The 144,161-nt window shown below is 38.5% G+C and overlaps 4 protein-coding genes across 8 annotated transcripts; 2 read left to right on the top strand and 2 right to left on the bottom strand.

The window, feature by feature from the left end:
• Positions 1 to 36,358: 36,358 nt before the first annotated feature.
• On the bottom strand, positions 36,359 to 75,847 carry LOC139701084 (uncharacterized). Its single transcript, XM_071599660.1, has 12 exons — positions 75,836 to 75,847; positions 75,646 to 75,763; positions 75,422 to 75,568; positions 75,170 to 75,348; positions 73,921 to 74,127; positions 57,175 to 57,396; positions 56,649 to 56,841; positions 56,354 to 56,567; positions 55,424 to 55,598; positions 43,683 to 43,831; positions 40,468 to 40,773; positions 36,359 to 36,559 (listed from the first exon to the last, which is right to left on the bottom strand). The coding sequence occupies exons 1-12, from the start codon at positions 75,845 to 75,847 to the stop codon at positions 36,415 to 36,417; spliced, it is 2,067 nt and encodes a 688-aa protein (XP_071455761.1). The 3' UTR covers positions 36,359 to 36,414.
• On the bottom strand, positions 63,665 to 65,167 carry Mpc1 (mitochondrial pyruvate carrier). Its single transcript, XM_071599408.1, has 4 exons — positions 64,943 to 65,167; positions 64,715 to 64,855; positions 64,518 to 64,618; positions 63,665 to 64,303 (listed from the first exon to the last, which is right to left on the bottom strand). The coding sequence occupies exons 2-4, from the start codon at positions 64,792 to 64,794 to the stop codon at positions 64,131 to 64,133; spliced, it is 354 nt and encodes a 117-aa protein (XP_071455509.1). The 5' UTR covers positions 64,795 to 64,855; positions 64,943 to 65,167; the 3' UTR covers positions 63,665 to 64,130.
• A 578-nt stretch (positions 75,848 to 76,425) lies between the features above and the next one.
• sqd (RNA-binding protein squid) lies at positions 76,426 to 82,065 on the top strand. 4 transcript variants are annotated; one of them, XM_071599409.1, is made up of 11 exons: positions 76,426 to 76,711; positions 78,571 to 78,611; positions 78,692 to 78,819; positions 78,895 to 79,041; positions 79,114 to 79,245; positions 79,416 to 79,539; positions 79,652 to 79,726; positions 79,903 to 79,992; positions 80,538 to 80,594; positions 81,210 to 81,324; positions 81,644 to 82,065. In XM_071599409.1, the coding sequence occupies exons 1-10, from the start codon at positions 76,506 to 76,508 to the stop codon at positions 81,278 to 81,280; spliced, it is 1,071 nt and encodes a 356-aa protein (XP_071455510.1). In that variant the 5' UTR covers positions 76,426 to 76,505; the 3' UTR covers positions 81,281 to 81,324; positions 81,644 to 82,065. The 4 variants fall into 4 exon arrangements, with proteins under 4 accessions (XP_071455510.1, XP_071455513.1, XP_071455511.1 ...); XM_071599412.1 differs by lacking the exon at positions 81,210 to 81,324; XM_071599410.1 differs by lacking the exon at positions 80,538 to 80,594.
• Positions 82,066 to 82,373: 308 nt separating this feature from the next.
• rin (ras GTPase-activating protein-binding protein 2) lies at positions 82,374 to 121,629 on the top strand. 2 transcript variants are annotated; one of them, XM_071599415.1, is made up of 13 exons: positions 82,374 to 82,491; positions 82,592 to 82,690; positions 83,507 to 83,685; positions 87,299 to 87,479; positions 90,455 to 90,571; positions 102,075 to 102,179; positions 105,436 to 105,675; positions 110,065 to 110,356; positions 111,085 to 111,203; positions 112,307 to 112,565; positions 113,999 to 114,117; positions 116,051 to 116,197; positions 116,568 to 121,629. In XM_071599415.1, the coding sequence occupies exons 3-13, from the start codon at positions 83,588 to 83,590 to the stop codon at positions 116,844 to 116,846; spliced, it is 1,956 nt and encodes a 651-aa protein (XP_071455516.1). In that variant the 5' UTR covers positions 82,374 to 82,491; positions 82,592 to 82,690; positions 83,507 to 83,587; the 3' UTR covers positions 116,847 to 121,629. The 2 variants fall into 2 exon arrangements, with proteins under 2 accessions (XP_071455516.1, XP_071455515.1); XM_071599414.1 differs by lacking the exon at positions 82,592 to 82,690.
• Positions 121,630 to 144,161: the final 22,532 nt, after the last annotated feature.

Consider the following 144,161-nt stretch of genomic DNA (forward strand, 5'->3'; position numbering starts at 1 on the left):
CCCAAAACTACTACTACTACTACCAGCTGCCTGTGCAAGGTGATGGAACGGATGGTAAACCGACGTCTCATGTGGTGCTTGGAGAGTCGACACCTGCTCTCCGACGCTCAGTGCGGCTTTCGGCGTGGCAGGTCCACGACAGACCATCTGGTTCGCACTGAGAACTTCATCCAGGAAGCCTTTCTCCACCGTCAACACGTCATAGCAGTCTTTTTCGACCTGGAGAAGGCCTATGATAGTGTGTGGCGATGGAGAATCCTCAACACGCTCCACAAGTGGGGATTTAGAGGCAACATGGCCCTATTTATCAGAAATTTTTTAACCAACCGCCTTTTTAAAGTAAGGACTGGGAAGCACTTTTCCCGATCTTTTACACAGGAGAACGGGGTACCCCAGGGCTCAGTACTGAGCGTGACGTTATTTGCCATCGCCATCAACGACGTGGTGGAATGCATCAATGCCCCGGTGATGGCATCGCTCTATGTGGACGACCTAGCCATATTTTGCCGGTCAACACGACTGCCAAACGCTTCCAGGCAAGCCCAGGTGACTCTAAACAAACTGGGAGAGTGGTCGCGAAAGAACGGATTTCGTTTCTCCATGGAGAAAACGAAATGCGTGCACTTTCACCGTGTTCGCGGTTACCACGTTACCCCGACCCTAACCCTGTTGGGTAGGCTTCTTCCATTTGTGGAGTCCGTCCGCTTTCTCGGCATGATCCTGGACCAAAAGCTGAACTGGCGGGAGCATATCCGCGTGTTACGCGAGAGGTGTCGCCAAACCCTCAACGTTTTAAAGTTTTTAACTCACTCCACTTGGGGAGCAGACCGCACCACCATGCTTTTATTGTACAGAGGCTTGGTGCGATCCAAACTGGACTATGGTTCCATAGTGTATTCCTCAGGACGAGAGTCTTACTTGAGACCACTCACATGTGTCCACAATGCTGGGATACGGTTGGCCACCGGGGCATTTAGAACAAGCCCAGTCCCAAGCTTACTTGCAGACGCAGGGGAGCCTCCGTTGGAAACCCGCAGGATGATTTTAATGGGCAACTATGCCTGTAAAATTTTATCGGATACAATCCACCCTTGTTTTAACATAGTTTTTAACCAACGGTTTTTAGACTTATTTAACAGGCGGAGAAGGGCAACTAGGCCCTTTGCCGTTCGTTTTAATGATTTTATTAATGAGGTAAATTTTACATTTCCTCAAATATGCCCCGTCTCCTATGCTAAGTTTCCGCCTTGGTTAACACCAATACCGGATATTAAACTCATTGCCTGTGCACGCCGCAAAGCCAAAACGACCGATTCCGAATACCAGCAGCTCTTCAGTGCCGTCCTCAGCTCACTTTCTGACTTTGTCCCAGTCTACACCGACGGGTCAAAGTCAGAATCTGCATGTGCCTATGCGGTCGTGTCCCACTACCATGGAGTCGTGAGGAAAAAACTGCTCACTTCTTGCAGCATTTTCACACCCGAGCTTTCAGCCATAAGGACGGCCCTAGGAGAAATAAAAGAAAGCGATGGCTCTTTCCTCATCTGCACAGACTCGTTGAGCGCCCTAAAATCTATATCGGTCTTTGCACCTGTGCACCCGATAGTCCAGGAGATCCATTATACCCTGTTGTCCCTTCAGAGAAAGGGGAACAGTGTCTCCTTTATATGGACTCCTGGTCACGTCGGCATAAGAGGTAACGAAAAAGCTGACCAGGCAGCGAAGGATGCCCTTCGACAACCCGAGACCGACTCCACCTTGGTTCCAATGGAGGACGTGAAGGCCGCCTTGCGGAACTCGGTCCTGCATCAGTGGAAGGAGACTTGGCAGTCTCTGCAAAATAATAAACTCAGGGCAATAAAACCGGTCGTTTCACCATGGTCCTCTTCCATCCGGAACATTCGGAGGGAAGAGGTCATGATTACGCGCCTGAGAATAGGACACTCTGCCCTCACTCATTCGTACCTCTTTGCGGAGGTAAAAGAACAGCCCCGTACAATGAGTGTTTCCAACCCCTGACGATAAAACATATCCTGACGGAATGCACAACATACCAAAGGGCCAGAGACATGTTGAAGATAAGGGGAGACTTAAGAAATATTTTAGGGGATGACTCTGGGTCTATAAACCGAGTCTTAAGTTTTTTAAGGTATACTGGTTTAATGGGGCAGCTTTAGCTTTGGAGATCATAATTTTAATGCTTTTGATTTTAGCATTTTCCTTTTTTTTGTTTATTTTATTTATTTATATATTTATTCGTATTTATTTGTTTACTTACTCCTAGTTTAAAAGGAATATAAGTTTTACGTTATGACAGTTGTGCAAAATGACCATAGTTGTCGACGCACCCTACAAACCCCTAAAGCTACTACTAGCTGTCGACGCACCCTACAAACCCCTAAAACTACTACTCTTCACGGAGGGAAAAGTGCAACCGCTCTGCAATGAGTGCGACGTGCCCCTTACAATGAAACATATTCTTACGCAGTGCCAAAAATATATAAGGGCTAGAGAAAAGTTTCATGTAAGGGGAGATTTGAAACAAATATTAGGAGATGACCCCAACTCATTAAGCAAGGTTTTATTATTTTTAAAGGAAACTGGCCTAATGAGGCAACTTTAGCCGTGGTATTTTTATTCTTGTCGATGTCATTTGTTTTTAATATTTATCTATTTATTTATTTATTTATTTATTAAACCTTAACTGTGGTTTTTAAAAGTTTCGACGTGGTGCAAAATGACCTCAGCCGTCGATGCACCCCATAAACAAAAATACTACTACTAGGGTCATCATCGTCGGAGGGTGTTTGTCTTGGGTCAGGGCAACTAGCTTTCTGGAGATAACCTCCTTTTTCTTGAAGATGATCTCCACCCAGAGATATATATGCTGTGTTTGACCGGTCAATTTTTACCTGAAGATGTTATACTGTCACGAAACCTAGGTCGTGAATAAATTTTCTATGTGGAAAAGCCTAGTTAGTTATTTTTCAATTTCAATTATTTTTTCATTTCTAGCCATAAAAGTGAATTTGTTCAATAGAATGTTATAATCAATTGAGGCAAACACCTTAAAATTAATCCTTAGGCATCTGAGTTGTCTATCTGATGAAGGATCCATGTTGCAGTGAAATAGTCCAACAACACACCTACGTGATGGTAATTCCTGGAAGCAGCATGGATCCTTCACCCTTGTAAGATCATAAAAATACCCATTGTATTAACATGACAGTTGAGGCCATCCAGAACTGAATTAATAAATTCATAAAGAGCAAATTCTCCTGAACATCCTTTGGTGAAGCCAAATTGAGAACTTGATAAAATACCATTTTTTACCAGAAATTTCATTATACTGTTTGCAATGACAGTTTATAATATTTTTGAGAAGACTGAAAGCTTTGATATCCCTGTGGATCAGGGGATTGGGATCACTCCTGCAGTATCCCTGCTCGGCATAAGTGGTGACTAAAAGAGCAAGGAGAAAAACCCTAAAACAAGCCCTGATAAGCAAGGGAATAGTCCAGACAATCCAGTGGATCTGCTGTCTGTGTGCAGCCATTCCATTCATTTGGCCAGTAATCCACCCAGATGTTTGCTGTGCCTGGAAACCCATAAGGAAAAGGAGATCTTGGAGGGTGAGCTCTCTGGTTCCCAGCCAGGTTTTGGATGCCCACTATGACTCCTCTTTGGTCCTTGATTTTGTGTAAATGAATGGCCAGGGGCTAGCCAGTCCCCGTTAATTGGCTTCCATCACGTTTTTGTTCCCGTGGTGATTGCAAGGCAGTGAGGGTCTACGTAGGGTGGTCAGAAGTCAAGGGTTTTTGGTGGGTCCTTGCATCGAATATTCTACCCCAAAGTAGACAACCACTCCTGGAGTGCTATATCCCTCAAGCTCGCCCTGGTAACATTTCTGATAGAGGCTAGGGAATAAATTTGGTATGGAGGAGAAAACCCTTCCACCACCCAAAAGATCCCATCCGGATGTGGCCGGGGGAGAATTACTTTTTGCCACATGTGAGTGGTATCTCCTCATCTAATGTGCAAAGGAAGGTGAGACCATAAAAAAAGGTCTCTCCCTTCTTAATCCAGGGTGTAACTGTCCAGAATTGAGGGATGGTAGAAATGATCGAAACAAAATGATTGATAGGACGAAAAGCTTTTGGCAATGGGAATGCTCCATGACATCCCTGTCGTGGAGTAATAAGCCATTACGACCTGCTATACATGGAAGTCGACGAGATCAAGAGGGATGTTTTCTCCAGGGGAAATTGATTGTTGTCTTATCTTCATAAGGCACAACGATTAAGTTATAAACAGTTAATCAATTACATGCGCAGTCGCTCAAGATAAGCTCCCCAACAAGGTGCTCATTGGCTATGAATCAGCTCCAGTGCACCCGTTCATACCAACCCTGTGCATTGCTTTCAGTGTGAGAGCTTCGGCCACATCGCATCACGATTTGATGGCAAGATCAGCTGATTTCACAGTAGAAAAGAAATGGACGAGGGTAAAGAGTGGGTGTCAAAAACCTTTTGTGTGAATGGTGAGGGTAGATCCCAAGTGTACTCTCTCGAGATTACCCAAAATTGGCAGATAAAAGGAAGGTCGTGGAGATAAAGAAGCTAGAAAAAATTCCAAAATGGAAGCTCGGAGAAAGTATGGGGAATTGATTGCCTTAACTTTCTCCTGATCCTCTTTATCCATCATTTGAATCCCCATATGTGAGTGTATCATCGTCAACCAAGCAGACACTGCACCAAAGTAATCAAATGAGCCTTAAAGTTCAGCACAAACAGTAAAGCCAACGAAAGTCTCTGTGAAGCAAGGTGGAGAAGGAAAAGGAAGCACCAACTCTGGCAGCTTCTTCCAAGAAAAGCCTGAAAAAGCCACCAAAGGGGCCACAGCATTACACATTACAGTTCAAATATGTTTTAAAAATTTAGAGTGGCTTTTGTTTGGTGGAGGAACTGCGATGGTTTTTTTTGGCACAAGGAAGAGATGACCATATTAATATGTGCAAGATTTTAACCCCTCTATGTATCTCTCTGCAAGAGATTCATTTTAAACATACTGAAAATGGCATTTAAAGGGGGTACGTGGTTTTTTGATTTGATGACACCAGTGAGAAATAAGCCCAAGGTGGAGTCGCAGTTCTGCTCAGGAGGCCCTTAACACCTCTTGAGTGCAACTCAAAACACCATTCCAAGCAGTGGCCATCACCTTATGCACCCAAGACAGGATAACTCAGTGTAACATTAATCAGAGGGTGCACCAGTTACCCGTTATAATCTTTAGGCCTTTGTCCATCAGTTATCTCAGCCCCTCCCCCATATGGGAAAGCTCTAATACCCGAGAGCAACAGGAGAGGATAATTAACCAGAAAAACCAGGGAAAGCGTTAGTGAGCGGGGAGGGATTGGAAGGTGGGTTAAGAAAGGGGAAAATTTCGTTGGTCGGTATGGGTTGAGTCAATGGCTAATGGGGGTAAAGGTATGGTTAGGAGTAATGGGAGTTAGGCGGAAGGGATTAGAGGTTCTGTTTTTCTTTTATTGCTAGGGAGGCTTCCAGGAGAGGTGAAACGTTCTCAAACAGAATGTCATTGAGTAAAGGATGTTCCTTCATTGTCCCCCCTGCGGGTAGGGGGTTAGAGAATACTCCCGCAGTATCCCTGCTTGTCGTAAGAGGCGACTAAAGGGCGGGGAGAAAACCCCGAAAACAAACCCCAAGCCAGCAAGGGATGCGTCCGGACAGTGCTGTGGATCCACTGTCTGTGAGCGGCCATACCATCTGGCCTGCGATCCGCCCAGGTGTTTGCCGTGCCTGGAGACCCGTAAAGGAGAAAAGGGGATCCTGGAGGGTGAGCTTTCTGGTTCCCAGCAGGGTGTCGGATGCCCTGTATGGACCGGGGAGTGATACCCCTCTTCGGCCCCGGATTTCGTGTAAACGGGAGGCCGGGAGCTAGCCACTCCCGGTCAATCGGCTTCCGTCGCGTTCTCGCTCCGGTGGCGAGTGCCAAGGTTGTGGGGGTCTGCGTAGGGAGGTCGGAGATGTAAGGGTTTTGGTGGGCCCTTGCACCGAAGATCCACCCCGAAACAGACAACCACTCCAGAAGCGCTATATCCCTCGAGTTAGCCCTGGCGACCACTCCGGTTTGGCGGAGTGGCGTCCCAAATGTGTGGCTCCGTGGCGGGTGGGGAGGCCGAGGGACGAATCATTTCTTATTATGGAGGAAAAACCCTTTCCACCACTAAAAAGATCCCGTCCGGACACCGGCGGGGGAGAAAAGTGTATCGGCGCATGTAAGCGCTATTTAATTATGTCTTGTGCAAAGGAAGGTGAGACCTTGAAAAAGGTTTCTCCCTTCTTAATTCGCAGAGTGTTGTCACAGATTGTGCCTGGGGACCCAAAGAGCGTGAAGAAGCTCAGGGATGGTACACTACTTATAGAGACCCTGAACGACACACAGAGCGAAAAACTGCTAGCTATGGGAATGCTCCATGACATTCCGATTAAGGTGGAGGTGCACCGCACTCTTAACACCTGTCGGGGAGTCATCAGTCACTACGACCTCCTATACGTGGACATCGAAGAAATCAAGAGAGAAATGTTCTCTCAGGGAGTGACTGATTGTCGTCGACTCACCACGAGGCGCAACGGAGAAAACGTGAACAGCACCTCCGTGATCTTGACGTTTGCGCGCGATAGACTACCCGACAAGGTGTTTGTGGGCTATGAATCGGTACCAGTGAGGCCATTCATCCCGAATCCCGTGCGTTGTTTCAAATGCCAACGGTTCGGCCATGTCGCGTCGCGCTGCGAGGGCAAGGCCACCTGCCCGCGCTGTGGCAAAGACGCGCACGAGGATAAAGAGTGCTCTTCGGAAACTCTTTGTGTGAATTGCGAGGGTACACACCCAGTGTACTCTCGTGATTGCCCGAAGATGAAAGAAGAGAGGAAAGTCATGGAGATAAAAACACTGGAAAAAATCCCACATGCGGAAGCGAGGAGAAAATACAGGGCGCTAATCGCTCCAACTTTCTCCCGGTCCTTTGCTTCCGTTGCAACCACGCAATGTGTAAAGTGTACCATCGCCACGCAGACAGAGATCCCGAAAGAATCCCCAATAGAAACCACGCAAGTGCCTAAACCCAAAAGGGTGAAGGATGGAAAGAGTAAGGTGGACAAGGAGCCACCTACTCCTGTGGGCCCTTCAAAGAAGAGCCCACTAAAAACCACCAAGGGGAACACGCCAAAAGGGCGTGAGAATACACCTTCCCCGCCGCCTCCAGTGAAGCCAAAGAAGCCGGAGGTAATTGAAGAGGACCAGAGTATCTCTGATACTGAGGTCTTCGCAAACGAGTGGAAGAGGAAACATCGCTTCAAGCGATAACCTCAATAGAGTTGGTCATCTCCCTTTTTAGTCATCTTATTTATTTATATATTTATTTATTTATTTAATTTAATTTAACACTTTAAATGTGTTCCATTCTGCAGTGGAACTGCAATGGTTTTTATCGGCACAAGGAGGAGCTGGCCATTTTAATCCAAGATTTTAAACCCTCTTGTATTTGTCTCCAAGAGACCCATTTTAAGGCTGAAGATAAGGGTATTCTGAAGGGGTTCACTGTTTTTAGAATGGATGACCTAAGTGGCCAACGAGCCCAAGGGGGAGTAGCAGTTGCGGCCCGTGAGGCCCTTTACACCTCGCGAGTCCAACTGAACTCTCCATTCCAGGCCGTCGCTGTCACGGTGCACACCCCTGAGAGGATGACGTTATGCAACGTGTATCTGCCAGAGGGTGCACCGGTGACCCGCCTGAACCTTGAAGCCCTTGTCCACCAGCTTCCTCAGCCGTTCATTTTGATGGGAGATTTTAATGCCCATGATCCTCTCTGGGGAGGGCCAGAAACCCAAAGCAATAGGAGAGGTCGAATTTTATCCAACTTTATTGAGGATTTTAACCTGTTTTTATTAAATAGCGGCGAAAAAACCCGGTTTAACAGCTTCAATGGGGAATTCTCAGCAATAGATCTTTGTCTATGCTCGAGAAGTCTAGCCCCAAAGCTGAAAATGTCCACCCACAACGATCTCTGTGGGAGTGACCATTTTCCTCTTCTACTCGTCAAAGAAGACTCTTCGCCCACCATTTCAAAACCTCCGGAAAAGTGGCGTATTAACCGTGCGGACTGGCCACTTTTCAAGCGTACGTTTACATATAAACACGACGCAAGTTTCGACGCGTTGCACAACGTCGATAAACTAAGTTCAACGCTGTTGGCGGCAGCTACCAAAAGTATCCCTCGTACGTCCGGGAATATAAATCGAGCTCCTGTCCCTTGGTGGAACGGGGAATGCGACCGGGCGATTCGGGCGAGGAAAAAAGCATTGAATATTTTTAGAAAATATCCCACGGCAACTAATCTGGCATCGTACCGCCGCCTGAGAGCGCGAGCTCGAAGGGCCGTGAAGGAGGCCAAGAGGGCTTCCTGGATAGAATACGTCTCTACCATCAACCATCGCACGCCACTTGGTCAGGTATGGGACAAAGTCAAGAAAATCTCCGGGTCCAAGGGCTCATTTGTCATCTCGCCATTGCTTGTTGCTGGCCGGGTGGTTAATTCACCTGCCGAAATAAGCAACATATTTGCCAGTCAGTTCGCGGCCAATAGCAGTGACGAGGGCTATGCCGCGGACTTTGCGAACCGGAAGAGGCGATGCGAGAGAGTCCCTCTCAATTTTGGTGCAGGTCCTACAAGCGAATATTACAATGAGCCTTTCACGTCCTGGGAGCTTAAATCCGCCATCGAAGACTCCCATTACACCTCGCCAGGGGCGGACGAAATCCACAACGCATTTCTCCGGAACATTCCGGAAACCGCGATTGGGGAGGTCCTAAATACCCTCAACCAACTCTGGAACGAAAGCAGTTTTCCAAATGCCTGGCGAGAGTCCATCGTGATACCAATCCCAAAACAGGGCAAGGACAAAAATGACCCGAACAACTACCGTCCCATATCTCTCACCAGCTGCCTGTGCAAGGTGATGGAACGGATGGTAAACCGACGTCTCATGTGGTGCTTGGAGAGTCGACACCTGCTCTCCGACGCTCAGTGCGGCTTTCGGCGTGGCAGGTCCACGACAGACCATCTGGTTCGCACTGAGAACTTCATCCAGGAAGCCTTTCTCCAACGTCAACACGTCATAGCAGTCTTCATCGACCTGGAGAAGGCCTATGATAGTGTGTGGCGATGGAGAATCCTCAACACGCTCCACAAGTGGGGATTTAGAGGCAACATGGCCCTATTTATCAGGAATTTTTTAACTAACCGCCTTTTTAAAGTAAGGACTGGGAAGCACTTTTCCCGATCTTTTACACAGGAGAACGGGGTACCCCAGGGTTCAGTACTGAGCGTGACGTTATTTGCCATCGCCATCAACGACGTGGTGGAATGCATCAATGCCCCGGTGATGGCATCGCTCTATGTGGACGACCTAGCCATATTTTGCCGGTCGACACGACTGCCAAACGCTTCCAGGCAAGCCCAGGTGACTCTAAACAAACTGGGAGAGTGGTCGCGAAAGAACGGATTTCGTTTCTCCATGGAGAAAACGAAATGCGTGCACTTTCACCGTCTTCGCGGTTACCACGTTACCCCGACCCTAACCCTGTTGGGTAGGATTCTTCCATTTGTGGAGTCCGTCCGCTTTCTCGGCATGATCCTGGACCAAAAGCTGAACTGGCGGGAGCATATCCGCGTGTTACGCGAGAGGTGTCGCCAAACCCTCAACGTTTTAAAGTTTTTAACTCACTCCACTTGGGGAGCAGACCGCACCACCATGCTTTTATTGTACAGAGGCTTGGTGCGATCCAAACTGGACTATGGTTCCATAGTGTATTCCTCAGGACGAGAGTCTTACTTGAGACCACTTACATGTGTCCACAATGCTGGGGTACGGTTGGCCACCGGGGCATTTAGAACAAGCCCAGTCCCAAGCTTACTTGCAGACGCAGGGGAGCCTCCGTTGGAAACCCGCAGGATGATTTTAATGGGCAACTATGCCTGTAAATTTTTATCAGAGACAATCCACCCTTGTTTTAACATAGTTTTTAACCAACGGTTTTTAGACTTATTTAACAGGCGGAGAAGGGCAACTAGGCCCTTTGCCGTTCGTTTTAATGATTTTATTAACGCGGTAAATTTTACATTTCCTCAAGTATGCCCCGTCTCCTATGCTAAGTACCCGCCTTGGTTAACGCCAATGCCGGATATTAAACTCATTGCCAGTGCACGCCGCAAAGCCAAGACGACCGATTCCGAATACCAGCAGCTCTTCAGTGCCGTCCTCAGCTCACTTTCTGACTTTGTCCCAGTCTACACCGACGGGTCAAAGTCAGAATCTGCATGTGCCTATGCGGTCGTGTCCCACTACCATGGAGTCGTGAGGAAAAAACTGCTCACTTCTTGCAGCATTTTCACAGCCGAGCTGTCAGCCATAAGGACGGCCCTAGGAGAAATAAAAGAAAGCAATGGCTCTTTCCTCATCTGCACAGACTCGTTGAGCGCCCTAAAATCTATATCGGTCTTTGCACATGTGCACCCGATAGTCCAGGAGATCCATTATACCCTGTTGTCCCTTCAGAGAAAGCGGAACAGGGTCTCCTTTATATGGACTCCTGGTCACGTCGGCATAAGAGGTAACGAAAAAGCTGACCAGGCAGCGAAGGATGCCCTTCGAAAACCCGAGACCGACTCCACCTTGGTTCCAATGGAGGACGTAAAGGCTGCCTTGCGGAACTCGGTCCTGCATCAGTGGAAGGAGACTTGGCAGTCTCTGCAAAATAATAAACTCAGGGCAATAAAACCGGTCGTTTCCCCATGGTCCTCTTCCATCCGGAGCATTCGGAGGGAAGAGGTCATGATTACGCGCCTGAGAATAGGACACTCTGCCCTCACTCATTCGTACCTCTTTGCGGAGGTAAAAGAACAGCCCCGCTGCAATGAGTGCCTCCAACCCCTGACGATAAAACATATCCTGACGGAATGCACAACATACCAAAGGGCCAGAGACATGTTGAAGATAAGGGGAGACTTAAAAAATATTTTAGGGGATGACTCTGGGTCTATTAACCGAGTCTTAAGTTTTTTAAGGTCAACCGGTTTAATGGGGCAGCTTTAGCTTTGGAGCTCATAATTTTAATGCTTTTGATTTTAGCATTTTCCTTTTTTTTTTTTTTTAATTTTATTTATTTATATATTTATTCGTTTTTATTTGTTTACTTATTCCTAGTTTAAAAGGAACATAAGTTTTACGTTATGACAGTGGTGCAAAATGACCATAGCTGTCGACGCACCCTACAAACCCTTAAAACTACTACTTGAAGAGGACCAGAGTATCTCTGATACTGAGGTCTTCGCAAACGAGTGGAAGAGGAAACATCGCTTCAAGCGATAACCTCAATAGAGTTGGTCATCTCCCTTTTTAGTCATCTTATTTATTTATATATTTATTTATTTATTTATTTTAATTTAACACTTTAAATGTGTTCCATTCTGCAGTGGAACTGCAATGGCTTTTATCGGCACAAGGAGGAGCTGGCAATTAAAATCCAAGATTTTAAACCCTCTTTTATTTGTCTCCAAGAGACCCATTTTAAGGCTGAAGATAAGGGTATTCTGAAGGGGTTCACTGTTTTTAGAATGGATGACCTAAGTGGCCAACGAGCCCAAGGGGGAGTAGCAGTTGCGGCCCGTGAGGCCCTTTACACCTCGCGAGTCCAACTGAACTCTCCATTCCAGGCCGTCGCTGTCACGGTGCACACCCCTGAGAGGATGACGTTATGCAACGTGTATCTGCCAGAGGGTGCACCGGTGACCCGCCTGAACCTTGAAGCCCTTGTCCACCAGCTTCCTCAGCCGTTCATTTTGATGGGAGATTTTAATGCCCATGATCCTCTCTGGGGAGGGCCAGAAACCCAAAGCAATAGGAGAGGTCGAATTTTATCCAACTTTATTGAGGATTTTAACCTGTTTTTATTAAATAGCGGCGAAAAAACCCGGTTTAACAGCTTCAATGGGGAATTCTCAGCAATAGATCTTTGTCTATGCTCGAGAAGTCTAGCCCCAAAGCTGAAAATGTCCACCCACAACGATCTCTGTGGGAGTGACCATTTTCCTCTTCTACTCGTCAAAGAAGACTCTTCGCCCACCATTTCAAAACCTCCGGAAAAGTGGCGTATTAACCGTGCGGACTGGCCACTTTTCAAGCGTACGTTTACATATAAACACGACGCAAGTTTCGACGCGTTGCACAACGTCGATAAACTAAGTTCAACGCTGTTGGCGGCAGCTACCAAAAGTATCCCTCGTACGTCCGGGAATATAAATCGAGCTCCTGTCCCTTGGTGGAACGGGGAATGCGACCGGGCGATTCGGGCGAGGAAAAAAGCATTGAATATTTTTAGAAAATATCCCACGGCAACTAATCTGGCATCGTACCGCCGCCTGAGAGCGCGAGCTCGAAGGGCCGTGAAGGAGGCCAAGAGGGCTTCCTGGATAGAATACGTCTCTACCATCAACCATCGCACGCCACTTGGTCAGGTATGGGACAAAGTCAAGAAAATCTCCGGGTCCAAGGGCTCATTTGTCATCTCGCCATTGCTTGTTGCTGGCCGGGTGGTTAATTCACCTGCCGAAATAAGCAACATATTTGCCAGTCAGTTCGCGGCCAATAGCAGTGACGAGGGCTATGCCGCGGACTTTGCGAACCTGAAGAGGCGATGCGAGAGAGTCCCTCTCAATTTTGGTGCAGGTCCTACAAGCGAATATTACAATGAGCCTTTCACGTCCTGGGAGCTTAAATCCGCCATCGAAGACTCCCATTACACCTCGCCAGGGGCGGACGAAATCCACAACGCATTTCTCCGGAACATTCCGGAAACCGCGATTGGGGAGGTCCTAAATACCCTCAACCAACTCTGGAACGAAAGCAGTTTTCCAAATGCCTGGCGAGAGTCCATCGTGATACCAATCCCAAAACAGGGCAAGGACAAAAATGACCCGAACAACTACCGTCCCATATCTCTCACCAGCTGCCTGTGCAAGGTGATGGAACGGATGGTAAACCGACGTCTCATGTGGTGCTTGGAGAGTCGACACCTGCTCTCCGACGCTCAGTGCGGCTTTCGGCGTGGCAGGTCCACGACAGACCATCTGGTTCGCACTGAGAACTTCATCCAGGAAGCCTTTCTCCAACGTCAACACGTCATAGCAGTCTTCTTCGACCTGGAGAAGGCCTATGATAGTGTGTGGCGATGGAGAATCCTCAACACGCTCCACAAGTGGGGATTTAGAGGCAACATGGCCCTATTTATCAGGAATTTTTTAACTAACCGCCTTTTTAAAGTAAGGACTGGGAAGCACTTTTCCCGATCTTTTACACAGGAGAACGGGGTACCCCAGGGTTCAGTACTGAGCGTGACGTTATTTGCCATCGCCATCAACGACGTGGTGGAATGCATCAATGCCCCGGTGATGGCATCGCTCTATGTGGACGACCTAGCCATATTTTGCCGGTCGACACGACTGCCAAACGCTTCCAGGCAAGCCCAGGTGACTCTAAACAAACTGGGAGAGTGGTCGCGAAAGAACGGATTTCGTTTCTCCATGGAGAAAACGAAATGCGTGCACTTTCACCGTCTTCGCGGTTACCACGTTACCCCGACCCTAACCCTGTTGGGTAGGATTCTTCCATTTGTGGAGTCCGTCCGCTTTCTCGGCATGATCCTGGACCAAAAGCTGAACTGGCGGGAGCATATCCGCGTGTTACGCGAGAGGTGTTGCCAAACCCTCAACGTTTTAAAGTTTTTAACTCACTCCACTTGGGGAGCAGACCGCACCACCATGCTTTTATTGTACAGAGGCTTGGTGCGATCCAAACTGGACTATGGTTCCATAGTGTATTCCTCAGGACGAGAGTCTTACTTGAGACCACTTACATGTGTCCACAATGCTGGGGTACGGTTGGCCACCGGGGCATTTAGAACAAGCCCAGTCCCAAGCTTACTTGCAGACGCAGGGGAGCCTCCGTTGGAAACCCGCAGGGTGATTTTAATGGGCAACTATGCCTGTAAATTTTTATCAGAGACAATCCACCCTTGTTTTAACATAGTTTTTAACCAACGGTTTTTAGACTTATTTAACAGGCGGAGAAGGGCAACTAGGCCCTTTGCCGTTCGTTTTAATGATTTTATTAACGCGGTAAATTTTACATTTCCTCAAGTATGCCCCGTCTCCTATGCTAAGTACCCGCCTTGGTTAACGCCAATGCCGGATATTAAACTCATTGCCAGTGCACGCCGCAAAGCCAAGACGACCGATTCCGAATACCAGCAGCTCTTCAGTGCCGTCCTCAGCTCACTTTCTGACTTTGTCCCAGTCTACACCGACGGGTCAAAGTCAGAATCTGCATGTGCCTATGCGGTCGTGTCCCACTACCATGGAGTCGTGAGGAAAAAACTGCTCACTTCTTGCAGCATTTTCACAGCCGAGCTGTCAGCCATAAGGACGGCCCTAGGAGAAATAAAAGAAAGCAATGGCTCTTTCCTCATCTGCACAGACTCGTTGAGCGCCCTAAAATCTATATCGGTCTTTGCACATGTGCACCCGATAGTCCAGGAGATCCATTATACCCTGTTGTCCCTTCAGAGAAAGGGGAACAGGGTCTCCTTTATATGGACTCCTGGTCACGTCGGCATAAGAGGTAACGAAAAAGCTGACCAGGCAGCGAAGGATGCCCTTCGAAAACCCGAGACCGACTCCACCTTGGTTCCAATGGAGGACGTAAAGGCTGCCTTGCGGAACTCGGTCCTGCATCAGTGGAAGGAGACTTGGCAGTCTCTGCAAAATAATAAACTCAGGGCAATAAAACCGGTCGTTTCCCCATGGTCCTCTTCCATCCGGAGCATTCGGAGGGAAGAGGTCATGATTACGCGCCTGAGAATAGGACACTCTGCCCTCACTCATTCGTACCTCTTTGCGGAGGTAAAAGAACAGCCCCGCTGCAATGAGTGCCTCCAACCCCTGACGATAAAACATATCCTGACGGAATGCACAACATACCAAAGGGCCAGAGACATGTTGAAGATAAGGGGAGACTTAAAAAATATTTTAGGGGATGACTCTGGGTCTATTAACCGAGTCTTAAGTTTTTTAAGGTCAACCGGTTTAATGGGGCAGCTTTAGCTTTGGAGCTCATAATTTTAATGCTTTTGATTTTAGCATTTTCCTTTTTTTTTTTGTTTATTTTATTTATTTATATATTTATTCGTATTTATTTGTTTACTTATTCCTAGTTTAAAAGGAACATAAGTTTTACGTTATGACAGTGGTGCAAAATGACCATAGCTGTCGACGCACCCTACAAACCCCTAAAACTACTACTACTACTCCTTCATTGTTCTCTGGATCTCCAACTCTTCCTTCTTGTCCATCCTCCTCCCTTTTTCTTCACGATGTAGAATTTTGGGGATGAAATCACTGGTGTGATTTTCCTCCCACAGATGTTTGGCAAAGTGGGATTGGGCGAGGTTATACTTCTTATAGCATCTCTTGTGTTCCTCCGCTCTTATCCGCACAGCTCGACCACTCTGCCCGATGTACCTCGCACTGCAATCCCCGCAAACCATTTAATGTATCCTACTATTTTACAGTGGCTCAACTTTATCTTTAGTTTTATTTCTGAACATTTTTAAATTTTGTTTGTTGTAGAAAGAAATTCTGAATTTGTCTTACGGGGACAATTTGCTAATTTTTTCGGACGGGACACCATAATAAGGCAATTTTACCCACTTAAGTTTTTCCTTATTAGTTTTCCCTGAATTGTAAAGTAGCCGTTGGGCTCTTATGGAGCGTTTCCTGCCGAGCATTTTGTCCACCATTTTTTCACTGTAGCCATTTGTAGTTGCTATAGATTCGATTGTCACCAATTCCTCGTTAAATTTTCTTATCGAGAGGGGAATATTAAGTAGTCTATTCAGTAGGAAGTGGAATGTGGATAACTTTTGGGATATATGATGGCGGGAGTCAGCAGGAATTACATGGTCTGTAGTGGTGGTTTTGCGATGTAATGAAACTCTAATCCTTTTTCCCTTTTAGTCACTGTAACGTCCAGAAAACTTAGTTTTCCTTCTTTCTCTTTTTCACACGTAAACTTGATATGTTTACACTGAGAATTTAAAACCGACAAAAAATTGTGCAGTTGTCTTTCCGTGCCAGGCCATATTGCAAAGATGTCATCCACGTAGCGGACCCAGAAGTAAATGTTTTTTGTGTTAACTGAACTATTCATAAAAAATTTTTGTTCGAACTCGTCCATGAAAAGGTCGGCTAGGGGCGGTGACAAAGGTGACCCCATGGCTAAACCTTCTGTTTGTCTAAAATAATCACCATTAAATTTAAAATAGTTTTGCTCCACAGACACTTTGGCAATGGTCACTAGGTCACTGACGATGTTTGTGTCCGTCACTGTATTTGATAAAACTTTCTTTGCCACATTGACTGCTTCCATCGCCGGGATGTAGGTAAAGAGGTTCATCACATCAAAAGACATTTAAAAATATCGCCGTAGCGTCGAAACTAGTCGTACCTGAAATAAGTGGTGGATTGGAACCCTTCCCTTTTCATACTATTCATTAAATTTGCCCGTGATCTATTGCATTTCTCAGTAGTAATGCTACACCAGGGTGCCCGCAAACCTGGATGACTCAGGAGATTTGGCTGATATTCTGGAAAAAATCTGTATTTGAGATATTTTGCATAAAAAATTCATTGTCATCTGCAGCTCTATACAGCCTGGTGTGTGCCTTGGCTTCCTCTATGATATGCCTCCATTCACTTCTTGTTCATACTTTTTCCTTCCATCTTGTAACTTCCAATGCCTTCAAATCATCCTCCACATCCTCCAGCCATCTCTTCCTTGGTCTACCTTCCCCCCGCGGGTAGGGGGATAGAGAATACTCCCGCAGTATCCCTGCTTGTCGTAAGAGGCGACTAAAAGGGCGGGGAGAAAACCCCGAAAACAAACCCCAAGCCAGCAAGGGATGCGTCCGGACAGTGCTGTGGATCCACTGTCTGTGAGCGGCCATACCATCTGGCCTGCGATCCGCCCAGGTGTTTGCCGTGCCTGGAGACCCGTAAGGGAGAAAAGGGGATCCTGGAGGGTGAGCTTTCTGGTTCCCAGCAGGGTGTCGGATGCCCTGTATGGACCGGGGAGTGATACCCCTCTTCGGCCCCGGATTTCGTGTAAACGGGAGGCCGGGAGCTAGCCACTCCCGGTCAATCGGCTTCCGTCGCGTTTTCGCTCCGGTGGCGAGTGCCAAGGTTGTGGGGGTCTGCGTAGGGAGGTCGGAGATGTAAGGGTTTTGGTGGGCCCTTGCACCGAAGATCCACCCCGAAACAGACAACCACTCCAGAAGCGCTATATCCCTCGAGTTAGCCCTGGCGACCACTCCGGTTTGGCGGAGTGGCGTCCCAAATGTGTGGCTCCGTGGCGGGTGGGGAGGCCGAGGGACGAATCATTTCTTATTATGGAGGAAAAACCCTTTCCACCACTAAAAAGATCCCGTCCGGACACCGGCGGGGGAGAAAAGTGTATCGGCGCATGTAAGCGCTATTTAATTATGTCTTGTGCAAAGGAAGGTGAGACCTTGAAAAAGGTTTCTCCCTTCTTAATTCGCAGAGTGTTGTCACAGATTGTGCCTGGGGACCCAAAGAGCGTGAAGAAGCTCAGGGATGGTACACTACTTATAGAGACCCTGAACGACACACAGAGCGAAAAACTGCTAGCTATGGGAATGCTCCATGACATTCCGATTAAGGTGGAGGTGCACCGCACTCTTAACACCTGTCGGGGAGTCATCAGTCACTACGACCTCCTATACGTGGACATCGAAGAAATCAAGAGAGAAATGTTCTCTCAGGGAGTGACTGATTGTCGTCGACTCACCACGAGGCGCAACGGAGAAAACGTGAACAGCACCTCCGTGATCTTGACGTTTGCGCGCGATAGACTACCCGACAAGGTGTTTGTGGGCTATGAATCGGTACCAGTGAGGCCATTCATCCCGAATCCCGTGCGTTGTTTCAAATGCCAACGGTTCGGCCATGTCGCGTCGCGCTGCGAGGGCAAGGCCACCTGCCCGCGCTGTGGCAAAGACGCGCACGAGGATAAAGAGTGCTCTTCGGAACCTCTTTGTGTCAATTGCGAGGGTACACACCCAGTGTACTCTCGTGATTGCCCGAAGATGAAAGAAGAGAGGAAAGTCATGGAGATAAAAACCCTTGAAAAAATCCCATATGCGGAAGCGAGGAGAAAATACAGGGCGCTAATCGCTCCAACTTTCTCCCGGTCCTTCGCTTCCGTTGCAACCACGCAATGTGTAAAGTGTACCATCGCCACGCAGACGGAGATACGGAAAGAATCCCCAATGGAAATCACGCAAGTGCCTAAACCCAAAAGGGTAAAGGACACAAAGAACAAGGTGGACAAGGAGCCACCTACTCCTGTGGGCCCTTCAAAGAAGAGCCCACTAAAAACCACCAAGGGGAACACGCCAAAAGGGCGTGAGAATACACCTTCCCCGCCGCCTCCAGTGAAGCCAAAGAAGCCGGAGGTAATTGAATAGGACCAGAGTATCTCTGATACTGAGGTCTTCGCAAACGAGTGGAAGAGGAAACATCGCTTCAAGCGATAACCTCAATAGAGTTGGTCATCTCCCTTTTTAGTCAACTTATTTATTTATATATTTATTTATTTATTCATTTTAATTTAACACTTTAAATGTGTTCCATTCTGCAGTGGAACTGCAATGGTTTTTATCGGCACAAGGAGGAGCTGGCCATTTTAATCCAAGATTTTAAACCCTCTTGTATTTGTCTCCAAGAGACCCATTTTAAGGCAGAAGATAAGGGTATTCTGAAGGGGTTCACTGTTTTTAGAACGGATGACCTAAGTGGCCAACGAGCCCAAGGGGGAGTAGCAGTTGCGGCCCGTGAGGCCCTTTACACCTCGCGAGTCCAACTGAACTCTCCATTCCAGGCCGTCGCTGTCACGGTGCACACCCCTGAGAGGATGACGTTATGCAACGTGTATCTGCCAGAGGGTGCACCGGTGACCCGCCTGAACCTTGAAGCCCTTGTCCACCAGCTTCCTCAGCCGTTCATTTTGATGGGAGATTTTAATGCCCATGATCCTCTCTGGGGAGGGCCAGAAACCCAAAGCAATAGGAGAGGTCGAATTTTATCCAACTTTATTGAGGATTTTAACCTGTTTTTATTAAATAGCGGCGAAAAAACCCGGTTTAACAGCTTCAATGGGGAATTCTCAGCAATAGATCTTTGTCTATGCTCGAGAAGTCTAGCCCCAAAGCTGAAAATGTCCACCCACAACGATCTCTGTGGGAGTGACCATTTTCCTCTTCTACTCGTTAAAGAAGACTCTTCGCCCACCATTTCAAAACCTCCGGAAAAGTGGCGTATTAACCGTGCGGACTGGCGACTTTTCAAGCGCACGTTTACATATAAACACGACGCAAGTTTCGACGCGTTGCACAACGTCGATAAACTAAGTTCAACGCTGTTGGCGGCAGCTACCAAAAGTATCCCTCGTACGTCCGGGAACATTAATCGAGCTCCTGTCCCTTGGTGGAACGGGGAATGCGACCGGGCGATTCGGGCGAGGAAAAAAGCATTGAGTATTTTTAGAAAATATCCCACGGCAACTAATCTGGCATCGTACCGCCGTCTGAGAGCGCGAGCCCGAACGGCCGTGAAGGAGGCCAAGAGGGCTTCCTGGATAGAATACGTCTCTACCATCAACCATCGCACGCCACTAGGTCAGGTATGGGACAAAGTGAAGAAAATCTCCGGGTCCAAGGGCTCATTTGTCATCTCGCCATTGCTTGTTGCTGGCCGGGTGGTTAATTTACCTGCCGAAATAAGCAACATATTTGCCAGTCAGTTCGCGGCCAATAGCAGTGACGAGGGCTATGCCGCGGACTTTGCGAACCTGAAGAGGCGATGCGAGAGAGTCCCTCTCAATTTTGATGCAGGTCCTACAAGCGAATATTACAATGAGCCTTTCACGTCCTGGGAGCTTAAATCCGCCATCGAAGACTCCCATTACACCTCGCCAGGGGCGGACGAAATCCACAACGCATTTCTCCGGAACATTCCGGAAACTGCGATTGGGGAGGTCCTAAATACCCTCAACCAACTTTGGAACGAGGGCAGTTTTCCAAATGCCTGGCGAGAGTCCATCGTGATACCAATCCCAAAACAGGGCAAGGACAAAAATGACCCGAACAACTACCGTCCCATATCTCTCACCAGCTGCCTGTGCAAGGTGATGGAACGGATGGTAAACCGACGTCTCATGTGGTGCTTGGAGAGTCGACACCTGCTCTCCGACGCTCAGTGCGGCTTTCGGCGTGGCAGGTCCACGACAGACCATCTGGTTCGCACTGAGAACTTCATCCAGGAAGCCTTTCTCCACCGTCAACACGTCATAGCAGTCTTTTTCGACCTGGAGAAGGCCTACGATAGTGTGTGGCGATGGAGAATCCTCAACACGCTCCACAAGTGGGGATTTAGAGGCAGCATGGCCCTATTTATCAGGAATTTTTTAACTAACCGCCTTTTTAAAGTAAGGACTGGGAAGCACTTATCCCGATCTTTTACACAGGAGAACGGGGTACCCCAGGGTTCAGTACTGAGCGTGACGTTATTTGCCATCGCCATCAACGACGTGGTGGAATGCATCAATGCCCCGGTGATGGCATCGCTCTACGTGGACGACCTAGCCATATTTTGCCGGTCGACACGACTGCCAAACGCTTCCAGGCAAGCCCAGGTGACTCTAAACAAACTGGGAGAGTGGTCGCGAAAGAACGGATTTCGTTTCTCCATGGAGAAAACGAAATGCGTGCACTTTCACCGTCTTCGCGGTTACCACGTTACCCCGACCCTAACCCTGTTGGGTAGGCTTCTTCCATTTGTGGAGTCCGTCCGCTTTCTCGGCATGATCCTGGACCAAAAGCTGAACTGGCGGGAGCATATCCGCGTGTTACGCGAGAGGTGTCGCCAAACCCTCAACGTTTTAAAGTTTTTAACTCACTCCACTTGGGGAGCAGACCGCACCACCATGCTTTTATTGTACAGAGGCTTGGTGCGATCCAAACTGGACTACGGTTCCATAGTGTATTCCTCAGGACGAGAGTCTTACTTGAGACCACTCACATGTGTCCACAATGCTGGGATACGGTTGGCCACCGGGGCATTTAGAACAAGCCCAGTCCCAAGCTTACTTGCAGACGCAGGGGAGCCTCCGTTGGAAACCCGCAGGATGATTTTAATGGGCAACTATGCCTGTAAAATTTTATCGGATACAATCCACCCTTGTTTTAACATAGTTTTTAACCAACGGTTTTTAGACTTATTTAACAGGCGGAGAAGGGCAACTAGGCCCTTTGCCGTTCGTTTTAATGATTTTATTAATGAGGTAAATTTTACATTTCCTCAAATATGCCCCGTCTCCTATGCTAAGTATCCGCCTTGGTTAACACCAATGCCGGATATTAAACTCATTGCCTGTGCACGCCGCAAAGCCAAAACGACCGATTCCGAATACCAGCAGCTCTTCAGTGCCGTCCTCAGCTCACTTTCTGACTTTGTCCCAGTCTACACTGACGGGTCAAAGTCAGAATCTGCATGTGCCTATGCGGTCGTGTCCCACTACCATGGAGTCGTGAGGAAAAAACTGCACACTTCTTGCAGCATTTTCACAGCTGAGCTGTCAGCCATAAGGACGGCCCTAGGAGAAATAAAAGAAAACAATGGCTCTTTCCTCATCTGCACAGACTCGTTGAGCGCCCTAAAATCTTTATCGGTCTTTGCACCTGTGCACCCGATAGTCCAGGAGATCCATTATACCCTGTTGTCCCTTCAGAGAAAGGGGAACAGGGTCTCCTTTATATGGACTCCTGGTCACGTCGGCATAAGAGGTAACGAAAAAGCTGACCAGGCAGCGAAGGATGCCCTTCGACAACCCGAGACCGACTCCACCTTGGTTCCAATGGAGGACGTGAAGGCCGCCTTGCGGAACTCGGTCCTGCATCAGTGGAAGGAGACTTGGCAGTCTCTGCAAAATAATAAACTCAGGGCAATAAAACCGGTCGTTTCACCATGGTCCTCTTCCATCCGGAAAATTCGGAGGGAAGAGGTCATGATTACGCGCCTGAGAATAGGACACTCTGCCCTCACTCATTCGTACCTCTTTGCGGAGGTAAAAGAACAGCCCCGCTGCAATGAGTGTTTCCAACCCCTGACGATAAAACATATCCTGACGGAATGCACAACATACCAAAGGGCCAGAGACATGTTGAAGATAAGGGGAGACTTAAAAAATATTTTAGGGGATGACTCTGGGTCTATTAACCGAGTCTTAAGTTTTTTAAGGTCAACCGGTTTAATGGGGCAGCTTTAGCTTTGGAGCTCATAATTTTAATGCTTTTGATTTTAGCATTTTCCTTTTTTTTTTTTTTTTTTATTTATTTATATATTTATTCGTATTTATTTGTTTACTTATTCCTAGTTTAAAAGGAACATAAGTTTTACGTTATGACAGTGGTGCAAAATGACCATAGCTGTCGACGCACCCTACAAACCCCTAAAACTACTACTACTTGGTCTACCTCTTCTTCTGACCCCTTCCATCTTGCTATTAAGCATCAGTTTGGGCATTCTGTCATTTTCCATCCCATCTACATGGCCCAACCATGCCATGTTCATGTTCATTCCAATTCTCCATCTCTCTCCTTCTCTAATTGGGCCATGAATTCTCCTTGTGATTTCTCTTTCAAATTTTCTAAGGGTTTCTTCATCCTGACTTGTTAATGTCCATATCTCAGCTCCATAAGTTACAAAGGGTCTAATAAGCATTTTATAGATCTTCAGTTTTGTATTCCGTGATAGTAACATTGATTTGAGAAGTGTCACATTTGCAAATTATGCCTTGTTACCTTCCATTACCCTTTGATTGATCTCCGTGGATATCTTATTTTCAATGTTAAGTCTGACTCCTAGATAGGTAAACTCCTTGACTCCCTCAAACTCATAATTCCCAATTATTATGTTTTGCAGGTCCTGCTTTTTCTGAGAAGCCGACATTTTCAAGTATTTGGTCTTCACTTCACTTCTCTTCAGCCCCACTTCTTCACCAGTGTTTTCTAAAATGTTAAATATTTATTTTTGGTCATTCACATTTCATGCTATTAGTGCTATATTGTCTGCTTATGCAAATCCTTGCTGGGATTTATGCACAATGGTCCCTCTTAAATTCAATTCTTTCATTGCATTATGTAGGGCCAGGTTGAGTAACCTGGCTGAGAGAGCATTGCCTTGTCTTATCCCTGAGGTCATATTAAATGCTCTACTTGCTCTACCCCCAATAAAGGCTTTACATTATGATTCATGAAATGTCAATTTAACCAGATTTATGGCAAGGGATAGACAAGCCTAACTTTAAGGGAATAAACGACCATAGTTTTAAAATGAAAATGATGCAAAAAATAAATAAGAAAAAATACTCTTTTTTTAAATAGAACTATTATTGATTGGAACCAGCTGCCTGGAGGTTTGTTTGAGCCCTTTCCATCCAATTTTAAAAGTTTTAAGTATAAATGTAAAGCAGCCACTGGGTAATAAACTTCATTGTAGTTATTAAAATATTGTTTGCATCTATATAATACATCTATATAATACCCCGCAAGCCGCCGCAAGGGCGTGTGGCGGGGGCGTGTGGCGGTTTGTATGTAATGTGGATGGCATTTTGTATGTGATGTGGAAGTGTCATTGTGTGTAAAAATATTTTGTCTTTTATCTGTTTTTATAATACGTGTATGTATGCAATTTTCGTTGTAAGAGTTATATTTGACCAAACTTTACCGTTGCCACCAGGAAAATTGCCTAATTGCAACGTAATTGTAAAATAATAATAATAATAAAACCAGTCCAATCAGTTTCTCTGGAATATCATAACCTCTCAACACACGTAGCATCTCTTTCCTGTTCACGCTGTTGAAAGGATGTTTCAAGTCAATGAAGAGTATATGCAAGTCAACATTATATTTGTAGCATTTCTCCATTGTTTGTCTTACCGAGAATATCTGGTCAATCTTCTACCTGCTCTAAAGCCACACTGATATTCTTCCAGTGTCTTCAGCATAGGTGCTAATTCATTTTTAGAAGAAGACTGGTGAAAATTTTATATGCTACATTCAGTAATGTAATGCCCGTATAATTTTAGCAATTGTATTTGACACCTTTTTTATGTATTGGACAAATCAATCCTGTCTTCTCGGAGCCCCTCCAACTAACAAATACTACAAATTAGCTGATGTAATGCTCTATTTAAATCTTGATCTCCATTTTTAATTAATTCGGCTGTTATTCCATCTTCTCCTGGTACTGTGTCATTCCGTTGTTTTCCAATGCTTTCAATTACCTCTTCTATTGTTAGAATGAGCACTTCCTGGTCTTCTATGTTCATGCTCTTCTACCCCTGGAGTTAATTCCTTATTATAAAGGTCATTAAAATATTCAGCTCATCATTCTTGTATCTCATTTTCCTCCCCAATGACTTGACCATTTTTATTTCTAAAGGAGTGCACTAAAAATTTCCTTCCTCTCATTTTGAGATACCATATGGTGTACTTACTCAATATTCTTTACATATTAATGCATAATTATGGTAATATATTAAGAATTTATGCACCCAATACTACTATTAGGCTACCAATCATTCCTTGTCATTTCTGACACCTGCAGTCAATAATTATGAATGCATAGAACAACTAGTATTTGCCCAAAAATACTTTATTTTGAAAATGTGGAATAAATATGTGTACAATTTTACGCAAAAATACTCCCTGGAAACTCAAGTAATTTCTCGATAATTGTATGGTGGGCCTAATTAATAATAGTGTGTGACCTTTATGCAATGTCTTTTACTTCCATCTTAAATGTTTGCTAAATAGCTCCAATAGCTTATTAATATTTAATTTCAAAAATTCTCCTTTTGAGCTTTTAAACATGACCAATATCATGTGCTGGAATTCAACATTATGCAAGTTATGGAAAATTTGAGAAAATTTTTCAATGGAATTATTATTGATGATTTAAAAATTAAGCTACTCAAGTTATTAAATAGACAAATAATTAAATCATCTGCAGTTACAGCTTTTCTAAGTTGCCTCTAGTATAGTTTCTAGTTTTTCATTTCGATGCGGAGAATTAGGAAACTCATGCATCCTTTCTGGATGCCCTGTGTGGCACAATTCCTTGCATTGCATAATATTGATCTTTAGTGCCATTTATTAAAAAATTTTTAACAAACCGCCTTTTTAGAGTAAGGACGGGCAATCATTTATCCCGATCCTACATTCAGGAGAACGGCGTACCTCAGGGATCAGTGCTGAGCGTGACGCTGTTCGCCATCGCAATCAACGACGTCATGGAATGCATCAATGCCCCGGTGATGGCATCGCTATTTGTTGACGACCTGGCTATTTTCTGCCGCTCTACAAGACTGGCATACGCCGCCAGGCAAGCCCAGGTCACCTTGAACAAACTGGGAGAGTGGTCGCGAAGGAACGGGTTTCGCTTCTCCACGGAGAAAACGAAATGTGTTCATTTCCACCGTCTTCGCGGACAGCACACACCACCGACCTTATGCCTTCTGGGCAGAAATCTCCCATTTGTCGAGTCCATCCGCTTTCTCGGCATGATCCTGGACGAAAAACTAAATTGGCGGGAGCATATACGGGTATTCTACATCTACATCTACATAATACCCCGCAAGCCGCCGCAAGGGCGTGTGGCGGGGGGTGTTAGGTCACCAACCGTAAAAAAGAAAAATACTACATGCAAAAAAAAAAACAACACGGAAAATTACACCCACAGCAGCGCACACACTCATGCAAAAATCCCTTCATCCAACACTCATGCAAACCCATATACCGCAAAACAACTAAAAAACTGCACCCCATGATGCAGCACGAAAGACATCCTACAACACGGAAGCCAGGACACAACAAGCAAGAAATTGAAACATCACTACCACATGAAAATGCACCACGAAACACTCTACCCCCAAAGAGTCTCTAAATGGCAGGGAATGGGACCCAACGTTGCAGGTAGCAGGAATTTGCCCCCGCGGAGAGGGACGAGGGATTGAAAGGGAAACTTAAAAACAGATGAACAGAACATGAATGAAGTCATTCGGAAAGAATGGGTTATTATAGCAAAACACATAAGGTTAGTGGAAGAGCATGCATTTAAATACAACTAATTATTTTTTAGACGCTCAGGGTGGCAAGTGGAATTTTTGCTATCTATAACCCTGCAGTTGCTATCCCGTATTGTCCGTGGGAAGAAGGAGTCCTTGAGTCGGCTAGTTCTGGCATCTATTTCCCGAATTTTATATGCATGATCCAAGCGACTAATGTATGTAGGAGTACGAATAATTTGCGAGACCTCGGTGCTGAAACATGCGGATCTAAATTTATTTAATAATTTCAATCTTGCATTGAATCGTCTCTCAGCCAATGATTCCCACCCCAAATCCATGAGCATTTCGGTGACGCTTTGCGTTTTATCGTAGGAATTTTTTACAAAACGGGCTGCCCGGCGTTGAACCTTCTCAATTTCCCGAATGAGACCTTTTTCACTCGGATCCCACACGCTGCATGCGTATTCTAAATGTATTACGGGAGAGGTGTCGCCAGACCCTAAACGTCCTAAGGTTTTTAACCCACTCCAAATGGGGAGCAGATCGCTCTACCATGCTTTTATTATATCGAGGCTTGGTCCGTTCGAAGCTGGACTACGGTTCCATAATATACTCGTCAGGACGAGAGTCCTATTTGAGACCCCTGACGTGTGTCCACAATGCCGGGATACGTTTGGCCACTGGGGCATTTAGAACCAGCCCAGTCCCCAGCCTACTTGCTGACGCAGGTGAACCCTCGTTAGCAACCCGAAGGTTGATTTTGATGGGAAATTATGCCTGTAAAGTTTTATCCGTGACCAAGCACCCATGTTTTAACATTCTTTTTAAACCAAGATTTTTAGATATATTTAACAGGCGAAGAAGGGCAACTAGGCCCTTGGCCGTTCGTTTTACTGATTTTATCCAGGCACTCAATTTTACCTTACCTCAAGTGTGCCCTGTCGCCTATGCTAAACATCCTCCTTGGCTAACACCAAAGCCGGATATGAAGTCGTTGCCTCATGCGCACTGTAAAGCGTTCACGACCGAGTCAGAATACCAAGGACTCTTTAACGCCTTCCTCGGATCGCACCCGGACTTCGTACCGGTCTACACCGACGGGTCGAAATCGGAGTCCGCATGTGCCTATGCGGTCGTCTCCCGCTACCATGGAGTCGTGAGGGAAAAATTGAACACGCTTTGCGGTATATTCACAGCCGAACTGTCAGCCATAAGAACCGCCCTAAAACAACTTAACGATAATAACGGCTCTTTTCTCATCTGTTCGGACTCGTTAAGCGCCTTAAGATCCATATCGGTGTTCTCATCAATGCACCCGATAGTTCAAGAGATCCACCATAGCCTCTTATCCCTTCAGAGAAAGGGGGCCAGGGTATCCTTTATGTGGATTCCTGGTCATGTGGGAATACCTGGCAACGAAAAAGCCGACAAAGCAGCGAAGGAAGCCCTGGACTAAAATGAGTCCGATCATTCTTTGGTACCGGTGGAGGACATAAAGACCGCTTTGCGGCATAATGCCCTAAACCAGTGGAAAGAAGCTTGGCGGTCCCTAATAAATAATAAACTTAGGGAGATAAAACTGGTTGTTTCGGCATGGCCCTCTTCCATCCGAAAGAATCGGAGGGAAGAGGTCACGATTACGCGTTTGAGGATATGGCACTCTGCCCTCACACACTCGTACCTCTTCACGGAGGGAAAAGTGCAACCGCGCCGCAATGAGTGCGACCTGCCCCTTACAATGAAACATATTCTTACGCAGTGCCAAAAATATATAAGGGCTAGAGAAAAGTTTCATGCAAGGGGAGATTTGAAACAAATATTAGGAGATGACCCCAACTCTTTAAGCAAGGTTTTATTATTTTTAAAGGAAACTGGCCTAATGAGGCAACTTTAGCCGTGGTATTTTTATTCTTTCCGATATCATTTGTTTTTAATATTTATCTATTTATTTATTTATCTATTTATTTATTTATTTATTAAACCCTAACTGTGGTTTTTAAAAGTTTCGACGTGGTGCAAAATGACCTCAGCCGTCCATGCACCCCATAAACAAAAATACTACTACTACTCTTTAGTGCCCCATTTAAAAAATTCAGTCCAAGTTAAAATTTAAACTACTAATCAGATTCCAATTCTTAGTGCTGCATCATAACTGACCCCTGCGGGAAGGGGGATAGAGAATACTCCTACAGTATCCAGGTGCTGTCAGATGACAGCACCATTACCGTACCTGCAGCTCCTACTCCGAGGGCACTGCATAGGGTAAGACATCAGTGCTCAGAAAGGGAGGGAACCATTATATTAGGCAGTTCCAATGTCCGGCGTATAATGAATCCGCTGCGCCGCGGAGTCCAACAGGAGCGAGGTGTTGGATTCTTGTAGCCCTGGTGTATACCAGGCGGCGGTAATCCCCGGGCGGTTAAGTCGGCCGTCAGTAATACGGGCTGCTCAAAACTACGCATTGTGACTCATGCCCCGGAACGTGGATCTGAAGAGATCCTGAGCTCCTTTAAGGAGATGCACTTGGAAGTCAAACGAGTCGAGGCGGAGTTGAAGATCCCAATTAAATTAAGTATTTGTAGTTTTGTGCCGCGTATTGATCGCGGAAGGCTCGTTCGGAGCCGAATGGAGGGTTGTCGGGGAATCGGAGCGGAAATTGTTGATCTGAGGTCCGTCCTCTCATCGTGTCGGTTACCCCATAATCGCTCCGGGGTCCATTATACTGCCGAGACATAGCAGTTTGTAGCGCGTAGTTTACACGAACGTTTCGAGGGTTTAACAAAGTTGGTAGGCAAGAGCGCAGGTCATATATTGGGATAAATAAAGTGGAATCCAGCGTTTTTTGTCAATTCAGATCAGGTTACACCTCTAAGATCCCAAAAATGATAGAACAAACAAGCACTTGCGTTAAATCAACATACAACCCACGTAAAGTTATTAAAATTAGAGCTTCGAAATACATAAAAGATAGCAATAATTAGTGAATGTAATACTTTTGTTAACCGATGTTGACCATTAATTGTCTCGAAACAGTTTTGTGAGTGTACATAAAAGCGTAAAACAAAAAGTGGTTGACCAATTAAAAATTATAGCATTAAATTGCCGTGGCATTAGAAACAAAATATCGGATTTTAAACATATTTTTATTAGTAGAAACGCCGACATAGTAGTTGGAACGGAGAGTTGGCTCACGGGAGATTTAGCAAGCAATGAGGTTTTACGAGCGGTTTCACAATTGACAGACAGAGTATTCATTGCAGTAAGGTCACATCTTAGAAGCCAACGAAACGAATGCGACGTAAATGACATAGAAAGCGTTTGGTGCAACATTAAGGAATACAACGACAAAAGCCTATTCGTGTGCTCATTTTACACTCTCCTATATTCTATTACAAATGTTCTACACAAGCTTGATGACCAAATATTCACTCTTAGCAACAGTGTTATTACAATTCTACGCCCAAAATCGTAACAAACCTTGAAATGATGGACGGAAACAGTGACTATAAGGCTATTTTGCTAGAGATAAAAACCAAGTTTTTGAAGATAAAAAGGAAAAGTGTAAAATATACACTTTTCCTTTTTATTTTATTACAAATTAATCCTATTATTTTTATACAAATTTTAGCGGACTACGAGAGTATTATTTTAAATATTTACCAGAATACAAGGCAAAAGCAGTGACAACCGATACGGTGAACACTTGGAAATATTTCTTAAATATTTTACGCGAAGGAATGAAGACGTACATCCCGTCCAAACTCAAATACGACAGTAAGGAACCTAGATGGTACAACGGGGAAGTCAGATCGGCATTAAGAAGGCAAAGAAAGCTACAGTCAAAGTTTAAAAAGTGACGATATAGTTAATATGAATACATCCAAACAGCAACTAAAAGAATGTCGTAGTAAGACGAAAAGTATTATGCGCACAGCACTACACTCTTTTAAAACTAAAATTCTAAGCGAATATCTTGAGTCTGTCTGTCTGTTTCTGTATAGATATTTATATAGGTTTATATATAGGTTTTATATATAGGTTTCTGTATATATCTGTCTGTTTTGCAAATTTGTACCTGATGATGCCGCAAGTCGGTGAAACGCGTTGTACCGTATAATAAAATCTGTGGAAAAGTACGAGTCTTTCTTTCTATTTTAATAATGAATATCTTGAGGAAAATCCAAAGTCATTCTGGTCCTTTGTTAAGGAAATGCAGGGTAAACGGTCCCACTGTACATTCTTTGAAGACGGAAAACGGAGAAATTATTACAGAGAGCCTGAAAAAGGTAAATATTTTAAATCATTTTTTCAGAGCGTCTACAATGAAAACACAAACGCACCAAACGATCCTCCACACCCACCCGGGGAACACATGAGCGATATAACACTGACCAAGGCAGGAATAGAACGTCTGCTCCGTAGTATCAAAATAAATAGAGCACCTGGTCCGGAAGAAATACAGAATATTAAAGGAATTAGCTGAAGATATTGCCCCGTTTTTAGAAATTGTTTTTCTAAAATCGATAAAAGGCTCAGTACCTCGCGACTGGAAGCTAACTCATATAACTCTCATCTATGAAGGCGGCGATAGGGATAAACCAACCAATTACCGACCCACATCTCATCTACATAATACCCCGCAAGGGCGTGTGGCGGGGGGTGTTAGGTCACCAACCGTAAAATCTCAAATATCGATCTCTTGTAAAATATTAGAACACAGAATATTTATAAAATGCAACCCCACATTCATACATATCCACATAACCCTTGTAAACAAAATCGTTTCTTCGGTATACAACCATACTGTTGTCATTTATATACATACATGCGGAAATTCAAAAAAGTTATGTATTAACAACCATCGCTAGGTCCCTCCGAGCACCGTTACTCTCGGGATTTAGTGTAGATCAAAGAAGTCAGGTTGTTTAAAATATGAAATTGCCAAATAAGGCTTTGCGATATTTTACAATGACTAGGCGAGAATGGAAACGAATGCGTTACGGAGGGAACCACTTTGAAGAAGACATTTTCCCAGGAATTAGGGCTGAGTCAATCGGAGCGCCGAATTTGGCTCTGTAGAAAAGTATTTTTAAGAAGGTTATTCATAGTCCGGTGACTTCTATCCCCTGCTACGCATCGGAATAAGTACCTTTTCAGATCAAAGCGTGGGTATACATGGAAGCTTGAGCTTCCCCAGGGCATCTGACACTCAATGGAGCAGGATTTTTCCGGAGTCTTCTGCATTAGATTGTAATGAAAACGTTGTGTAAAGACCTACATCTACTTTATACCCCGCAAGCCGCCGCAAGGGCGTGTAGCGGGGGGCGTTAAGACACCACCCGTAATTTAGAAAAGAAAAAAAACCGCATGCAAGAACACTTACACCCCACACACATGCAAACACTCAAACTACAAACTAACATACACATGGACCTGAAAGTATACCTAACATCTTTGCAGTGTTTAATTTTGTTCCGACTGGTAAATTCAATGTTTTTAATATTTCTAAAGTGACTTCGGTTTCTTACTATTATGATTTCTAATTGGTCGGGGAAAGAATGAGTATTTGTATCTATCTGTGCTGGAATATATCTGCCTTATTTTATCTTTGTGGTCTGATCTACCTAAGTAGTGTGGGGCCATCACTTTAGAAATATTAAAAACATTGAATTTACACGTCGGAACAAAATTAAACATTGCAAAGATGTTAGGTATACTTTCAGGTGCATGTGTATGTTAGTTGGTAGTTTGAGTGTTTGCATGTGTGTGGGGTGTAAGTGTTCATGCTTGAATGTATGCCATGTTTTTTTGTGGATGTATGAATTTGTCGTTTTTGCATGCGGGTTTCTTTCTTTTCTTAATTACGGGTGGTGTCCTAACACCCCCCGCCACACGCCCTTGCGCCGGCTTGCGGGGTATTGAGTAGATTTAGATGTCATATATTGGGATAAATAAAGTAGAATCCAGCGCTTTTTGTCAATTCAGATCAGGTTACACCTCTCGGATCCCAAAAATAATGGAGCAAATAAGCACTTACGTTAAAAAACATATAACCCAGGTAAAGTTAATAAAATTGGTGCCTCGAAATACATAAAAGATAGTAATGCGAGTGAATGTAATAATTTTGCCTCTGTTATCCATTAATCGCCTCGAATCAGTTTTGTGAGCACACACAAATCCGAAAAACAAAACTTAATTAATTAAATAAAAATTATAACATTAAATTGCCGTAGCATTGGGAACAAAATAACGGATATTGAACATATTTTTGTGAGTACAAACGCAGACAGCAGTTGGAACGGAGAGTTGACTCACGGGAAATATAGCAAGCATTGAAGTTTTTCCGAGCGGTTTCACAATTTACACGTAATAGATTGTCTGGGGGAGTATTCATATTGCTGTAAAGTCACATCTCAGTAGCCAACGATACGACGTAAATCGGGTAGCCCTTAATCGCCAGAGGGTCCCTTCTACTGACGAGGCATCGAAGCACGTAAGCTATACGAACACGTTTCGAGGGTTTAGCATAGTTGGTAGGCAAGAGCGTAGGTCATATATTGGGATAAATAAAGTAGAATCCATGTATGAAAGTGTATGCCATAATTTGTTTGCGGATGGTATAAATTTGTGGCTTTTGCATACGTTTTTTTTTCTTTCTTAATCACGGGTGGTGTCCTGACACCCCCCGCCAAACGTCCTTGCGGGGAATTAAGTAGATGAACATAGGACCAGAATGACTTCGGATCTTCCCCTAGATATTCGCTTAGCATTTTAAATTTAAAAGAGTGTAGTGCTGGGCGCATGATACTTATCTACATAATACCCCTCAAGCCGCCGTAAGGGCGTGTGGCGGTGGGTGCTAGGTCACCAACCGTAAAAAGGAGCAATGCCACATGCAAAACAACAACATGGAAAATTACACCCACAGCAGCGCACACACTCATGCAAAAATCCCTTCGTCCAACACTCATGATACTTTTTGTTTTACTGCGACATTCTTTCAGTTTCTGTTTGTATGTATTCTCATAAACTATTTCGTAACTTTTTAAACTCTTCTTAAAATTTGACTAAAGCCTTCTCAATGCCGATCTGACTTCCCCGTTGTACCATCTAGGTTTCTTACTCTCGCATTTAAGTTTGAATGGGATGCACGGCTTCATTACTCCGCGTAAAATATTTAAGAAATATTTCCAAGTGTTCATCTTATCGGTTGCCACTGCTTTTGCCTTGTATTCTGGTGAATATTTTTTTAAATATTCTCGTAGTCCGCTAAAATTTGCGTAGTAGATAAGTTTATTTTACGCTTTTCTTTTCTATGTTCAAGAACTTGGTTTTTAACTCTACCAAAATAGCCATATGGTCACTGATTCATCTACTTAATACCTCGCAAGGGCGTGTGGCGGGGGTGTTAGGACACCACCCGTAATTTAGAAAAGAAAAAAAACCGCATGCTAGAACCAATTGATTCCGTCATTTATTTCAATGTTTTTGTAATGATTTCGGGCATAGAAATCGCAAAGATAGAAAAAAGAAATTTCCGTAAAGTGAAATCGAACCAGTGACATTGAGGTTATCAATGCCATGCTCTTACCACCCTACCACAACCCCCCTTTTCCGACTCTCTCGTTCGCGCATGACACGGTGATTTGTACATTTTGATGTTGAATCATTTCTCGACGATTGAGTCACCTGGGTCGCCACAAGGACGACGCTCGCATTAGGGGAAGTGGAAGGGCCCATGAGGTGTTTGACGTTGGAAATTAGCCCTTGGAGAATGAGTCAAGGAGGCGAGTTAATCGCCGCCGTGCGTCGAGTGTTAGGAGCCCTTTTTGAGACCTTCGCCTTACCTGTATCGCGCCACGGTCCGGACGAAGCCGGTTTGGGCGGGGCAGGGGAAGAGGAGTTTTGGGATTTCCATCCGACCGTGGCCTCACCGGTCACTTGGCCGGTTTGGAAATGACCACTGTGAACAATTCATTTTCCCTTCGCCACGGGATAGCAAAGGCACAATTAACTCTGGACTGCCCACACTGATACAGAATGCTTCGCTGGGCTTTGTGCGAAGTTGACTCATTATCCCAGGACATAAATGAAGGGAAGAAATTATACCTCTCTCTCTTGCAGGAAATTATACTTGAGCATGCCTGGTGTGGGTACACCCCCTTCAGCACACCTTTCTTGGAGACTTGTATTATGCAGATGCATATGAACGGATGAATTGTCATCAGCGAGCCACGTACAGTCATTTTGACCAAAAAAAGACATTTGAAAGGACTCGCGGGTATCATTACGTGTATTGTTCATTATCAGTCAATAATTGTTGGGCACAATCTCCTTTTTCCGTTATGAGCGTGAAGCTATTTCTCCCCATCGGTTAGCCGAATTCTCAGATTTCTCTTGCATAGCTTTGGAGAGCGACGACCTATAAAGTTTAACCTCTTTGCTCCTTGTTGGAGTTTAATGGAATTATTTTATTATTCGCATTCGCGAGGTGCCTTTATTATTGCAGCTTATCTGCCTGATACATTGCAAATAAACATAATAGTGATCCATGCAAGATTTTCAATATAAATTTATAAATAATGAATACCATTCTTATTAAATATTCAAAAAGAAACAAAAAATATTTAAAGCAAATACAAGCATGTTTATTTCCAAGGGTAAAACTAGTTGGACTCTGTTCTTACTTAATTTTTATTCATATATTAGAGAATTCAAGTACAGCTAGTGCCTTGCAAGCCCTCAAAGAGATTTGTTTTATCTTGCTGATGTAATTGGGGGCTGAATTATATCGTCCATCTCGGATACGAAACCACACGATTAGTATCTTTTAGTTAGTCTTGCACTGAGTTATAAAATGTCTAAGAGTTCCTATCCCTGATCTCGAAGGAAATGTTTGACACTGTGTTCTTTCATATAAATTTTTCATGAATCTATGTAGATACCCTGCAATCCATCAAAAGGGTGTGTGGTCCAGGGTGCAAGCACCAGATGGGATGGGTAAGGGAGAGGAAGGTAAAAAATGTTCAATGCAAAAACTTGCGAATTTATATACATGCAGGTGCAAAAACTTTGTTCAAAACAAGTGTTGATTTCTTTCAATGAAATAGTTCTTTGATATAAAAAAAGGGAATAAAAATTAATGGTAACCGTTTAATCTGAATCTGGCGGCTCCTATTCACACATGGTTTAATTATTTGCATAGGCATGGTGGGGCTATCAACATTTGCACAATATTCCACAAGCCACTGCAGTGGACTTAATAATTAAACTTTCCCCTTCTTAATGCAGCAATTTCAGAGTGTAAAAATCTTTCGCCTTGATCAGCGAACCGAAATGTTTACACTCTGATATTGTTGCATTGAAATGCATATTAGCGGATGACTCTGTTAAAAGTTACTGCCACAGCATCTCCTGCAGTTTCTTGGAATTACCCCTTTTTACTTTCCAGTTCTGCATGGACTGTCTGGTATGGTGGATGTCTATTGTATAAGTGATTTTTTATTCTCTCCTTGTTTGTACACCAAAGAACTTGTACAGTGGGTTAAATTAACACTTGTCCAGAGCTAAATTTTCCGCTAGCATGCATACCGCTGTTCACGTCTTATTGGCTTTTTAGTGAATATTTTTACTAACCATTATCCATTTTCCTAACTATCTACACACCATTCCTCTCCTTTATCCCTTACCCGTCCCAATTGGTGCTTGCACCCCCTGCCACGTATTTATGTGAATGGCATTTTGGGAGTATTGGACGCGAGGGAAGCATTTATCTGGTATGTTAAAAATGAATCATAACCAATAATACAATGGACACTCAAAAGATTCTGAGGTCTATAAAGCCCCTGGCTTAATTTAAATTGTCAGGATTTTCCCAAATATTAACAGTTGAAATGGAGGTTATTTTATTTTCTGATAATTTTGTATGCATTACCATATTCATTCTATTTTTAGTTAACATTTTAGAAATCACATTCAGCCTTAAAAATACTTTTGTGAGAGCACAAGTGTGACAACAATAAAAGATTTTATGGATGGTTTTTTTCAAGCTTAAACTCACATATTCTGGTATTTATCAAAATGGTTTCTTCTTTCCAATTGCAACCAGTGTATCCAAGCATTTACAAAAAGCCCTGTAGCTGACTTCATCTCCCTTTTTAACTCCGAAACACTTCATTAATAAATCCAACTCTTTGCTGGATAGATGATCTGTCATTTTCCTGAAGCATTATGAGAAACAGATTTTTTTAAACTCTTTTTATCAATTTAAATTTTCCATACAAAGGCAAAAAATCAAGTATTTATCAATTGTATGGTTCATGCATTGAAATAGATATAAAATAATTAATATAAAATAACCTTTGAACTGTTAAAAATAATATGTAGACCAGGGTTTTTAGTTCAGCAGACATAATTCTAAAAAACCTAATTAATCGCCTTTAATACAGCCCATGGCTTCATCAATCTGTCAGAATTTTCTATCTTGGCTGTTGGGAATAATACTTGACAGTTAATGAACCTGACTCTCAATGTTTACCAATAAAGGAGCCTTGTCCAAAGAACACACTTATAAATGAACGCCTTAATTTGACCGACAATTGTCTATATGATATCTTAATGCCTGGCTACTTAAAATTTTTCTTTAGAATTGATATTTATGTAAATTAAATTATTAAAATATCACATATACTAAAATTATATTAACTGAATATCAAGATATTCATATGATAAGGGTGCGATTTATGGCTAAGGCTCCATTATTGATAAACATTGAAAGTCAAGTTAATCATATGTCAAGCATTAGTCCATACTGCCAAGATAAAAAATACTGGCAGCATTAGGCTATATCAGCAGCTATTGATTAGTTTATTTAGAATTATTTCAAGAGAACTAATAGTCTCTTTGAAATACACTCAATCATATGTAGATCAAAGGTCACTTCATATTAATAATTTTATATCCATCCAAATTTCAATTAAATATATGTCTCACATCCTTGGTATGAGCAAGAAAATAAATATGGCATAGATGTAATGAAAAACTGCTGTGCAGGTATATTGAGAGTTTACAAAGAAAGGATGACATTGGTGCACTGTACAGGAAAATGAAACCACTGTCAGTAAGTAATATGGGACAGTCCAACCACATTACCAATGATTAAACAGGAAAAATTCCTAATGGGCCAAGAGAAGACTTGAAGGAGAGAGAAAGAATACACAGATGAGCTATATGGTAAAGATTAGTGGCCAGGAAGTGTAGACTTGGAAATAGAAATAATGTTGATGAGGATGGCTTAAGTACAAGGATCACTAGATTAAATAAACTTCCTAAAGCTGTAAAGGATGATAGCAGCATCAAATGCTTGAAATATAACTTTTATTAACTCATACAGGGAAAATTGTATCACTCTATTAGTTGAGTATATTAATGCTACTATATTGCAGTGGGCATTGTATATGTAGCTCAGACAGCACTTAAGGAAAAAGTGATGCAAACAGTGATTTATCAATTCTGTCCATCACCAAGATCTAATAGTTGAGCATTTTGAAATTTGATGAATAAAATGGAAACAGATGCACCTGAAAACCTTGCAGTAACAGATATGACAAAACACTTGGTAGGATGATTAATATCAAATCCCCTTGTTAAGAATTATCTACCCTAATTATGTATATTAAAAAACACTGCAAAGTCATGCTTCAGTCTGCATTATAGCACTAATGCTAATAATTTATATAAATTATGAATGAATCAAACTCATGAATATATGGGCTTCAAAATTCCTGTTTATATTTCATAAAGAGAGCACTGCATCTATGGCACATCAATTGCAACATATGCCAAATCAAAAGAAGATATAAATTTCAGATATGTAAATTACTGCATATAGGGATATATTTTTAATGGGCTAATAAGCAAATATGTATCACATTTGAAGTTTTGAAGCCATTCCTCCAATTTATTGAAGATAAAATTTTTATGTACAATTCTTTTGAGCCCAGTAAACTTTTTGACTGTTCTGCCCGTAAGGTTTTCAAGTAATGACATCAGAAGACGTAAAGTTACTTATGTCAATGCATTGAAATAGGAAAAGCAAGCATATACATGCATTTTTAACAATTAAATCAGCATGTACCTAGTTACTAGGAAGATCAACATACATCTACATAATACCTTGCAAGGGTGTGTGGTGGGGGGTGTTAGGTAACCACCCGTAAAAAGGAACAAAACCACATGCAAAATCAACACATACATGCAAAACTATATACCTTTATACTAAAATCATTTCATTCTACATGCATGCAAATACTACCTTGATCAAAAAGTTCCCGGAATAACCACCGTGTGGCGCTCCCATCGTTCCGATTTGAGTTCTGTTTTTTTGTTAAATTGGTACATCTGTTGTTGATATTCCCTTTAAATCTTAGTGTCATAACTTGACATTTGCAAAAGTTACGTAGCCAAGAGTACATCTATCTCTGTGTGTGTTGGCGATTTTTTACAATTGCAGAAATGGATTTAAATCTGCAACAACGAACTTGTATTAAATTTTGCGTAAAAAACGGATTTAGTGGCGCACGGACGTTGGAAATGTTGGAAAAGTGTTTCGGCAACGATTCTCTAAAAAAACGGTCGTTTACCAGTGGCACGAGCGGTTCAGAAGTGGTCGTGAGTCAATCGAAGATGATGAACGCAGTGGCAGACCATCGACATCGAAAGTCGGTGAAAAAATTGATAAAGTAAAAGAAATGTTGGTCAATAACCGCAAATTAACCATCAGAGAAATAGCGGAGGACTTGAACATTGCCTATGGATCCGCCCAAGACATTGTGGTTAATGATTTGGGTTTCCGTCGTGTAGCAGCAAAGTTGGTGCCAAAAGACCTCAATTTCATGCAAAAAAGAGACCGTGTTGACGTCGCAAAAGACATGATTTGCGAGGCTGAATCCGATCCCACATTCATCAAAAGGATCATTACTGGAGACGAGACGTGGGTTTATGAGTACGACACGCAATCCAGACATCAGGCAAGTGAATGGCGTTCACCAAATGAGCCGAGACCAAAAAAACCACGTCGTTTTCAGTCAAAAAAGAAGGCAATGCTGACGGTTTTCATGGATTACAACGGTGTAGTGCATCATGAATTTTTGCCAGAAGGCCAGACAGTAAACAAAGAGTATTATTTGGGCGTTATGAGACGTTTGCGTGAAGCAATTCGCCGAAAGAGACCAGAAATGTGGGCAGAAAACTCGTGGATTTTGCACCATGATAACGCACCGTCGCACAGTGCTATCATTATTCGTAATTTTTTGACGAAAAATGCAACAAATACCATCCAACAGCCACCGAATTCACCTGATTTGGCTCTCTGTGACTTCTTTCTGTTCAATCGAGTTAAAAAACCATTACGAGGAACGCGTTTTAGCAGCCGAGAGGAAGTAATGGAAAAATCGCAGGAAGCACTGATGGACATACCGAAAACCGACCGTAACTTTTGCAAATGTCAAGTTATGACACTAAGATTTAAAGGGAATATCAACAACAGATGTACCAATTTAACAAAAAAAACAGAACTCAAATCGGAACGATGGGAGCGCCACACGGTGGTTATTCCGGGAACTTTTTGATCAAGGTAGTATATACTATCATCTAACAAATTATTGCACCTTAGGATGCAGCAAAATTTATCCAATAACCTGCAAGCTAGAATTTGAAAAGTATACAGTGACTTTAAGTTTACAGTGATAATTTCAAAAGTACATAGTGAGAACAATGAAGCCAGGATTCGATACAGTGTTCAGTCTGCTACCTTTCATGGTAAAGAAATGAAGACAAATATCAGAGATATTGTTTCCTTATTTAAACATCTTTCCTATGTACAAATGATATTCAAGGCAAGAAAGTTTTAAATTCCAAATATAGATTTTGTGTTTGTGTGCTGGATTCTCACTAAAGTGAAAGTTTCAACCAAATTGGGTCCATCTCATTTGCATTATCCACATCGCCTGAATCCATCTCTATGCAAACTAGTTTCCAGCAGGAGGTTAAGAGGACTGATTTTTTCAAACTACACACTATCTATCTGCCGCAAAAATTAATTACATTTTATTATTTATTGAATATTTACCTCAGTGCCATAACTCTCATAAAATTATTGCGGGATACTGATCCACAGCAATGTGGATCAAAGTCTTTGAAGCATTCCAATAGATTGGGATCATATATACATCGCTGTGCAAGCATTGTAAGGGCTGAGTTCACAGCTTCTCTTTCTTGTCCATTCAAAAAATTAGTATCAAAATCCTTTGGAGGCACATGTTTGACTGGAACTAGCATGGGATCCCTTTCCAGCCCTCCAATAGTGCATGCAGACTCAACAGTCTTGCCAAATCTATCATAGTCTATGTAGCCATCTTGAAAGGGATACTTAAATCTGAAAAGATGCTCAATTTTTTTTAATGCATGATATAGAAACATAAAATAATTTATGAATACATCTGAGGACAAATTATACACTGCAGGGACACCAATAAAATAAAAACATCAAAAATGAACATCCAGATAATGCATAAAAAAGCCATATAGACATGTAGATCAGAATGAAGCTCTGGTTTGTGTACTAGCTCCCTACCAAAGGGACCTATGCCATGCCATTAAGGAAAAAATAGTTTGGCCTAAAGACTTTGCGTGGCTAATTTTAATTTGGTATATTTTTAAAGAAATTTAACAGCTGAATGTGACAACTGAGTCTGGATAAGTTTAATTTGGAACACAGAAAAATAGCACTAATATCAAATCATCGGAGATCTGAAAACCAGTTTGAGTTTAGGAAGGTGAAGAGTAGTGCCTCGACAGTAATTATATCCCTGATAGAAATTAATCTTTCTCTGCGTTCATGAAGGCATTCAGTCAAGGCAGACAGAGTGGAAACAGAAATAAATATATTACAAAAATTGACATAGAACCTAAACCATGCCATAGTGCAGAGAAACATTGACTCAATGAGTTAATGATGTGAAGACATTTGGATTTTATTAACAATGAGAAAACAACATTTATTCTATTTCATCCCCACCAAAGAAAAATAAGAACTTCCCCTCTTTTGAGGATAAATGGGTCATCTTGTAGGGGTTCTATTGTAAAAAAATTTTGGGGATACATATCTAAGAGTCTCTATCCTGAGAAGTTCATATTGCTCAACTATGCCCCAAAGTAGCCACAGGATGCTGCCTCCAAAGAAATATAGTGACCCTGGTTGACACAACTACTGCTCTCTCAGTCTATTATGCATTTATTCACAGCCGACTGAAATATGGCATTATCATGTTGGGGCACTCATATCATTTCATGCACCTCTTTAGACTGCAAAAACTGGCAGTAAGAATCCTAGGAAAAGTTCCAAGGGCAAACAGTTGTAGACCTTACTTTAAAAGATTCAACATTCTAACACTTCCCTGTTTTTATTTATTAGATAACCTTTGTGCAGCAAAACAAAGCCATGTTCACTCTGAAAACCAATGCTGATGTACATAGGTAGAGCACAAGAGGTTGTAGCAACTTTAGAATAAATGCCCACAGCTCATCCATGTTTGCTAAGAACCTTGGATATGCTGGTGTGAAATTGTTGAAAGAACTACCGAGAAAATTAAGGGAAATACATATTTTTTTGCTATTTAAGTCTAAACTATATCAATTCCTTTGTGGTCATCAACGCTATACCAGTTGATGGATTCATGTCCCATTTGCTAGGTAAATGATTTTATTCATAAATAACTCTTCAGAAGCACCCTTGTTATTTCTCCCGACCCCTGTTTTTGGTTTTTACTCTTATATTTTAATTTTGAGATATATGCTGACTCTCTAATGTCTGCAAAGAATTTGAGCAAACAATGAGACCTGTTCCATTCTTGTTACAAACATGTCTTATAGGAACCAATTAACATTATTATTTTTATATTTGGAATACACAGATGAATTTAATGAAGTTTTCTTGTGTCTTCCACCGGGTCAGGGGTTCCATGTTGGCCGACGTTTTGATACCCGACTTGTGCATCGTCCTCAGGAATGATGATTGCCACTCGGTTTTTGGCCATCTTATATATATGCATGCATAGTGCGCATGTATATAAGAAGGCCAAAAACCAAGTGGCAATCATCATCCCTGAGGACGATGCACGAGTCGGCCATCGAAACGTCAGCCAACATGGAACCCCTGACCCAGTGGAAGACCCGAAAAAACTTCATTAAGCAAATAGGCCGGGAAAGCACCAGATCTTACTTCACACAGAGGGATCTTTAAAAAAATGAACAGTTGTTGAACTGCACATACTAAGGCAGATAATTAGGATGAGAGGTGATAAGTGACCACCCTGTCTAACTCTCCTTCTGAGGACAGGATGGCCAGTTAACACTGGTGCTATTTAAATTATTTGCTAAGAAAATGGTAACAGAGCTTTGGAAGGATTGGGGTAGTGAATGACAGTGTACAAGGAGCAGAGCCTGTCAGTCCAATTTGCAAATAATAAAACTTTTAAAACCTATGAGATAGTATATACTGCAGGTCTTTTACAGCACATTAGAGAGTCATTGAGTAAATCACTATGCAATTATAATAAATCATAAGAAAATTTACGTAAGGAGCTTCTCAAGAAACAAGAAGAATAAGCAAACCAACAAAGTAAAAATATATTAAATTAGAGCAGGAGAATGATTCATTTATTTCAGTTGAGTTATGGAAGAAAAGGTACATCATTGTAAGGTTATCAGGAAAAACTTTGGTAAACCAAGTATTTACCAGGAGGAATGTGAGAAGTACACAAAAAGTGAAAGAGGAGAAATTGAGACATCGGTGAGGTGGATGCTGAATGGTGTGATAGAGATAGTATTGGAGAGGCATATAAAAGGAAAGTCTAGGCATTTTGAATGACATGAAGAGGATCGGAAATGTGAAAAGCTGAAGGAAGAAATGGTTAAGTGTAGAGGGTGTTTACTAAAGGCAAAAGTAATTTAGGAGTCTACAATCATGGAAAACAATTGTCATAGACCATCAAAAACCCGGATTTAATTACTTATGGTGTTAAAACTCTTTTAAATATGCCTACACTATCCTATTATTATAGTTCATCATCCATGACTGCTTATTGATTGAGTAAACTTAGAAATTTTATAGCTGATCTCTATGTGTAGAAGTTGACCCATTATTCATAACCCAATGGGTGAACTCACTAGCCATAGGCATTGCCAAAACAATCAAAACAAATGAATAAATAATGACACGCTTTTGAACCTAATGGTTGAGGCATTTTACAGTACATACTGTACCACCAGTACACTAGTACTTACACATCAATAATTGTTTTTACTTCTGTGTTGCTGAGATTAAAACCACACATTTTCAATCCTCTTTTGAAATTCTCTTCTGATATAATTTGCTTCTTCAGTTTATCATAATCCACAAAAAAATCATTCACTCTGATTCCTTCTGCCACCACCTGTAATATCAGTAATTGATAACTTAAGATTGAATTTTGCAAAGTCACTAGAATAACTGCATACTTGACCACCTGACTGGATTTGATAATTATACTCACCATGAAACAAATATCATACATTTGGGAGGAACTAATATGTTCATTGCGAAGTTTCCTGCTGCATTTACAAAGAGTATGAAAAGCTATTCCATCATGAATTACATTGTCACATCCTACTGTTTGTTTAGTAAGCACATTGGACAATAGATTGCAGAAACAACCCTTCAGTTGGTGTGATAATGCATCATAATAAAACACTACCCTGGTTGTGCTCGTTTGTCTCTTCTTCATATAATATTGAAAATAGGTACCTACCATATATTCTGAGTAGCCCAATGCTGAGAGAATTAATATGGACTGGGGCTCCATTCTGTAGCTTATGTTTTTTTTGCTATTCATTAATGATATACCTACAACAATGTCCTACCTGCAAAATATTACACCTGTGATGCATGCTGATGGTACAAGTTTTTTATTACTAGAACCTAAAGCAGATGCACAAATAGAAACAGGCAAACAAGTGATAAGCAACATAATATGAAAGGATTGTACAAAAATACATTAATATAAATGCAAAAAAATCCATTTCATATGTTTCTTAATAACTACCACCACAAAAGTGGATTTTGTTTGATTTAAATGGTAAGGTGTTAGAACAAGTGGACACAGATTTCTTGGCCTATGGGTCGATAGTCACCAGTCAAAGAAAACACATGTTGACAAATTAGTGAGCAAACAGCAAAATGTTATTTTGTCAGATTAGTTTTGCAAACACAGCCACCAAGTGCTTTACTTGTCATTAAATGAAGATTTCTATTCACACACAATGCATAGAGTTGCATTTGGGGAGCATCAAACTATGCCTCAAAAATATTATTTTATTCTGAGAGGATTGTCCATCTCAGGCAAAAAATATAGTTCATCATTACCCCTTATTTAACAGAGAGGGAACTCCCTCTTCCTTATTTTGTAATGGCCATTGCAGAGTAGCAGTACTACAAAAACCCCAGAAGTTTCGGGAACACTGCTGTTTAATCAACTTCCTGAAGAGTTAAAACGAATACTCCCACAAGAAAATAAATTTTAAAAAATGTTAAAAGACTTCTTTGTAAATAATGTTTTTTATAGCATCCAAGAGTACATAGAAAGAGACAATGTAGGGAATTCTGTTTTTTAAACCTTTAAAACTCATATATTTCATGTACATTATTATACCTGTGAATCTGTATATATGTTACTGCACCTATAAATGTAATTGAATCTTAATGAAGCCCATACAATTTTGTATTGTTCTATGGCGAATAAATCTATCTATCTTGTATATTTTATCTTCAATAAAATATGTGAATGTTTAATTTGATGAAAACAATGACATTTATTATTATGAAGCAATATGTAGTTGTCAATAATTTTTGCATTCCATTTTTTAGATCCAGAGATGCAACATTAGGACTTAAATTAATGGAAATTAAATTTTTCAGTATGCTACCTCACAAATTTAAAATGGCTGAAGCCACACGTGTTTGTGAAAAGGTTTAACAGTTTTATGATAGAGAAAGTCATTTTACTCAATTTATGACTTTTTGTATGATCATCAAGCGTGTTAAATGAATCTTTAATTAGTGCTTTACTTGTACTATTATTTTGGCATGCTTTTTATCATGTACATATTACATGTAATAAGATAATTTAGGCAAATAAAAATAATATTAATTGTTATTAGAATACTGAATTACATTTAAACCCACAAATTATAGTGCCAGCAGAAGTTTTATTATATTTCAAATTTTGACTGACATATGTTGAGAATTCTACATTTTCTAGTTACACTTATTCAATCTGATAATTATGTTGCAAAAATTATATTAAATGCAAAGGAATTCAGTTATTATTTTTATGGCCAAATGTTCATGAAAACTTTTCATTCATAATACTTCCTCCGCATGGTTGCAGTTCTTACAAATTTTATTCATGAAGACATGGAAAAACTTAATTTATAGGCTATAAAATTAACTTCCCCATTCCCAAATTGAATACACCTACAGGAAAGCAAACTCCAGTCAAGTGGTCAAAATAATGCTTTTTCAAATACACATTAAATGATCTCCGACTTGCTTGTGGTTAATACAGGTTGTATGTATTTAAATAGTTACATTTTTTAATTTTTTTCCCATCATTACCAAATAATATTATTCTATGAATACTCAAGGGCTTACTATTCATTACACAAACAACACAACTTCATTATTGCAAACTAACACAATTATGTAGTGGGAATGGAGGCATGCCAATTGAATTTAAATAATAGTACCTTTGCTTTAATCTTAGCCAAAATGGCAGCTATATCTTTTTCTTGCTTCACTGGAGAATCAAGGAACTCTCTTGAGTTGAGTAATATTTTTTCCTTGACGAGTGCATCATACTTATCACATGAGAGAAATGTAAATATGTCAATTCTTTTACATGAAAGTTACTCAATGTACAGGCACTATTTTATCCACTAGGTATTTCACTTGAACTTTTAGCCTTTTGCTCAAAATTATTACAGTTTATCACATAAATAAACAGTGATTTTCTTCACTTAAATGAAAATTTTAATTACATTAATCCATGTGGAATCTAATACCTTTCATACACGGATGCTTCCACTGTTTGCATAAATCGATTTATTTATTGAGCATCAATAAGCTGGAGCTGCATGCAAATTGGAAAAAGAATGATAAAAGTTGACCAGATGGTTATGCATCCACAACAACACATAAAGAAATATTGAGTTACAGGTCTGGTTACAATTAAAAGCTTGCTTACAATAATCACCACAATGGCATTTAAATGACTTGAATTTAGAGTCGATTCCTCTAATTTGAATACATATGTTCTCATAATTTTCCTACCAAGCATTTCGTTGATAGCTAAAGGCAGAGGTCTTCTGAGGCTGTATGCATACATCTCAAGTAATTGAAATTATCATATTCGAAGTAGAAAGGCCAGTTGCTTTTCCAATGTCTCCTATAGTTTCTCAAAATGTTCTGGTCCATAGAAAATCACATGGCTGAGATTTAACTGGGGATATGCAGAGGAGTCACCTCGATTTGAGCCTGGGACCTTACAATTAGTAAAAGAGCTACTAGGATTCTAATAAACCTTATGAGGATAAACCACCATAGTAATCAACCCTAGGGTTGGTGTCATAGGTGAAGGTAGAGCTCACCCAGTACTAAGCCCAATGGCATATCAAATTTACACATTATGAAAGTAATAAGGGGGACTTGATCCTTTCCCTGTGTTTTCCCACAAAAATCTGATAACTGAAAAATCACAAAGCTTAGGTGAAGCTGAGGGTGCCCAGGGACTTCACCAGGAACTGAATCCAGGCATTAAGCCAATGCTGTATCCACTGAATCACCATGCCCCCCTCAACTACAAACTATCAAATATTTTTTTAGGTAGAGACTACAATGGTGTAATGTTAAATGTAATTGTATTACCTGCCATTGAGCTTTAATATATATTTTACAACACATTTTGACTGATTGTAATAAGAGTTAATTCTGTTGAAGAAATATTAGTGAACGCAAATCTAAAAGTATGAGCTTTGGAAATAAGGATAGTAAAAAACCTGCATATCATATGTTGATAATGTTAGAAATGAAATTCTGCATCATCTGTTTTTCAATTACTTGTTGTTATTATTATCAGCAGTAGTCCATTGGCTAAGGGTAGGTTTATGATGGGCCTTGACACTGCACAATATTGTACTTGTAAGCCCCAAACAAAACGGCACAAAAATCGTTAAAATCTATCCTGCATAACTTATCTTTTAGCTCTGCATATTTTCTAACTTTCTCAATTCCATCCCAATTTCTTATTTCTTCACCCCCTCTAATCTATTTACCCAACATCCTTACTCTCTCTTACCATATCCATTATCCCATTACTTCTCTATCAGCTGCAACCACTTGCCCTGCCTTCTTGTACGAATTTCTCCCAACAACCATCTCTCTTCCCATTTCATGCCTAGAACTTCTTTCTTAGTTTTCCTTTCCTTCCATTTTATTTTTTACATTCTTTTCCACAACCACTTCTCAAAAGCCTAAAATCCATCGCCATCCTCTTGCCTCACTGACCAAGTGTCCAAGCCTTACAAAACTCTCCATGTTAACTCTTCGTATTAAAGTTTTCACAAAGCCTTTTCTTTGTGAATATCTGGTGTCTGGCCTGGTGGAATTAGTGCCTGTCATCAACTTCCACACCTTTATAAGCACTTCCTTAAATCCTCTAATCAGCTCACTATCCTCCAAAAAACTTCGTAAGTAGCTGTTCCGTTCCAACTTGGAACAATGAATTTACAATAAATTTGATTGAGGAATGGAATAATTAAAGTTAAGTGCTGCTTTAGGCAAGCCTTCTATGAATGAAAACATTGTTAACAAGGGGTGAAAATGTTTCCAAGAGGGTCATAAAGATATTGAAGATGAAGAGAACCCAGGACACCCCATCACATCAACAACCGATGACAGCATCGAAAATGTAAAGAAAATAAAAATAGACACTAGTTGAATAACCACCAGAGAGGTTATTGATGATATTGGCATACCATGTGGCTCATGCCATGCAATTTTCATTGACTATTCATTCACTATCCAAGCCTGTGCAGTCTTCGACACATATAAGTTTTGGATAATTTGCCCATCTCTCCAGTCTACTCATATCTTCTACAAACTGTTTATCAATTTTGCTCAGTTTACTCTGTCAAATGCTTACTAAAAACCTACAGAGTATAGAAATACATCCTATCTCCTTTCTACAGATACCATAATTATTGCTATGGCATCATGTGTACCTCTCATCTTTCTAAACTAAAAATGATTTCCTAAATACTCATTGGCTCTCTTCTCCTTGCATATATGTGCGTAATTATGTATATATTTATGTGTGTGTATGCATGCATGTATGTATGTTTATGTGTGTATGTATGTGTGTGTGGATATGTATGTATATGTATAAGTATGTGTATGCATATTTTTTTAAGGTAATCTACCGTTTAAGGTAGGTTTTTGGATGGACACAACTTCCAAACAAATATTTTATTACTCCTAACAAAACACAAAATCCATCATCCTACTCTATATCAGGTCCCTCTTCATCTCTGAGTACTTTCTTCCTCCCTTCATCCCGGCCAACATCCCTATCCTGTTTCTTCCCTTTCCTCTTTTGCCCAACATTCTACCCTCTATCACAGTCTTCAACATCCCACTGCCGGTCAACACCCCCTTCATCCACTTTTCCTGCCTCCATAGGATTGCTCTCAACAAACCCCTCTCTTCGCCCACCATACCAAGAACTTCCTCATTTGTTCTCTTCTCTGTCCATTTCACCTTCTTCATTCTTCTCCACACCCACATTTCAAAAGCCTCCAATCTACGTCTATCCTCCTGCTTCAATGACCACGTTTCCGCACCGTACATAGCTACGCTCTATATCAAAGTTTTTACGAGTCTTTTCTTAACATCCTTACTCAAAGTCCCTGTCATCAACTCCCTCCTCCTTGTGAAAGCCTCTTTGCCCAGCGCAATTCTTCTCCTTACGTCCCTACTACTTTGACCGTGTTGGTCCAAAACACTACCGAGATAAATTCCAAAGAAACTGCGGGAGATGCCGCAACAGTAACTTTTAACGGAGTCATCCGCTAATGTGCATTTTAATGCAACAATTTCAGAGCGTAAAAATCATTCGCCTTGACTGGGACTCGAACCCAGATCCCTCAATATCCGGTCGAGTGCTTTAGCCACTTAAGCTACCGAGGCGTCCTCTTAAACTCTGAAATTTTGGGGCTTTTAAAGGTACTAGATGTTATAACGAAATACCGTACATACAATGTCACATGCATTCGTAGTCGTGCGCGAGGCGCCACTGTCCACGAGGTTAAAAGCCAACTTTAAACACGTATGGTGTTTTCCCTTTGACAAATTCCAAAGAAACTGCGGGAGATGCCGCAACAGTACGAATGATTTTTACGCTCTGAAATTGTTGCATTAAAATGCACATTAGCGGATGACTCCGTTAAAAGTTACTGTTGCGGCATCTCCCGCAGTTTCTTTGGAATTTGTCAAAGGGAAAACACCATACGTGTTTAAAGTTGGCTTTTAACCTCGTGGACAGTGGCGCCTCGCGCACGACTACGAATGCATGTGACATTGTATGTACGGTATTTCGTTATAACATCTAGTTCCTTTAAAAGCCCCAAAATTTCAGAGTTTAAGAGGACGCCTCGGTAGCTTAAGTGGCTAAAGCACTCGACCGGATATTGAGGGATCTGGGTTCGAGTCCCAGTCAAGGCGAATGATTTTTACGCTCTGAAATTGTTGCATTACTACCGAGATACGTAAACTGTTCTACCTGCTCTAGTTTTTGCCCTCCTATTTTAATGTTAACCTTGGCCTTTTTCTTTCTAGAAAAACGCATAACCTTTGTTTTATTAACATTGATTCTCATCCCATACCTGTCGCACTGAATTTCCAATTCACTCAGCAATGCTTGCAGCCCCTTCGCTGACTGACAAACTAAAGCTTGGTCATCAGCAAACCTAACTGATTTTACGAATTCCCCGCCCACTTTCATTCCTACCTCGAGTTCTTCCCATGCTTCTTTGATCATTTCCTCTGCATACAGGTTGAACAGCAACGGTGATAATGGGCAACCCTGCCTTACACCCCTTCCTAACACTGCCCATCCTGACTCCCCGTTAGCCTCCTTTCCCTCCAATCTATTCCTATTTTCTGCAATATACTCATTAGTTTTTCCCAATTCACTCTATCAAACGCTTTTTCGAAATCTACGAAACAGGCAAATACCTCCTGGTTGTGTTCTATATTCCTCTCGATTAATAATCTCATTACTGCAATGGCATCACGCGTACCTCTCCCCTTCCTAAACCCAAACTGATCATCCCCTAAGTAATCATTTGCCCTACTCTCTATCCTTTTGTTTATGATCCTGAGAACAACTTTGGCTGCGTGGGATATCAAACTAATTGTCCTATAGTCCTCACATGACGTGGCCTTTACCTTTTTCGGAATAGGAACTAAAACTGATCTCACAAAGTCTTCCGGCCAGATTCCCTCCTCATAAATACTACGGATCAGCCCGTATAGCCTCTTCCTCCCACATTTTCCTAAGCATTTTAAAAGTTCCACGGGAATGTTATCTACCCCCACGGCCTTATTTAGTTTCATCTCCCTTAATGCCCTTTCTATCTCATTGTCTAGTATGCCTGGAACTAAGCTGTCTTCCTCTACGTCATTTTCTTTTTCAATGTCTAACTTTGTTGGTCTGAGTTCTTTACTATACAGTTCTTCTATATACTCCTTCCATCTCTCTTGGATCTTTCCTGCGTCAACTATTACCTTACCCGCCTTATCTCTAACTGTTAGCATAGCTCTTCCTTTCTTACTTCCCGATAACGATTTAACTTTGCTGTACAGCCCACCGATTTCACCCTTCCTCTGCAGACTTTCCATATCCTCGGACTGCGTCTTCCACCATGCTTCTTTTGCTTTATTTGTTGCCCGCCTCAATTTATTGTTCAATTCTTTGTACTTCATTTTGCCTAATTCTGTATTTATATTCTTCCATTTTTGCCGCTCATCCATCTTTGTAATCATCTCATCTGTGATCCATGGTTTCCTAGTCCTTTTAGCGTTAACGGTTCCAATAATGTCTTTTGCGGCTTTAGACAACCCTTCCTTGATCATTTCCCATTTTTCTTCGATAGTACTAAGCCCTTTGCCATCCTCCATGATTTTCTCTACCGCCTGTTTGTATTCCTTCCTTTTCAACCCATTTAATGCTTCTACATTCCATTTTCTAACTCGCCGCCCCTGCCTTATCTTTTTGAAACGTACGCTACATGTCATAACAACTAAATTGTGGTCTGAGTCCGCATCCGCTCCCGGGAAGCTGTGGGAATTTATCACACTGTTCCTAAACCTGTGTCTAACCAGGATATAATCTAGCTGATATCTTCCTGAGTCACCTGGCATTTTCCATGTATACCTGCGTCTTTTGTGGTGTCTAAACCAAGTGTTGGTGATGACTAACCCCTGTCTCCTGCAGAACTCAACTGCTTTCTCCCCGTGGTCATTCCTCGTGCCTAAACCGTAGTCCCCCACCTCATCACCATCTCTTCCTTCGCCTACCATCGCATTCCAATCCCCCATCACTATCAAATGTTTCCCTGCAGGAACACACGTAATCATGTCCTCTAACTGATCGTATATCCTATCGACCTCTTCTTCCTTATGGTTGCTCGGTGGCATGTATACCTGAATAATAACTAAGTTCGTCGGTTCTGCTTTTATCTCCACTAGTAGTATTCTATCCGTCACCTGCTCTATGTTGACTATGCTTCTTCCTACCTCTTCATTTAATACTATGGCAACCCCTCGTTGGCTCTCGTCCCCACCGCTGTATATTATTCTATACTTATCACTCCAGTAATCCCCACTATCTTTCCATCTCACCTCGCATAGACCTAAAATATCTATATTTCCCCTTTCCATCTCTCGCTTAACATTCTCCAATTTCCCTGTCCTCATCATTGTCCTAACATTCCACGTTCCTATTCTAACTAATTTGGTCTTCTTCTCCTGTGTCTTCTGTCCTGCTGCTGCTGGTTTTCCCTTGCAAGGGTTTCGTGGGATGATGACCGCGGAAGCCTTGCCTCCCCTGCTGCCGGGCACGACACACGGCCGATTGGGCCGAGCCCCGTGGTTGCCAGGACTCAAAATATCTCTACTGTCCATCATATTTTTCTTGGGAATGATAATTGAGGTGGTTTCCCGTTGCCTTCCTCAATAGTGTTTTTAACGTGACACCATCACTTACTGGCCGCCCCACTGGGGTCAGACGCCATTGCATCCGCCTCACTGAGGAACAGACGCTGCGTGGACTACCTTTCGTCTGGCTCCTAACCTTCGACCTATCTGGCATGGGTGACCCTACCAGGGGCAATTTTTATTACTCCCGCCAGCACAGCTCTAGGGGTCATCGGAACGCACAAGCCCTTCCACCACGTCAAGGTTGTTGCATATATATACTTTTTTCTTTTCAATGTGCAAATCTGTGCTAAATGAATTTATGTCTGTCTATATGTATTTATGTGTACATATGAATGTAACTATAAGTTTAATGCCTAATATAATATGTATATGACGATGGGTTAAATGGAAGAAGGGACCATTTGGTCTCAATTTCGCCCAAATAAAGACCTCTATCTATCTATCTCCTTCTTTTTGGTGATGATCCTAAGTAAAAATACCTTTTCCGTACGTGAAATAAAAACTTATAGTCCTCACATACCGCTGTTTTTCCCTGTTTTTAGAATGGTGCTTTCTTTACCATAATTCAGTTTTCATGTTTTTCCATTTCTTTCATTCATCCATAGTTTATACACACCTGTAACATATGAAATCCAAAGGCCCAAACACTTACTCAATTCACCATTTCTATTATTTCATATCCAGCTAAATTTATTTCTAGTTTGAGATGTTGACATCTTTCTTCTACAGTACCAGTCCATATATTCTCACTCGGTATTTCGCCAAATGCATCCTCATACTCCCTTTTTGCCCCAGCTGTCTCCTACCATCCATTTCCTCACACTACTACCCAACCACATTCTCTTAAATTTAAGATTATACTTCATCTATAAGGGCTAAATTGAAAATGGAATCCGCATCTGCTCCTGGGAAAGCATGTGAGTTGATCACAAACTTCCTCAATCTACGCCTAACAATAGTAAAATCAAAAAGATATCTTTCAGTATTTTCCTTGTGCTCCTAAATAGAATTAAAACCACATTTTAGTTACAATAACCTAGCCTAATACCTCTGCAATACTTTTGCTTTCTCCCCACACTCATTCCTTTCTCCTAAACCGTACTCTCATGTCTTTCGTCACTCACCACTGCATTCCGGTTCCCCATCACTCTTTTAAGTGTTTACTTCCAGGTACATTTGCAATAATTTTATCTGATTACAAACACTATCTACATCTTCCTCTTCAAAAACTGCTTGTTGGCATGTTCACCTGGAATACCACCAGATATATTGATTGGGTAACTCATATTTATATTAATACATAGTATACTTGTTCCACATTCACTATCCCATTTATCCTGTTTCCCATTCAGTAACAGGTTGACTTTCCACCTATCCACTATATATTGCTCTTTTACAATAGCTCCATTAATTCCCATTATCTTTCCATCTCAAGTTGCACAGACAAAAATGCCTATATTTCCTCTCTTGCTTGGCGTTTTCATGCATTCCTGTCCTAAAACTCCAAGTTCCTATTTTCACTGAGGTGTTCCTCCTGTCTTCTTTTCTGCTGCCATCTGCTTGGCTGCGCAAGGATTTCATGAGATGATGAAGGGGCCTTGCCTTCTACACTGCCAGGAATGACACTTAAACCTGCAGACATAGCCATGTAATTGTCAGGACTAATTTTCTTTGGATAAATAATTGAGGCGGTTTCTCTGGCTGCCTTCCTCAATAGTGTTTTTAATGTGCCATTATCACTATAATGGGGTAAGATGCCTTTTGCAGCCGCCTCACTGAGAAATAGATGCTACACGGGCTATCTTTTGTCAGGCTCTAACCCTTGGCACACCTGGCATGGATAACACTATTCGAAGAAATTATCTTTGCTCCCATTAGCACAATTCTGCGTGTCATAGGAATACGGAGGTCCTTCTATCATATCAAAAATGCAGACCATGGGGATGTAAATTGTTATGACTAATAAAAATATTGGTTTTTAAATGGCTTCAGCCATGAGATCTTGATACCCTTGCCACATGATAACTCTCTTGGGAAGGGGAAATAATTCATGTATCAGGTGTACAGTAGGAAGGATTATAACATCACCTCTCAGCTTCATGATCCTCGCTAAATTCCCACTCACAGATACGTATTACTTCACCACTACGACCACTTACACTTGTGCTTAAAAATAGTTGGTATGAAAAAGATGATGAAAGATGAATGTGATATGCAAAAGTTTTGGGGCCTGGAGGTGTTTTTCAGTTTCATATTTATCTTTCTTCTTCTCTTTCATGCCAACAATTTTTTAAAACATGAGTGAACGTAAATAGATTTGTGTATGTATACAAATACACACACTGAATGTAAAGATTGAATTTTGAAACAGAAAAATTATAAAGGATTTCACCCTTAGCATAACTCTTAGCACATATTGGAGGAATGATGGTTTAAAGAAAGATATTTTCCACACACCATTACAACATTGTTTCTAAATGGATTAGATCATTATGTTGTTGCATGGGCATAGAAGTCAATATATACAATATAATTGACACTGACCCCCTCCCCCATAAACCATATTCCTCTACAAAGACTTCAATTTAACATAAAGCATTAGTAATTCTATGAAATTTTGGCAGAGTTGAAATATTTATGGTCATTCAATAGATCCCTAAAAGGGATCTTCAAATTGGACTTGGGCTTCAAGATCAATTTCAATTGTGCTTACCAAAGGAGCCTCAATAGGTATTGGTTCGACTTCACTCAAAAACCATATGTAATTGAATCCCATCTCATCTGAATATCTCTCTTCAAGAGCAAATATTTCCTCCACTGAGAGAAGAAATCCATAATATACTAAGCACTGGCGGAACTGAGGTATTGTCACATGCCCACAATTACGGCTATTCCATGAAAATAAGATAGTTATTGGTATTATTCATAAAATTAAGACATCCCTAAAGTATGGCAGTTGAATATTGAATATTTTGAGTTAATTTAAAAATTGTTAAGGCTTAAAATTAAAAAAAAAACTTTCAAAATATTTCTCTTTGGCAATACGATACTAAATGAAGATTGATAGCCCTCAAAGGTAAGGCATCAAAATTAGCCAACAATTCAATCTATACATTTAAATATGACATTCGAAAAAGGTAAAAATATAAACATCAATAGAAACAGAAAGGTTGCAAATAATAATAGCAATATGCACAATTCAAAGTAATATGCACATATTACTTTGTATTGAGGTGACAGAATAATTAGGATTATTTGGAAAAATTCTCCACCTAAATTTTTTTATAATAAACTTAAGCTTTTCAATAGGTTAACGGTTGCAAAACTAGTTTCACAGAGTACTCATTGTGAACTGCAATGCTTCTGAGCCATGCCATTCTTTGTTTGGCAAAACCATTCATTTGCCTATGGTGATACAAGTAAAAGCAAATGTAATCCAAATTTTTTTCACATTAACAACTACATAGACAAGATTATAAAACTTTTTACACACGGCCAAAGTAGTCTTGAAAATTTATATTCATAGCATGACATGGTTCTACTGTATTTGTATTGGCAATAATAGTAGTTTCACCTCAATATAAAACTTCGGTAAGGGCAAACCTTGAATTAAAATTTTATATCACATGCTAAATGAACCTACCGGTCATAGTCCTTAAAATGAGGTCTTATATTCATGCTATGTGTTTGTATTTTTTTTCTTATATTCCCAACAATTTCTTCAACCAAATTCCGATAGACAGCATCTGCATTAGTCCAATTGTTATTACAAACGGAATTGAATGACTGAATTTTCTCTTGCTCAGGATTTGCCAACTTTAAATTGGGATATTTTTCCAAATTCTTGGTGGTAAAAACTGTGGATAATTCAAGTGCTATTAGTGAATAAATACTTAAACAATGATAGCACAATGATCTTTAATCTGATATATGCTTACTGAGGTCTACATCATTTTCAAATACTTGCCAACAAACTCGAGTTTGATCATTTGGATCTCGGTAAATATTTATAATGTCATTGATTTCCTGCTCGGAAAGGTACAAATGGTGGACACCACTAATACCAAAGCCATCTAATCCCCTGCGGAATTGTTCTAAAGTTATCTTTCCACAATTTACACCATCAAAATCCTATGAATTTAAATGAATATTTAAATTTTCTTATAATTTAATTGAGAATCACTACTCTATTATTAAATTATTATTAATCTTCATAGAATGACAAACAGGAAGGGAGAAAATATACAGAAAAAAACTTTTTTTCTAAAAGGTATCAGAGCAATACTATACTTATGTGCATACTTAAAATCCAAAGAATCCATTTCCAAAATCAAAGTTTTTGTCACAAGATTTATGAGTTGAATATTTGATACATTACATAACTCTTAGCACTGATGTTAACATAGCAAACTAGCAAGAGAAGTACGGTTGAAAATACTGACCATTCAAAGCTCTTTAACCAACCTTGAAGAAATCTCCAGTGCGAATACGATTGGCCAAAGCATGTCTCTGAATACGAGCCATTGTTTCATGAACTTTGCCATGGCATTTCCACTTATTGATTGGATTGGTTGATGGATGATGTGATATTCTTGGGCCAAAAACCCCACGGTTTCTTACTAGGCCTATTTCTGGGCGTACTAATTTTGGGATATCCGCAGTGATTACGTTACCACACAATGCACCCTAAGGACAATGCACATGAAATAAAATCAACATATTAAGTAGACTGTCAGTATCCACTTTATTATGAGACCTTTTCCAACAATTTAGATAATTTTTTTCCATTATGTCCAGCATTGGAAGGTACCTAAAAACTATTTTTTTTTTCAAGAATACAAACTATTTTTCATTACATTTTTTGGAAACACTATAGCCCATCTATATACTATACACTAAAACACTAAACACATTAACACTGTATAGCCATCTATATGAGGACATAACAAATAAACCACTATGAAAATGGCACTAGTAAAGTTTAAGAGCCTGCCATTGGTGATGATGCACATACATTATTATCCATCACAATATTTGCAGAGAAGAACCAAATTCAAATGAAAAGAAAATTCATAATCTAAGGTACTTGGGGTTGTATAATCATTACCTATTATTGATAATAAAATCAAATCAGGTTGAGAGAACTTGGCACACACAGAGAATAATCATGCCAACTTGACATTCACTGTAGTTAACATAAATTTGAATGCCACAAAAATAAACACGAGTATTCTTCGCAGGCAACACACAAACTGGCTACATTTTTGGTTGTCCAAGGCTGTATCCCTTATTATTGTTATAGGAAGAGTATAAAACAATGCAGCTCATACCATAAAAACAATAGGAATACCTGAAATACCTAAAATATTTTAAACAAGAATGTAAGCAAGAGTAAAAGTAACTGTAAGAAAAAGAATGAAAAAAAAGCATTCCCCTTTGACCAGATTTGCTTTTACATGAAATAGAACTCTAAGAAGAAAAAAAGTAAATTTTTTTTCCAAGAAATAACACTAGTCTTTGTCTCATGAGATATTACAAATCCTGATCACTCATGTTCTCATGTCAAAGTAATTCACCATTTTCCAATAGTTGAATAATTACAAGGGTAAGCATATGTAATAACAAACATTAGTAATTGATGCCAATAATATTCAACTTTGATCCACACAAAACAAGAGAAAACAACTCAAAAACAACTATCAGTTACGGGTGAAAAGAAAAACCAACATATTGCAACTCAGGCTGTCACTTCACCAAATATGCATACCCAATAGACTGTAAGCTGTGAAAACTTGTCAAGAGAGTGAATAGCACATATATAAAAGCTTTTGGAGTGTTACACTATTAATACAAATTTTACACCAGACACAGTATGTAACCTAATAATTATTACTCAATAGCAACTAAACAGCTGATATGATTTCATGAATTATGTTTAGTTGAAAGCTTCAGTTAAAAAAATGCCAACTAATGACAATTTCTGCATCGCTCAAAGTTCAACACTCTGTTAGGATTATCTCAACATGAAAACCTAGGATGTTCCAAATAACTTAAATATCTTCTTTTGTTGGGTTCTTTGCATCACTACCTAGTCTACAAGTACCATGAGACCCATTCAAACCCAGATAAAATGCGACTTGGGATGCCCTTAAATCAACTCAGGACTGCTGTAAGTTTTAAAAATATAAGTTTCACTGGGGAGATATCAACTACTTAGTAAATGCAAAAGAACTACTGACATACTCTGAATGGGTGATTCACATATCACATAGTCTTGGCATTAGGCTACCTCTCTCCTTATCTGAGGTGCTCATGAGCATGATTTTGGGATTAGAAGTAAAATTAAAAATTAAGCAAAAATAAATTTACCACACTGACTATTAAAAGATGTTATCTAAAGGGATTTCAACAGCTTGCTTCCAACTCCCAATTCCAAGTAAACAAAAGTTCTCTCTCCAATTTCAATTAGATGCAAGCCACAGAGGGTACAACATTAACAGCTGTATAATTATGGCATTAACACTTTGTGCATTAACAACAACAAGGAAGACACAACTCCTTGTATTATAGATATAATACAATATATCAATCTTTAACAAGTATAAAATCAACAAAACAAGTATTTTAATACAAGAGAGCTTGAGATTTGGTTAAACCAATGTATGTATACGCATCAGATAATCATTGAGAGACTGGATGAGGAGGCTTAATTTCAATGAGAAGCCAACCTTCAAAGGGGTCCCACTATCCAATGATCACCATCCAAATCATCCAACATGTGGGTCACCAAACTACCTGAGAACTTTATCAGAAAATTGATTAATCTCAATTTCTCTGATTCTGAAATACATATTTGGAAATTTCAAAAATTATCAGGAACATGAGAGGTGATTGCTCCCTTTCCCTGACTACAATAATGAATAGATGAATTTCATCAAAATGATTTATACTTTATTGGAAATGCAGCATTATTCAAATCAATTAGTCAATGTCTGTGAAGAGTCGTGGTGTATTGCAAAATAATATACAAGAACATCATAATGATTTGACAAAAACTTATTAAGATGTTTATGGATAAATACTGCCATGCAATTGTAAAGAATTAGCACAGCTGACTTTACCCAGCAATATCATAATAAGTTAACTTTAATAACTTCTTCATTTCAGGACATCTGGTCATCCAATTTGCATATATAACCTTCGCTTACTAATGTGACAAAATTATGCAGAACACAGTTTGATACACTTAAGTTCCTTACAATGCAGTGTCCTCAAATGTGACTATTTGTTTTAGGGGCAAAAGAGCATGCTTTCAGAAAACACTACTAATCACATTTCATTAGTGATGGAAAGTGATTCTTGGGGGATTATTTATATTTATTTTATGGAGAAAATAGTATGCATCACAAGGATAACAATGAACATAATTTGCTTTTCATCTTTAATATCCTTTCTAAGCCTTCGTTATGATTCATTTTTGAACTGATAAATCTATTTCGACAATGCACATAAAATACTGAGGAAGGTGGATCTATATATAAGTATTCATTTACAAATTTCCATCCAATAAAGACTGCCAAAGAGAACTCCCCATGTGCAACTAATAAAGCTAATAACCCCTATCTATTCCTCTTTCATTCCACTAAACAGGATGCAGCTATTTTTCCAAAGCTGAAAGGGTTACTTATGATTAAATTCATGCATGAAAAATTCTAATGTGAACAATGAGAAATTAGAACTGGTGGACTTGATCTCATGCCATTCAAATATAGAGTTGATACTTGAAAGAAAAAAAACAGGGTGCTACATCAACGCTATAATGTAGTTAAAAGGGAAAATGAGAAATGGTCGGCAGACTATCACAAAAGATAAAACCACAAAATAATATAATTGTGAGATTAAGTGGCCAGCGTAATTGCAATTGACATAGCAATTGTCATTGTGACAATGTCAATAACTTTGCGGAAAGGAGTGATTAAAAGATGAAGGTGATATATTAAATTAGCATGGTAACAGCAGGTGATTATTAAGGGGACAAATCTCATATTTTAACTTTACTGCAAGCAGCATAATGTCATTCAGATGTGATGGTCAAACAGGAGTTCAATTTGAACATTATATACTTGATTATTTTTTAAATTCTTTTTCTAGGGTTGTTTTTTGAAAAGATATGTGTTTTCATGAAGGGACTATGAAATTAATGCATACATCTCACTGTATTATTATTAATAACATCAACTCTTAGCAATAAACATGAAATAGATAACAAAGCACACACCTACACCTAAAAACTATGACCCAAAAATGTCATTTGTAATTAAATAATATTAGCTGCAAAAACCATTCAAATGGGGAAACATATTCATACCACAGGTATTTTGACAAGCAGAGTATAAAGATGGGGGTTTTTAAAAGACTGACACTAGAGCTAGGATATTTTCAAAATATAATTGAATGCCATTATTTCATGCCTTAGTAACATATAACACAAAAACATTAACAAACTAAACATTTCCCACCATTTGCATCAACCTTCATAAGATCCACCTACTTGCACAAGCCATGAGGAAGAAAAAATTCATGACGACATCAATTTTAATTTCTCACTGAGCATTGGATCATTCCCAGAGCCACATAATATGAGTATATAATCAAAGATATGCATGAAAACAATTATATTAAAAATTTAGGTAAGACTTATTTGTGAATAATAAATGGGAGCTGGAAGAATTGTAACAAAAATGGACCATTGAGTTCGCTAGGTATTGAGAACCATCAAAAACTATAAGCATAGTAATAAACCCGAAGGTCGGTTTGTTAGGTAATGGTTGAGTTCACCCAGCACTAAGCCTGACGATGTGTGATATCCACACTTCAGGGTAAGGGGGCCAGTTCCTTTCCCTGTGTCGATTATGGTTTCCCAGGAAGATTTGGTACCTGAAAAATCACATAGCTTAGGTGGTGCTGCGGGTGCCAAGGGAGGCTTGCCTGGGAATGGAACTCCGGCCCTCCAGTCAGCAGTCCAACGCTCTACCCCTGGACCAACATGACCCATAGTGAGAACCATACAAGTAAATCGGGTACATTATCATTTCCAAATATGAAGCTGAAAATTGAAGCATAATCCACTTCCCCATGTTATGCACTACATTGATTTGTCTTCCCTGTAACTTCATAAGCATTTAATGAAAGGCAGATTTCCAAAGTTGTGTCAACGGTAAGAATAAATATTATGGAAATATTGCAATCAAGGGAAATTATGTCCATCTTTTACTATTTTCTTAAGATCCCAAACATTTGATGAAACTTATGTTTTTCAAATTCACAAATCACCAGTAACTATTTAAAATTTATCTGGCCAGCTAATGCTGGATGATTTATCATTTTTTTTTAAATAATCCACTAAATCTCACACAATTGGCCTTTAAAAACCACCATAGCTAGTATTTGGTAAAATTTTTGAAGCTATAATGAAAGATCAAATATGTGACTTTTTTGAGTCAAATAATGTTTTCCAAATCACAGTATGGCTTCCGATCTGGGAAATCTACAATATTGGTTGTGGATTCCATAGTTAATTATGTAATTAATGCATTTGAAGAGAAGGAATCAGTCTCTTTGACACTATGTTATCTTTGTAAGGCTTAAGACTTGGTTAATCATTCAATACTACTATCAACCCTAGAATATTATGGTGTTAAGGGTATTGCACTGGAACTAATGAAGTCATATTTGGATTATTGCCACCAATTGCTTGGACTTGATGGCTGTCGATCTGCAGCTCTTAAAGTAAGGACTCTGTGCTTGGCCAGTACTTTTCACCATCATGATTAATGATTTGCCCAGTAAAATGAAATCTACATCTGTTTTAGGTGCTGATGACAACTCTTTTGCGTAAAAATGTCAACATCCTGAAGATGCAAAGGTACGATCTAGAGCTACCCAAAGACAGGTTAAGGAATGGTTTGATATTAATCAATTACATTTAAATACTAAAATAACTCAGAATATTGTATGCAGTCTTCAATAAAAAATAACTGATATTGAAACTGCTAAATACTATGAATTTATATTAATAGATAACATAACTGGGAGACCCATATCAGTCAGATCTCCAATAAACTGAGTAAAGCTGTTCATATGTAAAGAAAGCTCAACGTCCTCATTTCAAATGAGTATCATTTAACACCTTACCATGCCTTCTTTCAAAGTCATTTGAATTATGGTGTTGAGTTATTGGGTAATTCCCCACACGTTAAACAAATTTTGCTACAACAAAAGAGCTATTTGCTCTCTTGCTATTATACCACCACATGATTCCTGTAAACCTTTTTTATTAGGTATGGAATCATGACTGTATTTAGTTTATACATCTTTAAGGCTCTGATTCATGTGAAAGTTATTCTAGAAACATACCAATTAACATCTCACATCCATTACTAAATAAAGAGAGGTAAAGTGAATCTAAATACTACTTATTGAAGATTGTCATCAACTTACAACACATCTCATAATATGAACATATGACTGTATAACTATCTCCCTACTCAGTTGAAATTGGACAGTATCTCGAGTTTCAAGGATAGGGTATATACCTGGTTACCAGCTCACCCACTTAACTCATTTGATGAATTCTTTTGCAACAATCTTCATCACATTTAAGAACTTATGTTAATATAATAAGTAATATTTATATTTACCACATTTAATATGGTTGTACTATTTTTCAAAATGAATCAAGTATTATTATTATTCCATTGTAATCAAGTCTTTTAGCATGGGCAACATGTAAAAATAAGATTTCAAAAAAACTGCGTTCACTAAAGATTAAAAAATATACTATGAGAGGATATACCATAATTCTTTTCAGTCATAATATACAAAAACTTTTGTTTTATGAAAAACTATTAAGAGAAAAATTTCGGTACGTTTAGTGGAAAGAAAACAAACGCACTGATAAGAGCATGACACCCTGTCATGTGTTCTTTAATATCAACTAGAATTCGCGGCTGTTTTGGCAAATGTGTGCCTAAGTATTAGTTGAGCAAGGATAAATAGGTAATGTCAATGGGTACACAAAGGAGGCCGATAATTGTCAGGCTTAATGATTTGTATTAATGTCAACAAAAATATATCTATGGCAGAATCAATAACAATTAGTCTACATTATAAATATTACATAACATCCCCGTTAAAAAAAGTTATTAGCATGATCAAGTTGTAAACATATAAAGCCAACTACCTGTACTGTTTTAAACAGCAGAAGTGTATGGCTCACTGATTTACATGATTCATTTTTGTGCACAGTTGAAATGGAATACAAAGGAATAAAAAAACTGCATCCAACCACCTAAAATATCTTGTACGCTATCACATGTAAAATAGTTTCTAAAACAATTTTGCAGTATGGCTAATTGGGACTACATTTCACTTTCTTCCTTTTCTTTATCACCACCATAATTGTACTTAAGGAAACGAGCACCCTGAGTAATCTGAGCAGTTGTATTGGTGAAGTGGCAAGCAAACAGGAGAAGATTTCGAGGTTGCACCTTCCAAGCAAATCGCATGAACATCATGGAATATAGGGTTAGCGCTGGAAAAACAAAATATAGGAAACACCAATGTCAATCTTATCGCATATAATTACAGTTGGGAAATAACTTGCAACCGATGTCATGTTTGACTTAACATTAATAACACTCCAGTGTTACAAATATGTAAAATGGGTAAACAGCAGGAATCTCGTTAAGTTGCGAGCTTGAAGGAAAGACGTTCGTTTGGATTTATTTCATTATCAAAGTTCTTACCTAATGTCATTTTGCCACTGATATATTTAGGAGACTTCTGCGTGTCTGCAATTGCTGCGAGAGGTATTCCCCAGTTAGCAACGGGCCCCCAAAAATGTGTACTATAACAAATTTCAAACGATTATTCATACTTTTTCTAACAACTGTAACCATTCATAAAGGAAGGTATTAACATGATATTCTCAATGAATCCGTACCTCATTAAATACTCACGAAACTCTTTACTCTTTAGGTGTTCGACACCTTTCTGTAGAATTCGGGTCGCATAACCTGCCATTTCTACGATTTTGCACCGCTAAGTATAATAGTATGAGACTTCTTAACCAGAAATTTCTTAACTGTATTGAAAATATGTAACTCTATTAGAAGTGTGACAAACGCAAAAGAGACTGATTGTAATACACCGTCCTCATCACAAAATATACCGATGTCCTTGAATTTGAGTCTCCGAATACCACACAGAAGATGTCGAATGAGGAACAAAATTCGTGACAGATAAGGGGGACCTTAAAAAAGTCATATAATTAAAACGCCAGAAAATTTGGCAACATCTTATTGAATAACCACCGGCTTAATTATGGACGAGTAAAGAGAGAAATCAAACTTGTTGAAAGCACCTAGCCTATGTTTCAAATCCTCTTCTTCGTTGTTACAAAAACAATTGAAGGAAGAAATAAAATTGAAAATACCGTAGATGGACACAATTGTAAATTAAATGGCAATTCGTTAATTCATGAAACATAATGATGCATTAAATAAGTGTATTTCTTGCGAGCGAGAGAAAACTGTGGCCTAACTCAAATGTAAGTTCTAGGATGATTGGTAACAAATGGTACTTACTGATTTACTACGAGGTTGGGCATTATTATTAAGAATATATGCATAAAATTTCTTTTCCTTTCTGCCCGCACTACTTATACCATTATTCTCCTCTCCTTTTCTCAAAATCCTCCAATGTATGCTTATTCTTTAGTGTCAACAACTTAAGTTTTACATAAAGCATATCAAGGTTTGTGATCTCTCTACTCTTAGGTTTACTGTCATCAACTCCCTGATTTAAGTAAAATCTTATTTAACTAGCCCAGTGATCTTTTAATGCACTCATTACTTTTTTCTATTTTCATCTAAGGCCTTTTTGCTTATTGGTTTACTTACATTTTATCAGTACCTAGAGTGTGGAGGACGATTGCAGTGTTTCTTTAACTTTTCCACATATCACAGAATATCCTGTCTTTATGTGAGATGATCTAGAAATCGGAAATGAACTAAACATAATATTATGGCTGACCCATCCCCGCCTCCTATGGCTAACATCCCTGCCTCCTATTCTACACTCGACAGATCTCTCCACTATGTTCCTTTGCACTGTCTCCAACCCCTGCCATACAACATGTCTTCCCCACCTACCTTCTTCACCAGTCACTTCCTACATCCCTTCCACGAACATGACAGAATTTTCCAAAATATGAATAACTGATATGCAAATAGAAAATTTAACTTACATGATACACCAATGCCTTTCTAGAGGGGTTTGTTGTACAACCTGTGCATTTAAAACGAAAAAACTATCTAATACCTTCTGAAATAATGAGGTTCTATGTGTAAGCAAGGCTTGTGCATTCTTATGGCCACCTAGAGCTGCACTTGCAGGAACAATGATAATTGCCCCTCATAAGAAAACCCATCCAGATGTGTTGACAGGTAGGAGCCAGAATAGGCATCTGACCCCAGTGGGGCTGCCATATATGTCACAGTATGAACACAATTGAGGATATAAATGAGAAACCACTTCAGTTATTTATCCCAAGACTCTATATGATGTACACTATAATGACTATGAATAACTGCAATTAAGAGACTGGATCCACTTGACAATGTTGTTCCCCGCAGTGGAAGAGGCAAGATTTCCATAGATATCAACTCAAAATCCTTGCAAAGGGAAATGAACAGATGCAGGAAAGAAGAAGATCAATAAAGAATAGGGACTTCAAATGCTGAAGATGGAAATTATAAAAATAAAGTGGGAGATAGGGAGAGGAAATATAGTTATTTTAGGACTGTGAGAGGTGGAATGAGAGGATATCAGGAATTAATAAAGTTTTTCTTTTCAATTATAGAGTAAAAGGTGGCAGAGTGATAGAAAATTTTCATTGGAAGTACAAGCTGAGCCAACAAGATTAGTCATAATTCAGATCAAAATCCCAACAAGTAATCATATGGTGTAAGATATAGAATAGACAATCAATAGAGAAAATCATTGCTGGTGCCCCTGCAAAGAAACATTTGAAAGTTATGAGGGATTGGAATTTGGAATGAGCGAAAGGAGGGATGGGAGTGAAGTAGTGGACTATGGCTGAGGGACCAGGAATGACAATAGGGAAAAACAAACGAGAGTTCTGCACAATAAATGGATTAATCGTACTGGACACTTTGATTAATACCACAATTGATAATAATAATATTCATTGTTCCCAGGGCAAAATAAAATATAGAGCAGGTCAGAGAACAAATAATCAGCTGTTTAAGTGTTCCGAAGACTTCATAAACTCTTCCACATTACAATAGCATTAATCTATCAGAAAATGCTGGAGTTATTTCTTAAATGCACCCCTAGAAGGAGCAGAATTTATGACTGGTGACAGATGGTTGAAAATTTTGATCGCCACATGAAAGGGACTCTTACATAATGAATAAAATTCCTGTACACCTTAATATCTCAATGGTGTACAGGAAAAATATCTGGGTATTCAGAGAGACATCAGACTGTATTAGTATTAGGCACAGATTTTGGATATGATTCATTTACAGTTTCTCAGGAGTGGATGCAGAATCAAATCTTACTTTAACATACCTAATTAATGTTACATGTTGAAATAATTTGCTTTTAAGAAATCTCTAAAAGGGGATGGCAAAACATGTTTTATATGTGCTCACCTTTTATTCATTAGCTGAGCAGGATGAGAATTGTTAAATTTCACAGATTTTTACTGCCATTTTATTCTACTATTTAAATAACATTCTGGTATTGAATTTAATTTCTTAATTTCATTTTGGAAAATTTTATAACTGATTTTTCATTAAAATTTCAGTTTCCTCCCAAAAAATATTGGAATATTGACATTTATCAATATTTGTGATATAACTTTGACCTTAGGCACACAATTTTCACACAGTTCACAATTTTCTTTGCCTGCTTTTCTACTCTTTCAATGAATCTAGCATGGTGTTTTTAGAATATGGTCAGTTACCTTCAAGAATAACACTTTTAAAAGAGGTCAACATTTTGAGCCATTTAATCCTGGAGAACATTCAAAGTCTTTGCCTGACTATCAACTTCACTAGTATGGTTTTGTAAAATTTGAATAAATTCTTGTGATATTTACATGAGTAGAGTAGCCATAGTAGACATTAGTCATATTTATAGTTGCTAAAAAATTATTCAACTCCCAATAAAAACTTATAGGCTTACCTCAAAAAAAATAAATTTTGAGAGAAAGAGAGTAAAATTTAAAGAATTTGATATCAAGCATTCTAGAGTCCAATACTTTCTATATTACTAGGGACTCCGTTTACAAACAATTAAATGAAATTTTTACCCGCCATGGAATACCAATGCTACATGTAGCATGCCTTCCTTACAATCAGATAAAAACCAGTCTTTTTTTAACTAACACACCGAAACCGAAGCTTAGAAACACCTCAGGCTCATCTCCACTATTCCAAACAAGCCATTATTCATTCCGCAGGGGCCAACCTCATAGCCAGTGTACTATTCCCATACCCCACCACTTGCAGTTGAATCTGAACTTACACATCAGGATGCAAATTAAATATGGTATTTTGAATGAGAATTTGGTGGTGTGATCCAGAAGCCCTTGTATACAATTTTTCAGGAATAATATTATTTATGGATTCATTATAGTGACTGCAGGTACCATTAAATAGGATTGATAGGTGATTTGCCTTCCTAACCTTATTCAGGTAAGATAGTAACCTTCAGTTTCATTACCACGACAAATTTGTCATTGATGGAAAACAATGTAATATATCTACGTAATCCAATTAGCACCCCAAAAAAATTGTTTCCTGTTCAAAGCAACAGATTCCATCTGTTATATGAGTGAAGATGAGACAGTAATAACAGCGAGAATTTAGAATAATGAAGAAACTGCAAATGCATAAGGTATCTTATGTGAAATGTTGAAGTGTGGGAAGAAGTTAATTTTTTGCTATCTTTAGTTGTATTAGACAAATGGAATAATGCCATTCTTGTACCTTTGTATAAAGGGAATTCAAATAAAATGAAATCGGGTACTTGGTTATTCTTGACTTTTTTTTATTCTTGACTATTTTTACACACAAGTTATGGTGTAAAATCTTTTATGATGACATTATTTTATGCTGAACAGCAGGTAGTTTTATGAAAGTCATTGTAATATAACCAAGTGTCATTTTTCATTTTATCATGAATTGTTTTAAAACAGTTATGCCACAGACAATGAATTGTAGTGGGGTGAAATGTTTGTTATCTTATGTGATGCTAATGAAATTTTCAATGATCTCTTGAAAAGACTCAATGTACACAGTTACAAAACAAGTATTAGTAGTATTTAGGGGGCAACCGACAGCTGAGGCCATTTGAAATGGACAGGAAAGGATGGAGGGTGAAGAGAAACCCAGCGTCGGCATTAGCCGACACAGCCTACTCTTTACGAAAGGTGCCAAGGGGTCCGCAGCTTAACGTCCCAGCCGACGGACGGCGTACTCACTCAAAGTGCCCTCCACAAAGCACCTCAAGTAGGGATCGAGATACCTCTGAAAAATATTCAACACCACCGGGATTTGAACCTCCTGGGTGGGAAGCCAGTACGGTAGCAACCACACCATCTCGATCCCCAGTTACGAAACAAGAATCAGACATAAGGTCAATACATTATATTCTCACTTGGTTCAGACCCGTGAACAGTGAAATTCATGGGCATCACTTTCCTTAATACAAGCATACAAATATAATAATTAATACAAAGCATAAAAATCACTTGGATTTATCTTCAGATACTGTAAAAACTTTAAACATATAGCGCCTTATAAAGTTCTGTTCTTCTCATTAGTTAGGTCACTCTGTGAATATGGTCTACTGTTTGGTCACCTTACTACATACTCCATATTCATACAATCGAATGTGTTCAAAGAAAATTTGTGCGCAAAATGGCATTCAAATTCAATCTTCACAAAGATCTTTATGGTTATCATGAGATGTTATCTCTACTAAATCTTCCCTCCTTGCATAAATGCAGAAAAATTAGTAACATAACTTTTCTTTGTAAATTACTGCATAACAAGATTGATTCTTTAGAACTCCTAAGTGCAATATCTATCCGAGTAACTTCACAGAACACAAGGTATGAAGCACTCTTTGAAATTAGGTATCATGCACAAAACTACACTTACTACTCACCTATAAACCAGATTATGAGAGATGCCAACAGTTGTGATTTTAATTACCTACTTTCTATCTCACCAGGATTCCTTAAAAAAATGTTATTAAAAATATCCGAGGACTTTTAGAATATTAATTGTTGTTCTGTGGATACCTGTACATGTCAAAATTAACTTCATGTAATTTGTACCCATTTGTAATTGTTTTTTCTTTTATAATTGTGGAACCAATATTTGTTTTTTACCTTTCTTTACGTAAAGGGTTATTCTCGTGAAATAAATAAATCAATTAATAACCAACCAGCTATTGCATATTACACCAACATTTAAGCATTCAAAATCAAAATATATTATTGGCTATCAACTTAACCTTTTTACTCTGTCAATGAATTTCTTCAGACTGACACTATTGTCTTGGTATTAAAGTAAAATATACATAAATATGTGTACAGGTATGTACTCTGTTTTGTGCTTTTAATAATATTGTAATGTATTGTGGTAATTCACCATCTAATGATAAATAAAGATTATGAGAATGATAGAGCAATTAATCTTTTGAACATGCTGGGAAAAGTATTCAATTATGTGTTGGCTGATGGGTATAGAAAGTAAATTGGAAAAAATATGGGAAAAACAATGTGGTTTTATGCCTAGTTGAGCATGTATCAATTATCTGTTCGCTATTCTGTCAATGACAAGAATCTTACTAATGGTTTTTCTTGTGTTTATGGGTAAATTTGTGAGTGATAGATAAGGCAGTTGATAAGGATGGTACACATAAATATTACTGTACTTATATACAATAAAATCCCATTATTAATCGCCGAGAGCCCAATAGATTTGCAGTGAGCACTGGAAAGTTTTAGTGATGGGTCAGAGAGAATGCAAACGAAATCATAGATAACTGGCAAAGTACTGGACATGATAGCAGAGGGAAGAAAAAATGAACAACCAAGAATTGAAGGAGGTCAGATATGGTACAAGAATATTGAGAAATGAAATCAGCAGAGAAGTGAGAAGAGCCACATAAGAATGGATAAAGATCCTGTTGAAGAAATGCAGATCGACCTTGTCAAGGGAATCTTTAAAGCATTTTACAGAACTATGAGACAATTCATTGAATGCATAGTTAAGTTCAATGTCATCCGGCATAGCAGAAATCCTCACTGAAATTGAAGAAGATGGAGAGAGTATTTGGAGAATCTTTATAATGGAAAATAAGTGAATGCAAGAACACTGGATGAAGAGTCTGTTGAAGATGTTGAGAACAGAGATATCCTTAGATCTGAATCTAATGCTGCAGCCAAGGAGTTTAAAGGCAAACAAGGCACTAGGGATTGGTGACATATCCTTGGAATTAATTAGTGATTGAGGAAATAAGAATCTAACACTGCTGTACAACTTAATTAGTACACAAGGGGAGAACTACTGATTGACTTCAAGAAGAACATAATTATCTCCATCACAAAAAAGAGAAGGGCAGAAAAATATGAAAACTTAAAATTTTGGATGACTCATGAATCAGGGATCCACAAAGCATTGGCATGTAAGCTACAAGATAAACTAAAGGTTCTTGTTTTGAATTGATGCTATAGAATATTTTATTACTTTTGAGTAAATGAAATATTTGAATCTACAGGCACAGGAAGGGAGCATTTACACATTAAAACAATGCAGACAACTCCAAAAAATGTAATCCTAGAGCTCAAGGATCTTCCCATTAAATTTCAAATTTTGAGACATTTTCCACTTTGTTCCAGCACCCCATGTAAAAACCTAGAGAAACAAACAACTCAGTTTTACCAAATTAGGAATACATATATATTCCATAAGATAACTTAAGCAAATGGTATCTGTGAAATGAACATGCTAGGGACAGGGGGGGGAGGAATGAGATTGTATTGTTTATTTAAACACCATTAAATGACTTTCAATGTGAGCATCATGTCTAACGTAAATTCCCAGTGTAATGTTAACATAATATTAACATGAAATACATTAGATTTGACTCCAAAAAATTATAGGATGGCATTCAGATATGTTGGAAAGTTGACTTATTGTTTTCAAAATACTTACAATTTTTCATCAAAAAGAAATGCCCCAGTAGCTACATGGATACATTCATAAAATAATGATACAGTAGACAACCTCTAATTCACACAGTACGGGATCAGACACCTAACCTGAGAATGGATTGTATATTTATCCTGTAAATTCATTCAAACAATGAATCAAGTTGATGAATTGAGTCAAAATATTTAATATTCATTACGCAATTGGGATATGGTAGTTCAGTGGGTAGGACATTGAGCTACTAACTGGAGGGCCTGGCTTTGATAACTGGTGATACTTCAGGTCACCCTCATCTTCACCCAAGTTCTGTAATGTTTCAGGCACCATATCTTCCAGGGAAACCACGGGTAACACAGGGAAAGGAGCTGGCACCCTTTAACCTGTGTGAAATTCACACACAACATAGGCCTTAGTATGAGGTGAGCTCCTGTCTTAAACTATCAAACTAACCTTTGGGTTAATAATTGTAATCAATGGTTATTATGTAATTAGTATAACTCTAATAAGGAGTATATGAATGAAAAGAATTTCCCTCAGGGTTCCAGTGGGTTAGGTTCTCCAGCTCTGCCAACATTTTGATAACTCACTCCCTCACTGTCTCCAAGCCTCCAGAATGATTACAAATCCCTAAACATTATGAGCGAAAAGTTCGTCGAAACCTCAGCAGAGATGGAGAGCCTTACCCAGGAGATGATCAAGGAGGAATTTATTCAGCTGATACACCAGTAAAGCACCAGCTCCTCCAAACATGAAAAAAATATTAAAAACTGAATTATACTCGACCCAAATGAACTATGTATTAATATAGATGCAAGAGTGAATAGTACATGCAGTTTGCCTGAGATTGCATTTTGATTAGATGCATTAAAAAACTAGTTGGCGTCTTAGTAAGCAAAAGAAAGAATACTTAACATATGTTTGGGTAAATCAAGAGTGAATTTAAAATCAGCTGGTTAATTTGAGACTTGATAAGAGCTTCCTACTTTACTCATATTCGGTAGGTGCAAATTGAGTTAGCAGGCAAACAGAGCGTGCCAATTGTTTTGGTGGCAAACAAAGCAAAGGCCTCAATTACAACCTTCTATGTTTCTTCCCACTGCTTTTCCTTTGATTTCATATAAGACATAGACTACTTTTCCGTCTTAGGCTTTCAATATTAGGCTTATCAGTTTCAAAAACCATACATCAAAGTTTTTTAAGGCAGCTAACATAGAGCCTTTATGCATCATGCAGAAAAACAAGGAAATCTCAGGTCCTCAAAATCAAATGAAAACTTTAATGGATGGCATGTCAGTAGAAGAAAGTTCAAAAAAATGCAACGACCGTAAACCAAATTTGATTACTTTCAGGGCCTTAAAGCATCTTTCGTATGAAGTGTTGAACACATACGATACAGGCGCCTCAAAAGAGCCATCACCGATTTGGATGGGCTTCTATAAGCCAATGTCACACAACAACACCAGGACTTCCAGCTCATGCCAAACACGAAAATAATATTTTCTGGCGTAAGACAATAAATGCCAACAACAGACCATTACCACGGTGGATTGTTAAATCACTATGCAATAAGTTGTTACAGAATCCAGGAAATTTATTTGAATCGTACAAATATATGTCCAAGCATATATTTCAACTACTCTAAATGACAACAATAATCCCATAAAATTACCTAGACACTTCATAAAATAATTACTACAGTACCTCACGCACACAAATCCCAGAAAATAGTTTGAGTGAGCATATTCATCGATATCAATAGTTCTCGGCAACCATCTCCCGATACCGCTTAACAGAAAAGATATCTAGTGCCGAGTTCTTAATTAATTAGCATAGTTCTAATTGAAATTTACATTTATTTTGAAAAAAACATAGATTATGAAGTTGTACGTACCGTTTGGTTATCGGCAAAATTGTATTTATCCACATATTCATCGATATCGGACACAGCCGCGATAAAAGCGATGTAATTAACAGCGTAAGAATCCTTTAAAAATTTCTTTAATAAAATATTGAAATCATCTGACGAGAGCAGTATGCCGTGAAAATGAAGAACTCGAGCAAAGTGAGTAATGGTCACCGTTCCGTTTCCTTTTGCAATCTGCCACGAAAGTAGATAATTCATGAATTTCGGCGAGCCATTACGTCTAAAATATTGCGAGCAAAGCTCATAGTTAGAATATTAATGATGAGTTAAAGAAAATTATCCGCTGCTGTTTGAGCATCCACAGCCATGATTAATTCATTAACCATTTCCTGTCCACAATTCACACAGGACGGACAGAAAATTCAAGCCATCATTAGTATTGTGAGATAAAATATTGAATGTGCGCAGGTGACACAAGGTAACAGAAATTACTTAAGCATAAAGACATTATCTAAAAGCCTACCACTGGCAAGCGTACAAACATCAGTTGAAATTTGAAGATCTAATTAACTTAATACTCCAAGCCACATTAAATTTATATGGATTTATCGGTAAAATTTTCATGAGCTGAAGCTTAGATACGGCCAAATCGTAACGAGGAAATGTCACTGACCCGAGAATTTGAAACCCAGAGGAATCTTTCCTAAAATCAATCATCATTAGGGAAGGTGAGACCACGAAAACTAACTAATATATATGGCAAACCTATACAATTTGAGTGCGAAAGGGAGTTGTAATATTGAACGTGGCAAAGATTTGAGTACAGTTTTCAGGATTGATACGACGGAATGCCACTTTTTATTTAATTGACATAGGAAATCCAGTAATTTAAAATATGCCATTGTATAAAAAATACACACAATGTTATGATTGTAAACGATGAAAGTTTCCTAAATGCCTTGCGCCAACTTCAACGTGAACGCGCATTCGCAACTTTGAAATCGATATTTGCTTTATTGATGTAAGATGAAACTAAGGAGTATTCAAGGTTATCTCTTGAAAATGCTCTCACTAACAAAATCACAGCCATATTATTTACTTCAGAATACAGTACTCCTGTCTTTATAGAGTAATTCTTAAAGACAGTGAGTAAGACAGTAACTTTAAGCAAGACGCTTCATGAACCACGCCAGCCTTTAAATAATGTCAGTCACCTTCATATACCAATATAATGATTTTAATGATCGATGATGATAAGCAAACGCTAGATAAGTACCAATTCATAGTCTTGGAAGTATGGTCTTAATAAAATGCATTTCTTTTTTAAGTGAGTCGCTATTTTGGATAAAAGAATTTGAACTCTCTTTTCCTCGTACTGGCCGAGTTGATTCACATGATATGGGTCATTCCACTCCAAACCGGAAGAAAGAGATTCATTTTGGCTAAAATTAGGAACTGAAAAAAAATTTTAACCATTAAAAACGCAATCCTATGATAAATTAAAGTGTCCAACGCCTCTGTTTCTTACCTTCTCCATTAATTGCATCACAAAAATTGATATACGTTACTCTTCCATCTTGTACTCGAAAGTAATCGCTAATTTCAGAAATTTCTTGGTCACTCAGACCAACCACAAGTTTAAGAGGGCCACCAAGTACCGATACAAATTGAGCCTCTGCGCGAGGAAGTAAATGAAATTCCTTTATATGCTGATATAAGGCTATAATATAGACCAAATAAAAATGAATATACCAGAGATTAAGCCATCACAATTAACATCAAGTTCTTTGAAATGTTTGAGCAAATCAACTCCAACTCGGAAAATCGCTGCCCGTATTTTGTTACATGCTCGCCATACATTAATAGGCTCCTAAAATATGAATTGAACACGCTTCTTAGCATTTAATAGATACTCATTTCTCCCTACCAACAATTCATATACCTTCTTAAACATTCTGAGTTTTAATAATCCCAGATAAATTTTAAGTATACCATTCCCGACCCAAAATTATTATTCCATAGGTTGCTAAGGCTTATTTATTGTTTATTAATTTTCCTCCAGTTCCCCTAACAGCCAAAAACGTAATGAAATAAAACATTGGATATATTTATGTGTGTTCTAAGTACCACATGTCGAAAAAAACACCGGCAAATGGAATTAAAAAAAAACATATTAAAATAAAAATGGCGTTCAACAACAGCTTAACCGGTAACCCCTTTTTTCCCGCTACGGAAATAGTGTAAGGAAAATAAAGCCGCGTCATATAGACTCGCCATTCGCCTCTCTCTTCAAAAATACCGAGGTAGATATAATGATAAAAATTGATAGTAATACTTTTATATCTTAAATTTGGATTTTGTATGTTACTAAATTTTATGTTATTGCTAATCAATCAGAGTAAAAGTTATAATTAACATTTTATATGCAGATAATTGATATACAACATTTTATATAGTAAGCTGGCTAGCGGACATATTTGGATGCGAGTTTCAGTCTTCCCACAATACCCATCCTGAGGTACGCTTGACGTAAGCTTCGCTTCCCTCTCTCCGCCATTCGCCGTTGTTCAGTGAGGACGTGTAAATCACGAAGTCTCGTTTAAGACGTAGCTATGGCCGATAATCAGGAGTACGAAGATATGGCTAATGGCGATTTCGCTCAGGATTCTGGCGAACAGAATTTTGAACAGCAACAGGAAGATCAAATTAACGGTGAAGGTATTGAGGGAGAAGGAGGTGAAGAAGGAAATGAAGCCGGAGGACAAATCGTGCCCACCGACAGTGGCAGTGCGGAAGCCCCAGGTCGGGATGATGACAGGTATGGTCGAAACTTTGAATTTTAAATTTTCAACTACCCTAACCCCAAGGTTCATATTTAGGTGTGCCATGAGCTAAGCCTCGCGGTCTCAATAATTTTATTGATTTCCAACATGGCGGGTAATCGGCCTGCCGAAATTGATTTGTATCCTTCAGCATCCTTTGAATTAATACGGAAGTGACTTAATTGGGTGCTATTTTCCAAATTGATCGTACGAAGGCGTTTATTCGAGCTAATTATTATAGTGTTCTCAGCACAGGCGCGGTCTGTGTTGTATTACAAGTTGACGCGTTCACAAACGGTGTTGGAAAATGGCGGCGTCATGGCGTGCCTAAATTTTTACGGCTGGCCAAATGGCCAACCACTCCTTAAATCTCTGGACGTGAAGCACTATTTTCTAGACGAACTAATAACTAAGATTAACGCAACTATCTGTCGGCTTGTTGCTATATTCATATCAAAGTCCTCCTTAAAGCTAATTTTCTGTTATTTTCAGATTCATTGGAAATAGGCTTAACAGTTACCTATCACCAAATGATGGCGATGCTATTCGTTACTGTTTCGTTTAATAATATATTGCAATTTATTTAATGCTTTGGGTTTTCATATTTTCCTCAAAATTTATGAAACTTTAAATTTAATTTTTGTTAAATTTATCCTGTGTGTTGCCGTAGTGGGTAATGCTTTCAGTTAAGGTAAGGATCATGGAACAGTGAAATTAATGGTAAATGGTTCGGTGATTATATGTTCACTATTTATACTTGATAGATAACCCTTTTCGTATCTGTAGTGTATCCTTGTATTCTTATGAGGCAATGTTGGTGGCATTCAACTTAAAATTTGTTGGAACAACTCGATAACGAACGTGTTTGTCCATCAGATGAGTAAATTGTCATACTGTGTTTGTGAAAGCATTTGTGTAATTGTGAAATGCCCTATTATTTCTTTTTCAGTGCATAGCTGTAGATAAGCAAACAGTTGATAGGTAGTTGCACTTTATGTTCGTTCATTGTTTTCGCTTTTACTGGTTAATAGTGCTTCCGCCCACCTTTAAGTTAGTTTCAGCCAAACTTTAAAAGATTTATTTAAAGACATGTCATGTAAATTTTTCACATTCTGTTTCAGATACAGATGTCTTGAAGCATTTTCATTTTAAAAATGTAAAGTCAGTTTTCAATATAAATTTGAAAAACCTTTATTGATTTCCTACAGTGCCTCACTCAGAGCAGAGCTTACAGAGTCCTGTTTACAATTTGTCATCTGGCAGTGGAGCCTTTTCATGCAAATAGCTTACATGAGCTGCTTTCTATGCTCAAGGTTCCTTTCTTAGTCTATAGTGTTCAATGTGAAGTAACTTACCTTCTCCTCCTTCAGGTGTGACGCACATAAGCAAGATGCAATGCTGATGACATCCTGGCGCTGACCCATGGTATTTATTCCTGGGCTCTTTATAATGGCAATGTCAATCAAGTAACTCAGCACTGTAATAAAATGGTCAATTAGTGCTTAAGTACATTGCACTGGCCACAAATTTGACCACAATATTGTATTTCCTCACCTTATAATGACCAAATATATAGAATTTAAATGTTCATAACCCTTGCCTTTCCACATTTTCTCCAGCTTTTATTTAAATTTTACAGATTGGTGTGTAAGCTTTGTTTTCTCAGAATTTTCAGATGCCTTTTTTATTGTGGCTCAGTTAGTTGACATTTGTCAATGCTGAACCTGCTGATGTAACATGAGCAAGGCGTTTTTGACTCATTGAATGGAATTGAGTCTAAGCTTTAAAGCTCCCTTTGTTAGTCATTCTTGTCAATATACGAGATCGTAACTAATGAACTGACTTCTATTTTCAGGAAACTATTTGTTGGTGGTTTGAGCTGGGAGACAACTGACAGTAAGTAGTACTTCATTTTGCTACTACAATGTGTTATGGTATTTTTTATCCACATTAACGCAATTCCTTCGTTTTCACAGAGGAATTGAGAGAACATTTCAGTAAACATGGTGAAATTGAAAGCATAAATGTCAAAACTGACCCAAATACAGGAAGGTCTCGTGGCTTTGCATTTATTGTCTTCTCCCAGGCTGAAGCCATCGATAAGGTAATGGTCTATATTTGCATTATTTTCTGTCTTAATTGAATTTTGTGCATTGTACTAATATAAGTATTATTTCAGGTTTTGTCAGCAGGTGACCATATAATTAACGGCAAGAAAGTTGACCCCAAAAAGGCCAAGGCCAGGCATGGAAAGATATTTGTTGGTGGTCTTGTTCCTGAACTGCAAGACGATGAAATCAAAAATTTCTTCTCACAGTATGGCACGGTAAGATTCTTTCCTCAGACAGCTCCAAATTCAGATTTTGTGAAGTTTTCTTATTGAACTTTTTGTTTATAGATTGTGGAGGTGGAGATGCCCTACGATAAGCAGAAGAGTCAAAGGAAAGGTTTCTGCTTCATCACATTTGATTCTGAACAAGTAGTGCAGGAGTTACTCAAAACACCAAAACAGTTAATCTGTGGCAAAGAGGTAATTTAACTTTGAAAAATGAACTTCATTGCTATGGTTTTAATGATGATTACCATTTGTCAGTTCTGCTACTGAATGCTTCGTGATAGAAATTCTTCGTTCTGATGTCGTTACTCAATCTACAGTGTCCATTCCTGTGATATAGTACTAATCATTAATTTTATTGGTAGGTTGACGTGAAGAAAGCAACTCCAAAACCTGATGCCATGGGTATTCGTGGGCGTGGGGGTGCAGGTGGTGGTGGTGGCCGTGGAGGCAGAGGAAGGGGAAGGGGAGGTCGTGGTGCAAGGGGAGGTGGGTAGTTTTTGTTTAATAGTTTTAATAACCCTGCCAATCAAATTTATCCAGTCTTTCGGTCAAAACTTAATAGATCCCTTGTGTCTAATGCAAGTTCTCTTATTTATAGGCTGGGGAAACCAAGGATGGGGTAACCAAGGTTATGGAAACTATGGTTACAACCAAGGATATGGAAGTGGTTATGGTAATTATGGTATATTTAGGAAATGTGCACTGCCCCATTTTCGTGACTCATAGGTCATTTATATTTGATGGCAGGGTACATTTTAGTATTGCAGTATACCCTCAGTATGTTAATATTGCAGAATTGTGAATATCAGACTTTTCCTTGTATTCATTGAGGAAAATTGTTTTTGGTAGGATATGGAAACTACGACTACTATGGAGGTGGATATGGCAACTATGGTTATGGAGGATATGATTACACTGGATACAACTATGGAAACTACGGTAATGTTGGAACTCGCTTAAGTGTAAAATAGTATTTTTCAGGCTGCTTATTAGTAATTATGCATGTCTGGTAAAGGGCAATGAAAGCTATTGCTGTTCTTAATTAATAACGCATGTCAGGGCAGTGAAAATTCGAGTTCTGATTAAGTCTGGTTAATTGAGCTAGTACATATAAGGTTAAGCAGTTAGAGCTGCCCACATAGCATGGTTGTGCATGTGGGACCCAAGAGACAGGAACGTTATTGGCATGTTTTTTATCTAGTAACTGAATACTACGTATTCAATTTGCCACAATTAATAATGAAGTGGATTTTATCGGCTAAGTATTGTGCACAGATAAAGATGTTTCAAATATCTTTCATTGATGCTTTGGTTTTGGCTTAGTTTGCGTAACTAGTGTTAATACGTTTGTAATTATAGAAAGCCATTAGAAGACTGTTAGAAACAACTATAATTCTGTAGTGAGTGGCGTCGTGTCTGTTGGGCATATGATTTACAAATGCTACACCACAAATTTAACTGATGGGCTTTATTTTCCACTACAGACTACGGATATGGGAATAATTATGATGGAGGATACGGAAGAGGTGGCCGTGGGAAAGGTATATAATTCCTATCCCATTGTATTGTCAATGTAGTTATTCATCCTTATACCCAGTTATTTGCACTTGAGCTTAGCAGTTAAATTGCTACTGCTGTTAGAGCATGCGAATAATTAAATTCAAAATAAAGCACTTATTATTACTCTGTGCAATTACCATTTCTTCTATTTAATTCTTGGTCCCAATAAGTAGTGCAGTGAATTGCATGATCATATTCAAAAGAAAATTACAAATTTTTAACCCATAACAAACTTGGTGTGGTTTTGAAATTGCTTTCTTATGACATAAATTGGTTATAATGGCACGGTGTCCAGACTGTAGCAGTAGTACCAGTCAAATTACTAATAAATAGTCATTGAAAATTGCATTAATTACTATTCCTCTTGAAGGAAGAAAACAACTCCTTTTTGGTCAGTATAAATTCATGTTAAGGGAAAGGGGGAGAAAAATGATGGGTTCCCTTCAAGAGGAAGGTGATCTTACGTGTTTTATTTCAGGGCAATTTGTTCCAGAGCATGCAGTGGGCTAATGACTACTTGTTTTCAGGAATGATGTGCTGGAGACGATGTTTTCGCGATAGGGAGTGTGCAAGCTAATGTAGATTAAATTTTGCAGGTAGTCAAGGTTACGGTGGTGGCAAGCAGAGGGGAGGTAGCCGTCAGGTCCATAGACCCCAGCCATATTAAGGTCTCACTGTACCTGATTGTGGTGTATGTTGTATTTTGTCTTGGTAAGTAAACATTGGGAAAGATTTGTTGCTAGCTTGTAATGCATGCTTTAGTTGAGTGGTTATTAGGGAAACTTTTTGCTCCCCCTTTCTCACTTCTGTTTGAATTTATACTGATTTAGGTTTTTGTGTTGTAGTTTCACTAAATTTATTTCTTGTGCTGTTTCTATTTTTGCATCAATTACTCCTATGAAAGTAGGACTGCTCAGGAAGGACTCCATTTTTTTATTGTAGCCGTGTCTTTTAGGGCATGTCTATTTATGTAGTATTTCAAGTTTGTATTTTTAGTTCATCAATATAATCATTTTTTTATCTTTTTCAGATTAGTCTTATGTTGCACATCATCCTTTGCGTCATCTGTGTAACTCCATCATTCCATTGGATTCCCTGTCTTGAGCATCAATCATCTTCAGTGAAGTGTCATTCGGGCTGCCAAGTGAAAGTTACATAAGCAAGGAAAGACATGGACTTATATAGTGCAACGGCAGCCCTACAATGAAATGGACAAAACTCATACGTTTTGAGACAATGTGAATGTTTGGTCCAGATGCTTGTGTTCTGTTCTGTGCAGAGTCAATTTTGTAAATTGTCACAGGCTAGAACAGTCTTCACAAATTCAGGGATTTGGACCTTCAACCTTCAAGAATCTTTTTAAATTTTTTTTTAAGTGCAAGACTATGTGGGGATGTGTTGTCGTCATGTTCATTGGAGCAACTGGCTTCTAATAAAATCATTTTTGTGTAATTCCTGTTTTAATTTCCTGTGCACCTATCCTTGCAATAAGTTATTAATAAAAAAAAGTTAAATTTGACATGGTTTATTATTGTTGGTACACCTTCACCTATTAAAAAATATTAAAATGTATATTATAAGGCCTGGCCACCGTATGAACTTCACAATTCGGACGCCCATGAAAATTGCCGGTCATTCTATAAACTCGAGCGGTGACGAAGTTCGGGCGATTGGCGCTGGTATCACGGTGTGTTCGGGTTTTACGAATAGTTTTCCCCGCCATCCGCCATGATGCGTTATTCAAGTGTTTCATTGTTCACCCCATAGGTGATTTTGCTCGGACATGCGGTTGTACTTTCCACCATAAATACTGAGACTTGTGGCCAGTAATAGTTGCAGATTTGCCTTAGATTACAAGAGTTCACCCCAGGTATCCCCGTAAGTAAGACCAGTAACCACTCTTTAGTCGAATGTACGCGAATCTTTCACGACTGCATTTGCTAACATGTCGACTACTATTGTGTTCTGCTTACAAAAGGTAACCGATGTGATAGTCGGTGCACGTGCTTCTTTGACGGAGCTATATTCACTTTAGTCATTGGAAACGAGTTGGTGATACTTGGTTGTCCCCCTGGAGGTATTTTTATCTCTGGTTGTTTAAGTTAAATCCCGTGTTCTTTGCTAAAGTAGTTCACGTGTTTTAATTATCTAAGTCGACTTCCTAAATTTTGGATAAAGAAATACTTAACTTCGTTTCGTAGCTTTGGTAATTTTTGACATTTTCTGTCAGTAATAGTGGCTTACTTCTTTTTCGGGAGCAGAGTATACGTTTTGGTCATTGCGTAGTATTTTGCAGACTCTATTTGCTTTATTTCTCAAGCCGTAGTGTAAATATTTGCTCCAGTACCTGTGATAATGGAGTGCATTTTTAGGCACGTTAACTTTAGCCATGCTTCATTAGAATTTAGCCTAGTAATTTAAGGATAAGCTATGCCAATATCCCCGTCAAATAATGTGCAGCCTTATTGTCATGATTGTTTGATCACCTCATCTTTTCAGTATTTCTTAAGCCCTCCAGAAATTACCTAGTAGTATTTCTTATTATGTAGTTGTATTCTTCTGCTTTGTGGTGCTTGGTTATTTTTTCGTTCATTTACACTTAGTTCGCGGAAGTTCGCACCTAATGTGATATAGTTCACAACTAACTCGGATGTTATTTACATGTATTAAGTGCAAAGTACTTCGGCAAGAGTTATATATATTATTACTGAAGGGACCTGTTCCTATGCAACAGTGGTTAACAAATGTTTATAAAATTGTTTGTATATTATGCAAAGTTCGTTATTGTTGTGAAAGTTATGACTGTGAAATTGACAGTGTTTGCAAATTGTTTCGTTGAAAACAATAAATTAGTGTGTGGTGGGTTGATAATGTACAATTTTTTCTTCCATAGGTGTACTACTCACCCCTCCCAGTAAAGGATCCTTAAGTTTGAAAATAATCAGTTGCTAGATTATAGGTATATCAGCTTGAAATGGTCATGGAAGCCACCCCATCCCCGCAAACTGTTGGCCGAGAGTTTGTGAGGCAGTACTACACACTTTTGAACGAAGCCCCTTCATATTTACATAGGTAAGGGGAATTTATCAGGCAAGTAGTGAATGGTGTAACTTGGCAGCTATATTTTACTGGAACAGTGTTTATATTTTGACATATTGTGACCTGTTGACGAGTGTGTCCTAAGGCCATTTTTATTAAAAGCTCTAAGCTAACTGCATGATCAGTAATTGGCAGCGTCACTTCGGGAATTATTACGCTTTGACAAAATGTTTTTGGACTGATATGAACCCAATGGGAATAATATTCACATACGTGCGTGAATTCTATAAAAACCTCCATTGTAAGCATATACAGTGCATAAATCCGGATGCTGCTCCATGGCAACAATATATGTTGGTTGGTGGAGAAAGTAGTGTTAATAAGATATTTTGAGAAAGTTTGGTTTATTTTTTTATCGCCATATCTTCATTAATGATATTTGTTAGAGAGAATGACTTTTTGCCATATCACCAACCAAAATGTTGCTCCACACTTCGTGTTGACCATGAAACTCGAAGGAGGTATTTGAATCACTAGGTGTTGTTATACTTTCGGCCCAAGCTAAATATTGGTAGTTCTTTCTTGTGCAATTAATTTTGAATTCGTGTGAGCAAAAATGAGTCTTAGAACGGAATATGCTCATGTATGTATTGCCTAGCTGATGGACAGTAATCGTTTTCTTAATCTATGAACCTTTTATCATTACTCATATTCAATCATCCTTGAGTTTGAGACCCATGTGAAGGAATACAAACATGTTAGTGTGTTTAAAAACAGGAATTAGCCAGAGAACACTCATTTTTTAGCTTTTGTTATGCTATTGATGTTATTGGTTTTTGGGGTGATCACATTCACTTGACTTCTGGTGAGAGGCAAACATGTCCATGTGTTCTAAGTGAACTAAGGTAGTGGAGTCTGTCATTTTAGATTCTTTCATTGAGAGTTAAATGGTTTTTGAAGTTAAAAACTTTTTTCTTAAATTTGTAGAGTTACTATTTTTTAGTTCTGGCTTATTTTTTAATATGCAATTGATTGTTATGGATTAAACTTAATCATTACTTGTGTACCCTTCATTTAGTTTACTGGAATCACAGTACATATAACTGCCATGTGTAATTGGATAAATATTTAATAGAAAAGAAGTGGTTTTATTTCCAACTTAAATAGTTTTTGCATAGAAAATAATTATGTGATGGTTTAGACTATATTATTTTCATGAATAAAATTCAATGCATTGGTATTGTATCATTAACTATATGTGATTTTTCACTCGCAACACCTCATGTTGACCATTTCAGTTTAATGCTTGTTTGACTTCAATTAAGCACAAAACAGTTTAATAGGCCTAAAATGATTAGTATGATTGCCTTGAAAGTGAAGAGATATAATTTGTTTTCTTTGATTAGTGGAAATATTCTAACATTTCCTTTAATCGAACCAGGCAAGCTTTTACAGTTGTGTGCTAGACAAATTTATTAAATCTGTTTGAATGAAGGTCGTACCAAAAATATCAATATTTAACCTTTTTTGAAACATTTTAATTTTGTTTATTATTTTAATCATCGATAATTGTAATTCTTAACTTATTCTTTTTTCTGATATTTTGAATTATTTATCCTCAACCGTTTCTACAATGCCTCCTTGAGCTTGTAGCTAAAATTATGCAGGATTTCAGGTGCTTGTGAGAACTTGTCATATGCAGGCAATCAGCTATTACATATTGTTACATTATTTCCCATTCATTGTACAGTGTGAGTGACTCGTATTGAAAAAGAAACATCCCCTTAGTTCAGAAACCATGAAATGGAATGTTTTTAGAAAATCTGGAAAATACCAAGGGAGCCGTTGAAGTGTGAGAATTTTTTGGTGAAAATTAATGCCATTAATTTAATTCCTCACCTGTTGCTTGAACTGCTAATCTAGGTTTTCTAATTGTCATTTCTTTTAGAAGTCTGCGTATGTGCTGGTGTTGGATTCTGAGTTACTATGTGTACAAATTCTAATTTCATTTCTTTCGCAGGTCATCGTTATTTCCCTTCATTCCCCTCAGATTTTCTTACATATCCAGTCTTAATCTTCTCCCTATTGCTTAAGAGGGTTAGTTTAAAGTTACATTTGTGTTGTGTATAAGAGGGAAAGATTTTTGGAAAAAAAACCGAAGCAAACACCCTGATAGTTTCTAATAGGTAAAAGTCGAGTTTACATCATACCAAGGCCATAGAGCCAGAATGGATTGTTCCTGTATTCCTATCTGCGTGTACATGATTTCTTGCATCAGCTCATTGTTTCGTTGAATGCCTTAAAGATAATTTTCTAGCCTTATGCTCCCTTTCATTTTAACTTTTTTATTTATTTCATGAGTGCTAGAGGAATTGTGAATTATTGTTCAATAAAACTATGAATAAATTGTTACATGGAATTCAAGTAATAGCTTAGGAAGAATGTGAACATTTTTGCACGATTTCTGATTCATTTGTTTGCTCACAATTTATTAGTTCTAAGGGTACAGTTTCAGATTCACATTCAAACCTAGTATAATCTTTTTTGTCTAGTAAATATATCTGAAAACTTGTGAAATATCTTATTACAGAACTCCTAAGGCATATAAATGTTAAGAAATTTGCAACTATGCTCTGTTTTACTTTATGTTAATGTAACTTTTGGCAGCAAGCATTAGTGTCCACTTTGTAATTAACTTGTTATGCTTTGTGTATTATGGATTTTATTTTCATTTGTATGGTCGGAATAGTGAGGCCTTTGCTCAATTTCCAAGTGAAATTCAAAGTGAAAATTCTCCGATAAATGAATCATGTTGGCTTAACTAAGTTGAAGTGATCAGATACAGAAGATTTTGCTTTGGTCGATTTCGTTTGGGAAAAATTAAAATTGTCATTAGCTCAGTTATGGGTCCTAGTTTAACAGACCATATTAATGCATGAACATATTGAGAATAATTAGTTTCATGTTTTGTCATTGTGAATGTAAAACTATCCTTTTGATTATTCTTGGAGACAAACATTGAAAAACTTCCTCTGGGAAATAAAGATAACAGATAAAATTCTTCTTTGCTCAATTCTTAAAGTGAGGTTGCTGCATTTAGTTGTTTGGGTCCCTAATTATCTGAGGCCTTTGCTCTGAGTGCATCTTCATATTTAATGGCTTTGCCATTATGAACTAAGTTCTAGCAATCTGTTGCTTCATATAACATATTTTTACTTTTCCATGAATGAGTTCTGAACATTTATCTTTGAATTTGCTCAAATTATCAAGTTTGTTTTCTGTTACACATAAATATCAAAGTTCATTTTACATTATCTTGATGCTCTAATTGATGGCCTCAATCCCAGTGAATCTTAATGTCTGTTTGATGTGGTGAAGGTTTCTTTCTCCAACTATCTTTGATTTGTAGCTGGTAATTAATTCATGTGAGACAGCTGAAAGGTCTCGACTTAATCAGTGTGTAAATGGGAAAGCCATTACATATTAAACTTTCTGGCTGGTTTTCGATGCTCATGGTAATGAATACATGGTGTAGGCAGAGATCTAATGGTGAACCATTGAGATCTATTTGTTTTTGATTCACTCATCTGTGATCATTTGTTTCATTACTGGACAGCAAATTTATATTCTTTTTTTTATTTCATAGGTTTTACAACCACCACTCTTCCTTTGTTCATGGTGGATTGGACTCTCACGAGGAGGTTGAACCCGTAATTGGCCAGAAGCAAATTCATCAAAAAATTCAACAGCTTAATTTTCGAGACTGCCATGCCAAGATACGCCAGATGGACTCCCAGGCCACTCTGGGTGATGGAGTGGTCGTTCAGGTAAATTCATGAGGAAGACTGATAGAGGAGGAGGAGTACAATCTCCGTCTTGCGGTGCAATAGTTGTTTCAGTGTAATGACAATGATTCTGAAACTGTAGATGCATTCCCAGGGCATAATTTTTGATTGATATTATTAGTTATTTGGGTAATTTAATGCGTAGGATTTGTGTCAATGAAGCATTAATATATGTTGATTAAAAAAGTTCAGCATTGCAATTATTTGTCCTATATGACCATGCTTATGGCAGATAAATAGTATAGTGATTAATATTCATTTATTAATGGACTCCTTGTTGTTTTGCCACGCACAGAAATAAACACTAGTTTGTTTTTATTGTCATGTCGCTGGCTATTGGTGCACCTTAGAGATCCCTAATATGGAGCTTGCCCATGGATTGCCATGACTTGTTCCATATATTTGTCGAATCATATGGAGAAAGCATAAATTTCTATTTGAGTAACTTTATAAATGGCTCAAATGCATACATTTATTGTAATATTACTACTTATTGAACAATCAAAACTGTGCTCGATATAAGTATGATAAATTGAGATAATTTTGTAGCACATGTACATCTTCCTCTTCCTCCAGCTAATTTTCATCATTTGAAGTAAATGTTATGTCATTAGTATGTAAACTGAGACTCGGGGAACCTTTTGGAACAATTATTATATTTTTCCTCCAGACGGAATCTTTGTTGTTTGAGTCTGGTTATCAGGTGAATATTAGATAACATGCCAAACTTTCATTTCCTATCTATTCTAATTTCTTCATTTGCTTAATAATAATTTCTTAACTTCTTCGAAAGGGTATTTTACACAATTATTTTTACAATAACTTTACGTGTACAGGCATATTTTAACCAAAAATATGAGAAATAATTGTCAATGTGAAGGTCTTCAGGAAAAATTTTCCTCTATTGTATTTGGCTGATTTTCTATACTGAAGGTGAACAGGTATAACTGATACGCAAGGAGATGCAAAGGGTTGATTTTATCTTCCTGAAAGCAATGAGCGGGGTAAATGCTGTATAAGCCCATGTATCCCACAAATCTTTTTATCAGATGTCAGTGCCAAAAAAAGGGTGTGCATCTTGCTTAAGTTGAGGTCGCTCCCTTAACTCCTAGCCTTCCTAAGAAGTCCCTAGGATAAATATATCAATCCCTTCACTACATCCAAGGCCCAAAAGCACAGTGATCCGAGGGGAAAGTATGTTTTTACTTGCTAGCCATTCAAGAGCATCGCCCTTGAGCTACTGCTCTCATTCACTGATACAGTGTTTGCTTCATGTGTACAAGTTGTTCAGTGGCTTCCCTGGCAGGTTTTCAATTTGCGTCAATGTGCATATATTTCTGCATTTTTCTTAAAATGAATAGGTGCAAAAAGTATCTGGCTTTCGTGTGGAGTAAAAAAACTAACAGTTATCTAAGACAATGATACAAATAGGAAATTTTGCTTCAGCATGAAAGCATGATGTGCCACAATATTATGTCAAAAATTTGAAGAAGGATTGTGTGCTTGGCTATGTTTTTCTCTTTTAATGAGGGCAAAAAAGTCTCTTTGGGAAAATTCTATTGCATATGCATTTGTTGAGCATAGCGATGACAATACCATTGGTATTAGACAATATATATGACAATACCATTATAATTCTTTGGCCCTTTGACTTTTTGTTGTAAGATACAAACCTTTTTCTTTTCTTTATTTACCCAGCATTCAGCCCAGTTATCATCGTAATGTGTTCCTTGAGACTAAGCTTACAGTGGGTGTCAGCCAGTTTACTGCAAACTGACTGGAAACTACTGAATGTTTTACAATGCAAGGGAGAAGTCTCCATTTCCTGTTGTGTTAGCTGACATAAGTTATCTTTGTTTTCAATGCTCCCCAAGTATATTTCAGATATTATTTAACCTATTATGCAGAGCTTTTGTACATTAATTTGTAACCTCCCTACCTCTTAATCTATTTGTCATTTTAAGGTTTATCAGTAGTCTTCGTGAATATACCTTGGGAGATCTGGTGCTGTTAATTTTAACAGATCTACCTACTTAGCCCATAAATGTTCTGCCGAGCGTTTCTTCTGACCATTTCAATTAATCATGGCAAAGTTGAAGTTTAACCTGAAAAAGTCATAGACTTGATAAACTTACATCAGTCAGACACCATGGAGTATGAATATAATGAAGAAAAATAAATTTTGGTGTGTATGTTTAATGAATATGAAATATGATTTGGTAAAAATGTCATTGAAAAGAAGACAGTGAAGCCAAACAGGAATGACTTCATCAACTTAAGTAAAAACATAATGGTAGTAGCTCTTATCAGTTAACCTGTGAGGCCTCTGCTTGACTTTCTCTACTGTTCTGATGTTATGTAGATTGAAGGGAGAATTGACTCTATGACTGACCTCTAGGTTGTGGCTATCATTGGGAGACATCCATGCATGATTTATATAGCCCTGAAACTACAATAATACATCACTTTGCAGAGCATCACATTAGTAATTTCAAAGAGTTTAGTAAAGTTGTAGTTGTATGGTTTACTATCTTGTATTTTCTTGATCTATTCAACTACAAATTTTATGACCTGCAGTTTCTAAGGGTTACCTTGAAAGTAAAATGTTAACTGCAGTTAGTGTTTTCTTGTTCAATGTTGCCTTTATCAATAAGATTTTTAGTCATCTTATGAACAAACTGGTAGAAATGTTTATACAACAACAGATTTTGTTTGGTATTTAATTGCAAATCGAGAAATAGAGTGATGCATGTCAATTTATAATTTCATGTCTTCATGCTAGCATTTCCTGCTGTTCGGTACCTTGATGTATTATTTGGTTATAGCTTTAATTCACTCTTATTTTTTATGGAAGTGTTCTTCGTTCATGTTTCATTCTCATATTGCTAAATAAAATATAAGTGTGCTGTTAAAAATCTACATACCTTTTACTAATTATTTTTCTTATCTCCATTCAGGTGACTGGAGAACTTTCCAACAGTGGACAACCAATGCGTCGATTTACCCAGACATTTGTTCTTGCACCTCAGTCTCCCAAGAAATACTATGTGCATAATGACATTTTTCGTTATCAGGTGAGTGGTAATTTATTGATACCTAAGTTTGTTTAATCGTTCAGTGTATTCAACAGCCTCCTAAGGTGTTTGAGTAAATTCAAGTATTAAATGACCCATGTTTATGGTTGGGTTTCAATTATTTAAATTTGGTAATGTATTGACAGTTGGTTTCATTTTGTATCTGAAGAGTATTTGGTGGTGTCTGTAGTCAGTGGAAAATTACTAACTCTTTTAATATGGACATTAAACAATTCCATGAAGTGAAGCCTGTAAGTGTCAATTAAAGTATTAGGTGGTATTCTTTCCTACATAATCATTTGATTAGTATTTTTACCATATTTGGTGGCAACTCTTCTTTAACCAAATGACTACTCAGGGTAATCCAGGTGTACTTGTGTGTACACCTGGACTGCCACTTGCAGGGATGGTCTTTTTCTGCCTGGGATGGGTCCGATTTTATCTACCAATCAAATTCTATTATCCACATGCTCTACTACTTCTATCTCTTCCCATACACCTCCCCCTCTAGTTTCTATAGAGTAGTCTGCTCTCCTTGGAAACCAAGAATGGGGAAAATCTTCTTAAAATTCCTGGAATTGAGCTAAAAAACCTTGATTATTGGAAAATTATTGTTGTTGTGCCGTAAATTAGATAGTGGACAGTGAAAGGAAAATTACTTGTTTCCTTCATTTAAAGTTGATGAGTGGTTATTCCAGAAGTTTTTTAAACTAGTGACTTAACATGTGATGTGTATTCTTCCGATGGTAAAGAATTGTGCACCACATCTGTATACTCTGTAGGAGTATAATTGCAATTAGTACAGCTAACCTGGCCTTTCACTGTAAAACAACGGCCTGCATACTGCTGCAGTAGTAATTGTTAGATACTGAATCCATTGATTTCCATGGCCCCATGTTAGATCCAAATTATTTTGCTCCACTAATAGTACATGCCCGTGGATATTCTTTTGTTTTTTTTTTGAGTGGGTGTTGATTCTTTCTGGATTATTAAAAAGCAATTCAAACTCTTGTATCATTCTGTTATCAAAAGTTAATACTCTGAGAAAAATCATTACTGACATGCTCATGGCAACTACCTATGCAAAGCTGTATTGAGCTGGCAATGATAATCATTTGCATGTTGAAATTTCCTGAATGCTAGCATTTAAAAGTGCGAAAAGATGTCAAGTCATTGAATTGAAAAACTCCAGTGTAGGACTCCAAATTTCCAAGCTAGGTTTACACTCTACAGGGAGATTTTTATTTGCGTGAGCCTTACAATTTTTAAATTATATATATTGATTAATTATCTAGCCTGGAATGCCTGTGCTCAGCAGAAAATACTCAAATACTGCATGTGCATCTGACTGCAATTAGTTACATGGTCGACAATTTAGTCAAAATAGCATTAACCTTTAAAAAACTTAATTTTTATCCTTGAAAACCTGATATCAGAAACCATGCAATTCCGGACCAGCATGTTTCTATTCAGTGCAATGATGATTCCAAGGTGATATCCACTCATACTACCCCTTGCTATGAATTATTGTAATTAATGCTCCCGGTAAGTCTAGTCTCCCTGTCTGTCCATCTCACCCCACACAAATGTAGGAAATCTATATTTCCTGTCTCCATTTATTTCCCAATGTTTCATTACCTCAGCATCATTAGCATTTTCCACTTGTGGCAATTATAATTACTCCTGCCAGTATAGCCCCAAGGGCCTTTTGAATATGCATACTCTGACATAACAGCAAGGTCCTAGTTGCTGGGAAGGTTTGTGATGTTAACCTTCTGATGAGGGATTAAGTTACGGGGCTCATTTTACTGTCATTAATTCTGAGGATTTCAGCTTATGGTTGAAGATAATACAAAGAAAGATTTTAGCAGAATGGATAGGTTGTCTTTTTATATCCATATACTGGATAAAGGCATGACTCCAATTGCTATATTAATATTTGCTGTTATTCTTAGGAAGCAAAAAGTCTAATGATGTTAGAAACAGCCTTGGCTATGTTCAAGTTGGGCAGAAATTCAAGTCCGCAGATAATTTCATGATCTGTCCATGCAGGTTAGGTAATATTCCATACTTTTTGGTGACAATGGACACATTTGGTAAAGTCAAACAAAATTACCGAATTTCTGTAAAAATATATGCTAGAAACTCTCAACGTAACTCTTAGATAGTAAATTAGCCCATGAATTTTACTGTCAAGGTGAATCTCTTTAATGTTAGTAGGAGGTAGTAAGTTAATACCATAGATCGACAGCTTTTTATACATATGTGGATACCTTTGAACACACAAAATATTTCTGTCACTAAGGCATTTTTATTTCTACTAATTTCTACTCACTTAGTTTGTGTTGTCAAAGCTGAAGTCTACAGTCCAGCTTCAAGGGTGGCTATTAATTCTTCAATCAAGAGAATAACTATAGAAATTGGTAAACAAATTAAGCTGAAAATGGCCTGTTTCTTCTCAATGCACCAGTCATTTTCTTAACTTCCCTTTCACAAGGATTATCCTCTTTTTTGACATAATTGTTTTATGATACTCGAGGAGGAAGTATTCAAATGTTGTAAAAGTTGATTTAAATGTTACAGTAGCAAATTTCCACCATAATTGTAAGAGGAATATCATGGCATATGATGCTACTTGAGGTCCACTGTAGGTATAGGCATTTAACTTCCCAATATGAAAAATTGTTGTGTGTGTAGTGAAACCCCTCTTCTACACGTTGGAGGACAACAAAGGAAACTGTTAATCACCCCGAAAGTGTAAATTGAGGCAAGTAGTATCAGAAGTTGATAATTTTTTTAATTTCCTAATAATTGATGGTCCACTGAATTATCACAGAAATAAATGAACAAGCAAAAGTTAACATTTTTATTTGGCAGTCTCCTGTTTAGGTAGGATTTGGATGGACAAAATTAACATCCCCGTACTTCTTAGTTTCACCTTTCAAGAAACACTACACTGTAGTAAACTATCTATAATCACACATACTATACACCTTGTTTGCCTAATTTCTCAGCTTGGTTGCAGTCTTCAACATTCCATTTCCTTTTAAAAGTTAGCTTAAAAACCGAAAAAAAACTGTTTTTGCACCTGGACAGGACTTTCCGTGGGAAACAAGTGACAGGATTTATACATTCAGATGGGTCTACATATAATTTCATATTTAATTTTGAAGTGGTCTTTCTTGCCATTTGATGCTTTGAAGTCATCCATATCTAGTCCTTCTGCAATGTGATGGCCTGCCTTTACTTCTAACAAAACCCTACTTACCTGCAGATATATGATATGCTTGCAACTCTGACCAATTGAAAGAATGGATCTCCTTCTCTATGCCTTTGACCTTTAACTTTTTGCATTTATGCAAAATGCTTGCAGATTATATTGTTTTACAATGAAACCAAGTCATAGTTACTGTCCTTCTTGATAGAAGGCTCTTATGTTGCAGTATGATGTTCAAACTGCCGCCCAGTTTGAATACCATATGTGGTATGGGGTTCTCTTTTTTATTATTTTCTAATATTATCAAAATAAAGCTCAAAAATGAAGGTATAACATATGTATACCTTCTTTAGAAAATGTAAATGATATCTTCATTAGCAGTGACATATTTATAAAATGTAATTACAAAATTTCAGTTCAATAACACACAGTAAAAGTGAATTATTTAAAAATTAAGCCTTTTGTTTAACTTTTATTTTAAAAGGAATTTTTATTAAAGTAATGCCATTTTTTTACTAGGTGATACTAAAATCTTGTGGCAGTGTTGACAAGTGTTGCTAGATACTAGGTTACTCGTACTAACCCTGCAAGAAAGTAGTAAAATGATAGTAGGACTGTGGCCTTGCACTTTCAATTAATGCTATTATGAGAAATGGGTATGATTGTTCGTGGTGCAAATACAGTTGAGATATACAATTCCTTCCATGAATTTATAAAATATAATTGACTGTGAGTGGGTTGCGGTAGTCCAGGGGTAGAGCATTGGACTACTGACTGGAGGGCCTAGGTCCGATTCCCAGGCAAGCCTCTCTGAGCATCTGTAGCTCCAATCAAGCTATGTGATTTTTTCGGGTACTAAATCTTCCTGGGAAACCATAACTGGCACAGGGAAAGGAACTGGCCCCCCTACCCTGATATGTGTATTTCACTCGCCGTCAGGCTTAGTACAGGGTGGACTCAACCATCACCTACTAAACCGACCTTTGGGTTGATTACTGTGTTTATGGCTCTTATGGTTTAATTGGTTATAACTGCTACAGTCAGAATTGAAAGAAACAATGATGTATTTATCCCTGAGAAATAGTTAAAATAATATATATTTTAATAGATTTTGACTGCAATTGCTAACTCTGCTCCTGCCACTCAAAAGGTCATCTTAGTAGCATTCTTGGTTGATTGGAAATATCCATGTGGGAAAAAGATACTCGGTAGGTTTGTGATATAACATGTTTACTGATACCAGTCTTCAGAATGGACTATGTAAGTTAATATGTGCAGCATGCAATATAATCCCCTTAATGAATTGGGGAAAGCAATCAATAAAAGCACGAATAAAGTTCAGTGTTCCAAAGAAACTGCGGGAGATGCCGCAACAGTAACTTTTAACGGAGTCATCCGCTAATGTGCATTTCAATGCAACAATTTCAGAGCGTAAAAATCATTCGCCTTGACTGGGATTCGAACCCAGTAATATCTAGTTCCTTTAAAAGCCCCAAAATTTCAGAGTTTAAGAGGACGCCTCGGTAGCTTAAGTGGCTAAAGCACTCGACCGGATATTGAGGGATCTGGGTTCGAATCCCAGTCAAGGCGAATGATTTTTACGCTCTGAAATTGTTGCATTCAAAGTTCAGTGTGTCACCATGAAGATACAGCGTAACAAAATAACAAACAGAATTACCGGTTGAAAAAATGTGTAATTTTGCTCCTGCAGAGTCATGGATATAAAAATTAGGAGGCCAATTGGCAGTGATCTGGAAGAAAAAAATCAAGTTTAGTATGATTTTTAAGTTGCAAAAAATTCCTTGCGTAACCAGGCAAAAATAGTTAATATCATTTAAAATAGGAAAATTCTTTGTCTCTCCTTTTCCTACTAATGTATGTTATACTCCTGTGGCAATATGATTGCTAAATACTTTGGCTGTCATGTATACATATACTTTATGGAATGAGTTTAAGGACAAATCAGTCTGTAAAGTACCTATAAAAATCAAATTTGATAAGGTTATGACTACGTCATGTGCCTAATACTTCATGACAATTAAGATACCAACAAAAACCCAAGGTTAATCTTATAATCAATACAACACTATAGTGGTGTAAAGAGGTTACAAAATAGATTAATTACATTTTTTATTTGAATCACATGGTTAATTATTTACCTCTTTAAGATTTTAAGGTAGTTCAGATAATTCTATCATCAGCTAGCTTTGTGCTCCCATGTTCTTACCAGATGAATTATCCCACTATGCCTGCAGGAATCCCTAGGCCATGCTGAAGAATGGTTCCTGAAACAATTTACAAGAACAAAAAAAAACATATTTTGTCCTATGAAAGTAGCTCCTAAAATTTTCACAGCTTCAACATTGCCTTGGCCCATATCACAAGCAGTAGCAGCAATGATTAGACCAATTCCGTTTACAGTACTTGATCATTTCGGCTAAAATTGCCATTGGATGTTTTCCCCTGAGAATAATTGTGACCATGGCTAACAATGGTGCAGCTCTCTCAGTTAATCATGCATTCATTCATAGTCGACTGAAATATGGAATTGCCTTGTGAGGGCACACACATCATTCCATGTGCCTCTTTTAAGTTTCTTAAATGAGCGGTGAAAATCCGAGGTAAAGCTCCATGGGCAAGTAGTAGTAGACTTTACTTTTAAAAAATGTAACTATTCCCTTGACTATAATGGATAAAGGATAACTTCTCCCATAACTCAGCTATGTTTGCTAAGAACCCATGTTGTGTTAGTTTGAAATTCGTAAAATCATTACCTAGAAAACAGGGGGAAATAAAAATGTTGTGCCATTCAAGTCTAAACTTAATCAGTTCCTGTGTGAGCATCAATTCTATACAGCGGATTAATTCAATTGTTATTCTTCTGTCATGGATAGCTAGCTAGTGCTTGAATGGAACGCAAGCAAACAACACCCCGCTCCCAATCCAATATCATGATGTGAAAATAAGGCCCTGGGAAGCAGAGGAGGGTTCAACTCATCTTGGGGGCTTCCAAAGAATACAGGGAGATAGATAGGAGGGATTTGAACTTGCCAAATGTGACACTCTTTTTCACTGCTGATATATGTGAAAAAATATGAGCTTGGTGTTTGGTTCCATGCAGTCAAAGTTTATGTAAAACTTCCTCCTCAAGGGCGTGTATTAAGACACTATTCATGTTTTTTTACTGTTTTAATATTGCACCTTACAACAAATATTTGCGCATTAGATTTATGCCACAGTGTTGTGTAGAAACCACTTATGCAAAATGGTATTCTCTTGGATCATGGTTGAATAGTCAAGGCTTGTATATCTCTGAGACTGTCCCTGTACATCCATTTGGTAAACAATATTCAACTACAAACTTCTTTATAATTCGCCAGGAGCATGAGTGACCACAATGAAATGTGGCTAGTGCATTAACTAAGTAAAAATAGCAAAAATTATTTTGAGATGTATGTGTAAGTGAGCTATTTTAAAAAACATGTGTAACTTGAGTGATACCTGCTCCTACTTTAGCGTCAAGTGGTGACGTCACCTTTTCTGCGATCAATTTGGATTGTGATTACCTTAAAATGAAATAGTGATAATAAAGTGATATTCATTTGTTAAGTGTTAAAAATGTCGATTGATGAAGGATCTCAAAGGTAGCCTTATCCATTCCTCCATGAGTAAATTTACTTAGAATGATTATGTGGAGACTATAAGCAACCAAAGAATCTTACTCAAGGTGTGAATTGTTTCATATTTTTAAGTGTTAAAAAAATCAAACATGAGGGTAGGCTGTAAGATAATGCACACATGCTTGTAGAGTGTAGAGAAAAACAAATGGCAAGATTGGGCAAAAAGTACATTGAAGTACCATTTTTAAGTTTCAAAGTTATACATTTATTTTTCAACATACTAGGGTGGTCCCATAAGCACCCGGACTGACCTAGAGATGGTGGTAGTTGTTTGAAAAATATCACTGTATTAGAAAGTATGGAAACTATAAAGCATATATTTCAAGTTCAAGATGCCACTTGTTTAGTATTTGTTTGGCTGACATCAATAGTAAACGTTTTCAGGGAATTTGTGAAAATTTAGAAAATTGTCATCATTATGTGATACAATACTTTAATTTGAAGGGCCTCAGGTCAACAAATATAAAAGCTGAACTGGATTCTACTCGGGGTGAGTCTGCTCCTTCGTTTACAACAGTAAAATATTGGGTCGCAGGGTCGTAAACGAGGCTGTAAGAGCTGTCAACATGAGCATCGCATTGCTCGGCCAAATGAGATGACAACTCCAGAAACGGTGGAGAAAATCCACAAAGTGATATTGGATAATTGTTGACTGAAAGTGTGCAGGCTAGCAGACATAGTGGGCATTTCAAAAAGTGCGGTACATCGCATATGAACTGAAAATTTGGACATGAGAAAGCTGTGTTCAAGATGGGTGCCACGTTTGTTTGCAATCAAGCAAAACCAGTGTCATGAAGATGTTTCAATTGACTGTTTAGCAAAGTTTCGCTGCAACAAAGCAGAATTTTTGCACCATTTCATAACTATGGATGAAACATGGGTCCATTACTTCAAACCCGAGACAAAAGAACAATCAAAACAATGGATTCAAAAGGGAAAACCAGCTCCAAAGAAGGCGAAGACCATCTCATCTGCAGGCAAGGTCATGGCGTCAGTTTTTTGGGATGTGCGTGGGATAAATTTCATTGACTATTATGTAAAAGGAAAAACTAACAATGGCAAGTATTATGCGAACTTATCGCAATGGTTGAGCGAAGAAATCAAGCAAAAGCGGTGGCATTTGGCTAAGAAGAAAGCATTGTTTCATCAAGACAATGCACCTGCTAACAAATCCGTAATTGCAATGGCCAAAATTCATGAATCAAAGTTTGAATTGCTACCTCATGCACCCTATTCGCCCCTTCGATTTATTATTTTCTCTTCACAAACTTGAAATAATGGCTAGGTGGTCTAAGATTTTCCAATCGTGAAGAAGTTATATTGGTAGTTAATGGCTATTTTGAGGAGCAAGACGGTTCTTGCTATAAAGAGGCTATCAAATTTATTGAACATCGCTGGGAAAAGTGTATAGAGATGAAAGGAGATTATGTTGAAAAATGTATACATTTTTCTTCAAACTTTTTGTAATTTCTTTGTTTGGTCGAGTACGTCTGGGACCACCCTCATCCTATCCTGTGAAATAAATACGCGAACTGAGGCCATAAAACCTTAATTTTGCAAAATTTAGTCTTCAACCATTTTGTCCCCTTTAGGGTACTTTCCTTTCTTGCAATGCACTTATTCCATCTTCTTTTCCACTGTTTAAAGCACCTTTAAAACCTCGGCAGTGAGGCATTTTAGTTTTCTCATCATTTCTTTGCTTTGTGTCCACATCTTCCCAGTGATGTCCCCTCATCACATTTTTGAATTTTGGGAATAGAAAAAAGTCGCAGGGGCAAGATCTGACAAATGAGGAGGATCAAGGATCTTTTGCCAGAAGCTCAATCAATCAATGCTGAATACTACCTTGATCAAAAAGTTCCCGGAATAACCACCGTGTGGCGCTCCCATCGTTCCGATTTGAGTTCTGTTTTTTTTTGTTAAATTGGTACATCTGTTGTTGATATTCCCTTTAAATCTTAGTGTCATAACTTGACATTTGCAAAAGTTACGTAGCCAAGAGTACATCTATCTCTGTGTGTGTTGGCGATTTTTTACAATTTCAGAAATGGATTTAAATTTGCAACAACGAACTTGTATTAAATTTTGCGTAAAAAACGGATTTAGTGGTGCACGGACGTTGGAAATGTTGGAAAAGTGTTTCGGCAACGATTCTCTAAAAAAAACTGTCGTTTACCAGTGGCACGAGCGGTTCAGAAGTGGTCGTGAGTCAATCGAAGATGATGAACGCAGTGGCAGACCATCGACATCGAAAGTCGGTGAAAAAATTGATAAAGTAAAAGAAATGTTGGTCAATAACCGCAAATTAACCATCAGAGAAATAGCGGAGGACTTGAACATTGCCTATGGATCCGCCCAAGACATTGTGGTTAATGATTTGGGTTTCCGTCGTGTAGCAGCAAAGTTGGTGCCGAAAGACCTCAATTTCATGCAAAAAAGAGACCGTGTTGACGTCGCAAAAGACATGATTTGCGAGGCTGAATCCGATCCCACATTCATCAAAAGGATCATTACTGGAGACGAGACGTGGGTTTATGAGTACGACACGCAATCCAGACATCAGGCAAGTGAATGGCGTTCACCAAATGAGCCGAGACCAAAAAAACCACGTCGTTTTCAGTCAAAAAAGAAGGCAATGCTGACGGTTTTCATGGATTACAACGGTGTAGTGCATCATGAATTTTTGCCAGAAGGCCAGACAGTAAACAAAGAGTATTATTTGGGCGTTATGAGACGTTTGCGTGAAGCAATTCGCCGAAAGAGACCAGAAATGTGGGCAGAAAACTCGTGGATTTTGCACCATGATAACGCACCGTCGCACAGTGCTATCATTATTCGTAATTTTTTGACGAAAAATGCAACAAATACCATCCAACAGCCACCGAATTCACCTGATTTGGCTCTCTGTGACTTCTTTCTGTTCAATCGAGTTAAAAAACCATTACGGGGAACGCGTTTTAGCAGCCGAGAGGAAGTAATGGAAAAATCGCAGGAAGCACTGATGGACATACCGAAAACCGAATATAAAAAATGTTTCGAGGATTGGATTAAGCGCTGGCATAAGTGTGTTGCAGTTGATGGGGATTACTTTGAAGGGGACAATATAGATTTAGATGAATAAACTTGTATTTTTAATTTTCTGAATAAATTCCGGGAAATTTTTGATCAAGGTAGTATGCAGGTGCATTGTCATGGTGGAGGATTCATCCATCATGTTCTTTTAAAATAGTGTGCACTGTTGATTTTTCTAAATTTAGTTAATCGGCTATCATTCAGACAGTTTTTTGACTATGGGTAAGGACAAGGGACTGCACACAATTAATGTTATCGTCAACACAGGTGGTTGAAGATCGTCCCGGCCTTGCATCAACCGTGGCATATTGTCGGCCATCTTTAAAATGCTTAATCTACTTGAAAAGTGATGTTTTCTCTATTATCACTGTAAATGGCTGCCAATATTTCAGTAATATCTTGATAACTTTTACCACACTTCATCAAAATACTTGATGTTGATTCGTTGCTCCGTGATTTCGTCAATTTTCATTTTTGACAAACAATAAAAACAAGGGCAACAGAAAACAATTTTCTCCCAATGTGTAACAAGTTTTTTCATTCAGTCATTGAAAAACTCTTCTGACTTTTCTGGAATCCAGGATTTGACAGCTGCCTTCACCTCATCGTCTGAGGTGTTGCGATTACTTTTGAGGTGTCTCTTGAGTTGAGGAAAAAAACAAAAATCGCAAGCCACAAGAAAGGAGAGCGTGGAAGTAGTTCAAATTTCAGGTTTCGCAGAGCTTCTCCAGTTGCGCGCGAGGTGTGTCAACGAGCATTGTCATGTTGCAAGATTATTGGCACCAGGCTGCCCTTAACACAACGAACTCAACCAAAATGGTTTGCAATTGGCTGTGGAGTGATTCGCTGGTCATTTTGAATCAAATCTGCGGTAAATTTTTGATGATTATCGTCTGTGGCAATGATCGGACGTTCGCTGTCTTTCATCAACAATTATGGCTTCTCCAGGCTCGCAACCATGAAATTTTACTACCCATCGTTTTACAGTTGACCAATCAACAGCATCGTCATCATGAAGAGCCTTAAAATGACAATCAATCTCAATAGGAGTCACTTTTTATCAGCAGTTAAAAATTCAATAACAGCACGCTGTTTAACTCGCGTTGACGTAGCACTAGAACACGTCTCCATACTTCTGCTTCTCAAAGTACACTGAATGAATGTAACGACCTCAAACCTGCACATGCTTGTTGATGGGGAATGTTACTTTCACATGCCACCAGGAGTGCTTCTGAAGGTCATTTTATTTTTGGTCTACAAGCATGTGTGCATTTGTTTTCAGCCTACCCTCGTATTAATGTATAATATTACTTCACTTCCAAATCTCCTTGTTGGTAACGAGCTCTGCTCATTTGTACTAACTGAATATCAGCATGCGTTTCTGAACCGAACTTGCTCATCCTTTTTACCCACTCAGATTTGTGGGTCTAGCAGAGGTACCTTTCAGTTCTTATGTGTGTGAGTAATTAAGGTTGTTGTTCATATCGTTTTATCCTTTGCACTTTGGTGATGAATTCTGCTGCATTGTTTTCAGGATGAGATTTTCAATGATGAGGAACCTGAGCAGGATAGTGGCAGGTCTGAGGCTGAAGAAGATGTTGAGCCAGACCACGTGACACCAGTGGAGGGCCATCCTACTGTAAGTGGAATTGAATTTTTCATTCTCTTAACTTTTCACATACAGGGTGCGGCAACATAACTTCCTTTTTTCAAATGCGAAACGCTTTCAAAAAAAGGAAGTTATATTTCCGTAACCAGTATTATTTCAAGTGTTTTAAGTGCATCTGTGGAAGTCTCTTAACTATTTTTCTGTTGTGTGGCATTGAATTTTCTGCAAAGTTGGTTTTTGGGATGATTATTGTACCCATTTTCTATTGCTGTAGTGAGGCACTTCAATGCATCATGCTTAAAATAGACTGCAGGCTAATATCTAATAATATATAATAGCTATATTTTTTTTCTTTTGACTAAAGTAGGATACCACTCGCCTTAGTGTCCATCTTTAATTATTACTTAAGGATTTTGTGGGGGAGGGGTTTAGGAGAAATCTTTCATAAGTTTTATTATTGCCTTATTTCAGCCAGTATTTATACACAGAGAATTTTAATTATTCTGGATCACGGAAGGACAGGTAAGGCAAATGCTCAAATCAAGAGCCTTCAGAATCATTGAAGATTTACTGATTTTTTAAGAGATTTGAAATTTTTGTTTTTACTGTGTATATTCAGATACCACTGATTATAAAAAAAGACATCATCCATGATAATGTACTTATTTTCAATGCAAATATATAGTTGAAGTTATCAGTATGTAAAGTTGGCAAAAAAAATGTTTGCACCAAACCGTAATTCAATGAAAATCAAAGAAAATGTGGGATTTGCCATGGCAGTAACTGTTAATGGAGTTATCTGCTTATCCAGATTCCAGTGCAACAATTTCAAGGTGTAAAAATCATTTTTAGCTTTTCTAGAATTTTATAGTGTCAGAGGATGCCTTTGTAGCTCAACTGGCTAAAGCACTCAGCCAGACGTCGAGGGATCCATATGTAAATCCCAGTTGAGAAAAATGATTTTTATGCCTTGAAGTTATTGCAAGTTAATTCACTCTTTTGCAGAAACAGGTGCCGATTTGGTGTCATATAAATCATCATCAAATCAATGTCAAAAAATCGAAATCATAGTGCACATAGCTGGAAAAAAACAAGGAAAGAAATAGTACAAAAAGGCTAAAATGGCCTTACTCAGTTCAAGGATCATCCCCCTAAATCAATCTGTCCCAAGTGACTGCAGCTTTTTTCACCAAAATCATTAAGGCTATTTATTAAGCGTAAATTTGAGTCTTCCTCTTCATACGTCCGTACAACTCTTGCCATCTTGGTTCAAAATACTTCTAAGATAAGTAAACTGTTCCACCTGCTCTAGTTTATGACATTTAATTCTGTCTGACATAGGCTTCCTCTCTCAAAATTCTCATAACCTTAGTTTTGTTTACAAAGATCATCATCCCCTACCTATTACCCTAATTCAATGTGCTCAGCAGTGAGTGTTACTTATGTATAAGTCCCAAGGTTTTCAAAGTCTATAATTTTCAATATTGAAATATATCTTTAATGAAAATTACCCATTTCACACATTACTCAGTGACATAATTTTTGTTCTGTATATGTATTATTATGCATTTTCATTTTGGCCATTCCTGAGAGGATTTTCTATGCCACAGTGTAAAACATCTCTTGAATGCTAGTGAAGACCATCGAATATCTGTTTGTAAGAAATACATTTTCTGTTCAGAGCATTAAGGATCTTATTTTAGTTATGCCAAAGTTGACTAAAGGCAAAAAGTCTGCCTGAAGTTATCCTTTCCATCATATTCTATATCTATGGCTAAACTTGCTAGTGTAATGCCATATACTTGTGTCTTTACCTTATACATATGTCTATGCCATTTACTTTGCTGGCCCCGGTGGCGGCAGGTTAACGTCCTTGCTTGTGCATGGGTGTTTGTAATTTTCTACATTGCAATAGGTAGGGGTTAGGTAGAAGAAGGGACTATGAAGTCTGAACCTTGTCCAAATAAAAAGTGGTTAAGTAAATATATTTCCTATAAGTATTCTTAACATCTCTCTGGAATCTCCCCTGGTTCGATCACTATTTTACCTGACTTAATCACTGATTGTTGTGAAATGAAATTCAAATGAAACTGTAGGAACAGTAAATAGGAAAGGACAAGAAAGTCATGGATTACTGGTGAATTGATAGGGAAGGTAGATGAGAGAAGGGAAAGGAAGAGTTTAAACTAAGAGTTGGGTAGAAGAAGTACTCAGAGTTGAAGAATAAACTGAATCTGGAAACTAATAGGATGAAAAAGGTGTGGTGGAAGACCCAGTGTGAGGATATGGAAAGGGTGACATGAGTGAAGTTAAAAGTACTATCTGGAAGTAAGAACAGAAAATCCATGGGAAGCATAATATATTTTGGATATCTTTCTGAATCTCTAGGTATTTTCCATGTATGCATATGCCTTGGTCATTTCTTTTTCCTAAACTGCATTAGCCTACCTCACAGCCATCTCTCCCTTTGCGTTACTACCATGTTCCAGTCCTCCATCACTATCTAATGTTTCCTTTGAGGAACAACTCGCCTACTATTATTTCCTCTTATCGATTGTAAGCCCTATAGACTTCTTCCTCCCTATGGTTTTCCGGTAGCATAGAGACCTGAATTATGACCTATTATTTGAGTCGGCTTTTATTTTTACCGATAATATTTTATCTTACTCTTGCTCTTATGTTTATCATGCTTTTTCCAACCTTCTTCACTGCATTTACTCTGTGAAGAAAGAATGTAATGTGTAGGATGTGTTCATTTATTCAGGACAAGTCAATTTTTTTCCTTGGCAATGTATTTTCTGCCTAGTGATTGTTTTTGGGATTATAATTTTACTAATTTTAATTGCTGTAGGTAAGGTACTTTCATGTGTTATGCTTCAAGCAGTTAATTCTTTAATTTTTTTTATATTTGTGGTAAGATGTTTTCTTTAATCTATCCAAGATAACTGCTTTATTTTGTTTGCTTTTCGAACTCCCAAGGTTATGTAATATAAACTTAATCAAATCTTGAGTTATATCAAACAGTGGCTGTACATTTCTTTATCTATTCCTGCCAAAAAAAAACGTCATTTTAGATTTTATAATCCAGATAGTGTTCATCCTTTCAAAGAAACCAATAAATATTCTGAAGACACTTTCTTCTTCATTTATTACTCAGGCTGTCTTGTAGGCTATTGCGGGTATTACTAGTGATGCCAAATAGGCTAATGTTGTTTTGGTAGTTTTAATGCTATGTTCGGTTTAAATTTCAGTTTGTCATATCTCATGTATGTTTCTCCTTATGCAGGTTCAGCAAATGGCCTATTTCAACCCACAGATGGCCTCAACACCTCCAACTGTCAATGGCCAAGCTCATCCTGATGAAGTGTCAGTGGTTGCTCCTCAGCAGGCTTCGCCAACTGTCCCGATGGTTCAACCCATGGCAGGACCACCAGCCAATACACCACCTACTCCTGTGCCAGCCTCCATGATACCTTCTCAGCCTGCACCTCTTCCCAAAGTTCCAACTCCAGCCACTATTTCTCAGGTATGTTCTAGAAATTTTACTTTTACTTTTGATTATTGTATTGTAGTTCTGTTCCAATCTTACACCTTCTTTCGTGTCCATCAGTGAATGATAGAAAGCATGCACCTTAGCCAGAAGAACTACAGGGGGGAACTTACTGTGCATATTGCAGAAAGACTTGAAAATGATTGAAAATATTTTAAAAGACTGTGCTCATTATTTCGTCTAATTTTTTGTGGGCTCCAAAAGTTCAGCTTATATCGTGGTATGAACTTATTCTAAAAGAAATTGATATCACTTTAGCAACACTTCCATATTCTCAATCGAATCCTAGCCAATTAGCAAGTTACAGTGATCTACATTTTAGGTATGAGTTTTTGATCGAAGAATATAACAAACTAGCTTAATATGGTAATTATGAATAAATAAGCATCATATGAACTTATTATTCGTTTTTATTTTGCAGAGAATGTAGTGCATAAGTTGCATGTTTATTCAAATGAGAATTTTTTTCAAAGTCAGTCCAAGTGATACAATTCACTTAAGCTGTAATACATTTTGAATAAGCAATTTTGAAGTAAGAATTTTTTTTGATCGGTGAAATTTGTAATAACTGGAGTTTTCACTCTTTAAGGATATGGTAAAATGTAAGAACTTAGCAAATGAAGTTTTTCCTTACATAACCCACAACCAGGCAAGTCTTGGAAGTGCTTTTTGCTGAATGGAGTGGCATTTAATGTTCGTGCATCAGCAATGATGGCAACAAGGCTACTAACCATTTTTGACACGTGTAATTGGTAATTATTATCACATGGCCAATATTTGCCTCCAACTACGCTTGTTTGGGATGCAGAATATTCTAGTTAACTGAAAACATCCTCTGGAAAACCTGAAGGACTCAGAGCATTTCTTGGTAGTTAACAATAATTTTGTGAGGGAAGTTTTGTTCTCGTTGGATGCTTATCAATTATCAGTAATAAAAGGAATTGTACATTTATAAATATTTCCATATAAGAAATAAGTGTGGTTACTGCAAGCATTTTGTATTCCTCATTTTCAAATTCTAATATAATGAAATAGTATCTGCTGAGAGGCATATGGATTAACACCAGAGCCAATCAAGCTATGTCACACCACAGAGTCACAATGTTTGTTTTGTAAATATGAGTACCCTGTGAGGTATGGTTTATTTTGAAGAAGTTAATTAAGAAAGTAAACTATATCAGAAAACTTTAGCGAGGGCATGGGCTACTAGATTGCAGGCCTTAATCAAACCTTCCGCTTGCTATAACTTCTTTATTAAGAAACTGCATAGAGGGTAACAGGAGTTCTAGACTATGATCCTAGTACTCAGCGTTCAGTTATGTTATCGCTTTTGTGATTGATAACATTTGATGCCAATGTTTTACTTCTCTACTATTGCAACTGCAACTCACATTTGACATGCTCTAGAATAATAATTAATAATAATAAAGTTAAACATGTTCAGTTGCATCAGTGTAATAAGGGAAAAATGCATTTCATCCAAGGTGTGTGGGTGGTCAGTTAACAAACCCAAAGTAATACATTGTTTTGTACTAAAAGTTATTCCTAATGAAGTCATTTAAATTCAACAAATTTATTGCCCTGAGTGAGAAAATCTATGCCACGATTGCAGTCTCAGGAAGTTATAAAATATGCATGTATGATTTTTTCTCTTTTTTTTTAAGTGTGTATGCACTAGTTAGCATCACTTCTGGAGTATGGATGTTCCCAGATTGCTGATTTCCATATTAGGGATAGTTGAATGTCTATTTAGAATGTATTATTATTATTACTTTTTATTTGCCCAGAATAGATTTGATCAGAATACAAAAATACCAGGTGTATAGTAATACCAGACGTACAGACACAGGCTCAATTAAGATACATAAAAGAAATGATGCTCACAGTTACATAATGTTTGGCACAAACCCATGAACATTGACTGTAACATGCACATGAAATATACCATGAGCATTGCTAGAAACTAAAAGTATGAACTTACTGGTCGGGAATATTGTCGAGATATTCGTCAACCTAGTAGAAAATATTACGCTGTAGATATCTTTTTAATTTATGCCTGAAAGCAGCAGTTGTATCCTTTGTATTCTTAATACTTTTGGGTAGTTTTTTATATCATCTGATGCCCATTTCATTTGGTCCTAATTTCAATGCTTTAGTTCTTATATTCCCACAATGGATGTCATTCCTTCCTCTGGTGTAATGATGGTATGTTTAATTTAAACGAAAACAAATGTTGAACTAATTAATCATGTAAGCAAAGAAGTGTAGGTGAATAACATTTCAGTTGCTAAGAAATAATAATTGCTTGTTTTCTAAAATATATTTGATATTTTCAAAAAAATTGATCTTTTCAGTAATTAAACTGTGCCAGAACTAGTTATGCGCTTCTGAAGCATTATCATCTGCCCACTTTTATAGCCACAAGTCCGAGGCCCAAGGAATGGCTCAAATATCTAAATGAAGCTTTAAATTCATATTATTCCCAAACTTTGTTATATCTGAATAGCATATCTGATTAGCTAAACTCAGAAGTGGGTGACATTGGTTTTAATGGATGTCGCAATAATCCTTGTCAGCTATCTTTTAGAGCAAATCATCCGGTGAGTGTTATGGAGGAGGAAATAATTCTTGTCTCATTTTTGCAAAGTGTCCAGGCAGCCCATGAATCTGTCATTTGATAGCACTATTTTCTGTTTGAACCAAGTTAGTTAGCCATGTGAGCATTCATAATTTTCACCAATGACTAAGCTTTCACTGTAATTAGAGGCGCATCTATCTGCTTATCTTTGCTAAAAAATTCATTTTAGGAAGTCTTGATATAATTCTGAACCAGGTTCCTGCCGATTATTGTATAAAATAATAAAATTGGATTTTTTGAAATGAAAGTATTTTTATGACAAGGTTGAACATTTCCTATAATATCAAGTGGCCACCGTTGATGTGATTTGTTTGCATAGGTATAACTGATTTACTTGACTTTAAAATCATAAACAGTAATTGGCTAATAAATTTACTAGTTATGTAAAAAATCTTGTTCTGTGCCTTACTCACATCAAAATTGTCCAGTATTTAATTCTAAGTCCTCTCTTTTCCCCAACTCCATGTCTGCATTCTTCCATTGTGTGAACTTCTATCATCCTAATTTTCTGGAGTCCATGGCACCTTTTTAAATCTTTTTTATTTGCAATTCTTGTTCTTTCTCTGCCGCTGGTTTTATCATATTCTCAAGGTCACTTACGACTTTACATATACTTGTCCCATCATTTTTAATGGAATTTCGTGTACTTATTTAAGGTCGTCCTCCCTTATTATTCCAGTTAAAATTGCATTTTTTTTCCTTCTTCTAATAATCGTCCTTTTGCATGGAAAAGTAATATTACTGTGCTAATTCATAAATATGTATGTTAAATAAACACGACTGATTTCATGTATGATCATATTTCTGCCTTTGTGTTCACTTTTTCATCATTAACTTATAAGGAAAATCTGCATTGAGAAAAAGAGGCAATTTTATGGAAATTCCTTCATCTTATTTACTAAATGAAACATTTTTTACACTTATTCATGATTAGCTGAATCAGCATTCCTTTTTATTTATTTTTATCATGGATCCCTCTTGCACAATGACAAGCGGATACAAGAAAAGAGAGGTTGCTGTGAAGTGAGAGATTTGTGAGACAAGGAGAGTAAACTTCTCGAAAGCACAGAAATTCGCTCTTGTTGATGAATAGGTTGTCAATGAAAAAAGTCCTTGCTGTGAGCAAGTTGTGCTCATGATTGTCATTTTTTGGATGAATTGAGATGGTTCAATTTCATTTATTTGTGTTTGTGTTGAAATTGGACCATATCAGTCAAGCATCACCTATACCATGTTTCGATTTAAGTTTCCTTTCCTGGAATAGTCTTCTCTTTGCATATTTGTATTTATACCTTTACCTTTTAAGTTCCTTTTAATTATCTTCAATTATGTTTCCAAGAAGGAGCCCTTTCTTGGAAGACGTATTTGTTTACTTACTGCTATAAACAATGGTCCCAGCATTTGAGGTTTTATTTTTGCAAGGAAACTCAAATTTAGTCATGTAACTTCCTTATGCTTTTCTCCCTCACATATTGTTAGTGAAAATTTGGGTTTTTCTTGGATATCTTACTCAAAAATCGACTGCATTTGTGTGAAATGATATCCTTGAGAAATGTAACAATTGATTTGGGAAAAAACAAAATTCTGATTTGCTGAGCACTGTGTGTTTTTGGTTCCTGCTGTACACCTCTTAGCTGCTTAACCTGTCGACTACTGGACGTGGCCACTTGAGGTATTAGTGATGACCCTTGTTTTTTTCTTAACTGGACTGTTTCCTGTGTGTACAGGTGCAGCCAATGGCTGTGCAGGTTGTTCCACCGCCCCCTGGCGTGGTTGCCATGGTCCCTGCTGCTCCACTTGGCGCCACTCCAATCACAGCACTGCCTACCTCTGTGCCGTTACCCGTAGCATCCGTCACCATAGTGAGCCAAGAGAAGGAAGAGGTGGGTGAGGAGGAGAGGCCAGAGGAGGAGGCTGAGGAAGAGGAAGAAGAGGTGGAGGAGGAAGAAGAAGAGGAGGAGGAAGAGAGTGAGGAGAAGGTTGGCGAGGAGAACTTGGAAGAGACACAGCCAGAATCAAGTGAGTGGACAAAACTCGAAATTCATTTGATTTTGCTCCTTTAACTTAAATCTTCTATATCTTTCTTACTAAGGAAAGTGCATTTCCCCATGTGCAGATGGATTTTTTCCTCTTTTGAAAGTCTGTATTAAATAATGTTGGAGATTATACAAATGAAAGCAAATGCCTATACTTGTCACCAATTTATAGTTTTGTTCATGGTTATGAGAGAGATCTCAAGTTTGTTTATAGAGGAGATGCTGGTATTAGGAAAATGCATGCATAGTACTTACTGCCTTCCTGAAAGCCCCTTACTGAAGTTATGAAAGTGAATCTTTAATATCTCGGGAGGTTAACTTGTCCACTTGATCCATTTTAACAATGGCAAAGAGTAGAAAATATGCTGTGGTGTAAACATCCATTTCTAAAAGTTCTTGTGTTGGTCAAGGTGGTCAAGAATTGGCCATTTTATTCCGATTCTTGACCAATGTTAAAAAAGAGAGCATAATTTTTTAGGCGTGCACTTAAATATCTGTTTGGCCACATACTTCAGAATTAATAATAAAAGTGTTCTGCTACTAAGTATTTTCTCAAGTGCTCATTCAATAAACTAAAAGAATTGTGTACACCTTAAGGCTTATCAGAATCCTACATTCCTTGGTTTGTTGTTTTCAAGTAATGGAAAATCTGGGAATTATTTTAGAGTGCTTGGAATTATTAACATTTCATTTTAATAATCTCCTTTTTAGCCTCAAATGAGCCCAAGACCTATGCAACGCTGGTGAAATCTGGAGGCCTTGGAAGTGGAGGATTTGCTTCAGCTGCTGGTTCTATGCCTGGTGCCCCTAGCAAACCACCTACTTCACCAGTAAGTAATCTGCGAGTCAGGTTTTAAGGACATATATTTAATTGCAAATGCAGTCATTTCGGCACGTAGGAATATGAAAAATTAGCAAGTCTTGAAATTTGCATTTATCATCAATAAGTTTGGTAGCATGTATTAATTTTCCTCTCTTGCAAATGTAATATCACCTCTTTATCTTTAGTAATAAATCATTAAGGACTTACAAAAAACACCATAGCTGATGGATCCAAGAATTTTCTTCAAGGGAAATCTCTTTGGAAAGTTTATATTAAAGACATAGTCATGGTTGATTTAAATGATTTTCAGTGGCCAGGATCATAGGTTGGCGAGATAAAATGGCTCTGTGGTACAAAGAATTCTGGAGAAGACAGCTGGATCACTGAAGCCATGGCAAAAACTAGCCTGGTTAATATTTGTTGGGAAGATAGATATGATTAATCTTCGATAATAAAATCTGGTGTGCATGGCATAGCTTAAGAAATAAATGCTACCAATATGGGTTGTAGTTAAAAAGGGATATTTTAGCAGAGATAGAGGTTTAAAAAGAGTTTAAGCATTTTTGGCTCTTGCCAGAGCATTCCAATTTCATTGGTGACATATTGAAACTTCTGGTAACCTAAAAGAATTTTAAACATCACAGCTGTCTTTATTCCTTAGCTGTAATTTTCAGATTCTTAAAAACTAAAGGGTCAAAAATAGCCCCAAAAGATTAGTTAATTTACGTATTCTCATATCTTTGCACATTTCAATGTTTTCTTGATCTGTAAAAATGTAAAATTGTTAATCAGGAATGAGATAAACTTTAAAAATTCACCAATAAATCATTTGAATATCGTATTATTGCTTACTTTTATACAGCCAATGTGAAAAGTTTGCTGCATCGTTTCCGTTATTTGTTTAATTATTTGTTTAACCAAGGAACATGTCCTGTTATGAAGCATTAAAATGTTTATGAAATTACTTTGAAAAATATTGCTTTAGGCCATGAAAAATGAACTCTTTAGTGCACAAAATAAAGACAGGTGGACAGAAAACATTATGTCACTTGCCACACCCTTGTATCACTGTGCCCTTCTCTGTGCTAAAGAGAAACATCTCTTCCGCAGCCCCTCATGACTCGTGGAGAGAGCAAGGACTTGAATGATGGACAGCTATCTGGTCAAAGTCCAAGTAATATCTTGGGTGGAGGAGGTGGAATGAACACACCCCAGCCACAGCGATTGAACCGAGGTTCCCGGGGAGGAAGTGGTGGTGGAGCAATCCGAGGTGTCACCCGCGACCGTGGACCTGGAAGGGGAGTGTCTGAGGACAGCGTCAATTGCCCGCAATCTGGATCACCATGGCTTGGAACGAGTTCTGGAAGCTGTGAGTATTTTAATGTTCTAGTTAGGCTTAGAGGAAGGCAACTAAACTAATGTTTTTGGTCGCTGTGTCAATGTGCCAAAGTCTGTGTTGATGTGGGAAATGGGTTGTCAAGTTTGCCATAATCTTCTGGCAAACTGGACAAGATCAGCAATTATTCACCTGGGGATTGAATAGGGGCAGGTAACAAGCAATTTGAATCCATTTTGATTTTGTAGTTTGCATTGAACTTGATGTACAGGATGTTGGAGGACTTTATTGAATTTTAATAATATTACAGGAAATAGTTAGTCTTTAAGTTTTTTCTTGAATTGATGGGTTTAATAACATTTGCTGATCTGAGTTTGCTATGAAGACGAGCATAAATCAAGTGATGTGTCGCTTACATCAGCGGTGTGAGGCTTCTTACCCTGTGGCAATATGCACTTCAGATTTAATGCTTACTAATCATTATGTTGCCTGTTATATTGTTCTCAATCAAAGTTATGATGCGTAATGTAGAGAGGACTACGATTTGGAATTCATTAAGTTGCATTATAGATAAGTTAGTTATGGCTTGTGGTTCTGATAAGAAAAAATGATACATGTTGGCATGGAATTTGAACTTAATGTTTTTGATTGAGTGAATATAAAAAGGCTTGTTATAACTCTGATATGTGCTCAAAAATCTTCATTTATTTCACGCAGAATCGTGTTCGGTCTAATTATATGTTGAGCACTAAAGTAAATTGGTATCATAAGGTCCTAAATATTATTTTTAATGCTTGAAAATCTTCATCAACTTATGAAATCATAATTATTTACTAATGACAAGAGATTAATTGAACAATACACCAGTGATGTGGACTGTTGTACGGCTAGATACTGTCCTATTTTATGATATTATTTTAAGAATGTCTGATTTTTATTGCTTTGGCTTTTTAATCACCAATTTCTCATTTTCTTAATTTTTAAGGGTATTCTTTTTAAATATTTAGCCATTGTAATTCAAGAAAACCCTTGATAAGTAATGTCTATTGGGCAAGAATATTTCAGATGATGGAACACACAGCTAAATAAATGCTCAACCTTATGTCATTGTCCAGATCTTCCCATAAATCTAATTTTATAATTTATCCATTTATGAATTCGAAAAAAATGAACAGCTCTGCTATTCACAATGAAAATATCTGAGCACTGTCTCAATTTGATTGCGTCATTATCAAGTTTAATTATGGCTAACATCATAGGAGGTTATACATGTGTGTTTTATGCATGTGACCTCTGCATTCTGTAAACATTTGTTTTCAATGGAAAGTGTCATGGTTATCAACTTGTGCTTGATTTTGTCTTAACAAAAGTAACACCCACATTAGAAATTGTCTATTTCTTAGTAGTGAATTTTTGAAGAAGTTTGTTTGCAAGGAAGATGATTTTAATAATAATTTGATTTCTAGGGAATATGGGAGGTGATGGAGACAGACGCAGAATAGGTAACAGTATGCACCAGTACTCAGACAGTCAGCAGTTATTCATGGGAAATCTACCGCATCATGCTGGTGAAAATGATTTAAAGGTATTTGTCTTTTATTTTTTATGCAAGGAAATTGAAAACTTTTAATATTATTTTGAAAGGAAATTAAATTTGAGCCAGGTAATCATTTGTTTTGCTTGTAGCACCCCTCTGTCATGGTCTTGTTACAATTTCACCCGACCTTAGGGTTGATTATTGTGTGTATGGTTTATTAACTGATGGCACAATATGTACTGAAAGTAATTTTGCTGCGTTTGTAATTACTAAATTGTTTTCATTCTTGATGTGTTTTTAATGCAAAGGTTTAACAGAGAGATAGATAGCGTTTTGTTCTACTGTATTGTTATTTTGTTCCATTTTAGAACAACTTATGAAAATTGTTATGACGCACCAGTACATCTGTTTACCACAAATTTCTGCAGATTTTCTGCAAAACATTGCAAAAAACCACTTGCATATTTTTCATGTTCATCACTTTTTCACAAATTTTCATTTTTTAGTATTTTCATGTTTACCAGCTCTACTAAATGACTAGTCACTTTTTAGTGGGTGTTAAAATTCCTAAAATAGCCTAGAAAATGGACCTTTTATAGTTAATAGTGAAACATAAAGAGGGTGACAAATAAATAGTGAAACATGAAGAGGGTGACAAATATATGATTCTCCTGTTTGAAGAAATATCTGGTGCTTTCCCAGAATATGTTATAAGTAAAATCTTCACAGATTTCCAACCAGGTCCAGCCCTTTGTCTCTGCCTTATCTACAGTAACTCTTTTGGTGGAGATGGGGGACCTAATCTGGTGGAAACTGGAGAAAATTCTTCTTAACTCCTTAATAAACCTCACAGGCCACCTCCCCAAGTTACAATCGATTATGAAGTCTTCTTCTCTCACAACAATTCCAAGCCTTGAAAACTTTTCATTTTGCAGCACAATGATTTTTAATCTACATTAACTATTTTGGGTGTCCATAAACATTTAGAGCTCTATTTTGAAGCAATTGAAGCAAGAATTTTGAAATCAAGTCAAGCAAGTTAAGGAAAAAATCGCTTGAACAAATATGCACAAACATGTATATTTATGCACAGTAATTTGTAAAAGTTTGTTGATAGATGTGATTTTTTTCATGAGTTATTTTCAACGGTTTTTCTACATTCTGTCGGATGGTTCTCCAGTTGTCTTGATTATTTTAAGTTCAGATGCCTTGCTGAATTGGTGGATGGAAAAACGAAGGGCTATGACCTGTTCCTATCCAATTGGAGAGTTTAATCATGATGATTTGAAGTCATTTGTCTGACCCTGTGTTTTTATCATGGTTTCTTAATAATGAATGTGCAGGAAATTTTGTGATATGTTAATCTATTTTTGAGCTATTCAAGAAACTAAATATTTGCTGGATTTGAAAATATGGTTACAGATTTGTGGTGCAGTCTACAATCAATAATGCATCACTTATGGTTTTGCATGCCTAACTATTTACACCTTTACTATAATATGTACACAAGCATATCTTCAAATCTAGGTCACATGAAAATTTTACTATTTAACCTTATTTCTATACATGAATGGTAAATTCAAAAAGTCTTCACGTTAGCAATGTGGGACTACGTGTCTGTTTGACTTATCAATATGAATAATAAGAATCTTGAGTAATAATCAACTTTGATAGTTACTATTATTATTCATTGTGACCAAAAACATATATTTCTGATACATTTGAATCAATGTCAAACCAAGGTGGCTACATTTTGTGAAAGGACCCCACTTATTTTGATTTTTTGCTTAAATGCTTTCTAACGTGTCACTGTATCAATCATCATCATTCATTGTGATGAAACAAATAAAAACTTGATGTATGATGTGGTGAAGGATTCTGGACAGCAAATATTACATGTACCATATTGGTTTTCTCTTTTGAAATGCCGTCTGTTTAGTATTGATCATTCACTAATTTTTGTGTAAATCATGTTTTTCAGGAACTCTTTGGCAAATTTGGAACTATTCTAGACCTTCGAATTCATAGCAAGCCAAACACGAAAGGACCTGGTGGAAAGTGTGTGCCTAACTATGGCTTCATTGTTTTCAAAGATGCTTCAAGTGTACAAGATGTTCTAAGCCGGAAGGTAAGGCTCTTCATGTGAAAATAATAATTTTCTGGCTACCCAAAAATGATCTCTTGGTGCCAAGAAGAATTATGTTTGTCTTGTTACTCAGTCATCCTCATGTGGTGAACCAAACCAAAAACCTTGCTTTCAAATGCTGCTAAAGAAAAGTTTAAAGCTGAGCCATGTTAAAAGAGTAGTAATTGGGTTATTTTTTGCCCATTTTTGAAGTCTGGGATTTCTTTCTGGGAAGACAGGACAAGTAGAGGAATATTGTGGTTGAAATTCTGTTGACCGCCTCGTGATTGTATGGATTGGTGCGCCATAATTCAATTTGAAAATTTCCCCTGACTGATGTGGATTCACATGCCTCTCTTTCCAATTTCTCCAGCCCATCTACTTCCCGGGTGATGGTGGTCAAAAGCTGAATGTTGAAGAGAAGAAAACTCGGCCGAGGCAAGAGGGTGGAGGCAACCAGGGAGGTGGTGGAAATGGTCGGATGGGCTCTGGAGACACAATGGGCCGCGGACCACCCTCCCGGGGGATGAGGGGCTCCGGCATGGCAATTGGCATGCCCCGAGGCCGTGGCGGGGGTGGCCCTGGGTCGTTTTCCCGTGGTGAAGGTGGGCGTGGGGGTGGGATGAGCAGGGGTAGTTACAATCGTCGCTAGCGGCAGTCATAAAAGATTCTTTTTTTCCATCTGATCCCAATACCCTTTGCCTCCGACCACAGTTAAAAGAAAACACCCCATCCCCATTCCAGTTTTGGTTGGGACACAAGTCTCTCAGCCAGAATGGTTGTTTTGTGACTTCCTGGTCCGTATTGAGTACTGATCAGGGTTGTATGTGGCCGGAAGGTGGAAAAATAATGGAAAATTCCTTATAATTCCCCCGATCCCCTAAAAAAAAAACCCACCTTTCTTGTTCAATCAATCGTCTTTCATCCCCTATCCCTCAGCCTGCCCCCCTCCCTGACATCGTGCATACTTTATCTCTCTCTGTTTCGTGGAGGTCAAGTGGTTATTATAAGGGAGGCCTGACTATTGTGTTTGGTCCACTTTGTTGTTAATCCATGGCAATTGGGACTATAAAGCCTCCAGTACAATTGTCCGACAAATGATATCGATACCTTGGAAGAAAACCTCAATTACCCTTTTAAAAAGAAATGTAGTCCCTGGGAGCTCCTTACTGAATCCATTTTTCCTGAAAGAGATGTCTCCTTAAACCTGTGTATACAAACAGTAGGTCCTCCATTTTCCTCAGTAGTACAAATTCATTCCTCTTGTCTATTTTTTTGGTGCTCCTAATATATGTATGTATATATATTGTGCACCTCCTTTTCATTCCCTTATACCATCGGCCTTTCCTTCCGTGAATTAAAAAAAAAGTCCGTCGTTCTTTTTTTTTGTTTACTTTTTACTTATGAAGAGATGTGTGAGGTGGTAATGAGTGTGTTTGTGTGAGTGGTGTGAGTTCTTTTTTTTTGGAGTTGTTGTGTAAGTGTAACATTTAAAAAAAAATAAATAAGTGAATTTAATGGACAAAATTAATGGAAAAAAAATAGGAAAGTGTTGACAAAACTTGCAAAAAAAAAGTAATGTCTTTTTTTGTGGGGAAAGTGGATAACCAGCCTGGACTCCCTGTTAAGAAAAAAAAGCATAGTACTGAATCAACGGAGTGGGAGGAAAACAGTCAGTTCTGCATATTTAGTCGAAAATATTTGAAAAATCTGGAAAAAAATGGAGAATGGGGTAAAAAAAATGCATTATGTGGTGCTGATCTGTCATGAAGTGAAAAAAAGGATGTGCTTTATTTAGAGATGCCAATCGAACATTGTACTATAATGCCTCTGTATTGGTTATATTTAGGATTGATGCAAGAAATCTACAACCAAAAACCCATAATTTCGACCTTGTTCGTGGGGGAAGTTCTTAATCCCAACCAGCTTTTTTCTCTTTAACCTCTTGCGTGACTTATTTAAGTTATTGATGGCTAATGGGTCTTGTGCTAGGTGACAGTGCGATTGGTGAACTTAGTGGCCGAGTTGTGGCATTACTCTTGTTGTCAAAATAAAGGAGGAGAGGATTGGAAGATCTTACTATCGGCTGTGTTTTGGCAGTGTTTTGCTAAATGTGTTGATTTGAGATGGAGTTGAGGGGATTAGCTGGTCAGCATTTTGGACTTAGTGAAGGAGTGATGGGTTTAGACATCATAATAGGCCATAGCTTGCATCCAATTTTTTTTTAATCATAGCCCTGCGGACGGAGACTTCTTGGTGGAAATATGATGAATTTCTTTCCTGTTTGACAAGGTTTTTTTATTTTAACAGTTGAGGGAATCATGAATGTCAGACTGCCAGGTTTTTTTTACGTTCTTATAATTTGATCTTATTTCTTGAATTTGTCATTTGATTAATTGATCACCTTGAGAGCAAAAGTAGAATTAGCAATTGTAATGGTAGTAGTTGTGTGTATTAATTTGTTGCAAACTACATTGCATCATTCCTCAACAATTTTATTACACTAGTCGATAAACTATAAATATATATATATACATATATATATATATTAAATCATTTCATCACGAAATCAAGGAGCTTTTGTGTAGGTAGAACTGACTTCCTCCAGGGGGGATAGGTTAATATAAAATGGAAAAAAAATTGGAACTTCCTTCTTTCTCGAAATATAGTACTGCGGAAGTAAGTATATCATGGTTATCACTGATTAGTCAAATATTTTGTTGTGTACAGGAGTTTAAAACACTTTGAAGGAATTGGTCTATCGACCGGGTCAGTTCTTGGATGTGCTGTGATTGCAAGTTTTAAACAAGTGTGACCAAGTGATATAACTCTCTTTAATTTTTCTGTTCTTCTACATTATGAATCCTTAAAATATACCACCTGCTAGATTCTGGTTTCTTGTTACTTCACATAATAGATAGTGCTGTAGATGTAGCCACATAAGGCCTTGGACTATTGAACTGGTTTTCAGTAACAAAAAAAAATAAAAAGGGTTTGCTTCAGAAAAGCATAGTTTGAAAAAGAAGGAAGTGTGTGGTGTTCGGCTGCATAGCAGGGATGGCAGCACTGTAGTGCTCATAAAAAGAACTATTTTTGTGGGTGTTTTCCGGGGGTAGGCTTAACTGGCCATTTCTTGTGGTTGTGCTCTATGAAAACAAAAAAAGATGTTGAGTGGAAATGTTTTGTAAGTGTGAAGTTGAATGGAGGAAGCTAGTCTTTGTAGTTAAAAAAAAAAGGACAACGTTAGCCAACTGCCAGCTTTCATCATCAACCAATTACCATGTGTTGTGAGCCGCTTTTAACTGTGAACATGGTGAAGAGAAATCAAGGTGACCACCTATTTTCGAGTGGTACACGACTGACCCCCCCTCCCCCCAAGCTTTTTTATTTATTGTTATATTTAACTGTTTGCTATCACTGTCAATGAGATGGCTTACTTTTGTCTTTCTATTTTTTTTTTAACTTCAGCTTTATTTAAAAAAAAATCAGGTCACAAAAGTGCATTGAACAGGTCAAGTTACTATTATGGGGATGTGGTATGATTCATAGTTGCAAGTCGATTGGCAATCATGTTTCACATTGTTTTGCTAAATCGTGATTGGTGATCATGAAGTTGTGTAGCCACAATGTAATTTTGAAAATTTATATAAACAAAGTCGTTCCTCTTCTCATCGTGTGGAATGATCGTAACTAGATTGTGGTGTGGTTATCGTGCTTCATTTGAAAAAAACAAGTAACATCTTTCATTGTCTTGTACTTCTGGACCCTAGAAATGGTTATTGATCGTGGTTAATCCATGGCTGATTCACCCAGCGCTTTGCATTTTTTGTTTCCATTATGTCATTTCTTGAGTGTGTGCCATGTTCAGCATATATAGGGTACAATGTATTAGTTTTGATGTCAATAGCTTCGAACAGATGATCAAAATTAATTTTAAAGAGCAGTGGATCTTTAACAAACTGATGCAGAACTGAAAACTCTTTTAAATTCAGTGAATTATGAACAATGTGCAAATTTACTGAATTACTACTTCGAGTGATGTTTAGTACTGGCATCCATTGTCAGTAACTCGAAATGTGGGCGTGCAGGTCAGTTGGGTGAAATTTTGTGTTTTTGAAAAGGGAAAAAAAACAAGGAAGAACGCTTCATGATTTTGTAAAAACATGACAAAGAATCGATTTGTAATAATCATCTGCATCCCTGATAGCCAATAATTCTGGAGATTTCAGTCGTAAGATTTCATGGCAATGTATTGCTGGCATAAAGACTGCTTACTTGGATGTGTCTTCATTGCTGTTGTTTGTCTTTATGTTACATTAATCTCTTTTATGTGTTTGGATCATTTGCTTTTTTTAAGTATGGCAGGAAGCTAAGCTGTATGTAACAATATACATTGCTTTCTTCTGGTATGAAATTGGGATGATTAAAAAGAGAAGGAAATGTGACTGCATTTGCACAATGCCTTTACTAACATCAGAAGTTTGTTCCTTAATTTCATAAATACAGTGCTCTTATAATGCAATATTATGCAAGTGCTAGCAAATTATGAACTGTTGTAAATGCTTGGCACAATTTCCCATTTTGGCTATTCCATACATATTTGTGTTTGCTCAAAGCATGTTTTTTTTCCTTTTTTTGTGTGCCCTTTAAATGAATTTCGGTTGCCTGCCATTTACCCGAAAGAGGGCTTTGGTGGGTGCATTTTCAATTTCCAATAAAACGGTTAAAAATATAGATGGTTTATCAACCTGTGGAAAATGTCAGCTCTTTTGAGTCATGTCCGTTCAAGTACATAATAAACCCAACAGTTGCTGCCATAGTTGTTTGACAAGTTATTGCATTAAAAACTGATTGTGTATGTTGAAATTTTTGTGGAGTACTGGTTGTTTATTACAGTGTGCATTTATTTTGAAATGAGGGACTTATTTGAAGTGTCTCTTTTTTCCTATTTCGGTAAATTGATATACCTTATGCATATCTTGTGAAACTAGCAGTACTGTAGGAATCATTATTGAAATCGCAGCTTTGAAAAAAAAACAACTTCTTGTTATTGTGAAATAAATACCACAATTTTTATTAGTTATTGTGCATTGGCAAATATCAAGTTGTTCTGCTGCCTGAAAAGTATCATATCCATAGAATTGGCAAGAGAGGATCGAATTATTAAGCTTTTACAAATCATGGCTATTAATAGTTTAATGAACAATTTGCATTGCATTAAATCATGATACGAATTGGTAAAAAAAATGTTTTATTTTTTGTGTAGACTTATTCAGCACGTATAAACACATTTAGAAATTGGCTTTGTGATGTTTCTTTTTCAGTAGTAGCAATGTGTAGTACAATTTGAGACATTAGTTTCTGGAAATTTTATGAATTGAATGCAAATTAGTATTATTTGTTTCAACAAGAGTTATTATCTGAATAGCAATAAAGTACCTGCCAAACATTTCATACAAAAATAAAACAATTATTTTGTTTCAAAAATTGTTTACATGCGGTTATGGTAGATTTCTGAATTAGTAAAATCAATGGTGCTTCTGAGATATTAGTGAGGATTTGGGCAATCGTGAGGCATCCTTATGAAAAGGTTTCATCATTTCTGCCGTTCTAGTGAATTATGCAGGTTATTTGCTCTTTACCGCTGCAAGAGTTGGTCAAGTGTGATGTCTTTTAGCTTCCATTCTCAAAAGATTTGTGGAATAAGGCTTTTTGATTTTTTGAAACACTTATTTGCAAAATTTTAGTTTGCTTTTTCCCACTGAATAGAACATACAGTGACAAGTTTAATTCAAGTGTTAATTAGGAAAAAAATGAAGTTTTCATCATTATGAAACATTTTCAAATACATAAGACCCGATACACTCTTTCATAGAAATATTTTTCCAAAATGAAAAAGCTTGGCAACATCGATTGGTGGTTGAAAGTATTAGGTGCCTATGCATATACTGGAAATATTCCAGCCAGCCACTGCAAGTTGTGTGATTTCAGTGTTGTTGGATTTTTATAAGTTTGGATATTGTGAACTAAAGCTATGGGTTTTAACAAGGTAGGTATGCGAGTTGAAGACTGATGTGATCATATTGCCGTTCTATTAAACTTAGTCTGATCTCACATTATGTCAGCTGTTTCGTAATCATGTTTTGCAGATGCAGTTGTTGGTAATTTAGGTAAGGAAATTGGGATTTTATATTTTTAGTTTGCCTTTTCTACAATTGAACCGCTTTTTTTTATCAAACTAAGTATGGCACAGCAAGAAAGTGAATTTTACAGAGTTGATTAGTTGCCTTTAGTTTTGCCATTATAAATAAAAATGAATTAAATCTGGGGTAGTTAATATAAGATGAGTGGTTTTGTTGTGGAACAATTAAAATTTTAATTACTTAGCTTACAGAATGTAACTATTCTGGTGGCTGGTTTCATGGATAACCATTTTTATTTTTAAAAATTTTTCAGCTTTCAGTGAAATCTGAATTACATTATCATACTGAAAATAGTGTCTTAAAAATTCAAAAGTAATACACAATTGTAATAGACTTGAGCCTTCATCCTTCAAATGGTTAATTGAATGTGAATGTCAATGAAAGTAATTCTGGTGATTGATTCTTACTATGGGGAAGGTCATTTTTTAAGAAATGTAATATGCTCATTCAAAAACCTACTGAAATATGGGAGAATAAAATCACGAAAATCTTTTTTCCTTCATTCAGTTTTGATGATAAGATTTGTACAACATTTAAGAAAGGTTTTCTTTTTATTCTTTATAATGTTTTTAAAACTCAAGGATAATTATTGAAAGTATTCTGAGATGTTCATGAAAGATAGAGAAGTCCTTTCTGTGATTCAGGTAAGCCAATTGGGGTACACTCTAATGGGTTACCAGATAACTAACTATCCACAAAGCAGGGTGCATGTCATCATCAGGGCAAATGCCACACAACGGATGTAGCACTTGCAACTAGTAATGTCAATATGCTAGATTCAAAGGAAGTGGTAATGCAAAATTCAATGTTTTGAGTTTAGTGAACTTTTTTGCAAAAGTAATTTCATAATATTTCAATTTATTTTAGATTTCAGTTGTGTATTCCTTTGATGATTGTTATGGAATGGTGTTTGAAAACCTTGTTAGTATCGTGCTTAGGGTTCCATTCCAATGTGTGCATAGTCTATAACTTAAAAGATGGAGCAGTAATTGAACTTCATCAGGTCATGGCTGTCTTATTGCTGAAGTATCTTCGTAAAATATGCCTGGTGCTATCCAGAATTAGTTTTTATGTGTACTTATATGATGGAAGTTTGTTGTTGCATAGAGGGATTTAAATTCTCGAATTAAGATGACCTGGGATGTGAGTGGGTCTGGTATTGGGTTACTGGCTGGAAGGCCTGAGTTCAGTTTCAAGTAATGCCTCTGGGCACCCTCGGCTCCATCCAAGCTTTGTGATTTCTTGGGTACCAGATCTTCCTGATAAACCACAGGCAGCAAAACAAGTAACTGGGCCCCCTTATTACTCTGTTTATGTATGTTAGTGTGTCATCTGTGAATCCCCTCTGTTCATTGATTGAAATTCTTTCTTAACTCCAGAGTTCACACCCGGGGAAAAAGCCACTTTTGCAGTAAAATGCATTTAGGGTATTTTTATGGGTATGATGCAACTGCCATGGTGAATTTCTGAGAAAAATGAATGTGAAGTGGGGAGTGACCTGTGAAACAGAGGTGGCCACTTATCTAAATAAAAGTGAGATATTCAATTGGCTGTGGATTACCAGAGTCTGGATTGGCCCAAACAATTGAAAAAGTTTTAGGGCCCTTTCCATTATTCTTTTAGAATATGAAGCAAAGTCTGATTAGGTACGATTAGTCATTTTTTTATTCTAAATGTTACAAACTAAACAAGCGAGACTTAAATAATCTGAATTGTTAGGAATTGGAAAATGAAGACTTCATTTTCCAAGGTGTCATACCATTTAGTATAGAATAAGTTTGTACTTCTCAGTATTTTGTTATTTCCCATGAATTTATTATTTTTATGCATTATATTTCCTTCTTTAAAAGCATTTCTGACACACATTTATTCATGTAAAGTGAGAAATTAGATTTGGATATGCTACTGAGGTGCTAAAAATTGAGAGGTTTGATGATCTTCTCTAGTACTGGGTTAATGACAATAATGATGTTTATTGATTCCTTAAAGGCATGTATGGGACACATCACATTGATTACATATATTGGAGACAAACACAATTCATTTTAATTACGAGTTGAATACAAATGTACTGTCACAAATAAAAAGCAAGAGCAGTAACAGCATATAGCAGTGAGGCAACATAACTTCCTCTTTTCAAATGCAAAACACTTTCAAAAAAGCAAGTTATGTTGTCGCACCCTGTATAAGACTAAAATTATTCATTTACAGAGAGAGGAATGAATTCATACACTGTATATAGCATTGACGTTCACATAGGAACTAATAGAGTTAAAAATTAATTATATGACACAAAGTTTTCTATTTACCTTAGTTTTCTAGGTAATGATTTCAGGAATTCTGCACCAGCATAAAATGGGTTCATAGCAATTAAAGCTGAGTTATGGGCAGTTATCCCCAGGTAATTACTACCTCTTGTGCTGTGCATATGTACTTAAGCATTGGCTATCAAATTGAACATGGCTTTGTTGTGCTGCCCTATAATAGTAGCATGTGAAATATGCATGCAGGGAATAGTCAAAATTTTAAATTAAGGTACAACTACTTGCCCTTGGAGCTTTATCTAGAATTCTCACCACACAATTTTGCAAGTTAAAGAGGCACATAGAGTACCCTCACATGGCAATTTCATTTTTCGGTTGACTATGAATGAACATGTGATAAACAGAGACCTATCCCATTGTCAGCTGTGGTCACAATTATTCTCATGAGGTAACATCCTATGGCAACTTAAGAGCTTAATTTATCAAAAGAGTTCCCCAGGATAGTCTGATGAAATCCCTGAGAATTTTGTCACAATGAAACACTTAAAAGAGGACCCATTTATCCACAAAAGCAGGGAGGCTACGATTTTTTTTAAACGGGACGAAATTTGATCAATGTTTTCTCATTGTTTGTGAATATCAAGGGGTTTGGGATGTTGCTGTGGCTAAGATACAGGCTTCCAACAGAGAGGCCCCAAGTTCAAATCGTGGAGACAACAAATATTTTTCAATAGTTTCCTAATTCCTAATTGAGGTGCTTTGTGGAGAGCACTTTGAGTGAGTATCAGATCCTCTGTCGGATTGAATGTTAAACTTCAAACCCCTTGTTGCCTTTTGACAAGAGTAGACTGATTCCAACACCGGATTTCTCTCCACCCTTCCTTTCCCATCCATCCCTAATGGTGCAAATGACCTTAGCTGTCAACCACCTCCTATATAAACTATTATGAACATCAAATTATCTTCAAACCATTTAATCATTCAGTCAAATGTTACTCTGTACTACTGCATGCTTTAGGTTCTTGGGGGAGGTTACGGATAGACAAGCCAATCTAAGCTTATAAATTTAAAACTGCATATGTGTGTATTGTAATTGGGCAGTGTTATGGTGGGTAGTAATACAGGGCTGTCCAGTATCACATATTTTAACGTATACATGTAGGAAATGTTAAAAGTGGCCAGGGGGAGCTCAAGATGAGAATGAATTTAGGTGGGGAATACATTAAATCATAATTGGGGATGATTAAGCTTCAGCAAGAGTCAAAGGCTTGTTATCATTACAGGGCATTTTAAAGAATAAATGTGATAGAAATAGGATGAGGAAAAAATAAGTGATTAGGTTCTAATTAAGTAAGAAGACTCGAGAGAAAAGTTTAAGCTGGAGGCATAGAGTAGAGCAGGTGGTACAGTTTACTTCTCTTGAAAGTGTTTTCAACTTAGATGGTTGAGGTAGTGAGGAAATTTAAGAAAGAAGATTTTACAGATTTTGTTAAGAACTATACAGCTTTTATAAAAAAGGGGAGGTTGCTGACAATGGGTAATTTAAGTAAAGATTGAAGGAAACTTTAATATGGAGTAAAATATTCTATGGAAGAGAAACCTTGTTGTTCAGGCAAGAGGTAGGTAATATTAAATTTTATAAGAGGTAACTTAAGGCTTTTGATATTCAGGTGGGTGGGAAAAAGTGAAATGGACTGAAAGAAAAGTAAGAAGTTCTAGGTTATGTCTAGTAGGTGAGGTGAGATGGTAGTTAGGAGAAACTAGAAATGCTAGAAAAGTGGTTGCAGTGCATATTGATCAGAAATGGAATTATGAAGACTATCATTCAGGGGAGAATGATGGGTAAATAATTTTGAGGAAGGATAGAAACATGCATGTTTGACCAAGTGAATTGTGGCTGGAAGTATGCAAAGTTGAAGAACAATTTACTGCAGTACAGATCACGGAAATTTACTATGTACCTACCTACTTATACCAGTACACTACGACTAATAATAGTATGGAAGGGCATTTTTTTTTCTTTGGGAAGGTCAAGTAGGATCAGAAAAAGTAAGAGGCAACCATGCAGAGGGAAGAAAGTATGACATAAATTTAGGTATTAATTTTTAGGCAAGAGTTTAGGGTAACACGAATAATTATAATTGAATTTCATTATATTTCATCTCCTTTCTTACATTTTTCTTGGGCCATCACTATATAGCAATAATATCACAAGTTTTTGCCAAAAATTATGTAGCACTTTGGTTAATACAACCTAGTCCAGATGGAATATTGAGACAATGGACATGAACATGGGGTTTTGAACAGAGAATGGCGTAGAACTCCTATTTGCTGTTTGTAAGCTTTTGCGGAATGTGAGAGATTTCTTTCCTTCCAAAGGAGGGAAACCTCATGTTACTTTTTGCTGCACTGTTGTGCCAAGTAGCAAATTTTCACTGAAATAACTCTGCAATCTTTGGGCTTTGGTGGTCTGATAATTCTTTACTCAAAATTGAATTCATATGTCATTTCCTGCAATGAAACCTGTGCCATTCAATTTGTTTCATTCTTGACTGTCTCCTTGACCCTGGTATCTTGGCACTATATTCATTCCTCCTTGAAACCTGATCAACTTTGTCAAACATTTTTCCACATCACTTATTTTGAAGGTGTTTATAAATGTTATTGTAAATTCCTCAAACTGTGGGTAGGTACGCAAGAGGAGAGTAAATTATTTAAGAGAGGAATGGATACCCAAGAAAGTCAAGGGAGAATGTGGTCTAAGAGACTGGAGAAGAGGAAGATTATAAATGTCAGAAGGAGAAAAGCATGTTAAGGAATAATGCATCAATCCAATCGGAGGCAAGAATTCAGCGGTGTAGGCAGAGGAAATTTTGAAAGGGAATAGTGAATAGGTTTACTGAACTATGTATCTTGCAATCAGACTTGCTGATTCGGCTTATCCCTAAAGGAGTCAGCATGAACAGTTTGTGTGCATAAGTAATTTCAATGTCTTATTCTGACCCTAACTTTGACAATTATCTCAAGCAATGGTGGGGACATTTTCAGCCGATTTAACATTTAAGAGATGAAGGAAAGACTTGTGGAAACTTTGATTTGGATCATAGTATTGTAAGATTCATAGATTGCAGTAGTCCAGAAGTAGAGCGTTGGACTACTAACCGAAGGGCCTGGGTTCGGTTCCCGGGCAAGCCTCTCTGGGCACCTGCAGTTCCACCCAAGCTGTTTGGTTTTTTGGGTACCAGATCTTTCTTAGAAACCATAGCCACACAGGGAAAGGAACTGACCCCCCCACCCTGATGTGTGAATTTCATATGCCATCGGTGCTTGGTACTAGGTGAGCTCTACCATCACCTACCAAACTGACCTTCAGGTTGATAACTGTGTTTATGGTTTTATTGTAAGATTTGGAAACTTGATTATTGAGGCAAGGGGATTAGATGAGATCAGAGGCTTTGGTGGATACAGTAGATACTGGAAGAGTCAATAGGATGCTGAAGACAGTAATAGAGGGGAGAATACTGGGAAAGTAAGGTAGGAGGAAGGGAAGAGCAGGAATTATAAATATAAAGTGTGAAGAACTAAATAATGAGTTATTGTGACATTTCATGTGTGGACTAATGATATATTTGTGTTGTGTCAGTGAAAGCTTATAAGTACAGCCGTCTGTAGCGTCTGCGTTCATCGGAAAGCTATCCCAACCCAGTAGAGTACTGCTAATAATAATGAAATTGAAAACTTGAATTTTGACGGTTCATGTTCTAAGAAGGTTACGATTCGCCGCGTCGCGGGTTGGTCGCTGACGCAACGCCGCCAGTCCGGTATTGAAAGCACGTGGACCGATGCTGAGCAGGAATGTCAATGGCCCCGAACATTTGGCCTCCGCGACGACGTCTAAATGACAGCATGGCATCCTCGATATGCCCTCTCGTCATGGTGATGAATGCTTGTTGTTAGTTACAAATGCAAGCTCCTTCTAGAGCCTTGGTACGCGCTTGCGTCCCTCTCAACGGGAACCATTAAGGGTGGTTCCTTTTTTTCAGGCATGCTCGAATACTTGCAAATATATTTGAACATATATTATTATATACATATAGTTGAACATATATTATTACTCCACCAGCGAATAGTGAAAAAAATAACTATCTGAGTCACCCGCAATTTTTCAATTCCCTGAGCTTCAGATTCAAAACTCTGAGCATTTTACCAGTTCGATTCTGATAGCTTTACTTTAACGGCAAAACGATGGCCTTTTCTGTCACACATAAAATACTTGGTCCAACTAATTCTGTTCAAAAAGTTATAAATGCCTGTATTAGATGCACAGTTAATACTAATGTATGTACTACGGGTATTAGAATGAAATACCCACTTCCGATCTTCATCGCGGAACAAACAACAGGTCACCATATTAACGCTCTTCAAATAAATAATCTAAATTTTAATTTTCCAAAATGAATTATTGACGTTTTGCCCTTTAAAATATTTGAAACTTTCTCGTAAATACTAAGCTAATAAATTATTTTAATTATCGTCGAAATAGTAGGGACTACTGATATTAATGGGCATTGGAAACGCGCCTAATATGTTATAGTTCATGATATCAACTATGCACAATAGAGCAACAGGATGACATTGATAATATAAGAAGTACTTCACTGAGCTTAAATTCACTCATTGTCACGAATGTTGATTGCCCTTTGATTATGGTATTTCGATGCTCGCGCTTCCCTCTAAGCCCCTCCCCAACTCCCAGGGCCAACCTTACTCACCCCGCCCTTTCTCTTTCTCTAGCGTCAACAAGGCTGGCATTACCGGCTTCCACGCTCGCTAACACGGCGTAACTTAATTGAGCTGATTGATTCGATCGCGGGGCGTTTGTCAGCGTTCCATTTGTTGGACTGTTCGCTCCCAATTACTGGGGCGTAACCCCGCCGGGGATCTCGTCAGAGAACCAGGATCGCGAACTACATCTACTTGGTGCTATAATTTCCAAAATTCTGCTGGCAGACATTTAGAATTAAGGATTGGTGAAATAAATTGACACATTCACATCAGATGCGATAGTTTTCCGTCACCGTGGGAGGGTCAAGGGGTTGCCAATCACTGATTGGCAAAAACGACGAATATTTGCTAATTTCTCAAATTTTCGGCCCACCAAAGACTGCCAAAACTGTATCACGGGGGAAGAGCATGATTTCACACCATAATCAAAATTGTAAGTTACCTAAAAGGAAAACTAACTCAAAGACGTACCTATGGCGGATGGAATAAAAAAACGTCTACCCTAAACGAGTTCTTCCTACTGAGTATGACCTATTAATACAAACGGAGCTTAAATATTGAAGTAGGTAGGATACGATAATCTGGAACAAATCGCGCATTTTGGGATGAAAATGGGCGCATGAGTAGGGAAGTTAAAAGAAGAATGGAATTGGCGCAAAGGCGGTTGCAAGAAGGAAGGAACTGATGGCGGTTGCCCTAAGTTAAGACGTGAATAAAAGATTGGTATTATACGATGAGCATAAGCTTTTGAGAAATGTATACCGCCGAGAATTTAAATAGGGCAGGCGAGAAGAATAAGTTAACGGGGGAAATCCGAAAAATGCAGATGAAGTGGATGAAGCAAATAATGATAAGTACTGGGATGTTGTCAAGGCCGCGATAGAAGGGAGAATGTTGGTTGATCGAGGAAAATAGAGTAAGCTTTCTAAAGAAAACGAAGGGGGAGAGTTACCAAAAGGTAGAAGATAATAGTATAGGAAATTCACGCGGAACATAAAGAAAAATAATTTTTAAGGACTCTCCAAAGTCTACCTTAAATATGTAATTTACCCATGATGGTGATTTGCTGCATGCAGTAAGGTTAAATATGTATAAAATTCCCTACTGTTTACGTGAATAGTTTTTTTAGTTATCGGTCTCTCAAGCTATCAATTATAAGAACAAGCAAGCCATTAGATAGAAAATCAGTGTGCTAGGTATGGGATAAGAATCAATCAGGTCTTTCGATGGAATCATGAGGTTTCCGAGGAAGAGGAATGCTAATGAAAACAACAAAATACATGCTCGTAGGAGGGAAAAAACGAACGAGAGCAGGTGGAACAGTTAACGTATCTTGGAAGTGTTTTGACAATAATGGTCGAAGTATTGGAGGCATAAGGAGAAGAATTGCGTCCTGCAATTAAGCTTCCACTAGGATGACAGGGAATTGATGACAGGGACGTTGAGAAAGGGTGTTGAGAAGAGGTTTGTCAAAACCTAGATATGGAGCGTACGTTTGCACGGCGCGGAAGCATGGTCACTGGAGCAGGAGGATAAACGAAGATTGGAGGCTTTTGAAATGTGGCTGCGGAGAAGAATGGAGAAGGTGAAATGGACAGAATGGAAAACAAATAAGGATACGCTAGGCCAAGTGGGGGAGGAGAGGGGACTGTTGAGAGAAATCCAAAAAGAGGCAGGAAAGGTTGATCCCACTCACGGAGCGAAGGTTAAATTACAGATTGAAGCTGTTGCATAAATTGGAAGAACGTCTCGTTAGCAGTGACGTTGAAAATGTATATTTACTCCCATCGTGCTAATGTAGGAGAGATCATGCCGATAAAATTAGAGAGATTAAGTGTAGAACAGTTAAATTTAAGATGTCATTTTTTTCACGAACGATAGGGGATAACATTGTTCGACCGCGGTAGGGTCATGTTCGGGTAAAATTTTTCTGGTGTGTATTCACCCCCTGCCACACACCCTGGCGATGACCTGCAGGGTATATGTATATAAATCAAATAAAAAATATATGAGATTTCAATTTTGGGGCATCGGTGGACCGGCCCGGCATATGGTAAGCTATCGGGGGTATTCTGTGAGATATTAGTGAAGACGCTTTGAAAGAAGGAATTTAATCAGTTAGCTAGCCTTTTCCAAACTATTGGCTATTCTTTCGCCTTTGTAATTTTTGAGTGAATTAAAGGTTGACTTGTTTCCCTGAACTTCTCTGACGTATGACTAAAATGATTTTAAATTATATTTAAAATTTTCCGCTAACCATTTCCTTTTGAATTCGCTTAACGCTTTCCTTAATTCTTCCTTGGCATTCGCCCTAGATATCCTGAAATAATTAGAGATCTCATTCTTATTGTCGCTAGAGATATCATCCCTAATATTTTTCAACTTGGCGTGACATGGCCTTTGACGTCCAAATGCTTTTCCTACTTCCGCGTTTGACCATCTAGGTTCCGCGTTGTTTTTTATAAATTTACTGAGAATGAACTTGTTGATTATTGAGCGCGTGATCTCAAGGAAGTGATTCTACGTATCCTCAGTATTTCGGCGATTGCTATCTTTCTTAAAACTAGCAAATTGATTTTGTAGCACGCACTCAAGGCCATTGCAGTCCCCTTCTTTAAACGTGCAAATTTTCCTTTAAGGGTTCTTATTTCGGACCCCATAAAGCGAAAACTTAGCATTTACTGCCCTGTGGTCACTAATTCCTTTTATAGTTTCTATAGTTAGGACTTTTTTAGCTGCGTTCTTTGCTAACAAATCAAGAATATTATCGCCCCTAGTTGGTGAAGTGGCAAGTCGATTCAATGAGTTCAACGAAAAAGAATGCAATAGCGAATCACAAATATCTTTGCCTTTACCCCTTTTTTAAAACTATATGTGCTCCAGTCAATAGATGGGACATTGGGTAAAATACCAAGTAATAATATTTGCAATGATCCTAATTAATACAGAGAAATAATACGCTGTTAACTCTGGGTCATCACACGTTTTATCTTTGTCATTGCAAATGCTATTATTGCTCTAACAATCTTGATGCTTTCTCCAGAATTGAATTAATAAATTGTCAGACCCTATGAATATGGTGTGTTCAACCCGTTCAAAATTCACATTGTAATCAGGGTTACTTACATAACCTTGTATTGAACAAAGAGGAATAATATGCTATTCATATGCTGTCATCATGTCTTTAAAATATTGTTCCTACAATTATAATAATCACAAGGTTTAATAGTGAACTTTCTCCTGCGCATTTGATTTCATATCGCAGATCATAAAATTAATACCGGTTTGCGTGAAGCAATGATTGGTTTCCCTCAAACGCTTAAAACTGCACTTTCGAGCGATACTTTATCTAAAAAATGAAACAATTAGTTGCTGGAGTGTAAATTATTTAATAATAATAATTACGTTGCAAATGCCGTCCACATCACATACAAAAAATATTTTCATAACTACAATGAAGTTTATTACCCAGTGGCTGCTTTACATTAATACTTAAAACTTCTAAAATTGGATGGAAAGGGTTCAAATAAAACTCCAGGTAGCTACTTCCAATCAATTATAGTTCTACGAGGGTCATCCGGAAAGTAGTACCCGTTCGTGCCGCATGAAGTGCTGACGACGCGAGTAGCCGCTGGACGAGGTCAGATAGCTTCAGTGGCTTGTCTGCCTTCTCTGAGCCAAGTTGCGTGACGCTAGCATTGCCTGTGTTGTTTCTGTGATTGTTTACAATGTTTAAAAAAATTGAGAACGCCGCCAGTTGTGAAGTGAGGGCAGTGATTAAATTCCTCAATGCAAGAAACGTTCGCCCATGTGATATTCATCGCCAATTAAAGGAGGTGTATGGAGACAATGTAATGGACGAGTCGTCTGTTCGGCGGTGGTGTCGCAACTTCAACATGGGGAGGGGGAACACACACGACGATGAGCGTTCGGGGAGACCGTCTGTCATTACAGACCAACTGGTGAGCTCAGTTGACGAATTCGTGAGGAACGATCGGCGCGTCACAATTGATGACATCTGTGAGCATTTTCCCAATGTTTCTCGAACAATTGTTCATGAAATTGTTAAACACCATCTGCATTATGCAAAAATTTGTGCAAGATGGGTCCCTCGCGTATCTCAATGAGCTGGCGGCGAAGGACTATGCAGCAGGAATACAGAAACTTGTCACACGTTATGACAAATGCCTTAATTTGCTTGGAGATTATGTTGAGAAGTAGTTTAAAGTATCCTCTTTCAAATAAAATTTTTTATGTTTGTTAATATTTACTTTTGTGTCTTTATTTCACGAACGGGTACTACTTTCCGGATGACCCTCGTATTTAAAAAAGAGTATTTTTTCTTATTTGTTTTTTGCGTCTTTATTTTTATTTTGAAACTATGGTCGTTTTTTCCCTTTAAGTTAGGCTTTTCTATCCCTTGCCATAAATCTTCCCACGCTTCGTCCTTTTTAACAATTCTATACATCGGGCCTAACCCACGACTCCTTTTTCTTCTATTTTTCAAACTCTCCTATTTCAGTATGTCTAACATTTCCGTGACACTATCTGTTCTTTTGTACATTCCAAGTACATATCTTGCTGCCTTTCTTTGAACTTGTTCTATCTTTTTAATATGTCCCACCTCATATGGATCCCATACTATGGGCGAGTATTCTAGGATAGGGATAACCAGTACCTAATATGCTTTTTCTTTTGTGGTCACGCTACTTCCTTTCAAATTTCTCATTACCCAATGCAATACTTTAAATGCCTTCCGTGTCAAATTATCTACTTGGACTCCACACCCAAGATCCCTAGTTACTGCTACATGGGAATTTTCTCCAAAGAGGGAGTGCATTTCCTTTTCTGCATTCTTTTTATTTGAAATTAAACGCGGCGGTATTACGCGGTCATTTACATGTTCTACCCCTCTAAATGGTGAACATACAGTAAAAGTCTTACAGTATAATATATGTACATATACACTAATATCCGAAACCCGCTGCTTCCTACATGGAGAGCTTTGCAGCATCGTTATATTTTCTTAAATATTCATTATTAAGTATTGCGCTACATGATAATATATTATTCGCTAATAAATTTGGAAACTCTTCAAAATAAAATTGGATCTTGCATTATTGTAATATGTTGCGATTTCAGCAATGTGTCTCTATGACAAAGGGCATCTTTCTAATCTGAAAATCTGTTTGTCTGTTCGTAGCCATGCGCCAAAACTAACGGACAGATTGAGTTTTAATTTTTTACTGGCATTTACGCGAACTTTCCTCGCATAGGAATAGGTTTTTATAACTTTAATGTTTTTAAACGGTATTTAAGGAGAAATTTTTTTGTGTACTACAATTTTCATTCAGATATTAAATTATGAAATAATCCACTTAGCAGTGTAATTCATGGACAAAAGTGCAGGTATTAGATAACAAATTTTTTAAATTATTTCAATATTTTCGAACCTCGATTGAACTTTTTTGAAAAAATGTCACCCAAACGCGAATTATGTCTGATTTTCTCTTGAATTTTCTCGGAACGCGATGTTGAGTCTTGACTCTTTGTATCAAAAGATGGCAGGGAAAGTAAAATTGAATGGAAATGTGCGAATAATTCCGAATCGAATTGTATAATATATAATAATATATAATAATATATAATAATATATAATAATATATATAATACTCCTTGTTTGAGTTTGTATAGGGCGGACGGAGGCATCTTTGACCGGTATGCATGCTGACGGACTATTGATAATATTAAACGATGACTACGATTCGTTTATTATGATCAGAAGTGCAAAGGTCGAACATTATTCAGAGGATTGAGCAACAAGCCTTTGGCATGACGACTTATTTCTCGAATTCTTTCGGATAGTTTCATTCAGCGTTTTCCCTCTCCCGCTCTGCGTTTTGTGGAGATATCCTGTCGCGGGGAGTATCTTCGAGAACGAGGGAAAAAAATATTATCATCATCGTCGCTTGCCGTTTCTATTTTAGTCTGCATCGCACAGAAACATCGCGAAAGCCGCCATAAAACATCTCAACCATCCACCACGAAAAAAAACTCTCCCGGGCCTTGAACCAGATTGACGCCGTGTTGAGTGATGGTGATCATCCCAAGTGGCCAGACGTTTCGGAAACTCTGTCCTTAGGAGGAAGTTTCGGTAAACACAATGCTGGCGGTCTGGTGTACATGAATAAACTGTTAGAGCGGTATACGTGTATGAACTCTTTAGACTTATGCCTGAATGTAAAGAGAGAGTGTTGTTGCAGATGCTATGTAGAAGGATGACAGGGTAAATTCTTTCTCATTAATGTTTTATTCGAATTAAATGCAGTTTATGAGGTTAGCATATAATACTATAGAGCTTTAAAGATTTAAGGGGAGGGGACTCCCATGGACTAAAACCATGGCGTGGTATAAAGGGCTTGCTCGTTCCGATGACCCCTAGAGCTGTGCTGGCGGGAGTAATAATAATTGCTCCTGGTAGGGTCACCCATGCCAGATAGGCCGAAGGTTAGGAAAGGAGTCCACGCAGCGTCTGTTCCTCAGTGAGGCGGTTGCAATGGCGTCTGACCCCAGTGGGGCGGCCAGTAAGTGGTGGTGTCACGTTAAAAACACTATTGAGGAAGGCAACGGGAAACCACCTCAATTATCATTCCCAAGATTTAAATGCTGGACAATACAGAGATTTTGAGTCCTGGCAACTACGGGGCTCGGCCCAATCGGCCGTGTGTCGTGCCCGGCAGCGGGGGAGGCAGGTTTAGGAAGTGTGATAAATTCGCCCAGCTTCCTGGGAGCGGATATATATATATATATATATATATATATATATATATATATATATATATATATATATATATATATATATATATATATATATATATATATATATATATATATATATATATATATATATATATATATACACGAGGGTCATCCGGAAAGTAGTACCCGTTCGTGAAATAAAGACACAAAAGTAAATATTAACAAACATAAAAAATTTTATTTGAAAGAGGATACTTTAAACTACTTCTCAACATAATCTCCAAGCAAATTAAGGCATTTGTCATAACGTGTGACAAGTTTCTGTATTCCTGCTGCATAGTCCTTCGCCGCCAGCTCATTGAGATACGCGAGGGACCCATCTTGCACAAATTTTTGCATAATGCAGATGGTGTTTAACAATTTCATGAACAATTGTTCGAGAAACATTGGGAAAATGCTCACAGATGTCATCAATTGTGACGCGCCGATCGTTCCTCACGAATTCGTCAACTGAGCTCACCAGTTGGTCTGTAATGACAGACGGTCTCCCCGAACGCTCATCGTCGTGTGTGTTCCCCCTCCCCATGTTGAAGTTGCGACACCACCGCCGAACAGACGACTCGTCCATTACATTGTCTCCATACACCTCCTTTAATTGGCGATGAATATCACATGGGCGAACGTTTCTTGCATTGAGGAATTTAATCACTGCCCTCACTTCACAACTGGCGGCGTTCTCAATTTTTTTAAACATTGTAAACAATCACAGAAACAACACAGGCAATGCTAGCGTCACGCAACTTGGCTCAGAGAAGGCAGACAAGCCACTGAAGCTATCTGACCTCGTCCAGCGGCTACTCGCGTCGTCAGCACTTCATGCGGCACGAACGGGTACTACTTTCCGGATGACCCTCGTGTATATATATATATATATGCCCTCCCCGGACTACAACCTTGACGTGGTGGAAGGGCTTGTGCGTTCCGATGACCCCTAGAGCTGTGCTGGCGGGAGTAATAAAAATTGCTCCTGGTAGGGTCACCCATGCCAGATAGGTCGAAGGTTAGGAGCCAGACGAAAGGTAGTCCACGCAGCGTCTGTTCCTCAGTGAGGCGGCTGCAATGGCGTCTGACCCCAGTGGGGCGGCCAGTAAGTGATGGTGTCACGTTAAAAACACTATTGAGGAAGGCAACGGGAAACCACCTCAATTATCATTCCCTAGAAAAATATGATGGACAATAGAGATATTTTGAGTCCTGGCAACCACGGGGCTCGGCCCAATCGGCCGTGTGTCGTGCCCGGCAGCGGGGGAGGCAAGGCTTCCGCGGTCGTCATCCCACGAAACCCTTGCAAGGGAAAACCAGCAGCAGCAGGACAGAAGACACAGGAGAAGAAGACCAAATTAGTTAGAATAGGAACGTGGAATGTTAGGACAATGATGAGGACAGGGAAATTGGAGAATGTTAAGCGAGTGATGGAAAGGGGAAATATAGATATTTTAGGTCTATGCGAGGTGAGATGGAAAGATAGCGGGGATTACTGGAGTGATAAGTATAGAATAATATACAGCGGCGGGGACGAGAGCCAACGAGGGGTTGCCATTGTATTAAATGAAGAGGTAGGGAGAAGCGTAGTCAACATAGAGCAGGTAACGGATAGAATACTACTAGTGGAGATAAAAGCAGAACCGACGAACTTAGTTATTATTCAGGTATACATGCCACCGAGAAACCATAAGGAAGAAGAGGTCGATAGGATATACGATCAGTTAGAGGACATGATCGCGTGTGTTCCTGCAGGGAAACATTTGATAGTGATGGGGGATTGGAATGCGACGGTAGGCGAAGGAAGAGATGGTGATGAGGTGGGGGACTACGGTTTAGGCACGAGGAATGACCGCGGGGAGAAAGCAGTTGAGTTCTGCAGGAGACAGGGGTTAGTCATCACCAACACTTGGTTTAGACACCACAAAAGACGCAGGTATACATGGAAAATGCCAGGTGACTCAGGAAGATATCAGCTAGATTATATCCTGGTTAGACACAGGTTTAGGAATAGTGTGATAAATTCCCACAGCTTCCCGGGAGCGGATGCGGACTCAGACCACAATTTAGTTGTTATGAAATGTAGCGTACGTTTCAAAAAGATAAGGCAGGGGCGGCGAGTTAGAAAATGGAATGTAGAAGCGTTAAATGGGTTGAAAAGGAAGGAATACAGATAAGCGGTAGAGAAAATCATGGTGGATGGTAAAGGGCTTAGTACTATCGAAGAAAAATGGGAAATGATCAAGAAGGGGCTGTCTAAAGCCGCAAAAGACACTATTGGAACCGTTAACGCTAAAAGGACTAGGAAACCATGGATCACGGATGAGATGATTACAAAGATGGATGAGCGGAGAAAATGGAAGAATATGAATACAGAATTAGGCAAAATGAAGTACAAAGAATTGAACAATAAATTGAGGCGGGCAACAAATAAAGCAAAAGAAGCATGGTGGAAGACGCAGTGCGAGGATATGGAAAGTCTGCAGAGGAAGGGTGAAATCGGTGCGCTGTACAGCAAAGTTAAATCGTTATCGGCAAGTAAGAAAGGAAGAGCTATGCTAACAGTTAGAGATAAGGCGGGTAAGGTAATAGTTGACGCAGGAAAGATCCAAGAGAGATGTAAGGAGTATATAGAAGAACTGTATAGTAAAGAACTCAGACCAACAAAGTTAGACATTGAAAAAGAAAATGACGTAGAGGAGGACAGCTTAGGTCCAGGCATACTAGACCATGAGATAGAAAGGGCATTAAGGGAGATGAAACTAAATAAGGCCGTGGGGGTAGATAACATTCCCGTGGAACTTTTAAAATGCTTAGGAAAATGTGGGAGGAAGAGGCTATATGGGCTGATCCGTAGTATTTATGAGGAGGGAATCTGGCCGGAAGACTTTGTGTTTGTGTCAGTTTTAGTTCCTATTCCGAAAAAGGTAAAGGCCACGTCATGTGAGGACTATAGGACGATTAGTTTGATATCCCACGCAGCTAAAGTTGTTCTCAGGATCATAAACAAAAGGATAGAGAGTAGGGCAAATGATTACTTAGGGGATGATCAGTTTGGGTTTAGGAAGGGGAGAGGTACGCGTGATGCCATTGCAGTAATGAGATTATTAATCGAGAGGAATATAGAACACAACCAGGAGGTATTTGCCTGTTTCGTAGATTTCGAAAAAGCGTTTGATAGGGTGAATTGGGAAAAACTAATGAGTATATTGCAGAAAATAGGAATAGATTGGAGGGAAAGGATGCTAATCCGCAACCTGTACATGTCTCAGACTGCTCAGGTGCGGGTGGGAAACGGGGAGTCAGGATGGGCAGTGTTAGGAAGGGGTGTGAGGCAGGGTTGCCCATTATCACCGTTGCTGTTCAACCTGTATGCAGAGGAAATGATTAAAGAGGCATGGGAAGAACTCGAGGTAGGAATGAAAGTGGGCGGGGAATTCGTAAAATCAGTTAGGTTTGCTGATGACCAAGCTTTAGTTTGTCAGTCAGCCAAGGGGCTGCAGGCATTGCTGAGTGAATTGGAAATTCAGTGCGACAGGTATGGGATGAGAATCAATATTAATAAAACAAAGGTTATGCGATTTTCTAGAAAGAAAAAGGCCAAGCTTAACATTAAAATAGGAGGGCAAAAACTAGAGCAGGTAGAACAGGTTACGTATCTCGGTAGTGTTTTGGACCAACACGGTCAAAGTAGTAGGGACGTAAGGAGAAGAATTGCGCTAGGCAAAGAGGCTTTCACAAGGAGGAGGGAGTTGATGACGGGGACTCTGAGTAAGGATGTTAAGAAAAGACTCGTAAAAACTTTGATATGGAGCGTAGCTATGTACGGTGCGGAAACGTGGTCATTGAAGCAGGAGGATAGACGTAGATTGGAGGCTTTTGAAATGTGGGTGTGGAGAAGAATGGAGAAGGTGAAATGGACAGAGAAGAAAACAAATGAGGAAGTACTTGGTATGGTGGGCGAAGAGAGGGGTTTGTTGGGAGAAATCCTGTGGAGGCAGGAAAAGTGGATTAAGGGGGTATTGACCGGCAGTGGGATGTTGAAGACTGTGATAGAGGGTAGAATGTTGGGCAAACGAGGAAAGGGAAGGAACAGGATAGGGATGTTGGACGGGATGAAGGGATGAAGAAAGTACTCAGAGATGAAGAGGGACCTGATATAGAGTAGGATGATGTATTTTGTGTTTTGTTAGGAGTAAGAAAATATTTGTTTGGAAGTTGTGTCCATCCAAAAACCTACCTTAACCGGTAGATTACCTTAAAAAAAAAATATATATATAGATATGCACCGGCACAACATTTCTTCACGAATGCTTTGGTCTTCATTCATGTTTATTTTATGAGGTACGAGATTCGATCGCGATGAGACGGACTGCGTCGGCAACGCAAACGTGCAAAAGGACGGAGAAAGATTTCGTCTTAATACGCCGCAGAGAATGTTTTCTTCGTTCTGCTTAGGCTCCGGAAACTGGGGCGGAAACTGTCACGATGGCATGGCCATCAGGGAGAAAAAAATTAAACATTCCGATAGCGTAAAATATGGGGCATTTGTCTGTCAAGTTTTGGATGTGTCCCTTCGATAGAGGCAAAGAGAGGTCTGCGCGCCCTTGTAGAAATTAAGTCCTTGGCACAACGAATCTGATTATGGGGCAATATGTCCCCACTAATCTGGAACAGCGACCCCTTGACCTTTTCACGCATTCCGCGCCGTCCTCGGGAATTCGCTCAATGTTCTGGCTAACCCCTTCCGGTTAATCGCTTGTTCTCCGCCTGCGCTTGACGAGTGTCTTTCTGTTCGTGAAAAAGTTTGTCGAAGGAATCGACGGAATTAAAACGCAAAATCCCATCTGAGACTCAGTGGTCTGAATTTATCCTGGAAATCTGGTCACTCTTTTCCGCGGAATACCTTAAAAACCCTGTTTTATTGGAGGCCTTCTGAGAGTTGGGCGTGGCGGAGAATGGAGGAAATTAAGTTGGACAGAGAGAGGAAGATAAACGAAGAGGTGTTTCAAATAGGGTGGAAGAGGAGAGAAAGTTGCTATATGGTAAATCCGAAAAAGGCAGAGGAATTGAATGAATGGAATTGAATGGAAATAATTGAATTTAAGTGGGACAATTGTGCAGATGTAAATCCGAGCAAGGATTTACATATGCAGACGATATAGCACTAATTGCACGAAATGTGAATGGCCAAAAAGAAATGTTTAACATTTTAGAAAACACTGGTAAGGAAGTGTAGCTGAAGAGTAGTGAAGAGAAGACCAGATATTTGAAAATGTCAGCTTCTCAAAAAAAGCAGGACCTGCAAAACATAATAATTGGGAGTTATGAGCTTGGGGGTGTCAAGGAGTTTACCTATCTAGGAGTCGGACTTAACAATGAAAATAAGATATCCACAGAGATCAACCAAAGGGTAATGGAAGGTAAAAAGGCATAATTTGCAAATGTAACACTCCTCAAATCAATGTTACTATCAAGGAATACAAAACTGAAGATCTATAAAACGCTTATTAGACCCGTTGTAACTTATGGATTCCGAAGAAATTACTGGAGATGCCGCAACAATTACTTTTAACGGAGTCATCACCTACTGTGCATTTAAATGCAACAATTTCAGAGTGTAAACATCATTCTCTTTGACTGGGATTCGAACCCGGATCCCTCAATGTCCGGTCGAGTGCTTTAGCCAGTTAAGCTATCGAGGAGTCCTCTTAAACTCTGAAATTTTGGGTTCGCCTCGATAGTTTAACTGGCTATTAAGGGCATTGGCGCATCGCAAGGACATTGAGGGATCCGTGTTCGAAACCCGGTCAAGGCGAATGATTTTTACTCTCTGAAATTGTTGCATTGTAACTTATGGAGCTGAGACATGGACATTTACAAGTCAGGATGAAAAAACCCTTAGAAAATTTGAAAGAAAAATCATAAGGAGAATCTAGAGCCCAATAAGAGAAGGGGAGAGATGGAGAATTAGAATGAACATGGAGATAAACGAACTACTAGAAGGGAAGGACACAGATTTGCCAAGTTACTGCGGCTGGCATGGTTGGGCCATGTAGAAAGGATGGAAAATGACAGAATACCCAAACTGATGCTTAATATGAAGATGGAAGGGGTCAGAAGAAGAGGTAGACCAAGGAAGAGATGGCTACAGGGTGTGGAGGATGATTTGAAGGCAATAGGAGTTGCAAGATGGAAGGAAAAAGCAAGAACAAGAAGTGAATATCATAGAGGAAGCCAAGGCACACACCAGGCTGTTTAGAGCTGCAGATGATGAATTGGATAGAGGATATTTTAAGAGGCAGAGGTGAGTGGGATGTTGAAGGCAGAGGGAATAGAGGGGAGAATGTTGGGTAAGTTGAAAGAGCAGGTTTGTTTTACTCAGTATGAAGTTGCCAGAATATTCGAAGAACTAAGGAATCAAAAAATACTTTTAAGCAAACAAGAGGAAGTTTTCCTTTTGCTATTATTATTATTATGCGTAATCCACAGGTTAAAGTGGGTTCTGGATGGACACAGCCTCTATACAACGGTAGAAGGATGCATTTCCCTGCCTCTCCAACACAAAACACAACCTGACATCCAATATTGCAGTATACCCCTCTTCAATTCCGCATACTTCCTTCCTCCCCTCATTCCTTCCAAACATGCCCATTCAATTCCTTCCCGTTCCTCGCTTGCCCGATTTCTCCCCTCTATCAGTCTTCAACATCCCATCGCCAATCAAAATGCTCTGCATCTATCTTTCACCTTCCTCCTTTGGATTTCTCCATACAATCTCTTCTCCTCCCTTACCATTCTTCGGACATTCTCGTTTGGTTTCCTTCCTGTCCAATTCACCTTTTTCATCCTTCTTCACACCCACATCTCAATAGCCTCATCTTCGCCTATCATCTTGCTTCAATGGACAAGTTTCGGACCCGTACAAAAACCACACTCCATATTGTTTTCCTATTACGCAAAAATAAATTATCGTCAGGAAAGGTCCACAACCCTGCCTTTAATGGTTAGAATACCTTAAATGAATGAATGAAATGCCACAAATTCTATTGTTTCCCGCTAAACTTTGTGAAAATCCGTGATTATCACAAAACTAGATCTGTGTACACTTTCGCAGTGCGTTTACGATACACTGTGAGAATATACAATGTTTTAAGAGTTCAGAAAATGAAATACCTTTTTCAGCTGCGCGATATTTATTGTCCAGTATCAACAACATATGAATAAATATCTTAGAGAGTGAATACATGTTAATATGGCGTTCGATGGTGTATAATGAATACCCGATACCCACCGAATTACTTCGACTCTTTATGTTTATTCTAACATGCCGTCTTTTTGCTTCCAAGGGAAACCTGAGAAGGTATGCCAGGTTTGCTAGGGGAGGATTAGATTTCCATGCACTGCCATTTTCGATGTCTTGGACAAGCATTCATTTTTTCATGCATTACTTACGCTACCAACAGTCTTTCTGCCTGCATTCGCGCGAGCGACTTTTAATCTCGTCAGCTATTCGTCAAGGAGGAGGGCATTGATGACAGAGACGTTGAGTAAGGATTTTCAGCAAAGACTTTGATATTAAATGTGGTATTGCACGGCAGGGTAATTGAAGAAGGGTTTATTTTTAAGTTCAGATGTCAGGTTGTGTCTTATTTTTAGGAGAAGGAAGTAAATATATCGGGAATCAAACCCAGATCTTCTCCTCCTCCGTCATTGGCTCAGCGTGGTATCCAATGGATTATCACCACGTCCCTATGATCGTGGCGAAAAATCATTGAATCCAAATTAAATGAAGATATTAGTTTTAAAGTTTTAACTAAAGAGGTCGTTAAAAAGGGTAAAATGACCTTCAGCAAAGTAGAGACGACTTTGGTCAATATCATTGGGGCCATTCTACCCCAAAATGCGTTTTCT

Source organism: Hetaerina americana, unplaced genomic scaffold (assembly GCF_022747635.1).
Source record: "Hetaerina americana unplaced genomic scaffold, ioHetAmer1.1.p SCAF_11, whole genome shotgun sequence".
In the NCBI taxonomy this organism is placed as follows: Eukaryota; Metazoa; Arthropoda; class Insecta; order Odonata; family Calopterygidae; genus Hetaerina; species Hetaerina americana.

Coding starts and splice junctions, on each gene's coding strand:
- Mpc1 (XM_071599408.1), bottom strand. CDS start 64,794: ATGGCAGGTTATGCGACCCGAATTCTACAGAAAGGTGTCGAACACCTA. Junction 64,619..64,714: donor TTTCGTGAGTATTTAATGAG/GTACGGATTCAT, acceptor AATTTGTTATAG/TACACATTTTTGGGGGCCCG. Junction 64,304..64,517: donor CAGTGGCAAAATGACATTAG/GTAAGAACTTTG, acceptor TTGTTTTTCCAG/CGCTAACCCTATATTCCATG.
- LOC139701084 (XM_071599660.1), bottom strand. Junction 75,569..75,645: donor TTGTGATGGCTTAATCTCTG/GTATATTCATTT, acceptor TTCCTCGCGCAG/AGGCTCAATTTGTATCGGTA. Junction 56,842..57,174: donor GCACTGGAGATTTCTTCAAG/GTTGGTTAAAGA, acceptor TTAAATTCATAG/GATTTTGATGGTGTAAATTG.
- sqd (XM_071599409.1), top strand. CDS start 76,506: ATGGCCGATAATCAGGAGTACGAAGATATGGCTAATGGCGATTTCGCT. Junction 76,712..78,570: donor CCAGGTCGGGATGATGACAG/GTATGGTCGAAA, acceptor TTCTATTTTCAG/GAAACTATTTGTTGGTGGTT. Junction 78,820..78,894: donor AGGCTGAAGCCATCGATAAG/GTAATGGTCTAT, acceptor GTATTATTTCAG/GTTTTGTCAGCAGGTGACCA.
- rin (XM_071599415.1), top strand. CDS start 83,588: ATGGTCATGGAAGCCACCCCATCCCCGCAAACTGTTGGCCGAGAGTTT. Junction 112,566..113,998: donor TGGAACGAGTTCTGGAAGCT/GTGAGTATTTTA, acceptor TTTGATTTCTAG/GGAATATGGGAGGTGATGGA. Junction 114,118..116,050: donor CTGGTGAAAATGATTTAAAG/GTATTTGTCTTT, acceptor CATGTTTTTCAG/GAACTCTTTGGCAAATTTGG.